This window comes from Hemiscyllium ocellatum, chromosome 35 (genome assembly GCF_020745735.1).
Source record: "Hemiscyllium ocellatum isolate sHemOce1 chromosome 35, sHemOce1.pat.X.cur, whole genome shotgun sequence".
In the NCBI taxonomy this organism is placed as follows: Eukaryota; Metazoa; Chordata; class Chondrichthyes; order Orectolobiformes; family Hemiscylliidae; genus Hemiscyllium; species Hemiscyllium ocellatum.
In genome coordinates this window covers 37,544,143-37,688,321 of record NC_083435.1, presented here as the reverse complement: position 1 = coordinate 37,688,321, position 144,179 = coordinate 37,544,143, and the positions used below count along the sequence as shown (strand labels likewise).

The window sequence follows — 144,179 nt, the reverse complement described above, 5'->3', positions numbered from 1 at the left end:
AATCATCTCTCTTTTCAATGCCCTCTGCTCTCAGGAAAACCATAAGACCATCAGACATAGGAGCAGAAATTAGGCCATTCAGCCCATCGGGTCTGCTCTGCCATTGCATCGTGGTTGATAAGTTTATCAACCTCATTCTTCCACTTTTCCCCATAACCCATGATCCCCTTGACAATCAAGAACCTATCCATCTCAGTCTTAAACATACTCAATGTCCTGGCCTCCACAGCCTGCAGTGGCAATGAATTCCATAGATTCACCACCCTCTGGCTGAAGATGTTTCTCCTTATCACCATTCTAAAAGTTCTTCCCTTTACTCTAAGGCTGTGCCCTCAGGTCCTTGTCTCTCCTACCAATGGAAACATCTTCCCAATATCCACGCTGTCCAGGCCATTCAGTATTCTGTATGTTTCAATCAGAACGCTCCCTCATCCTTCTAAACTCCATCAAGTATAGCCCCAGAGTCCTCAAATATTTCTTATATGTTAAGCTTTTCATTCCTGAGATCATTCTCGTGAACTTCCTCTGGACCCACTCCAGGGCTAGTACATCCTTCCTGAGGTATGGGGCCCAAAACTGCACACAATACTCCAAACGTGGTCTGACCACAGCCTTATAGAGCCTCCGAAGTCCATCCCTGCTTTTATATTCAAGCCCTCACAAAATAAATGCCATCATTGCAATTACCTTCCTAACTACTGACTCAACCTGCAAGTTTAGCTTGAGAAAATGCTGGACTAGGACTCCCAAGTCACGTTGCACTTCAGAATTCTGAATTTTCTCCCCATTTAGAAAATAGTTCATGCCTCTAATCTTCCTATCAAAGCCCATGACCTCACACTTTCCCATGTTGTATTCCGTCTGCCACTTCTTTTCCCACTCTCCCTAACCTGTCCAAATCCTTCCGCAGCCTCCATGCCTTCTCAATGCTACCTGTCCCTCTACCTATCTTTGTAAAACAACCCCAGCCAGTTGAATTTGCCTTCATAACTGAAACTTTCCATCCCAGGCAACTTCCCGGGGAATCTCCTCTGTGCCCTCTCCAATGCAGTCACACCCTTCCTATAATGTGAATTCCAGAACTGTGCAAAATATTCTAGCTGTGATCTAAACAATATTTTATGCAGTTCCAGCATAACTTCCCTGATCTTATACTATATGCCTCAGCAAGTAAAGGCAAGTTTTTTTTTCAGTTCATAACGTCTGCCTCTATCTTGTTAATATTCTTTTGCTTTGATTCTTTCTTTCTCCCTCCATGTTGCATTCAGACAGCTTCTACTTAACCACTGATGCCACCTCTGAATATGCCTTTCAATTTTCTCGATAACCATTGCCCTACTGTTTTGCTTTTCTGTCATTGACCTGTTCCTCATTTACCTTTCTTTCTCTCCACCCAATCATATGCCTTCCCTTTTGTTTTTAAACTGCCCCTTCCTTCTTTCATTGGATTAAAGACTATTATATTCTTATCTTCCTTCGATTCAAGTAGAGAATGGAAAATAGGAACTGAAAATGGGCATTTGATCCTTCAGCTCTGCTCCACCATTCCATATGATCATGACTGATCATCCAATTCTGTACCCTGCTCCTGGCTTTCCCCCAGACCTCTTGATCCTTTAGCTCTAAGGGATCAATTAGTAAATAGCTACTTCGCAATGGTCTTCACTGTAGAGGCTACAATTAATGCCTGTAAGTCAGGAAATGGAAGAAGGGGAGAAACTCAAGGATGTTACAATCAACAGGGAGTGGTACTGAGTAAATGGTTGGTTCTCTGGGCTGATAGGCTTGCGGATAACAGAGAACCCTTGGGCAATGATATATTTGCCTTAGCTGCTCCGAGCTGATATAATTCTCCATCTATCAAGAGCAGCTTCCCAGCTCCCCTTTCTCCCCAGTTCACAAGATATTCAGAGGATTAGATAGAGTGGTCAGTGAGAGCCTTTTCCCTTAGGTGGTGATGGCCAGCCCAAGGGAACATAGCTTTAAACTGAGGGGTTATAGATAGAGGACAGATGTCAGAGGTAAGCTCTACACTCAGAGAGTTGTAAGAGCATGGAATGGCCTACCTGCAACAGTAGTAGACTCGCCAACTTTATGGAAAAACATATGGATGAGAATGGAATAGTGTCGGTTAGATGGGCTTCACGTCGGTTTCACAGGTTGGCATAACATTAAGGGCTGAAGAGGAGAAAGTGAGGTCTGCAGATGCTGGAGGTCAGAGCTGAAAATGTGTTGCTGAAAAAGCGCAGCAGGTCAGGCAACATCCAAGGAGCAGGAGATTCGACATTTCGGGCATAAGCCCTTCTTCAGGAAAGTTCAGGAAAGCCCATTCCTGAAGAAGGGCTCATGCCCGAAACATCGATTCTCCTGCTCCTTGGATGCTGCCTGGCCTGTTGCGCTTTTCCAGCAACACATTTTCAGCAATTAAGGGCTGAAGGGCCTGTACTGTGCTGTAATGTTCTATGTTCTACGATCTTTCTTCTCTTCTGTTTTCCTGAAATTCTACCTCAGTTTTTCTAACTTTTTACAAATCCCTCTCTTTGTCTGATTCTGTATTTTCAGTCCTACCCGTTTCACTACATCTCATAGCTGTTCAATGTTTAAGGACACAAATTATTTCCAAATGAAATCCTTTTGTTCTAAATTTGTGCACTAAAATTTAGCCATCCTAACTTTCTTACTTGTCATTATTTCCTGAAATATTTGGAAAAGGAAGGGATAGTAATATAGATCAAATTGTTTAAAAGTCAGGTTCAGTTCATTTGCAAGGGGTTTAATTTCAGTTTGAAGCTTTCAGTTGTTATAGTTGCTTTAAAACATGTTTCACACAAAGCTACTGATAAATTTATTTATGTATATACCTCCTCTTTAGCAGTGAGAAGTAATCTAGCAGAAATTCCGTTTATTTAAAAAAAGAATAGATTTGTGTCTGCATTACTCAAGTAAATTCCAGTCCCTTAAAGCTATTATTTCATTCACAAAACCCCCCACTAATTGCAGGTGAAGGTAGAAATTGAATCTGACTGAAGTTGGATCAGATCACTCAGATCTGGCATTTCAGTCGCTTGGCTGCAGTGAAGGGTTTGTATTGTAGGGTTGCTTCACCAACCGCAGTAGCGTCTATTGTCAATGGCTGGGCGAGTTATTAATTTCATAGGAGCATTCAGCAGATCAGTTTACAGGACGGAGACAGATTCTTTCTTCCACTTCCATAGGTGTGGCACTTTATATCTGCTCGAAGAATTTTAAGAAGGTAAGCTGTTTTCAGGTATGCCCCCTTTTATTACAATTAGCTTCCCTATCGTATGGAAACAGGCCCTTCAGCCCAACAAGTCCACACTGGCCCTCTGAAGAGTAACCCACCCAGAACCATTCCCCTACCTTATCTTTACCCCTGACTAATGCACCTAACACTATGGGCAATTTAGCACGGCCAATCCACCTGACCTGCACATCTTTGGATTGTGGGGGGAAACTGGAGCAAACCCACACAGACACAGGAAGAATATGCACATTCCACACAGACAGTAGCCCAAGGCAGGAATCAAACCCGGGTCCCTGGTGCTTTAATGCAACAGTGTTAACCCCTGAGTCACCATGCTGCTACTTTGTCCCTCCCTGATGGAAACTATCCCAGAATAAGATGTCTCTTCCATGTCGTTGTCATGGAGACCGTCTCTGGAGAATGCTCTGTGGCTGCAGAGTGCCCTGTTCTTTAACGTGAACTCTCTTTATCTTGGCTTCCTGCCTTTTTACTATCAGTGTGACTATCTGAAATGCCAAAATCACCCCCTACACACGTGCAGACATGGCCTGTAGCATCAGCTGGTCATGGCAGAACACAGAAGTGTCTGTGTAAATGTACTGCCAGATGAGAGATGGGGGCGCTGGGCAGGCCAAGGGCTGAAAGAGGGGTGAGTTTCCCCTCCCTGCCTATGTTTGAGGACTACATCTCCTCAGCTGTCACTACTTTGTGCCATAATGTGGAGGTGCCAGTGTTGGACTGGGGGGGTGGACAAAGTTACAAATCAGGCAGATGCTGGAGATTAGAATCAAGGTTAGAGTGGTGCTGGAAAAGCACAGCAGGTCAGACAGCATCCGAGGAGCAGGAGAATTGATGCTTCAGGCAAAGGCTCTTCATCAGGAAAGTTAAAAATCACACAACACCAGGTTATAGTCCAACAGGTTTATTTGGAAGCACTAGCTTTCGGAGCGCTGCTCCTTCATCAGGTGGTTGTGAAGAAGGACCATTGGATATAGAATGTATAGCAATGGATAACAGTGTCATGCGACTGAATTGATATGTTTAACAAACCTAGGTTGTTGTTAAGTTTTTCATCTTTTAGAATGAGTCACAGGTTTCGGCTCATTAATACCCAAAACTTCTTTTAAATCACTTTCTTGAGCTAAGTGGGCGGCACGGTGGCACAGTGGTTAGCACTGCTGCCTCACAGCGCCAGAGACCCGGGTTCAATTCCTGACTCAGGCAACTGACTGTGTGGAGTTTGCACGTTCTCCCCGTGTTTGCGTGGGTTTCCTCCGGGTGCTCCGGTTTCCTCCCACAGTCTAAACATGTGCAGGTCAGGTGAATTGGCCATGCTAAATTGCCCGTAGTGTTAGGTAAAGGGGTAAATGTAGGGGAATGGTTGGGTTGCGCTTCGGCGGGTCGGTGTGGACTTGTTGGGCGGAAGGGCCTGTTTCCACACTGTAAGTAATCTAATCTAATCTAATAACTTAAGATTTTATTTAAAAAAAAGGTCAGATAAGATAATGCATTAAAGGTGCGAGATTAGAGTCCGTCTGTATCCCAATCTTGAGTCAGACTGGTTCTATTTCCAAAGTAGGAATATACAAATATTATATGGATTTATTTTGCTGCATTCCCCTGGGTTTGCCGCTTGACTGCATACTCCCTCATTAGCTAGCAGGTTTCCCTTCCTGGAGCCCAGGAGCTGGGGATAGTTTGTGCCCATTCCTCACCCCATCCACTGCTCCTGCTCTGCTGATCACCATCCCAACTCCCTCATCCTCGCCCAGATCCTCATCCAGATATTAGAGTGCCCACTGAAATGGCGGCCAGTGATGATGTCAGCTTGCCAAGAGGTTGTATTCCTGGCTGTGTGTTTGTTCATCGCTCAAATTATACCAGCTTTCCCACTAGAACCATTGACTCATACTGCGCAGAAACAGATCCTTCGGCCCAACCAATCCATGCCGACCATAATACCAAACTAAACCAGTCCCACCTGCCTGCTCCTGGCCCATATCTTTCCAACCCTTTCTTATTCACCTACATATCCTAATGTACTTTAAACGTTGTAACTGTACCCACACCCACCACTTCCTCTGGAGGTTCATTCCACACATGAACCACTCTATGTAAAAAAAACTGTCTCTTGAGCTTTTTTTGAAATCTCTCTCCTCTCACCTTAAAGGTATGCCTCCAGTCTTGAAATCCCAGACCCTAGGGGAAAAGTCAGCTGCCATTCAGCTTATCTATGCCCCTCACAATTTTCTGAACTTTTAAAAGGTCATCCCTCAACATCCTAAGCTCCAGTGAAAAAGGTCCCAGCCTATCCAGCCTCTCCATATAATTCTTACCTGCCATTCCCAGCAATGTTCTGGTAAATCTCCTCTGAACCCTCTCCAGCTGAATAATATCCTTCCTTTAACAGGGCGACCAGGACTGGACACAGTGTTCCGAAAGGTCACCAACAGCAGGGAGATGGAAGAACACATAGGTCGGCAGATTTTGGAAAAGTGTGGACGTAGTAGGGTTGTTGTAATGGGTGACTTTAACTTTCCCAATATTGATTGGAACCTCCTTCGAGCAGAAGATTTGAATGGAGCTGTTTTTGTAAGGTGTGTTCAGGAGGGTTTCCTAACTCAGTACGTTGACAGCCGACGAGAGGAGAGGCCATTCTAGACTTGGTGCTTGGAAACAAGTCAGGGCAGGTATCAGATCTTGTGGTGGGAGAGCATTTTGGTGATAGTGACCACAACTGCCTCACATTCTACATAGCTATGGAAAAGGAGAGGATTAGGGCAAAATGGGAGGATATTTAATTGGGGAAGAGGAAACTATGATGCGATTAGACATGAGTTAGGAAACATGGACTGGGAACAATTGTTCCATGGTAAAGGCATTATAGACATGTGGAGATTGTTTAAGGAACAGTTGTTGCAAGTGATGAATAAATATGTCCCTCTGAGACAGGCAAGAAGTGGTAAGATAAAGGAACCTTGGATGACGAGAGCGGTGGAGCTTCTCGTCAAAAGGAAGAAGGTAGCTTACATAAGGTGGAGGAAGCTAGGGTCAAGCTCAGCTCTAGAGGATTTCACGCAGGCAAGGAAGGAGCTCAAAAATGGTCTGAGGAGAGCCAGGAAGGGGCACGAGAAAGGCTTTACAGAACGGATTAGGGAGAACACAAAGGCATTTTACACTTATGTGAGGAATAAGAGAATGGTCAAAGAAAGAGTAGGGCCGATCAGGGATAGCATAGGGAATTTGTGTGTGGAATCTGAGGAGGTAGGGGAAGCCCTAAATGAGTTTTTTGCTTCTGTCTTTACGAAAGAAATAAACTTTGTAGTGAATGAAATTTTTGAAGAGCAGGTGTACATACTGGAATGGATAAAGATAGAGGAAGCTGAGGTCCTGTAAATTTTGTCAAATATTAAGATTGACAAGTCGCCAGGCCCGGACCAGATTTGTCCTCGGCTGCTTTGGGAAACGAGAAATACAATTGCTTCACCACTTGCGAAGATCTTTGCATCCTCGCTCTCCACTGGAGTCATACCTGAGGACTGGAGAGAGGCAAATGTAATTCCTCTCTTCAAGAAAGGAAATAGGGAAATTCCCAGCAATTACAGACCAATCAGTCTCACGTCTGTCATCTGCAAGGTGTTAGACAGGATTCTGAGGAATAGGAATTATGACCATCTGGAAGAGCATGGCTTGATTAAATGCAGTCAACACGACTTTGGGAGGGGCAGGTCATGTCTCACAAACCTTATTGAGTTCTTTGAGGATGTGACTAGAAAGGTTGATGAGGATCGAGCTGTGGATGTGGTGTATATGGACTTTAGCAAGGCATTTGATAAGGTTCCCCATGATAGGCTCATTCAGAAGGTCAGGAGGAATGGGATACAGGGGAACTTAGCTGTCTGGCTACAGAATTGGCTGGCCAACAGAAGACAGCGAGTGGTAGTAGAAGGAAAATATTCTGCCTGGAGTCTGTGGTGAGTGGTGTTGCACAGGGCTCTGTCCTTGGGCCTCTACTGTTTGTAATGTTTGTTAATGATTTGGATGAGGAGATTGAAGGATGGGTCAGCAAGTTTGCAGACAACACAAAGGTTGGAGGTGTCGTTGACAATATAGAGGGCTGTTGTAGGCTGCAGCGGGACATTGACAGGATGCAGAGATGGGCTGAGAGGTGGCAGATGGAGTTCAACCTGGATAAATGCGAGGTGATGCATTTTGGAAGGTCGAATTTGGAATCTGAGTACAGGATTAAGGATAGGATTCTTGGCAGTGTGGAGGAACAGAGGGATCTTGGTGTGCAGGTACATAGATCCCTTAAAATGGCCACCCAAGTGGACAGGGTTGTTAAGAAAGCATATGGTGTTTTGGCTTTCATTAACAGGGGGATTGAGTTTAACAGCCGTGAGATCTTGTTGCAGCTCTATAAAACTTTGGTTAGACTGCACTTGGAATACTGCGTCCAGTTCTGGTTGCCCTATTATAGGAAAGATGTGGATGCTTTGGAGAGGGTTCAGAGGAGGTTTACCAGGATGCTGCTTGGAATGGAGGGTTTAACTTATGAAGAGAGGTTGACTGAGCTCGGACTTTTTCCTTGGAGAAAAGGAGGAGGAGAGGGGACCTAATTGAGGTATACAAGATAATGAGAGGCATAGATACAGTAAATAGCCAGAGACTATTTCCCAGGGCAGAAATGACTAACACGAGGGGCCACAGTTTTAAGCTGGTTGGAGGAAAGTGTAGAGGGGATGTCAGAGGCAGGTTCTTTACACAGAGAGTTGTGAGAGCATGGAATGTGTTGCCAGCAGCAGTTGTGAAAGCGAGGTCATTGGGGACATTTAAGAGAATCCTGGACATGTATATAGTCACAGAAATTTGAGGGTGCATATATGGGGATCAGTGGTCGGCACAACATCATGGGCTGAAGGGCCTGTTCTGTGCTGTGCTGTTCTATGTTCTGTGTTCTATATTCTAACATCCTGTACATCCTCAACAGCAAGAAATGCCAAAGGAGAAGTTAAATACCCTCGGTTTATGTGGAGCCTGATACATGGGGATATGCAACTACATGGGCGATGCTACACACCAGTGGCAATAGAAAGGATCAGGCAGGAGCAGTAATGCTAGATGAGAACGCTGGGTAAACCAAATAAGAGAAAAGTCAGATAGACCGATACTATAGATGACAGCATGCAATTAGGATATTCAAGATCTTTTTGAAAATAGCTTTCAAATATTATACAATTTGAAGGTGACTCTATCTCAGTTGTGGATTCCGTCACTACCAGGCTGCACTTAACTCAGGAAGATTATAAAAGGATTCCGTTTGTACAACCTCAACATAATGTCCAAACGTCTGGCCTTGAGCAGTATCGGAGTGCCCAAACAATGGCTGCTATTTCAGCTGGCAGGCTCAGTGTTCCTAGTCAAGCAAGTGGGAATCCCACTGCAGCACTGACTTCACATTTACCACTTGAGGCATTCATAAAGACCACACCTTCAGGCAAATCTATTCTCTGTCTGAGGGCTCACTGAATCCTGAAATGTCCTTTCATCATCTGCCTGAGTTAAGTGCAGCCTGGTAGTGATGGAATCCACAAGTGAGATGGAGTCATGTTTAGATTGTCTAATATTTAAAAACAGTTTTGAAACAACTCTTGAACACTCCGGCTACACACTGTAATCTATAGTATTAATATATCTGACTTATATCTTATTTGGCTTACTCAGCTTTCTCATCTAGCATGACTGCTCCTGCCTGATCCTTTTTATTTCCATTGGAGTGTAGCATCGCCCTCATACTCCACTTAACCAGAGGGTGTTTAATTTCTCCTTCCTAGCTTGAGTTTAGAAGAATTAAAAAATGCTGACATCAGTTCCATTGAAGCAGAAATGCTAGGGAATGAGGGAAGAGCAGGGATAATTGAAAAAATAATTGGAAAGGTGGTTGGAACACAAAGTACAGAAAGAACTTCACATCAATATTTGGTAACTTGTGCAAAAGGCTTTATGTCAATGTGGAAATAATGACTGAAGACGCATTCAAAGACGCAGAATTCTTGTCAGAAACATAGCATTCAAAATAAAATGAGTGAGTTAACAGCACATAGAGCAGTGAGAAGGGAGTCAGCAAAAGGATAAATTGAGACACAGAATTAGGGGCCCAGCACTTCAGCTTAAACTGAGCAGAGAGAGGTCAGCAACAGGAAACATTGATGCAGGAAATCATTCATTCCTTTGTCTTCCTAACTGTCTTTCTCTCCCTCTGGCTCTTTGTCCACCTATCCACTTACTCCTTTCCAGCTGCTCCCAATCCCTCCTCTTCAGCATCTCTCCCACCTTCACCCATCCACAATCAGTTCTGAGGAAGGGTCACTGGAACCTAAACATTAACTCTGCTTTCTGCCCACAGACGCTGTCAGACCTGCTGCGTGTTTGCCAAATTTTCAGTTTCTATTCCAAAATCCTGAATAATTTGCTTCTGAGTTAGAATGAAATGGGGATCTTCTCTCTACTAGGCTACTGCAAAAATTATGGAGGTATGGCATTGAGGGTGCATTAGAGGTTTGGATTAGGAATTGGCTGGCTGGAAGGAGACAGAGGGTAGTAGTTGATGGTAAAGGTTCATCTTGGAGTGCAGTTACTAGCGGTGTTCCACAAGGATCTGTTTTGGGACCATTGCTGTTTGTCATTTTTATAAATGACCAGGAGGAGGGGCTTGAAGGCTGGGTGAGCAAGTTTGCGGATGATACGAAAGTCGGTGGAGTTGTGGACAGCGAAGAAGGATGTGGCAGGTTACAGCGGGATATTGATAAGTTGCAGAGCTGGGCAGAAAGGTGGCAAATGGAGTTCAGTGTAGCTAAGTGTGAAGTCATTCACTTTGGTAGGAGTAACAAGAAGATGGATTACTGGGCTAATGGTAGGCTACTTGGTAGTGTGGATGAGCAGAGGGATCTTGGTGCCCATGTACACAGATCTCTGAAAGTTGCCATCCAGGTAAATAGTGCTGTGAAGAAGGCATATGGTGTACTGGGCTTTTATTGGTAGAGGAATTGAGTTCCAGAGTCCTGAGGTCATGTTGCAGTTGTATAAGACTCTGGTGCGGCCTCATCTGAAGTATTGTGTGCAGTTTTGGTCGCCATACTGTAGGAAGGATGTGGAGGCACTGGAACGGGTGCAGAGGAGGTTTACCAGGATGTTGCCTGGCATGGTAGGAAGATCGTATGAGGAAAGGCTGAGGCACTTGGGGCTGTTCTCATTGGAGAAAAGAAGGTTTAGGGGAGATTTGATAGAGGTGTACAAGATGATTAGGGGTTTAGATAGGGTTGACAGTGAGAACCTTTTTCCGCTAATGGAGTCAGCTGTTACTAGGGGACACAGCTTTAAATTAAGGGGTGGTAGGTATAGGACAGATGTTAGGGGTAGATTCTTTACTCAGCGGGTTGTGAGTTCATGGAATGCCCTGCCAGTAGCAGTGGTGGACTCTCCCTCTTTATGGTCATTTAAGCGGGCATTGGATAAGCATATGGAGGTTATTGGGCTAGTGTAGGTTAGATAGGCTTCGGTCAGCGCAACATCGAGGGCCGGAGGGCCTGTACTGCGCTGTATTTTTCTATGTTCTATGTTCTCCATCCTCACCCTCGGGAACAAAGAGGGTGAATCTATTGTTTGAGTCAGAGAAGTACTATCTGAAACTTCACATTCTGTTTCCAAATGCTGACTGGTCTGTTGTAAATTGGCATGACATTTCACTTTTTTGTCTCTGTTTTATTTTAATGTTAGATAAGATTGCTGTTGTTTAATCTTCAACTATTAATATCAAAAGGCATTAATTCAGTAACTAACTTTGGAACCAACTAGTAACTGCAATCAGTTTCTCATGCTGTGCTGAACTTTTATGAATTACGTGAACATTTGTATTAAGTTATTCTTATAGTTAGGAGTTATTAATTTATTGTTTCAGATGTACTTTTCAAAGCATAAAATAGATCACAAATGAACATGTAACCAGCTGGATAGGATCTCTCCCTGCTGGTTCCATTCTTACCTGTTTGATTAAGGCCAGAGAATCACTTACAGACTTTTCCCTTCATGTTCATACATTGTGACACCCAGTGCCCTCCGGAGATCTATTCTTCGTCCTCTCTTGTCTCTCATTGGTCTGCTGCCCCGTGACATCATAGAGTCATAGAGTATGGAAACAGACCCTTCGGTCCATGCTAATCATAACCCCAAACTAAACTAGTCCCACCTTTCTGCTTTTGGTCCATATCCCTCCAAACATTTCTTATTCATGTTCTTATCTAAATGTCTTTTACATGTTATAACTGTACCTGCATCCACCCGCATCCAGTGTTCATCCGACACTGTTGCTATATTAAAAAAAAGGCTCCACATCTTTTTAAATCTTTCTCCTCTCACCTTATAGATATGGCCCCAGTCTTGCAATGCCCCACCCGAGGGAAAGGGCATCTTCCACTCACTTTACCTATATCTCTCATGATGTTATAAACCTCTATAAGGTCACATTATCCAAAAGCCCAGATTAGCTTTCACAGCTCTGCTTGATGACCAGTTCTTCCCTCCCCATCACTAGATTATCAGACTGTTTGTCTAGTTAGCGAGTTTGGAGAAGATTTGTAGCTCAGGTTGAGGTTCTGGGTGTAAGTTTGCTCTGAAAGGTTCGTTTTCAGATATTTTGTCACCATACTGGGTAACATCCAGTTATCCAGTACCAGATCAGCAGGAATTTCCTCCAATTAAATATTGGGAAGATGAAAGTCATGTCAGTGAGCAAGCTATTGTCAATAACACTATCCTCATCATCTTCCATCACTGATGGGACAGCAATGACTGGACTGGATTTGTCCTGCATTTTAGGGACATAGTGAGGACTGCAGATGCTGAAGAGTCAGTGTGGATAGAGTGTGGCACTGGAGAAAGCAGGTCTTGATAAAGGATCCTGCCTGAAACATTGACTCTCTTGCTCCTCACGTGCTGCCTGAGCTGCTGTGCTTCTTCCAGTGCCACACTCTATCCACTCCTGCATTTTAAGGACCAGACATTGCTTTCAGGCCCAGTTACAAACTACATTCTCTATCTACTAAAGCCCAGCACTCTGTCTTTATGACTTAATCAGTCTGTTCTCAACCTTGGTGTCATACAGCATCAAGTTATGAATGGGGTGCACAGTGAAACAGTTCATCAGAGCAGTACCCGAGAAATATTCACATCCTCAATGATGGAGGAATCCAAGCTCATCAGGTTCAAGTGAAATGGCTGAAGCTTCACAACCACCTTACAACAAACCTGCTGAAATAACCGAAGAGACTTGACTCAGCAAAGGCTATGGGCCTGGACAACATCTCGGCTGTAGCACTGAAGTCTTGTCTCCAGGACTAAGCATAAAGTGTTCCAGAAACATCCAACCAACAATGTCCCATCCACAAAATGCAGGGCTAATCCAATCTAGTCACTACTCTTCATTAGTTCATTCTAAATGATGGAAGATTGTCCATAGTTTTATCATGCAGCACTTCTCAGCAATAACTTGCTCACTAACAATCAATGTGACTCCCACAAGGGCCACTTTGCTCCTGACCCTCATTAGAATCTGGGGGTCCAAACGTGAACAAAAGAGCCGATTTTGAGAGATGAGGGGAGAGTGACTGTCCTTGACATAAAGATAGCACTCTATCAGTTCCGTGAATGTCTCAATGTCCAGTTACTGTATGACCACAGGAGTGTATCAGGGTGGCCTGATGACTCAGTGGTTAGCAATGTTGCCTCACAATGCCAGGGGCCCAGGTTTCATTCTAACCTTCGATGACTGCCTGTGTGGAGTTTACACGTGCCTGTGTGGATATCCTCTGGGTGCTCCAGTTTCCTTCCACAGTCCAAAGGTTAGGTGAACTGGCCATGCTAAAATTGTTCTTGGTGTCCAGGGATGTGCAGGCTGGTGGATTAGTCCTGGGAAATGCACAGTTACAGGAATAGGGTGGGACGCTCTTCAGAGGGTCAGTGCATACTCGATTGGCCAAATGGCCTCTTTCAGTACTGCAGTGATCCCACGGCTGTTCATGCAACAGTCATAATTTCTATAATTTTGTTGGAGTTCACTATGTCACTTATCTCTGATCCACCGCAGCAACCCACACTGGCTTCGAGGTTACAAAGGCTACCTGACTCCAGCCCATAATGAAATGCACACAAAGCATGGGATCTGCACAGTCACACATGGGGACATGGCAGTGGGCAGTGGGGGGGGGGGGGGGGGGGGGGGGGGGGGGGGGAGTGCAGGAGGGGACATGGTGATGAGCAGTGCGGGGGTGGAGGGGTGAGTGCAAGAGGGGATACATCGATGGGCAGTGGGGGGGTGGAGGAGGTGTGTAGGAGGGGACATGGTGATGGTGAGTGTGGGGGGTAGAAGGGAGAGTATAGGAGGGGACATGGTGAAGGGCAGTGGGGGGTTGAGGGGGGAGTGAAGGAGGGGACATGGGGAAGGCAGTGGTGGCAGTGGAGGGGGGTGTAGATGGGGACATGGTGATGGGCAGTGGGAGGTTGGAGGGGGGAGCGCAGGAGGGGACATGGTGATGGGCATTGGTGGGTGGAGGGGGGAGCATAGGAGGGGACATGGGGAAGGGCAGTGGGGGGTGGAGAGTGGAGTGTAGGAGGGGACATGGGGAAGGGCAGTGGGGGGTGGAGGGCGGGGAGTGTAGGAGGGGACATGGGGAAGGCAGTGGGGGGTGGAGGGCGGGAGTGGAGGAGGGGACAAGGTGAAGGGCAGTGTAGGGTGGAGGGTGGCGTGTGGAAGGGGACATAGTGATGGGCAGTGGGGGGTGGAGAGGGGGGAGTAGGAGGGAATATGGTGATGGGCAGTGGGTGGAGTGGGGGGAGTGTAGGAGGGGACATGGGGTCGGCAGTGAGGGGCGGAGGGAGGAGCGTATGAGGGAACATGGGGATGGGCTGTTGGGGGGTGGGGTGGAAGTATAGGAGGGGTTATGGTGATGGGCAGTGGGGGGGTGGAGGGGGGACTGTAGTAGGGGACATGGAGAGTGGCAGTGGGGTTGGAAGGGGGAGTGGAGGAGGGGTCATGGCGATGGGCAGTGGGGGGTGGATGGTGGAGCGTAGGAGCGGACATGGGGTTGAGCAGCCGGGGATGGAGTGGGGAATGTAGGAGGGGGCATGGGGATGGGGGTGTGGAGGGGGGAAGTGGAGGAGGAGACATGGCGATGGGCAGTGGGGGGGGGGGGGGAGAGTGCAGGAGGGGACTTGGTGATGGGCATTGGGGGAGTTGGAGGGTGTAGTGAAGGACAAGACATGGGGATGAGTAGTAGGGGGGTGGAGGGGAAGTATAGAAGGAGACAAGTCGAGCGTCAGTGGGGTGGGTGGATGAGGTGTGTAGGAGAGGACATGGTGATGGGCAGTGGGGGGGGTGGTTGGAGGGGGGAGTGTAGCAGGGGACATGGTGATGGGCAGTGGGGTTGGAGGTGGTAGCGAAGGCAGGCACATGGGGATGGTTTGTGGGGGGAGTGGAGGGGGGAGTAGAAGTGGACATGGTGATGGGCATTGAAGGCGTGGAGGGGAGAGTGTAGGAGGGGACATGGTGATGGGTAGTGGGGGGGTGGGAGGGGGGAGTGTAAGTGGGGACATGGTGCTGGTGAGTGTTGGGGGTGGAGGGGGGAGTGTAGGTGGGGACATGGTGCTGGTGAGTGTTGGGGGTGGAGGGGGGAGTGTAGGTGGGGACATGGTGCTGGTGAGTGTTGGGGGTGGAGGGGGGAGTGTAGGTGGGGACATGGTGCTGGTGAGTGTTGGGGGTGGAGGGGGGAGTGTAGGAGGGGACATGGACATGGTGAGCATGGGGGTGGAGGGGGGAGTGTAGGTGGGGACATGGGGATGGGCAGTTGGGGTGGTTGGGGGGTGGGAGTGTAGGAGGGGACATATTGATGGGTAGTGGGGGGAGTGGAGGGGTGAGTGTTGGTGTAGGTATGACAATGGGCAGTGGGGGGACAAGTGGAGCTGGAATAGAAAGACAAAATGAAAGGGGGAGAAGTGGAATTGCGGGAATAGAAATTGGGGAAGTGGAGATGGGAAATTGAATGGGGGTTAAGGAAGTTGGGGAACTGGAGTAGGAAGTGGAAGGGTAGAAGTGGAATAGGGCGGGACAGGAATTGATGAAGAAATGATGTGGTGGTGTTGAAGTTGAGACTGTTAAAGACATATCCTCTCTGAATTCTTTCATTTTTTTTCACAGGAGGCACATGGCAATTGATATACTCAATGTAAAATCTTAAAGTTACTTGTCAATAACCCACAATAAATGATGAGAGAAGATAATTGGTTTTCAACAGGCTTTAGTTACTTTTATAGCACAATGACAAAGACACAGAATCAACTTTAGCAGGCCAGACGTTTCCCTCCTTTTATTGTAAATATCCAAGTGTTCCTCTGACCTGGAGTTTAGATTAGATTCCCTACAGTGTGGAAACAGGCCCTTCGGCCCAACCAGTTCACACCGACCCTCTGAAGAGTAACCCACCCGGTTGGACCCATTTCCCTCTGACTAACGCACCTCGCACTATGGGCAATTTAGCATGGCCAATTACCTGACCTGCACATCTTTGGACTGTGGGAAGAAACCCACGCAGACATGGGGAGAATGTGCAAACTCCACACAGACAGTCACCCGAGGCTGGAATTGAACCTGGGGCCCTGGCGCTGTGAGGCAGCAGTGCTAACCACTGAGCCACCATGCCACCCCTTAACCTAAGAGTTATTGTTAAGTTTATGAGTTTCAGCATCCACATCTGGTTATAACTGCACAAAGGAGGAGCAAGTGAGGACTGCAGATACTGGAGATCATAGACAAGATTATGGTGCTGGAAAAGCACGCAGGTCAGGCAGCATTGGAGGAGCAGGAGAATTGATGTTTTGGGCATAAGCCCTTCATTAGGACTTCCTCCAATCCTGATGAGAGGATTATGCCCAAAACATCGATTCTCCTGCTCCTCGGATGCTGCCTGACCTGCTGTTTTTCTAGCATCACACTCTCGACTATAACTGCATAAACCAAACAGCAATCTGTTGCTGGCCAAATCTCACTCTGCATGAACACGCCCCAGTGGCATGATATTTGTCCTCACTGCCTACAAAGCAGCACTGTAAACACAACTCACAATGAGCTCCAGCAAACGTGTTTTCAAATACACAGCCTTCCACAGTCCTCAATTTTAAAACATTTTTTTTCAATTGTGATATTGACGAATACAGCACATACTGATTACAGTTGACTATTATGTACAAACATTATATTCCTGAGGCACATAGGTGTCTGGGCTAACAGTAAATGCTTAGATGACCGCAGAGGAACATGCTGCCAGTCGGTGTCATGCTTCAAGTGAGCTGAGGTAAGATGGAGTATGAGATCTTCATACCCTCAAGTCACAAGCTATGAAACCGCAATGTCTTTTAAAATACTGACACCATGACCTCTACAGCAGACTCACTTCTCATCTACAGCAGACTCACTTCTCATTTCTTATCTGCCTCAGTACGATCCTGTTACTCTAAGTGACAAAAGAATTTCTGGTGCATAGTGTCTCCCACCTTACACCATATTCCAAACGTTCTCATTTCATCTGCATAAAACATATCACATGTCAAACTTGTCCCAGTTCAGATGAAAGATAATCGCCTGAAACATTAACACTGTTTGTCGCCCCGCAGATGTTGTCAGATCTGCTGAATGTTTTGTCTTTCTTCCAAAGGTCTAATGTTTTGATGCTGCTATCAGAAGGCACATTCCAGTGTCTACACTGGTCATTGCGATCTCTGAAGGCCTTCTCACAATGTGGATTCCATTTCATGTCCTTATTTGTGAAACTGGCAACAGCTGTTGTCTAATTCTCTGATCTTAACTTCACATTCATGTTGTTTCTGTATTCATTCAGCTCTTGGCTCCGGTGATATTCAGCGCTGTGCTGTGTGTGCTCCCTGTTCATACAATCACACAGGCCTCCACAGAAGGGACACTGCTCCCCACAGCCACATAACATTGTGGACAATTCACTGGATGGGGAAACAGTGATTTTCCCAGCAATGTCCTGCTCCCAGTTTTTAACCCTTTCAGTCAGATCATTTGTTCTGATAAAACATTCAATTTCTTGTTTGAAGTTCTGAGTGTTAACCTTTTCAGACTGAATAGTAACAGGTCCCACTGTCTCTTGTGAAATCTGTATCTCATCCCCCAGATTTGCTCTGAATGTCTGAATGATCCCAGTAACTGACTGCTCACTATTTGAAGGTGTTCTGTCTTTCACAGTATCCCTCACCCGGGTGATAATCCTGTGTAGAACTTCCAAAGCGAGAGAGCGCAACAGAGGAACTTGTTCATCATTTGCGGCTGCACAGTGTTGGATAACTTGTTCTTTCAGCCAATCTTTCTCGAATGACACGGTGTGTTGTTTCTATTGGTTATATTCTTCAAAACTGTCTCTCTCCTTCAAATGCAGCACACTCAATGTCCTACCTTTAATATGCTTGTTGTTAATAATTTTTCACCACTGTTTGAAACATTGAAAAACACATTTTTGGAAGTTACTTCTATTTTAATACCATTGAAACTGTTTTCAGCTTTTCCCTCCCTTTGTGAACAAGCTTGTTCTTCTCAGTCATCATTCTCATCCGCTCAGCTCCTCCAAATTCTTGGGGTCTGATTATTCTTCAGGTGATGATTTAGTTCCAGGATGTGGACTCAGTAAAACCCACATTATTCCTGTTCTTTGTACTTGATTAGGAGAATGTCATTACCTGGATTACTTTACACTTTATTTACATCATCTGTCAGAACCAGACTCAATTCTTGTTCGCTAGGAGTTTGGTTTCTCCCACTGGGTCAGGTTTCAGGTTCTGAGTCTCTCTGAACAGGCTCTGACTTGAGTAACGTGTGGGATTCAATTAGCTCCAGTTCCACTTTATTATCCGTGGCTTCCTGTTGGTGGAGAGTGGGTCCCGTTTCCAGAAATGGTTGCGTAGAAACTAATAAAAACATTAAACACCGTCAACTGTGCAACATTTGGGAAAAGTGTAAATGTGGATAGAAATACATTATAGTGATTTAATCAGTGTTTGGAAAAATTTGGAATCTCACCTGTTTGATGTTCTTCTCCAGACTTCCCATGGCATTGTTGTTGTAGGTTTCCAGGTTTACCTGTGGGCAAGAATTAGGAGTTTTAACTGTCAATGTATGCACGTAGATACAAGGATGTTGCCAGGGTTGGAGGATTTGAGCTACAGGGAGAAGTTGAGTAGGCTGGGACTGTTTTCCCTGGAGCATTGGAGGCTGAGGGGTGACCTTATAGAGTCTTATAAAATCATGAGGGGCATGGATAGGGGAAATAGACAAAGTCTTTTCCCTGGGGTGGGGGAGACCAGAACTAGAGGGCATAGGTTCAGGGTGAGAGGGGAAAGATATAAAAGGGATCGAAGGGGCAACTTTTTCACACAGAGGGTGGTGTATGTATGGAATGAGCTGCCAGAGGAAGTGGTGGAGGCTGGTATAATTACAACATCTAAAAGGCATCTGGATGGGTATATGAATAGGAAGGGATATGGGCCAAGTGCTGGCAAATGGGACTAGACTAGGTTGGGATATTTGGTTGGTATGGACGAGTTGGACCAAATGGTCTGTTTTCACGTTGTACATTAGTATGGCTCTCATGTGTCTTGCACTACTATTTTTTTCACCCCGCTTTTAATATATGCTGGGGTGTGTACAAAAGTGAGAGAGACTACAATGGGAAACAGTAAACCTAAATAAATAAACTCAAACCGAAACTGCTGGAAATGCTCAGGTTAAGAGAGATAGAAATTAGAGCAACTTGAGCTCAGTGGCTGATATAGCCTGTTGTACTCTTCAATACAACCATGTCTGATCTTCTGCCTCAGCTTTGTTTTCCTACTCATTCCTACACTCACATTGTTGGAGGGAGCATGTTGTCATGGAGAGAAGATGAGCAAGCAAGCAGGAAATAGAGAGTAGGCATAACTTGGGTCATCCTCTGGCTGGCAAGAAGTAACAGGTGATGCACCACAAAGTTCAGTTTTGGGACTTCAACATTTTGTAATCTGTAACAGTTATTTCGATGAAGGGACGGAAGGTATGGTTACTAAATTTGCTGATGACACAAAGACAGATGGGAAAGAAGATCGTGAAGGAGCTGCAAGGAGGTGACAAAAGGATATTGATAGGTTGGGTGATTGGGCAAAGATGTGGATAATAGTGTATAATTAAAATATTGTCCATTTTGTGGTAAAGAGCATAAATGTAGCATATTATCTAAATGGTGAGAGATTACAGAACTCTGACATGCAGAGGGATCTGAGCATCCTTGTGCACAAATTACAAGAGGTTAGTTGTACTGACTGGACCATAGGATTGCTTTCTCATGTGAGAGAGAGAGAGAGAGAGAGAGAGAGAGAGAGAGAGAGAGAAAGAGAAAGAGAGAGAAAAAGCGACAGCAAGTCGTGATTTAACTTGAGGGTCACCATACCTTAGGCAACTGGAGAGGTCGAGAATGAGTGTACTTCATGGTAATCTCAGCCAATGTGGGAATGTCGGAAAGCCAGCAGAATATTATTGCTCATTGCAAAGGGAATTGAATACAAAAGTAAAGAGATTGTGCTTTATTTATACAAGGATTTGGTGAGACCACATCCAGAATACAGTGCAATGCAGAGTGATGCCAACAACAGAGGTTCAATCACCTTCCAGCTTAGGTTACCATGATGGACTCACCTTCTAAATCTCTGTGGCATCCTAGAGGTTACAACAGAACAGAAACTGAACTAGACTACCCAGATAAATAGGTCAAGCCACCAGAGTCCCAGAGCACAGTAAGGATGCTGTCTCATTAGGGAAAACAATTAGTGATGGTTGAGACTGCCTGGTTTGATATTCTACTTCCTCTGATACTCACCTCTCTGCGTCCTTTTCCACATTACTAATCCGATTATTCCAACTATAATAGCCAGTGGAGTGATCATGAATCCTAACATTTCAAGATGTGAGTGTCCAGCGCTGTTTCCTGGGACTTCTGAAACACATTTGAATAAGATCATGATTATTCCTCTGTCCCTGAACCCATTCAGTTCTGAATTAGCCTGTTTGTATGTTGTCATTGCTCCCAGGATTACATTACCAAGAGGTGGCAGACAAACACCTAATTTCCACTGAAATAAAGGCCAGCTTTGGCTGTATTGTTAAAGGCTTCTGGCTCATTGCTCTATTCAAGGGGAATTGGTTGAGCTCAGTTGGCTGGCTTGTTGGCTTACAGAGCAGTATGACACCAGTAACAAGGGTTCAATTCCCATCATGGTATGAGGTTATGATGAAGGACTCTCCTTCTCAACCTCTTCCCTTGCCTGAGGTCAGGTGGCCCTCAGGCTAAATCACCACCAGCCACTCCTTTCTAATGAGAGAGCAGCCCCTGTGGTCTGATACAACAACAAAAAACAATCTATTCAGGACATGGGAGGATAACTGCCCCAGTCTCTTCTTTGAAATCTATGGGTGGTAATGGTTCCCTATTTACTTAATAATGACTGCTGTCTGTCTCTAATAGGTTTTTGCAAAGTCTTTTATTTACACTGTTGTGGAAAAAAAGAGTAATTGTACAAATGTCTCTTACAAGTAAAAACTATTCCATCATTTTTTCACCATCTTGTACATATATCTGATTAAATCAAACACGATATTATGTTCTATATCATCATCATCATATGCATGATTATAATACTACAGTGCCCCCAAGTTTCTCTCAACTTTAACTTGGACGCTTTTTAACCATTTCTTCCACCATTAACACCCCCCAACCAACAGTAATACCTGAACTTCACAGGTTGTGTCTTTGTAGCATCTTATAGTTTATTCTGGTCTTACTCTCATCACCACTGATCCAAGGGCAAGAGTCTTCAACCATTGCCGTGATGTAATTGTAATTCTGTATAATAGTCGATGCATTCTTTCTCAGTATCTCACAGTTTATGGTCATTACACTCATTCAGTTTTTTTGCTCTGAGTAGTATTGATACGTTTTGGGTCCTACTGAACATTCCAATCTGGTTTGGTCACTATGAGAATGCGGTTGCTCTGCCTATCTGAGGACTGTTTCTTCTAACTTCCCAACTCTGGGCCATATTAAGTTGCACTGTCAAGTAACTGCACACAGCATTCACAACAAGGTGGATGACCTAAAGTTACTGAAATAATTCCACAGAGGCTGGTATCCTATCACCAAGTCACCCTTTACTTACATGTGGAAAGACATTACTCCAGCTCCCTCAGAACCAGATCAGAGTGCTTTTATCTGTCACCTCTGCTTTTATCTGTCAGCTAGGGCTCCCTGATTTGACCAGATTAACAGCCCAAATCAGGGATCTCATCTTCACCAAAGATCCTTAGACAGCACCTTCCAAACCCATGACCACTTCCATCTAGAGAAATGCTGAAGGCATGAGGCACAAATTGATTGAGGGGAATTGAGCAAATATTTTTTAAAAACTACCCGTTTCCTTTGTACAGGCATGTCTTCTAAATAACTATTACATGGGTGGGACGGTGACTCAGTGGTTAGCACTGCTGCCTCACAGCACCAGGGTCTCAGGTTCAATTCCAGCCTCGGGTAACTGTCCGTGTGGAGTTTGCACATTCTCCCCATGTCTATGTGGGTTTCCTCTGGGTGCTCCAGTTTTCTCCAACAGTTCAAAGATGTGCAGGTCAGGTGAATTGGCCATGCTAAATTGCACATACTGTGTTAGGAGCATTAGTCAGAGGGAAATGGGTCTGGGTGGGTTACACTTCGGAGGGTCGGTTGGGCCGAAGGGCCTGTTTCCACACTGAAGGGAATCTAATCTACTCTAATGACCTCAGCAACTATCCATTCCTCCAAACTCAAAAAAGCTAGACATCATGACAAACAAAAGAAGTTCAGGAGTAGATTTGGTTATAATTAAAGCCTATAATATTGCCTGAAACAGCAGCAATTCTGAGGACCAAGAACATTTTGAGGAAAGCAAGAATAAATTATAAATTTAATCTTGCAGAAATATAAATATAAACTGGAAAAGTTTCAAAAGATACTTAAAATGGAAACAGTTGGCTAAAATGAATGAGTCCATTAAAGGCAGAGTTAGGACAAGTTAAAATGTGGAATATAGAATTGGCAGAGACGCAAAGTGATTACTTTGCATCTATTTTGCAGGAGGAAAAGGCATAAGTCTCCCAGAACTAGAGATCCAAGTGATTAGGGAGAATGAGGAGTTGAAGGATATTAGTATGAGTAAAGAAGATTGTATTGGAGCAATTAAAGGGGTTGAAAGTAGACGAATCACTTGAATCTGATGTTTTACATCCTTAAGTGTTGAAGGGGGTGACTATAAAAGATAAGCTTTGGGTTAGGTATTGGTGATTACCTTCAAACATCCTTTATAATTCTGAATGATTCCTGCAGGTTGAACAATAGCAAATGACACCCAACTATTTAAGAATGAAGTGAGAGAGAGAACTGGGGACAACTGTCTACGCCCCCACCCCACTCCGGCCTATCACCCTCACCTTGACCTCCTTCCACCTATCCCACCTCCATCGCCCCTCCCCCAAGTCCCTCCTCCCTACCTTTTATCTTAGCCTGCTTGGCTACTCTCTCTCTTATTCCTGATGAAGGGCTTATGCTCGAAACGTCGAATTCTCTATTCCTGAGATGCTGCCTAACCTGCTGTGCTTTGACCAGCAACACATTTGCAGCTGTGATCTCCAGCATCTGCAGACCTCATTTTTTACAACTGTCTATAGCTTTACAGAAGTAGCAAGGAAAATTCTATAGAGAAAGGGATAAATAGACATTTGACTAATAATGATCTGATTGAGCAATGTTAGCATGGGTTTGTGAATGGAAAACCATGTTTGATGAGCTTATTGGAGTTCCTAAGAGAATTGATAAAGAAGAGTTGATGCATGCAGTATACTTTAATTTTCAAAGGTCTTCGGGGTAGATGGGAATGTAGAGTTTAAGACATTTCGAGATCATCAATGAATTGCAGAGTCGCCTCAGCTGCCAGTTCAGCTCCTTATTTGCATTTTTGGATGGTGTGAATCTCTGAAAGGATTAATTCACAAATTGTGGACCACTCATTAAAACAAACTTGTCTGGAAAGCCCTTTGTGAAAAGATGTTCCACAGTGACTTGATCACTGCCTCAGTTATAGTGTGAAGTCTGGTAATGTTTAGTCACATAGAGAAATATCTACTTTGATAAAAAATGCTGGTTCCCTTGAAAGTGGAAGAGGTCCATTTCCAAATTTCCAGGGCCTGTCTAAGAGATTACAAGAAAAAAAATCATAGTTCTGCTGGTGCCTGGCCGTTTCTGGATTATACATGTGTGGCAGAGTAAATCCACCATTTTTTAAAAATAGTTCCTGACCGTCATTCATTACATGCAAACTCTAAACTTGTTTTTCCTCAAGTGATCTCCATAGACTCTCTGAAGAATTTCTTTGGGCATTGCCTTTGGTGTTGGCAGGCTGTGATTAAAGATTGAAAACTCATCCATCACAAAGTACCAATTCACAAATTGTGGACCACTGTCATACAATATGGTCTGCGAAGGTCATGATGCTTCCATCACAGCTGATCACTTGCCCAACCCTCTTGACAGAATTTTCTGATGTGGGCTATTCTGCACCAACCTTGAGCTGTCCCTGGTTTTTTGAAATTTCTTCTTAGAAGCCGGCAAACAATTTGTTTCAGAAGTAGAAGCATTTTGTTGTTGCCCATAACAAAGACCAAATCTTTTTATTCAACGGCAGCAGAGTAGGGCTTCTGATCTTGGGTATCGCTCACTCTGCCCAATTTTCTTTTCTTTTTTTCTCCTTCCCTCTCTTTCCTCATCCTTTTTTTCTTTCTCATATTATTTTAACTCTGTTGAAGAGCTCGATTGTGGTGACAGCCCTGTGCAGACTTATGGCAGTCCCCACCTCTACAAGATGGTGGCTGAGTAGTCTTGGCCATTTGGCCTGCTCTTCTTCCTCCTTCTCTTTAATTGTTTTCTTTCTTTCAGTTTTAATTTTTTTTAAAGTTTTTTTTGTCTACAAACTTACCTTCTGGGGCAAGGCAGTGGCAGCAGCAGTATCGGGCTCGGTGAATTTGGCGGTTAGCTAGATGTCTAATGTTAGGCAGCATCTGGGGCCTGACCCGGGACTCTCAGTGAATTCCAGATGCCTGTGCATGGACCAAAGGTGAGACAGAGGATCTGCTTGGGTGGCACCTTGATCAGAGGTTGGTCAGTCTGAGATTCTACGCATCGAGAGTGTGGTGCTTACAGCCCAAAGCGCTTATGCCCAAAATGTCAATTCTCCTGCTCCTCAGATGCTGCCTGACTGGCTGTGCTTTTCCAGCGCCACACTCTTGACTCTGAGTTTCAGCATCTGCAGTTCTAATTTTCTCCTCCCTGAGATCCAACACAGCCATGGAGGATCCCCTGACATTTGCAGTGATGACGAAACATCGAGCGAGTGTGTAGAAAATGTAGGAGGATGAGCTCTTTTAGGAAGTGCAGTTCCAGAACAGCTCAGCAATGGCTGAACATTTAGCTTTAATTTCTTTTTCTTGACATAATGTGAAGAAGGACTGTGTCGTTTCATTTTATTCTTTAATTTTTCCAGCTATGCTAAGAGCAACTGCAATGTTTAGCTTTTAACTTTGTTCTTTCTATTCGTTCTTAAGCTTTTGTACCTAAGTACTTGTACCTGAGATGGCACTGTGTGGGACAACATTGAAAACTTTGCACTGCACTCCTGTACTTTTGTACACGTGACAACAAAGTCTAAATCTAACTTGGAATCCATTGTATCTTGAGACAATATGTCAACTGCAATCTGAGCGTTGCCTGTTACAACTGCTTCTTGGAGCCATTGCAAAAGGCTTGCCAAGATTGTCATACCAACATCAGTGCTTATCTTAAATTCTTTTGCGAAGCCTTTTGTTTCTAGGGTGACTGAACATAATCTCTGGTTTTCCTCCGTAACTATCCATAAGAGATATGTTTTTTTAACTTCCAATTTCTTGAAGCATCTGGTTTTTCGAGGTGTCATTTCTTTTCCCTTTTGCTATAATTTTTGATCTGAGAAATTGCTGCAAGTGACCGGTCTTCCTTCAACTCCTGGCCGTTCCTCCATTGCTCTTGTACTCCATGGTTTGCTCAGCTCCATTAGGTGAACACGATTAAATAGCTGCTGTACTGCTATCCCGAACCAGGGGCCACAGCCGAAGGACACTTGGCTAAAGCATTTAGGACTGAAATGAAGAGACATTTCTTCACCCAGAGAGTGGTGACCCTGTGGGATTTGCTACAACAGAAAGCAGTTGAGACCAAGACATTGTATGATTTCAGGAAAGAGTTGGATATCGCATTTAAAGGTAGCAAAGAAAATGGGAGAAAAGCAGAAAGAACAGGGTGATGAGTTGGATGGTCAGCCACAGTCATAATGAGCAGGCTGGAGGGGCCAAATGAGATTATTCCTATCCCTAGCTTCTACTTTCCTGCTCTTTCCCTGTGTCCACAGGCTTTTGAGTGAGGAGGGCTGTCTCACTGAGTCATAGAGATACACTGCATGGAAGCAGGCCCTTCGGTCCAACTTGTCCATGCCGACCAGATATTATAAATTAATCTAGTCCCATTTGCCAGCACTTGGCCCATATCCCACCAAACCCTTCTTATTCATATACCCATCCAGATGCCTTTTAAATGCTGTAATTGTACCAGCCTCCACCACATCCTCTGGCAACATATTCCATACACGTACCACCTTCTGCAGGAAAATGTTGCCCCTTAGGTCCCTTTTAAATCTTTCCCCTCTCACCTTAAACCCATGCCCTCTAGTTCTGGACTCCCCCACCCCAGGGAAAAGACCTTGCCTATTTACCCTTTCCGTGCCCCTCATGATTTAATAAACCTGATCACCCCTCAGCTTCTAACACTCCAGGGAAAAGAGCCCCAATCCATTCAGCCTCTCCCTATAACTCAAACTGTCCAACCCTGGCACTTCTGATCTACCTGACTAACTGAATCATCGAAAATTTCGGCATTTTCCCACATTATTGCCCAATTCTGTGTTTTTCCTTTGCCTTGAATACTGTAATGAACTGTTTGTTTAGGTGTTAAATTCCAGTGTTTATCCCGAAAAAAACCGAATAGCTTTTCACTGCAGAGTCTGATGATGACCCGATCATGAATAAGCTCAACTCTCAATGCTCCACACCCGTGTCAATTAACAAACTCTCACAGGCCTGTAAGAAATGATTCAATGGATTTCCCTGGAATCTGGGCTCTCTGAATAAATCATATTCACTTGATTGCAGGTATTGGTCTAGGATGAAATGGGCCTTGAATGCCTTTAAGGGGAGATTTTGAATCTGCAGTGCTCTCTTCCAACCTGTCTCAAAGGCCTGACTTCCGAGTGGAACATAAAGATCTGATGTCACTGCTCAATGGCACACAACTTAATGCTGCTAGGTACAATTGTTTCTTCAACGTTATTGTGAGGAGGCTCTCTGAGTTTTTGAAGACTGCTGCTCACATCATGGCTGGCTTGCCCCAGTAAGAGTCTTCTGATATTTTCTTTACCTCTTTTGAAGTTATCTGCTGATGTTTTCCTGTGGCTCCAATACATGATTAAATCAGAATCTCTACAAGGTTCCCCACAGTAGGCTATTGTATAAAATGTGGAGGAATGGGATTGGGGGAGATAATAACAGTTTGGATCAGTAATTGGCTTGTTGAAAGAAGACAGAGGGTGGTGGTTGTTGGGAAATGTTCATCCTGGAGTCCAGTTACTAGCAGAGTACCACAAGGGTCAGTGTTGGGTCCACTGCTGTTCGTCATTTTTACAAACGACTTGGATGAGGGCGTAGAAGGTTGGGTTAGTAAATTTGCAGACGACACTAAGGTTAGTGGAGTTGTGGATAGTGATGAAGGATGTAGTAGGTTACAGAGAGACATAGATAAGCTGCAGAGCTGGGCTGAGAGGTGGCAAATGGAGTTTAATGCGGACAAGTGTGAGGTGATTCACTTTGGTCGGAGTAACCGGAATGCAAAGTACTGGGCTAATGGTAAGATTCTTGGTAGTGTAGATGAGCAGAGAGATCTCGGTGTCCAGGTACACAGATCCTTGAAAGTTGTCACCCAGGTTGACAGGGTTGTTAAGAAGGCATACAGTGTTTTAGCTTTTATTAATAGAGGGATCGAGTTTTGGAACCATGAGGTTATGCTACAGCTGTACAAAACTCTGGTATGGCTGCACTTGGAGTATTGTATACAGTTCTGATCACTGCATTATAAGAAGGATGTGGAAGCTTTGGAAAGGGTGCAGAGGAGATTTACTAGGATGTCGCCTGGTATAGAGGGAAGGTCTTATGAGGAAAGGCTGAGGGACTTGGGGCTGTTTTCGTTGAAGTGAAGAAGATTGAGAGGTGACTTAATAGAGACATATAAGATAATCAGAGGGTTAGATAGGGTGGACAGGGAGAACCTATTTCCAAGTATAGTGATGGCGAGCACAAGGGGGCATAGCTTTAAATTGAGGGGTGATAGATATAGGACAGATGTCAGAGGTAGTTCCTTTACTCAGAGAGTAGTAAAGGTATGGAATGCTTTGTCTGCACTGGTAGTAGATTGGCCAACTGTAAGTACATTTAAGTCGTCATTGGACAAGCATAGGGACGTACATGGAATAGAGGAGTTTCAGATTGGTATGACAGGTTGGTGCAACATCGAGGGCTGAAGGGCCTGTACTGCGCTGTAATGTTCTATGTTCTACTTACTATTACCATGGTTTGTGTTGTCATGAGACATATGGCTGAGTGTTCTGTTCTGCGCATTGAAGAGATAGCTATCCTAACTCCTTCAGGTTGTATGTGGACTATAATGACTGCCCTCAGACTGACTCTAGTAGAGTTTTACAAACCCTAGAAATTACGTCAATATATATAACACTGCAAGTTCATCTCTCAGAAGCACAGAACATTCTATCCTGTCTTTACAGGCTCCTGCACATGACAGCTGATGTCATTGTTAAATTATATTATAAATTGCCATGTCCTTGTCACATCCACTCTCATTTTATTATAAACTTTATACGTGTTGAAAATCTACTTCTACGTCTTGGATTTGCTGCCTGGCAATATAATAAAAGATCTGCTTTTATATTCTAATTGGTTCACCGTCATTCATTATCTTTTACTCCATTTTATTCCTAGCTTCCTTCTTAGTGGTTGGCGGGGGAGGAGAGAGGAATTTGGACTTGAAATTGGTCATGGGCAAGTAGCAGTGAGCATATCTGAGACACAATTAGTTCTTGAGCACTAAATCTTGGCTGTCATTTTACTGAAGCACTCAGTGAGCACTGGACTGTTTCTGCTGGTCTGAATTGCCTTATTGTTCGCTCTTTGATCACTCCCTATTTCTGGAATGTAACGTTACCTCTTTTATATAGAGCCAAAATATTTGTACAAGGTCTCTCATTCTTTTATCACTCATTACAATTTATTTTGCCTCTAAGTGATCAATGTTTACTTTAGCTGATTTATTTGTAAAAGATCTGCTTTCATATCCCTGGTTGATTTACTTTTCTGTTCTATCTTTTACCCCATTTTCTTCCTAGTTTCTTTAGCAGGCCACAATTAGATTATTCTTGCTCAGTCCTTTTTCTCAATCATGTGTATTTTCATTGAACATGTAGTTTTAAATATTTTTCTCCATTGATTAAGCATTATACCTTGTAATTTTATTTACAATTGCACTATAGTTAATTTCCCCTTCGTAACAATTTAACGATTTGAGACTGGAGTTTTTTTCCCCAAACTTAAGATGGAATTCATTGTATTATGAATACCTTTTATCATACAGTCAACTAATATGTGATTATTAATTGAATTGTGCTTCATTGCATAACACAAGCTGGAAAGTACCTTGCACTTGACCCATAGATGATTCTGCAACTTTCTATTTTAGAAATCCGTTCAATACTAATAATACAGAAATTACTGTAGTAAGGATTAGAAGAGATGTTGGTTGCTGGTTGTTGATGACTAATTGATGTCTGGATATATATGGGGGAGGGGGAAAGAGCTGGGACTGAGGGAGAAAGTTACAATCAATATACTCTACACGAATGAAAGTTAAAAAGTTATGTCTTGTAGTTCCTATTTAGATACAAATCCAAAAAGAAAACATCTCACAAACATTATTGCATATTCTTTGTTGCATGCTTCGACTATTTTTTTTTGCTTAATGTTCTCTGTCTCAGTGAAATCGCTGTGAGGGGGCCTTTAAACTGTTCCACTTCTGTTTCTGAGTCTTGTGATTCCTGCTCTTCATCTGCACGTGTTTTACTTCCTGATCCTCTGCACCAACTTCCTTTCCCAGTCCTGCTGTGATGACAGTGCTACCCAAACACTATCTTGATGGGACCCCATTTTAAAGTTTCAGATTGTGTGTGACTCTGGATTGAAAACCGCGGGAAGAGGACTAAGGGAGAGGGGTGGTGCAGGTGAAGTGGTTTGTGGGACAGCTCTTTGCATTTAAAAGGTAGGGCTTTACAGTCACTAGTTTTAGCCCTGGGAAAAAAGGGAAGACCCAGCATCTTACAGATCATGGTTGTAGCAGCAATTGGATCTCGAAGAACAGACAATGAAACAACATAACAAAAATACAAACATCTGAAGGGGTCTTACAGCTGACAAAACTCTCTCTGAGCCCCTCTCACCACCAGTACCATCTTGGAGCTAGAGACACTAAAATTTAATCCTGCAACATCACTGGGGAGGGGGAATGGCTGACAGGTTTGGAAATGTCCTGCTTTACCATGTTTTTTGTTGTAAGGTTATTATTCCTCCTCCTCCTCCTCCACCACTCTTCCTGTCTTTCCAAAATGTTATATTCTTGTGATATTTATTCCCCAGCTTTGGTCAGTTTGTAAACTGTGTTTCACAGTGATGATTAGATATGAACCATCTATCTCTAACTTGTACCTATGGTTGATCCATCTTATTACAAATACTTTGCAAATTCAGTTTAAATGCCTCTGAGTATTTGGTACTACCATTTGCATGGACCTTATTCTCTGCTGCAGTATTAATGTCAAACTCTGTGTCTTTTCCCATTCTTGTTTTTATGCCCAAATCTTTCCACTGTTCCATTGTCTCTATTTCCCTCATTAGATTTCTAAGTCTCCTATCATCCAAACCTGCCAGCCTCAAACCATCAGTTTCAAGACTGCCCAGATATATTATTTCAGGACAATGAACCCAGCCCAGTTCAAACCATCCTGAAAAAAAGTTCTCTTTTCTGAATATTGGTACCAGTGCCCCGTGAATCAAGACCCCTTCTCTTTAAACTATCTTTTGAGCCTACATTTAATCCATCTGATCCTATTCAGGTTAACACATGGCAGAGATAACAATCCAGGTATACATAGTTTTCTTAATAGATTTGAATGTAACTGCTAAATAGGAACTATGAGATGTGTAACTTTTTAATTTTTCATGCAGAGTATATTGATTGTATCAGTCTAACAACTTTCTCCCTCGGTCCCAGCTGTCTCCCCCAACCACATATACATATGCGACAATTACTTCACACAGAGAGTGGTGGGCATTTGGAACACGTTGCCAGCAGAGGTGGTAGAGGCAGGCACAGTAGATTCATTTAAGATGCATCTGGACAGATGCATGAGTAGGTGGGGAGCAGAGGGATACAGATGCTTAGGAATTGGGCGACAGGTTTAGGCAGTGGATTTGGATCAGCTCAGGCTTGGAGGGCCGAAGGGCCTGTTCCTGGGATGTAAATTTTCTTTGTTCTTTGTTCTAAATATCTTTGAGGTTTTGCATTTTAGCACATGCCAACTCCTCAAACTCAGTCAGTGAAAATTCATTCTGAGTTTTATTCCTATCATTAGCTCTGCATGGACCACAACAACTCAATCCCCTTGCTGCCCTTGACCTCCAGTCCAATTTCATCTCTAGATATGAAAAGACATCCTTAATAAGGCACCAGGCAATGGAACACAAACATTGGGGAACTCTCATTCACAGTTGCAGAGAATCGTCATATCCCATTACTATCAAAATTCTTTCCACACACCCTGTCCCCAGCAACAAACCGGATCCTGAACCACAGTGCTACAATTAGTCATACATCCACCTTACAGTCTTTAATCTCATTGGCAAATACTTCCCAATTACTGGCCAAGTCTCCCCTACCACTCCATCCTGAATCCCAGCATCTGCCTGACTCACAGTCACACTCTCCTGTCCCCGGTCAGTCGGCCAACTTTAAAGTTCTACTTAATCTAAAGAATGTAACTGGTACCTCACCCTCTCTCTGACTGTCATGTCTGCAATTCCAAATCTATCTCGGTAACTCAGATATAAACATGTTCAAATTGCTTACACTAACCATAGTTATGGTTCATTAAAATTGCAGTACACTGCACGACCTGTCATTTTATTGCAATTATGACACACTATCAGTGCTGCTATCTTCATCTAAATGTATTTGTATACTTAGTTAACCAGTTACTCATTTGGTAAATTTATTATGTTACAGTATACCAGCTGGAAGATAAAACTCTCACCAGTTACTGGAGATGCCAAACAAAACCTTGCTCGATTGTCTCTAACTATTGGGTCCCCACTTACATACCAGCTCATGTTTTGCATGAATGATTGAGGTCATTGTAATATTTAATATGCTTTTGTATGGTGTCAAGGAATTACGATGTCTCCAACTAAATGTGATTTGTGACAAACATCATTTTGACAAAATGTCTTCACCAAATCTCTGGTAAATTCAGTTTCTCAGAAGGTTTAAGTGTACAATTAACCGGTGGTCTGTTGCCATTACACAAACAGCTACGTGGCACTCTGAATTCATTCAAAAATCCTGCAGCCAAACCATCAGAAAAATTACAAAATGTAAAAATATATAGCTTGCTTAGTGACGTATTTCATTTTACCATTCCACATTTCTTTCTGTTTTATTCCTTTTTTTGAATCTGTTTCTTCGGCGCAGTCTCAGTTTCTCTTGCCTGTTACTATGTATATCTCATTCATTTGATCCTTTTAGTTACACACACTCTCCCTGTTCTCTTTCTCCCTCACACATGAATATCGATTATAGTCCCTTACCCCACTGATAGAGCTGGGCCTCTGCCAGGCTGCTGTGTTCAATTTGACAGGAGTATTGATCCTCATCCCCAGCATTGATCTCAATCTCTTTCTGGATCTGATGGGTCCCATCGTGGTTCGGTCGAACCCCCGAGGATTGGGTCTCAGACATGACCTCTCCATTCCTTAGCCAGGTCACCTCGATGTCTGCAGGATAAAACCCAGTGACCAGGCAGGAGAGAGTGAGCGGCTTGTCCTGACCATTGGGCTCCCTCCTGGAGATGAACACTTCAGGCTGAACTGTGATGGGAAAGGGTGAAAACACAAACAACAGACAGACACTGAATGGAATGGGAGAACGGATTCATAGATCAGTGAGGTTAGATCAGAACTGAAATAAATACCTGTCCTTTTGAGATATTCCTTTCCAAAATGTAAGCGTAGTTTTAAGCGTTCAACAAGTTCTATTTCCAACTGCCATTTCCAATATTTGTTCCAGGATTCATCTGAATTCCATTTCTCTGCAGTTTTCACTGCAAAGTGATTGGATGCGATCCATCTCATTCTGTCTGGCTCTAAGCTAATAAAGTCCTTTCCATCAAATCCAAATCGCATCGTGATATTAGTGGAGCTGTCATCATTTATTTCAACTTTCCTTATCCATTGGAAAATGTGAATTCCTGTCAGTAATGAACGGTAAACAAAAGGTACTATTGTTAGAAAATTTAATATGTAATGGGTTTCCCTGTGCGCTCAGTAATAGGTTTCTCTGTGGGCTCTGGATTGCAACACTAGTAAAATTAAACTAGCTGATTATTACAATAGATTTCTTTATTGAATTGTTTACAGCAGGATTTATTACTGTAAAACCAATTTTGCACACAGTACTGAAGGAACACCTGCATGGAAGAAATCTATTGTCTGTGAATATCTTCATCTTGTGAAACCCAAGCAGTTCTCTGGAACTTGGGAAGTATATCCTAGTTTTGAGGGTGTACAGGAGGAGGTAAAACCTGTTCCCCTGTAGGGACATGAAGCCATCCTGGCAATACCTGCACTGTCAATGACAAAGGACCAGCAAGGAAATCAATGTGAGGAACTCATCTCCTGGGGAGTGTAGCTAATAAAGCAAGTTCAATGAGCTCACGAGATAGGATCACTGCACGAGCCTCTCTGTTACAATATTCCTGCGTTCTGCTCCCTTCATGGTCATACAATCATCGCCCCACACTCCACAACGCCTGTCCATCTTTCAAATGAAATGCCAAACCTGTACTCCCTCTCATATAGGGAGGAAAATCAGAATTAATGTCTTGGGTCTGGTGACCCTTCCTCTGGTTTTTCTGGACAGATACTGCTGGGCTTTTCCAGCAGCTTCCGTTTTTATTCCATGTTATTCCAGGCATTTGGGTTGTCTCCATTACCACCGTATTTTTAATGTTTTGGAATTATCTCTCTGCCTCATTTAATGGGATTACAGGTCACCCCTTCAGTTGTTATTCAGCTGTTGACACTTTACTCTCACTGTCTAACACTCTTGGTCAGCTGCAGTGACTTCTTATTTGGCACTCCATTCACACCACTTTTGTGATCTTTTGATCTCTCTGCCCAGATTCTTGTCTGTGTGCTTCTCTCTCACTACACCTGATGATGGGGCTACCCTCTGAAAGCTTGTGATTTCAAATAAACCTGTTGGACTATAATCTGGTGTCATGTGATTTCTGGCTTCATAGAGACACAGTCATAGAGATGCACAGCACAGAAAAAGATCCTTTTCAACCAACTCATTCATGCCGACCAGATATCCTAAATTAGTCTGGTCCCGTTTGCCTGGATTTAGCCCGTACTCCCCTAATCCCTTCCTATTCATATACCCACACAGAGATTTAGTCTTAGCATAGAATCAGAGCTCAACCTTACTTCAAAGCAAATAAGAGATCTGCTGAAGCAGTCTCACATTATATAGCATCATCTCCAAGGTGAAGTCACCATCATCCAACTGGACCATAGGCTGCTCTCTCATCACAGAAAGATAGAACTGGTGATTACTTAACCTGAGGGTATTGGTTAGCTCTGCTGGCTGGATGGCTAGCTTGTAATGCAGAGTAAACCAACAGATGGGTTCAATTCCCACACCAGCTGAAGTTACCATGAAGGATTCTCCTCCCCAATCTGTCCCCTTGCCTGAGGTATGGTGACCAGCAGCTCTCTCTCTCTGATGAGAGATGTAAAAGATTCCATGGCATTCTGATGACACATTGAGGAGTTATCCTCCGTCTGCTGACTAATATTTACGAGGAGGGGAGTCAGAGTCAACAAAGTGTGGTGCTGGAAAAGGCACAGCAGGTCAGGCAGCATCTGAGGAGCAGGAGAGTCGATGTTTCGAGCATAATCCTTCATCAGACCTGCTGTGCCTTTTCCAGTGCCACACTTTATTGACAAATATTTACTCCTCATTCAACATCATAATAAGTGGGGATCATTGTCACATTATGCCATGGGAGCTTGCGATGTTCAAGTCGATTCCTCTATTTCCTATATTCTTGCAGTGATTCTCTGGAGATGAGCTGCCCTGAGGTTATGAAAAGCCTGAAGTATATGTAAATTTTCCCTCTTTCTCCCAGCTGAGCACAGCTGCATTCCTCACTTCTCGACAACTCATACCGCCTAAACTGCAAACAGATTCATCCCTCTGTGACAGGCACCCAAGTGAACATTATCAGTATTCCAGTCATCATTAACCATTCACTGTTATTGGACAGGATTTCAACAACTTTGGATGCTCTGTGACTTGGAAGTGAAGCTGAAGGTGTTAATAAACGCCAATTTGTCTTTCTGGATAATGGAGTTTGTTAGATTGAGGACTTTGTTAAACAAGTTCCCGCCTCAGGCGACTGACTGTGTGGAGTTTGCACATTCTCCCCATGTCTGCGTGGGTTTCCTCCGGGTGCTCCGGTTTCCTCCCACAGTCCAAAGATGTGCGGGTCAGGTGAATTGGCCATGCTAAATTGCCCGTAGTGTTAGGTAAGGGGTAAATATAGGGGTATGGGTGGGTTGTGCTTCGGCGGGTCGGTGTGGACTTGTTGGGCCGAAGGGCCTGTTTCCACACTGTAAGTAATCTAATCTAATGTAATCTAATCTAATCTAAAAAAAAAGTCCAAGTGGATTACTGCAGTGCCATTCATAGTATGGTGGTACACTGTGTGGGGAATTGTGCAGTATAGTGACAGGAGTGAATTTCAAAAGAGGTGGATTTGGTTGCAATCAAGTGGGCTGCTTTGTCCTGGATCGTAATAAAATCAGGAATATGGTTTGTTGGCAGTGAAACCATCCACTGTAATATCAAATCTGTCCATCTGCTTCACTACATGTGCTTAAGAACAGGAGGTCTGTCAGCATGTGACTCCTACAGCAATCTGGTTGACTCTTAACTGGCCTCTGAAAAGGCTGAGCAAGTCACTTAGTTCATGTCAAATTCGGGACAGGCAACAAATGTTGACCTTGTCAGTTCCACAAAAATCCCATCAAAGAGGGAATTAGCCTGGTTTACCTGATTGAACGCTGTAATACAGTGGACAGGATTGCCCATACATTGTATGTACACCCAAGGGTCATGGGTTGCAGTGTAACTACAGATGGATGCCCACCTGGCACTCACTGAACACAGCAGTCAGCTGAGAGATAATAAGTCAGCTAGCATCCACTGACAGGGGAAGAATTTCAGGTTGATGACCTTTGTCAGACGGGGAAAGTTTTTCAATACATAACAGGTTTTGAGCAAGTGAGAGTGGAAATGGAATAAGGGAGAAGATTAGTGACAGACTGGAATGGGGAGAGGTTAAATGACAAAGGAGTTGGTGTTGCAGAGCCAAAGGGAGTGTTGGTGGGTAAAGGAACAGAAATTGAGTGTTTAGAAGGATTACACAGGATTCCTGGCACAGAAACAGGTTAAACCAGTCCCTGCAAGTGCTTATGCTCAACCTGAGCTCCTCCCATCCTCTTTGCTGTAAACCTACATTAGTAATCATCTATTGCCTTTCCCTCAAAATACTCTAGCTTCTCTTTAAATGTAACAATACTATTTACTTTAATAACTCCCTGTGGTGGCGAGTCATACATTTTTTCTACTCTTTGCGTAAACGTTTAAATTCTCCTTTGGGTTTCTCTGGTTATCTTACATTAAGGCTTTGAATAATTTTCCCCAAAAATGTTCTCTCCAACTCAATCAAAATCTTCCAAAGTTATTAAAACCTCCAATATGCACTCGTGAGGCCTTTTTGCCTCTAAGGTAGAATGGACTCAACTTTCAATTCTTTTCTGATATGTAGTTGAAAAATGTGGTGCTGGAAAAACACAGCATTCTGATATGTATCCCATGTTATACATCCTCTCAGCACCATCTCCAGTGCCCAATGTTTTATCCTTTTCATAATATGGTAACAAGAGTTGCAGTCTGTGATCTGAGTAACTGATCAATACAAATTTAGCATAGTTTCCCCAATTTTCAATGCTGCTCCTTTAGATATAAAACCTAGTGGGTGGCACGGTGGCACAGTGGTTAGCACTGCTGCCTCACAGCGCCAGAGACCCAGGTTCAATTTCCGCCTCAGGCGACTGACTGTGTGGTGTTTGCACGTTCTCCCCGTGTCTGTGTGAGGTTTCCTCCGGGTGCTCCGGTTTCCTCCCTTAGTCCAAAGACGTGTGGGCCAGGTGAATTGGCCATGCTAAATTGCCCGTAGTGTTTGGTAAAGGGGTAAATGTGTGGTGGTGGGTCGGTGTGGACTTGTTGGGCCAAAGGGCCTGTTTCCACACTGTAAGTAATCTAATCTAGTGCTTGGTTCACTGTTTAATGGCTTTGCTAAGCTGAAATGCAGATTTTAGTGAATAATATGTTTATATGGCAAGATCTCCTTTTCTTCTCCCCCCCACCTAGATCGGCAGCTACTCACAAATAAATAACTTTCCAATTCCTAGAAAACACAGCCAACTCCCTACAATTTCATGTCGTCTGCACTTTATAAAAGTTTTGATTCCAAAGTCCAAAGGATTGATGTAATTTGTGAACAGCAGTAGTCCCAGGTCTGAAGACTTCCCACCTTCTGCAGCTCTGAATAAGTATCTTTTACTCCCGTTCTCTATTTTGTCTTGAAGCCAACTTGTAATCTGTTCTGTGACCTTGACCCTATCCTCACCCTCACTGGCCTTGTTCATTTGTCTATTGTGGAGACTGAGGCCAGAGAGGTCAGGGCGGAAACTCAGTAGATCATTAAAACATCAGCTGACAGGAAGCTGGAGTCACAGAGGGAACAGAAATGCTGTGCAAAATGGTCACCTGTGTGTGCATGATCTCTCCAGTGTGTGGAGACCACATCACAAGCAGTGAATATAGTAGGCTAAATCGAAAGGACTACACTCTACCACAAATCACTGCATCACATGGAAACAGAGCTTTGGGTGAAGAAGAAACAACAAAGTGGAAGTATGTGTATTGTTGCTCTTACCGGATGTCTGGTTTGTATTCTTCATTATCATCTTCAAGTTCTCTTTTGCAATGGCACAATGTTTAATCCCTCGATTTGTGAGATATTCCCAGTATTCTTCATCAAAGGCATCTGTCATCCACTGCTGACGGGAGATTATCTGAGGGGTACCGCTGTCATAATAGGCCACTGGAACTCCATTGATCATTCCCACTCCAACATACTCAGGTAAATCAGCAGTGCCAGAGGTAGCTAAATACATAACTGTAAATGCATTCCTGTCTGTAGAAAATAAACATTAATACATTCAAGGGACATCTGAATAAACACTTACAAACACTACCACCTGATCAAGGAAAACTCACCCACATAGTGATGGTGTGAAATCAGAATGATGGCGTGAATGCTGAAATCTGGATAGTGTATCCACACCAGTACATACCTACCATAGCTCTAACGGCAGCTGAAAAAGTCCCAAAGACACTGGCACACATCCTCTGATCAGGGTCGATACTGAATGCATTGACCCGACTGGTGGAGACTTCTGTAACCTGACCCTTTTCTGCTTTTTCAGCTACTTCTTTCAGTTCAAGAGGTGAGGAAAGAGTGACTGGCCCGAATTAGGAGTGGCAGTGGGCAATTCAGCCCTTTGAGCCCACTCCTCCATTTAACATGATCATGGCTGATCTCATCCTGGTCTCACCTCCACCTTCCTGCCTGCTCCCACAGCCCTTTATCCTGCATTTGACAAATATGGCATCAAGAAGTTCGAGGTATCAAGGGAAAACTCTTCGCTGGTTGGAGCACACAGGAAGACGGTTGTAGTTTTTGGAGTTCAGTTATCTCAGCTCCAGGACGTCTCCGTACAGGTTCCTCAGGATATCGTCCCAGGCTTAGGGTGTCTGGTTGTAATGATTAGCTGATCACTGGTCGACCCAGGAATTAAACTGGGTAACTTTACCTGGCCGAGCGTGTTTCTAGAGTGTATATACCTAACCCAAGTCTCTGATTCTGAAGTCCATGTTAAGAACAGTTGTGGAGAATCCCAGACAATCCCAGAATCCTGATTTGCGCCTCCCAATCTAGATCCCAAATCTGATAATCCAGAGACCTGAAGATTTGGATCAGTGAATCTTCAGTGAGTGAAAATAGAGATAAGGCCAGATGCTGGCAGGTGAGACTAGATTGGGTTGGGATATCTGGTCAACATGGATGGGTTGGACCAAAGGGTCTGTTTCCATGCTGTACATCTCTATGAGTCTATACATCGGAAGATTTCTGATAGGAAAGAAAATGCTCCTGGAAGCTGCCTTTTTATTGTCAACCATTTTTTCAGTTCAAGCATTAAACAGGCTGCTGTAAGCATTTTGAATCAACTTGTTATGACAAATCTCCAGGGTGGGACTCAGATCTAGACCTTCTGACTTGGCTGCGGGAGCCTTAAAGATGACTGTCCCTGGTATTTTAAGACAGACAGTCTCCTATCCAAATACTGAGGCTACTAATGAGGAGCAGACAACATCAGGTACTTTCAGACTCATGTGACCACTGGGCTTCAGAAACCAACAGCTCATTTTAAATCTGTGGGGAAGGAGAAAGAGAGAGAAAAAGCTGTTTCCCTCAGAGCAAACCCACAGGGAGAGAGATGGGGAAAGACTGTTAGACAGAAAGGAACAATGAAACAGACAGTGAAACATGTCCACGGAAAGTGGCAGGAGCACAGAAAAAAAGAGCAAGAAAACCAGAGAGAGAGAGAGAGAGAACCAGAGAGAGAGAGAAAGAACCAGAGAGAGACAGAGAGAAAACCAGAGAGAGAGAGAGAGAAAGAACCAGAGAGAGAGAGAGAGAAAGAACCAGAGAGAGACAGAGAGAAAACCAGAGAGAGAAAGAACCAGAGAGAGACAGAGAGAGAACGAGAGAGAGAGAGAGATAGAGAACCAGAGAGAGAGAAAGAACCAGAGAGAGAACCAAGAGAGAGAGAGAGAGAGAGAGAAAGGGAGGGACAGACGGAGAGACTGAGACAGAGACAAAGAAGAAACAGAAACATAGGGATACAAAGAAAGGGAAAGTGAGATACTTAGAGAGAGAGAGACAGAGCAGAGATAGAGGGACAGGGCCAAAGGAAAAAATATCCAGAAGGAGAGAAGCAGAGCTCCAGAGAAAGACACACATACATGCAGAAGGATACACAGCACCACCCCCCACTACCTCCCCCCCACCCCCCACCCCCACCCACACACACACAAATTGTGGTACACTGAGACACAGAAAGTCAGAGAAAGAACATAGACACACAGTGAGTGAGACAGACATGAAAGGAAATTAGCCCCTCAGCTCTTCACTAGTACAATTGTGACATTAATTCCTGACAGAAACCGACTGACATTTCCATCCCTGTGAAATCCCAGGAGAGTTCCGGTCTTTGCCCTGAGCTGGAGAAGAGAGAGAGAGAACGGAAAGCTGAGTTCTGTACTTACCGGGAGAGACCCGGGAAAAACACAGGGAGATGGTGAAAAGGATCAGCAACATTCTGGGAATTTGTTGTCCTTATTCTAACCAGGGACTTGGAATAAAACACTCTGGGGTTGAGGGTGGGGATCAATTAATGTTTGCACACTGGAACATACAGTAGAACAACAATAAAATCGAATTAACTGTTCACCTTGAACTTTGGTCATTTCCTGAACTCAAATTCCAGAACGCAGAGTATCAACTATTGGTCCATCTCAGGGATATAACCAATGAAAAAGACGAACAGTCACAAGCTGCCTCAGCTGCCAGTAAGCTGACTCACACTGTGTGATTCAGACTGAGAATTAAGAAACAGTGGAAGTGAGAGTGAACAGGGTCAGCCACCAGCTCAACAACAAACACAGGATTCACAACAATCCTTGTCCTAATAGTACACATTTTGACATTGGCCTCACTACCCAGGAAAGGTTAAACTGCATCCACTCAAGACAAGAGTTACGCATCAATATGTTACAGTTAGACAACCTCTTTAATATTGTGACCAGTACACAGACACTTCACAGAGAAACACACCAAATAGGAGGAGAGTGAGGGGAGGGAGTCACAATGACAGGGGGAGAGTGAGGGGAGGGTGTCACACTGACAGGGGGAGAGTGAGGGGAGGGAGACACACTGGCAGGGGGAGAGTGAGGGGAGTGAGTCACAGTGACAGGGGGAGAGTGAGGGGAGGGAGATACACTGACAGGAGGAGAGTGAGGGGAGGGTGTCACACTGACAGGGGGAGAGTGAGGGGAGGGTGTCACACCGACAGGGGGAGAGTGAGGGGAGGGAGTCACACTGACAGGGGGAGAGTGAGGGGAGGGAGTCACACTGACAGGGGGAGAGTGAGGGGAGGGAGTCACACTGACAGGGGGAGAGTGAGGGGAAGGAGTCACACTGACAGGGGGAGAGTGAGAAGAGAGAGTCACACTGACAGGGGGAGAGTGAGGGGAGGGAGTCATACTGACAGGGGGAGAGTGAGGGGAGGGAGACACACTGACAGGGGGAGAGTGAGGGAGTCACACTGACAGGGGGAGAGTGAGAGGAGGGAGATACACTGACAGGGAGAGAGTGAGGGGAGGGAGATACACTGACAGGGGGAGGGAGAACACTGACGGGAAGAGTGAGGGGAGGGAGTCACACTGACGGGGGAGAGTGAGGGGAGGGAGATACACTGACAGGGGGAGAGTGAGGGGAGGGAGTCACACTGACAGGGGGAGAGTGAGTGAGGGAGTCACACTGACAGGGGGAGAGTGAGGAGGGGGAGTCACACTGACAGGGGAAGAGTGAGGGGAGGGAGTCACACTGACAGGGGGAGAGTGAGGGGAGGGAGACACACTGACAGGGGGAGAGTGAGGGGGGGAGTCACACTGACAGGAGGACAGTGAGGGGGGGAGTCACACTGACAGGAGGAGAGTGAAGCAAGGGAGTCACACTGACACGGGGAGAGTGAGGGGAGGGAGTGACACTGACTGGGAGAGTGAGGGGAAAGAGTCACACTGACAGGGGAAGAGTGAGGGGAGGGAGTCACACTGACAGGGGGAGAGTGAGGGGAGGGAGACACACTGACAGGGGGAGTGTGAGCGGAAGGAGTCACACTGACAGGGGGAGAGTGAGGGGAGGGAGTCACACTGACAGGGGGAGAGTGAGGAGAGAGAGTCACACTGACAGGGGGAGAGTGAGGAGAGAGAGTCACACTGACAGGGAGAGAGTGAGGTGAGAGAGTCACATTGACAGGGGAGAGAGAGTGAGGGAGTCACACTGACAGGGGGAGAGTGAGGGGAGAGTGTCATGCTGACAGGGGGAGGGTGAGGGGGGGAGTCACACTGACAGGAGGAAAGTGAGGGTGGGAGTCACACTGACAGGAGGAGAGTGAAGCAAGGGAGTCACACTGACACGGGGAGAGTGAGGGGAGGGTGTCACACTGACAGGGGGAGAGTGAGGGGGGGAGTGACACTGACAGGGGAAGAGTGAGGGGAGGGTGTCACACTGACAGGGGAAGAGTGAGGGGAGGGAGTCACAACGACAGGGGGAGAGTGAGGGGAGGGTGTCACACTGACAGGGGGAGAGTGAGGGGAGGGTGTCACACTGACAGGGGGAGAGTGAGGGGAGGGAGACACACTGGCAGGGGGAGAGTGAGGGGAGGGAGTCACAATGACAGGGGGAGAGTGAGGGGAGGGTGTCACACTGACAGGGGGAGAGTGAGGGGAGGGAGACACACTGGCAGGGGGAGAGTGAGGGGAGTGAGTCACACTGACAGGGGGAGAGTGAGGGGAGGGAGATACACTGACAGGAGGAGAGTGAGGGGAGGGTGTCACACTGACAGGGGGAGAGTGAGGGGAGGGTGTCACACTGACAGGGGGAGAGTGAAGCAAGGGAGTCACACTGACACGGGGAGAGTGAGGGGAGGGAGTGACACTGACTGGGAGAGTGAGGGGAAAGAGTCACACTGACAGGGGAAGAGTGAGGGGAGGGAGTCACACTGACAGGGGGAGAGTGAGGGGAGGGAGACACACTGACGGGGGAGTGTGAGGGGAAGGAGTCACACTGACAGGGGGAGAGTGAGGGGAGGGAGTCACACTGACAGGGGGAGAGTGAGGAGAGAGAGTCACACTGACAGGGAGAGAGTGAGGTGAGAGAGTCACATTGACAGGGGAGAGAGAGTGAGGGAGTCACACTGACAGGGGGAGAGTGAGGGGAGGGAGTCACACTGACAGGGGGAGAGTGAGGGGAGGGAGATACTCTGACATGGGGAGAGTGAGGTGAGGGAGATACACTGACAGGGGGAGGGAGACACACTGACGGGAAGAGTGAGGGGAGGGAGATACACTGACAGGGGGAGAGTGAGGGGAGGGAGTCACACTGACAGGAGGAGAGTGAGGGAGGGAGTCACACTGACAGGGGGAGAGTGAGGGGAGGGAGTCACACTGACAGGGGGAGAGTGAGGGGAGAGAGATACACTGACAGGGGGAGAGTGAGGGGAGGGAGTCACACTGACAGGGGGAGAGTGAGGGGAGGGAGACACACTGACAGGGGGAGAGTGAGGGGGGAGTCACACTGACAGGAGGACAGTGAGGGGGGGAGTCACACTGACAGGAGGAGAGTGAAGCAAGGGAGTCACACTGACACGGGGAGAGTGAGGGGAGGGAGTCACACTGACTGGGAGAGTGAAGGGAGAGAGTCACACTGACAGGGGAAGAGTGAGGGGAGGGTGGCACACTGACAGGGGGAGAGTGAGGGGAGGGAGTCACACTGACGGGGGAGAGTGAGGTGATGGAGTCACACTGACAGGGGGAGAGTGAGGGGAAGGAGTCACACTGACAGGGGGAAGAGTGAGGGGAGGGAGTCACACTGACAGGGGGAGTGTGAGTGGAAGGAGTCACACTGACAGGGGGAGAGTGAGGGGAGGGAGTCACACTGACAGGGGGAGAGTGAGGAGAGAGAGTCACACTGACAGGGAGAGAGTGAGGTGAGGGAGTCACATTGACAGGGGGAGAGTGAGGGGAGGGAGTCACACTGACAGGGGGAGAGTGAGGGGAGGGAGCCACACTGACAGGGGGAGAGTGAGGGGAGGGAGATACTCTGACAGGGGGAGAGTGAGGGGAGGGAGATACTCTGACAGGGGGAGAGTGAGGGGAGGGAGTCACACTGACAGGGGGAGAGTGAGGGGAGGGAGATACACTGACAGGGGAAGAGTGAGGGAGTCACACTGACAGGGGGAGAGTGAGGGGAGGGAGATACTCTGACAGGGGGAGAGTGAGGTGAGGGAGATACACTGACAGGGGGAGAGTGAGGTGAGGGAGATACACTGACAGGGGGAGAGTGAGTGGTGGGAGTCACACTGATAGGGGGAGAGTGAGGGGAGGGTGTCATGCTGACAGAGGGAGAGTGAGGGGGGAGACACGCTGACAGGAGGAGAGTGAGGGTGGGAGTCACACTGACAGGAGGAGAGTGAAGCAAGGGAGTCACACTGACACAGGGAGAGTGAGGGGAGGGTGTCACACTGACAGGGGGAGAGTGAGGGGATGGAGTCACATTGACAGGGGGAGAGTGAGGGGAGGGTGTCATGCTGACAGGGGGAGAGTGAGGGGGGAGTCACATTGACAGGAGGAGATTGAGGGTGGGAGTCACACTGACAGGAGCAGAGTGAAGCAAGTGAGTCACACTGACACGGGGAGAGTGAGGGGAGGGTGTCACACTGACAGGGGGAGAGTGAGGGGGGGAGTCACACTGACAGGAGGAGTGTGGGGGGGGAGTCACACTGACAGGAGGAGAGTGAAGCAAGGGAGTCACACTGACACGGGGAGAGTGAGGGGAGGGTGTCACACTGACAGGGGGAGAGTGAGGGGGGGAGTCACACTGACAGGAGGAGTGTGGGGGGGGAGTCACACTGACAGGAGGAGAGTGAAGCAAGGGAGTCACACTGACACGGGGAGAGTGAGGGGAGGGTGTCACACTGACAAGGGAAGAGTGAGGGGAGGGAGTCACACTGACAGGGGGAGAGTGTGGGGAGGGAGTCACACTGACAGGGGGAGAGTGAGGGGAGGGAGACACACTGACAGGGGGAGAGTGAGGGGAGGGAGACACACTGACAGGGGGAGAGTGAGGGGAGGGTGTCACACTGACAGGGGGAGAGTGAGGGGAGGGAGTCACACTGACGGGGGAGAGTGAGGGGAGGGAGTCACACTGACAGGGGGAGAGTGAGGGGAGGGAGATACACTGACAGGGGGAGAGTGTGGGGAGGGAGTCACACTGACGGGGGCGAGAGAGCGGAGGGAGTCACACTGACAGGGGGAGAGTGAGGGGAGGGAGTCACACTGACAGGAGGAGAGTGAGGGGAGGGAATCACACTAACGGGAGTATGAGAGTAAGGAGTCACACGTAGCTCCATAAAATGAAGATTTATTCACGAGAAAGTGTTCATTGATCAGAATCACAGGGTTATGCTGTGTGTAAACTGTAAAATGCCTCGATGTTTGTTGCCTTGTAGGAATGGACTGTTTGTTTACGGCAGGGATAATTTAGCAGCAGTAATGGGGGAGCTGGAGGACCCAGAAGTGGACATGCCACTCCGACCGCAAGCAGGTTCCCACTGCTCCAGCTGCCATCAGGGCAACGAGTAACCATTGTTTACATTTGTGAAGGCAGAGTCTTCGGGGTGTGAGAACTGGGTCACTAGTAAACATAATACTATGGAATCTACATGAATACATAATGGGTTAACTGTCAGGTAAAAACTTGTGGGGAGATGTTATATATGGTAATGGTTCAAAAGTAGTTATACTGAGCTCCACCCAATCTGATGAGGTCACCTCCAGTCTTTGGGAGGAGACAGTTGAATCCTACATGATCACCTTTTGGGAGCTCAATATGTATTCTACATAGCTCCTAACAGTCCGAGTTATCACTTGTAATGCAAGTTGTACTTCTTGATTTCAGGCAATGAACCAGTCAACCTAGACCAGTACCTCTTCTCTTAAACCTCTTCAATGGTCTATCCATAATACTACATTAGGACAAGCCCTGGACACAGTATAGAAAGAGACAGCGAACTACCTCAAAGAACCATTACTCTGCACTACATACTTGCATGGGTGACAGATGTCACAGTGGCTCCAACAAAGGCAAACAGAGTAACACCATACCCAGGAATGGGATGTTTCATATATAAGGGTATCAGACTGAAAGTTTTCCAACTGAGCCATCCATTCTAAAAGAAAAAGATGAAACAGAAGAAGTATTGCAAAAGGATGCATTTTAGCATTCAGGAGATTGCTATGCGTGAAATTAAGGAGTCAAAAAGCAGTTAGGATATTAGTGGGATTTGCCTACAGTATTGATAACAGTGATGAAGTAATGGGAAGGTTACAATGAAAGAAGTGTTGTGTAAAGGAACAGTGGTTACAATGGGAAAATTTACATGCCCAAAAATCATGAATTTCTTGAATACAATCCGAATAGTTTCAGAACAACGAGAGATCTTTTAACATGGAGAACCCTGTGAACTGGGGACAAAATGGTGAATTGGACAGGATGTCAGTAAATATATCATCAATTTACATCGAAACCTAGCACTAATATCCTTTAGGGAACAAAATCACTCATCCTTCAATTCTTTATCACATCCACTAACTCCACACAGAATCGCACATTGCTTTTATCCCAAACTCCCAGCTGAACAGTTGGCACGGTGGCTCAGTGGTTAACACTGCTCCTCACAGCACCAGTGTCCCAGGTTTGATTCCAGTCTTGGGCAACTGTCTGAGGAGTTTGCACATTTACTCGTGTCTGCGTGGGCTTCTTCCGGGTGCTCCAATTTCCTCCCACAATCTAAAAATGTGCAGGTCAGGTGAATTGGCCAAGCTAAATTGCCCGTAGTGTTAGGTGCATTAGTCAGAGGGAAATGGGTCTGGATGGGTTACTCTTCAAAGGGTCGGTGTGGACTGATTGGGCTGAAGGGCCTGTTTCCACACTGTAGGGAGTTTAATGTAAAAAAAAGCGCTTTCAAACTATTCTCTGAAATATTCGAGTAAAAAGTGAGGTCTGCAGGTGCTGGAGATCAGAGCTGAAAATGTGTTGCTGGTTAAAGCACAGCAGGTCAGGCAGCATCCAAGGAACAGGAAATTCGACATTTCGGGCCAGAGCCCTTCATCAGGAATGAGGAGAGGGTGTCAGGCAGGCTAAGATAAAAGGTAGGGAGGAGGGACTTGGGGGAGGGGCGATGGAGATGTGATAGGTGGAAGGAGGTCAAGGTGAGGGTGATAGGCCAGAGTGGAGTGGGGGCGGAGAGGTCAGGAAGAGGATTGCAGGTTAGGAGGGCGGTGCTGAGTTCAAGGGAATCGACTGAGACAAGGTGGGGGGAGGGGAAATGAGGAAACTGGAGAAATCTGAGTTCATCCCTTGTGGTTGGAGGGTTCCCAGGCGGAAGATGAGGAAATAGGGCATTGGAAATCAAATCCCACTATTCCAGGAGTTGGCACAATATGAAAATTTGATTAAATCACTGGATTCAAATTACAAGAGTACCTAATCATTAACAAGAAAACTTATTTATTGTATTGTTATGACAATCAGCCAAACCAAACCAGCCTTTCTATCTTGGTATCCACAGCACAGTAAAATTAAAACTATCAAAGACCCTCAATAGTTTCTCATCAGACTTGAATAACCAGTCTCAACTCAGTAAATAATCAATTATAAACACACTTTCATAATTAAACAAAAGACTTTGCCAGTTACTAACAACACAGTAACTTTGTGGTTTAATTTTACTCTGCCAAAATAATCTAGTTGTTGTCTCTGCGATAAACTCTAGTTATCTTTTGTGTAAATGAGGCTGAAAACAGACAAAAAAAAGTTAAAAGGATGAATAAAACAACAAGACTGGCCAGGTTACTTACATGATTTTCACGATGCATTAATTCACACACAGAGATTATTGTTTCTTGATTAATCATCTGAAGATGCCAATTAGGGTCACCTTTACAGTTCACCCAGATAAAGAAAGAAATATGTCTCACTTAGTTTTCTGTCTGAGCTGCCATGAACTACTCATGGAGGTTAGGCAGAGAGCTTTCAAATCTTCATCTTGTACCATCAACAGCCAGATTCCCTGTCATAAAAAAAACACACTCCAAGATTCAATTCAAAATCTGACCACTCACTAACAGATTGACCACCTCCTCCACAGGGTCCAAGTTATCATTTAACACCTGCCACCTGACTGAGCATCTTTTTCAGACTTCCTGGAACCAATTCCCAGATACTGACCTCATTAATAGCCAACTTCTGCTGGCTTTTAAACCACAGTCTTCTTCCTCTGCTATGAAGCATTGATAGAGCGTTTGGATCAGGAACTAATGTAGAATTAACTTCTGGGCTTGGCCTCACAAATAAACAAAAGCTAGTTTGGTCTGCTTTCCTTTTAACATAAGCTTTTACCCACAATTCAAATGTTATCTTTCGCTCACAGGTCCCAATGGATAGCTCCAAACCAAAATTGATAAGAAGATAAAATAAAAATAATGAAACATCAATGAGTGTTCGAACAGCAACCAAACACGTTTAACCAATGGTAAGAAAAAGACAAAAACACTCAACTCTTAAAATTAAGTTCTAACAAAAATAATCCCATGTATGTACAAACAGAGATAAAGAGATAAGACACAAATATTATGGATACGGAAGGAACAAACAGCCAGTGAAGTACAGTTCTGGCACCAGTTCGATTAGAGACCCATGAGCTGTTTTATATTCGTTTGATTCGGATTTCTTTCAACTCCTGTACGAGGACATGAGAAAGTGGACACACCAAATCTCAGTCTTTCATTCACTGGTTGAAGATTCATCCTTTCTGGATGTGTTTTTCCCCATTTCCTTTCAAGAAGGGAATTTGGAGGGGGTTGGGGATAGAGACACCAAGCAAGAGCGAGATTTTCTTTTCCTACTCAAAAGATAGAGAGAAGGAAAGAGTGGGAGGGAGAGATTTTGGTACTTTCCCTTTTATAGGTGAATGTTTGAGCACAATCACAAAGTTGTCGACACCTGCCCAGGAACTAATCAAAACGTTGTTGCTATGGTGAGCACTCTTGAACAGACACACAACTGTCCCGCTTGAACAAAAAACCAATCAAAAGTCAGTCACTGGGTAAAACTGGTCTGAATGGACACTCACAGAGCTGAAACATGCATCCTCCTCCACTGCTGTAAATCAAGAAGATATAACACAGAAGGAATCCCAGTGATTCATTATTTTGTTGACCCTACAACTTCGACAACAGTGCCTTGTTTTACAGCAGTATCTTTTCCCGTTTCTTAATCCATAGTACATGAAAAGAAAATCTTTACAGGCATTACACCATGATTGGCTTGGCTTCGTGGCCAATAATGTGCATATCTACGAGAATTTTTTTTTTGCAATGTGCTTGTGAAAGTTATGGTTGGGGGGTGTGTTGAAGCCAAGAACCCGAGGAATGATTCATATGGCTTTTGGAACAACGTTAATCATGGTCACAGAACCCACGCAGATGTGGGTTCAAATCCCACTCCAGGACGAGCAGAATTCCTTGCTGATTTCCCAGTGCAATACAGAAGGTACAGAGACAGGGGAGGTGAGGCCAGGGAGAGATTTGAAAACTGACTCAAAAGCCTCACTGATACTGATTTGTAGTGAACATCAGGATATTCCTTGAGTTTTATTGTTGAACACCTTTTGGGCTGTATCTAAACAATAGAACTTACCTGAATGAATAAAAACTGAAAGTCCATCAGCAGTACTGATTGACGACAATCAAATGTCCATTCCAGCTGACATCAGGGACTTTACCAACTTTCACAGCTTTAGATACACAGACACAAAGACAACACTGACACCCACAGCTCTTTAACTGGTTACTAATGTAAATCACATCAAACTTTTATCTACCTTTTTAAATTCACTTATGGGATTTGGCATTTCTGGTTGTGATCCATTTGAGAATAGTTAAAAAGCACACAACACCAGGTTATAGTCCAATAGGTGTATTTGGAAGTACAAGCTTTCTGAGCACTGCTCCTTGGTCAGGTAGTTAGTGGGACAGGATCATAGGACACAGAATTCTTTGTTCTCCACATCATTTGATAATAGGTGGACTCAAAATGCTGCTGTGAAGGGAGTTCCGGGTATTTGACCCAGTTATAGTGAAGTAAGGATGGTGTGCAGCTTGAAAGGGAACTTGTGGGAGAGTGTGACCTGTCACACTCTCCCCTTGTACATTGCAGATAGTAGACATGATTTGGAGAGTCAGGAAGTGAGTTATTCACTGCAGGATTCTTAGCCTCTGACCTGCTTTTTTAGCTGCAGTCTTTATATGGCAAGTCCAATTGTGTTTCTGGTCAATGGTGACCCCTACATTGGTGACATTCAGTGATGGTAATACTATTGAAAATCAAGGTGCAGTGTTAGATGCTGACTTGTTTGAGATGGCCATTGACTATGGTGTCATTTATCAGTCCAAGCCTGGATACTGTTCAGGTCTTACTGTATACAGACACAGGCTGCTTCAGTATCTGAGAAGTGATTAACAGCTTGGCCCAGTGTGGCAGTCTCCTGATATGTATTGTAGTCTTACAGCAGTAAGTAGTGGTCCTTGGGCCTGGCATCGCCTCTGCAAGGACTTCTGCTCTTGAGATGATTTCTCAAAGTGCGGTCTCTCCATGGCTGAACCTTTAGAAAGACTAGAATATTTGAACCTTCAACTTTGGTGTTCTACTTAAACCAAAGGTCTGCAATGTGCAACTTTTAACCTTTGCACGTTTTATGCTATACTATAATTACTGCAATTGCAAATGTGTTGCTGGTCAAAGCACAGCAGGCCAGGCAGCATCTCAGGAACAGAGAATTCGACGTTTAACTTTGTTCTTTCTTTCTATCTTGTCCTTAAGATTCTGCACCTAGATACTTGTACATAAAGTTGCTACGCAAGGTGCTACCTTATACTCTTTACGTACTCCTGTACTTTAGTAACGTGACCGTAAAATCAAATCAAATATGCGACATGAGATCATTTACAAAAAAACTAAGATGGCTGAGCTGAGGATCTCCTGCAGTGCTACCCTGGAACTGAGATGATTGACCTTCAGCACTACAGCTATCTTCCTTTGTGCTCGACAGAACTCTAGTCAGTGGAGTTACCCCCAACGGCCATACAACTGGCAAACTGTATGAATGACCATATCCTGCTACCTAATTGGCAATCCTGCTTTATCAGCCTGTGCTTGCAAATTTCAGAACACTGCATCTAACATTAGATCTGATTCTGCTGGTGGACAACATTTATCAAAGAATGCGGAGTGTGCTGTGAATTACACCAAAAAAGTAATTGAAGATTTTTCAGTCAAACTTGCAATGTGATGAATTTGCACATATCCAGAAGCTAAATATATTAAAACAGAGGACCCTACGTTAAAGAGGCTAAAGGAATATTACACCTTTTTTTGATGGAAAATGGGTCATGGTTCTACCCATCTCTGCTACATTGCCATGGCAACATCCTGACCAATCAGATTCCAGTTGCACAATCTGAGAACTAAGATTAACTATTCTTGCTCCATTTCTTCACCAACGCTGGCACAATTAATTAGCACCTTCTTCTCTTCCTGTACAAATTTGACTCTCTTTCTCCAGTTAGCTTCTTGTATTTTAGTCTTGATGAATGCAAGACAAAAAGCATCAATTTCACATCTCCTTTGAACACTGAATGTATACTTCTGAGTATTTCAGTGAACAGGAGGACATTGTGCTGACAAATCAGGTACACTGGGTTACAGTGTAAGAATTTATTGAGTTATAAACCAATAGAGAAGACTGGTAAAATCACAAACAAATATGAGTATTACATTCAGCTTATAACACTCTCGCAACCAAACAAAATAGAACACTTGCAATGATTCAAAATCTGCCTCCAAGTCCTAATTTTGTTAACATTTTTTGGTTAGGCAAAGGGAGTAAGTGTGAAAGAATTCAGATATGGATTAGCCATAATCTAATTGAATGACGTAACTGTCTCAAGGGATTACTCCAGCTCCCACATTTCTTAAAATTTCTCTCCACTCATCTCCAACAAGAAACAGTTAGTGTCATCCTCTTCAAGCTCCAGCTCAGCCTCAGACCCCCACAGATCACAACTTTTTGGAGAGAACTTTACATTTCAGGGCTAGTTTAAGTTTATTTAGGATGAAATAATCAAAGCATGTTAATCAGTTAACAGTATTATGTTTAATTCTAGCTCATTAAAAAAAAATACACAACATATCACGACTCAGCTGGTAATCCATCTTTAGTTAAAGGCATATCACCATTTCTCAGTGAGAGTTTCCAGTATATCAAGATTGAAGGAGCGAGTTCCAACAACTGTTCATCCTACTACATCGCCATAATACCTTTATCAAGTACCTGGCATTATGGCTGTTAGAGAAAAGGTAGAAAGATTTATTATGCAAATTGAAAAAGAGCAATCGACTTATTTTACATTAGTCGAGTTTTAATTTGCAGTGTTTTAGAAGATAAACCATGTTTTGCTATATGACACTATTATTTGAGTTTTGTTCTGTAATAGTCTTTACAGTACAATTCTTTTTGACCTTTATTCCATAAGACTATGTATTAACCAAACCTTGAAGTATGATTATTAGCAACATCTCATCTTTCATACACTGATTGTCATCATGCACATATTTTACACACACTCTATACAGATCAAGTATCATCTACTTTGCAATCTCTATATTTTAGGTTCTATGCAAATTTACCACAATGTTGAAATGTAATTTGTTCCAAGCACCAATTGTAGTAACTATATTCCCCAGCAGATGACCTCTAAATCAAAATCCTATCAGTGACCATTTGATATAATGAGAATGCTCATCATCTAAGTCTGATATGCAGGCTCATGGTACTAAGTGTGCAGGCATGACAGTACATATCCTCTTCTCCTGAATAAATGAGTAAAAAAGCATATTGTAAAATGTGTCACTCTGTTTGGGAGAAGTTATAAAAATAAGAGAACAAAGTCTAATGAGAGCGAAGGTCAAATAAATAATTGACTTCATAGGAAACGGTTCGAAGATAATGGGAAGTCTCATCAGGAATAAGTGTGATTAAGAGCCAGAGATTGATCTCACATTCCCGAAACCATTTAGAATCCCAGCCTTGTCTCAGTTGGACCTCTCTCTCTCTTTCAACACTCATTTGTAGATCACAGTTTTAGGAAGGTTGTATCATTGGTCAGCACCCCGTACAACGCAATTTTGAATTACTGGTTATCCAGACCAGTAATGTGACCCACCTAAGTCAGTTGGCCTTGCAGAACACTGGTGATGTTACTTGTTTCCGAGACTTCAATGGTTGTAGTGCAATCCTCACAGTGGATCCTGAGAGGGTGCTGCAGAGGTGGTACTATTGGAAGCACTAATGGTGTACATGTCTGCAGTGCTGAACCCCTAATAGGGCATCATAAAGGAGGGTGGTGAGGATTATGTCTTTGCACAGAAAGCTTCGTCCTTGCACTGACTTTACAATTCTTCACACATTACTAAAGTATGCTAAATGCTTTGGAAAGCCTGCTGTCTGCTTCCTTGTCTACAGTGGCATCAAAACTCTCCAAATTGGTAAAAACTGCTCAAAAGCATTCAGCTTGGTTCTCTCGATGGTAATGCCTAACACATTGGAGTCCAGGGCATTTTTCATTTGAAGAATTGAATCATCCCGGAGTAACACATTGAGGATGCACTAATCAAAAAAGTAGCTCTTGAATGTTTCCTATGTCTTTGTGCATACCAGAGGATGCCAAGATGGAAAAGATGAATTCTAAGAGGATTCATCTCCCTCATTGCAGTTTCCAACTCCCGACTTCTAAGACTTCCTTCAATGCCGAACTGTGATGTTGAAACGGCCAAGGACAATTTTGGATAAATTTTATTGAACTGCATAAAACACATCTTATTCAGCTGCATGCGTAGAGTTGCACACTGCTGGCCTTACAGCGGGAGGCGAAGGGATGTGATGAATTTGGAGTGGCTGATTGACAGACTTGATAGCTTTGTGGCAACAGCTTCCTCCGTGCAACTGACCAGTTTGTTTTCATTTACACCGCAGTTCAATAATATCATTGCATACGGTTGTACCTGGAAAGGGTTAACAAAGCACCATCTTTCAAGGGTCAAAGCACATGTCAAGCTTGAAACTGAAGACCACAATCTGTTGTCCAAGCCAGAAGCTGAAGACAACAGCAGCGATGAAATGAAGAAAACCTAAGTGTCACCTGCACCTTGGTTGAATATGGAAGCAAAAACCATGATAAGTCTAGGTAGCAAATCTATTGACTTAAGTATTATTCCTGTAAGTTAACAAACCTTTCCTGAGTTACATCACTGCACTGTCTCCTGATTAAGTGGTTAAGGTCGCAAGTGAAGAAATAGGTATTCAATCGGTGCAGAGTCATGGAATTTGAGTTTAACTAAATTACCCATTTCAACACCCTCCCACCTGGCTATAGTTCATCCCTTGTGGCATCCTCATCCATGGTGCTGATGCTTCTAGACTAGACTAATGCTCTCCTATCCAGCTTCCCATTTTCTCACACCATCCAGAAACTTCATACTCCCTGCACTCTCTGTCCTAACTCTCAGATATCACTGCTGTGCTCACTGACCTACATTAGTCCGTACTTCCCCAGTACCTCCAATTATAAAATTCTCATGTTCAAACACAAATTGCTCCCTGGCCTCACTCCCTCTCTCTCTGCCAACCCCAGCCCCACCTCTCTCAGATCTCTGCAGTTCAGTTCTTTAGTATATCTGCCCCACTTCCTTCATGTCATCATGATGGCCAGGTCTTCAGCGTCTAGATTCCAAGCTCAGGAACTCCCCCCTCAAAACTCTATATTTTCTCTATATTCCCACCTTATAAATCTTTTTAACTAAACCTTTAGAACCACTAAAATCCCCAACGTATCTGTCCCTCATTCATAGATGATGCCTGTTCAGAGTTGGGTGGTTCTGCTATTGATCTTTTATGGGGCTGACCAGGCCAATTCCTGACCCACAGATTTTTGAAAACAATGGGTACAATTTCCAAAGGGATTGTAGGAGAGAGGGAGCAGGAATTGCTTCCTTTTATTCTTTCCTTCCATGCTATTGCTCTGCCTTATCACTAAGTTATTGAGGACAAATTGCTGCCATTCCGAATAATTCTGAAGTGCCTCTCTATCATTAAGATCAATCTATACACAACACCACAACCGAGAAAGGGAGCAAATATTCTCCAGTCTATCCCAATCCCGGCAATCAGACGAAAAACAAAGCCTGCAGTCACAACGGTATTCCAGCGGAGTTCTTCTAAGCTAGCAGGCATTTGCTCAAGTGAAGAGTTCATTCCCTCGTCCTATGGATTTTCAGGGTAAATTCCATTCCCTTGGCTTCAGGAATGTCATAACTGTAGCTGTTCAAGAGATAAATTAGGCTGTGCAAACAACTGAGATGTTTCCATCTTGGTTGACACATATCGTGGTTGACAAAATTCTCAGTGCTATTCCCCCATCATATCTCCTTTGTTTTGGTGTCAATTTCTATATGATTGTAACTGCGTGAAACACTTCAGGATGTCTTGCTGTATAAATACACGTTATTGTAGGGTGTTGATGTTCTCTTTCCCATTCACTCCAATCCACAAGGTACTGTCTTGAACATTGAGCAACTTCTACTGCTTTGTTTGAGAAGCCATTCGACACATGGGCAGCCAGATAGTAAAATGATGTGAGACAATGGAGACTGTCACAGTTGAGCCACATCCTGCCCTACCTGACTTCCCAGCTGGACTGACTGATGAGGAACGGTATTCCTTGTTCATTCTCCCCCTGCATAGGCCAGAGACACTAAAGGTAATTGAGGTATTTCCATTACTATCCCAGGAATTGCTCATCTCAGAGTTCATACTGATCAATCAGAAGCTGAAATCTTTTTAATCACTGTCCAACTGATTGCCTTCTTGGTCAGAGAGAGAGAGTCAGTGAGTGCCTTGTACCTGACAGCACCGAAAGGAAGCTGAATTTATACAGGACCTTTTGTACATATTGATGTCTTCATTTGGTGATTCAGTCAAAAGGTTAAATTTGACCTTTTTGAAATGAATGGATGATGGTGGGAGAGATTTGAGATAGACCCTGCTGAGGCAGATGATGCTTTGGAATAACAGGTCCTCTGTGAGAGCACAGGACAGTAAACAACACAGACAACTCTCAGTGCAACAGAAGCAGGTGACTCAGCTCCAAGTCTGTGTGGAGACACTGGTATGCGGTTGACCTCACATCAACAGGAGTGTACCTCCTGAACGACTTCGCCTGGTGTGCCATGTTAGCTGAGAACCAATTAAAGGCAGTATTATGAATTCACACTGAATGGGTCTCTCCTGTGGGAGAGGCCATGGTTTCTCACCAGTTGCATCTGCTGGTGCTTTCGGATGTCAGAGGAGTGGCTGAAAGTTTTGTTGTAAACATCATGCCTGAAGAGCTCCTTCCCTGTTTGAATACTCAAGGAGTCCCAGGAGAGTTGAAGAGGTCACAAACGCCTCAGCAGAAACCTCTCATTTGAAGGGTTACTCCCCTGTCTGGATGTCACGTGAGACCAGTAAGTACGGCGACTCAGAGAATGATTTGTTGCACACCTCGTACGTTAACTGTTTCTCCCCTGCGTGAATGCGCTGGTGTTTGCGCAGGTTTGAAGAGTCAGAGAAGGATTTGTCGCACACCTCGCACGTGAACGGCTTCTCCCCAGTGTGGATGCGTTGGTGGAGGAGTAGGGTCCACGACCGTGAGAATGACTTCTCGCACACCTCACAGGTGAAGGGGTTCTCCCCCGTGTGAATGCGCTGGTGCTCGAGGAGGGTCGATGAGCGTAAGAACGATTTATCGCATACCTCGCAGACGAAAGGTTTCTCCCCGGTGTGGATGCGCCTGTGTTGCAGGAGGGTCGATGACCGCGTGAACGATTTGTCACACACCTCACACGTGAATGGTTTCTCCCCAGTGTGAATGCGCTGGTGCACAAGCAGCGGCCATGACTGCGAGAATGACTTGTTGCATACCTCGCACTTGAATGGCTTGTCGCCAGTGTGGATGCGCTGGTGAGTCATGAGCGTCGCAGAGAGCGTGAAGGCCTGGTCACACACCTCACACTTGAATGGTTTCTGCCCAGTGTGACGGTATTGGTGTTTGCGAAGGTTTGACGGGTAAGAGAATGACGTGTCACAAACCTCACAGGTATACGGCTTCTTCCCAGTGTGAATGCGTTGGTGCGCACGGAGATTTGATGACTGCGAGAAGGATTTGTTGCACACATTACATGTGAATGGCTTCTCCCCTGTGTGAATGCGATGGTGCACACGGAGGGTTGAGGACTGTGCAAAAGATTTGTGGCATACCTCACATGTGAATGGTTTCTCCCTGGTGTGAGAGTCTTGTTGATTGAGGAGGGTCGATAACTGTGAGAACGAGCTGTCGTATGCCTTGCACGTCACTGATTTCTCCCCTGTCTGAATCTTTGGGTAGGACAGAAGATGGGAGGATTGAGTGAAAGGCATTTCAGAAACATCACAACTGAAGGACTTTTCCCAGGTATGCATCATCTGCCTCGGAGACATCACAATAGTTTCAGTACAAACCTCACAGTTGAATGGTTTCTCTTCCATGTGGCTGTCCCGGTATTTGCAGCGGCACAACTGAAGCACCTTGTGTGATAGGCGGGGTCAGGACTCTAACCCTCCGCACAAGCCTCACATTTGAATAGAACTGAGTCAGTGACTCCCAAGGCTTGATGAATGAATGCAGCACTCACCACTCAGAGGCCACTCACCCTTCTTCCCAGCCTTGCCCTGACCAATCACCCACAGCCAAACGTTCAGAAAGGTTAGTTCTGATGGAAGGCTGCACACCACTGACCAGTTTCAGATCCGATATGTCAAAGCTTCCCTGACGTGACCAATTTCCAGATGATGGTTCCACTGCCCAACCTTCTGTGTTGAGCAATGCTGGAAAGGGACTGGATGTCTTCCCACAGTTGTGCAGTTGCTCCTTGGTTAATGGTCAGGAATTATTCCCAGTGTCTATCCTCTCTGTATCCTCTGGTGGAGTATGGTGTAATCCTTCTGTGAAACAAGAGAAAAAGTGATTTTTCCAACTCACTTTCTTCCTTTGCGGAAGGGATTGATTCCCTTGTGTGGGAGACTCAATTACAAGATCTTGCTTTTTCCTCACTTGTGTGACACCCCCTGAATCTAGCAGAGACAGTGGATAGTGACCCGAAGATAACAATGCCCAGAGTGTGGTGCTGGGAAAAAAAAATCACTTCAGGTTAGGTAGCATATGAGGAGCAGGAGAATCGGTGTTTTGGGCATATGCCCTTCATCAGGGATGAGGATTGTGGGCTGGGGGGTGCTGAGAGATAAATGAGAAAGGGGTGGGGCTGGGGTTGGGGGGGTGGAAGGTAGCTGGGAATGTGAGAGGTGGATGAAGGTGGGGGCAGGGGAAGGTGATAGGTCAGAGAGGGTGGAGTGGATAGTTGGGAAGGAAGATGGACAGATCAAGAGGGCAGTGCTGAGTTGGAGGCTTGGGACTGGTAAAATCCACATTGCAACCATATGGTTGCAGAGTCCCAAGGCAGAAGATGAGGCGTTCTTTCTTTAGGCTTTGGGTGATTAGGGCTTGGCAATGGAAGAGGCACAGAACCGGCATGCCCTTGGTGGAATGGGAGGGGGAGTTAAAGTGTTCAGTCATGGGGTGGTGGGTTGGTTGTTGTGGGTGTCCCAGAAATGTTCTCTGGGATGATCCACAAGTTGGCGTCCTGTCTCCCTGACGTAGAGGAGACCACATTGTAGCTATATTCTTTCCTCTGCATATCAGCCCACATCTTTCCAGGTACTGACATTCAATTCATGATAAGCTCAAGTCTTTCCGGCAAAGATAAACTTGATCTTTAGGACATGCATTAATGCATATCAGGTGAAATGTTGATTGAATATGTTGAAAACCCTCCTCTTATTTTCCAAAATTACTTGAAGGAAACACAAAGTGGAAAGTGTTAGAAGCAGAGGGAAGTATTGTTTAAGGGCACCTGATTGAAGGTTTATCCTGGGAGATTGATCAGTAGAGTGTGGGTTGTGCAGTCAGCCAGAGTACTGGGTAAAAGTATCAAACTCGAAAATGAGGCTTTTGGGAAAGGCCAAGCCCTTCTGGTAAAATCTATAAATAAGGCATTAAAAGATATTGAAATAACTGTCTGCTAGTAATGAGAGCGAAATGCTATGACGCTGGATAAATAATTCAGTGAATAGTGGTTCAAATTCAAACATGGAAAGTTTGTTTCACAAATAGAATTATTGAGAGAAATGTTTACCATGAACATTCTCTCATCCCTCCTCATCTCAGCAAACCCACATTTCCTTCTGTTAATTTCTCATTCATGTGAATATCTAGTTTATCATTAAACAGGTATTTGCCTCAACTCCATACTGTGAATCTAAAGTTTGAAGTTTTAGGAATTTACGGATGAAAATCAAAAATGACTACATCAAAATATTCAGCTTATCCTAGAATTCCAAATATAATCCGTCAAGGAAGGGAAACGGCAACACTGCCTGTTCTAGCCTATACGATTATTCCACACAACATGGCAAACTCTGGCAGTCTTCTGAAGCAGCCGAGCAAACCACAGTGAACAATCACTACAAAATGTAATAAAGAGAGAAATTAAAGAGATCTGGCATTATGTCAGATTAAAATGAAGGTGATCTCAACCCAGTGAAATCTGTAAACTCTCCCTTACCAAGATCTGAGTCCCCAAGTGAGGAGAACTACCCACAGACTGTATCAACTTGGAAACATAACAGACTCCTCTGTCACCATCCATGGGAATGTCCCACCCTACATTCAGCTGAGGAGGTCCTCAATACTGACTCCATGAGCGTCAGGTCTTTCAACCAAACAAGTGCAAGAAAAACTAATCACTTTGCTCCCAATTGATGAATGAGTGTTGTACCATGTTAGTCATCACAATGGAAGTAAACTTCGAACATAGTTGCACCATTGTAGATGGATACTGCAGGATAAAATCTGTACAAAGACAGTAGGGAGAGGCTTTTCTGAGAGGAATATTTCTGAAACTGTCCAAAGAGACAACAGATGCAGATGGAAAACTACAAAAGCTAAACATTTGGACCTATGCCTGGAATTAGTTTTTCATGTTATAATTTCATTTTGGTAAGATCCATTGACCTGAAAGTCAATCACAGGCAGATCTTGTAGTGTTTTCTTGTTATGAAGGAAATTCTTCGGTATTTTTAGACTGCACACTCAGGATTCACTTTTGGGCTGATACAGTAACATTTTGAGAAGATTTCCTCATGATGGATCTTGCATTTTTAATTAAGAACTTACGGCATACCTTGAGGGTATCTAATTATATTGTTTTAGCTGCCAGCAGGATAATAGAATTATTTTTAAATCAACAAAACCGTTAAGAGGATGACTGCAAATAGGTTACCACAAAAGGATAAGGTTGATGGATCTGAATAGAAGAGACATGGAGTAATAGAGTTAATGATCAGACCCTAGGGAGTGTTACAGAACAAACAGGCCTACAGATGCAAGTACAGAGTTCTTTGAAAGTGTCACAGGTTGACTGGATGGTGAACAAGGCATTAGGCACACTTGCCTCAAGGTATTGCGAGGCCCCTTTTAGAATACTCTATAAGAATGATGTTATGAAACTTGAATGGGTTCAGAAGAGATTTACAAGAATGGTGTTGGGGTTGGAGGTTTGTACTATAGAGGGAGGCTGAATAGGCTGGGGTTAATTTCCCTGGAGTGTGGGAGGATGGGGATGATGTTATCGAGGTTTATAAAATCATGAGGAGCTTGAATAGGGAGAAATGTTAAGGCCTTTTCCCTCAGAGTAGGGGAGTACAGGACACAAGTTTAAGGTGAGAGGGGAAAAATTTAAAAGGGGCCTGAAGGACAACATTTTCATGCAGATGGCGGTGTACGTATGAATGAGCTGCCAGAGGAAGTGGCAGAGGCAGGTAAAATTACAACATTCAAAAGGCACCTGGATGGGTATATGAATTGAAAGGATTTAGAGGGATATGGGCCAAATGTTAGCAAGTGGGACTAGATCAGTTTAGAATCTAGACAGCACAGACGAGTTGGACAAAAGGGATCTATTGCTGTGCTGCAAATAAGGACAAAAAGGTAATGAGGGAGAGAATAGGGACACTCAAAAATCAGCAAGGCAACAGACGTGTGGAGCTGCAGGAGATGGGGGAAGATACTGAATAGCATTTTACATCAATGTTTACTATGGAGAAGGACATGGGAGACAGAGAATGTGGGGAAACAGATGGTGACATTTGAAAAATGTCCATATTACAGGTGCTGGATATCTTGAAACACATAAAAGTGGATAAAACCTCAGGACCTGATCAGGTGTACTGTACAACTCTGTGGGAAGGTAGGGAAGTGATTGATGGGCCCCTTGTTGAGATATTTGTATCATTGATAGTCATGGGTGAAGTGCTGGAAGACTGGAGGTTGGTTAATGTGATGCCACTGTTTAAGGAAGGTGGTAAGAAAAAACCAAGGAACTACACACTGGTGAGCCTGACAATGTGGTGGGCAAATTGTTGGAGGGAATCCTGAAGGACAGGATTTACATATATTTGGAAAGGACTAATTAGGAATAGTCAGCAAGAAGGCATGTCTCATGAACTTGGTTGAGTGTTTTGAAGAAGCAAAGAGGATTGACAAAGACAGAGCAGAAGACACGATCTATACTGACTTCAGTAAGGCATTCGACAAGGTTCCTCATGGGAGACTGGTCAGCAAGCTTAGATCTCATAGAATACAGGGAGAACCAGCTATTTGGATACAGACCTGGTTCAAAGGAAGAAGAGAGGGGATGGTGGTGGAGGGTTGCTTTTCAAACTGGAGGTCTGTGACCAGTGGTATACCATAAGGATTGGTGCTGGGTCCATTGCTTTTCATCATTTATTTAAAATGATTTCGATATAAGCATAGGAGGAACAGTTAATAAGTTTGCAGATGACACCAAAATTGGAGATGCAGTGGACAGTGAAGAAGGTTACCTCCGATTACAATGGGATGTTGATCAGATTTGCCAATGGGTGGTGAAGTGGCAGATGGAGTCTAATCTAGATAAATGAGAGGTGCTGCATTTTGGGAAAGCAAATCTTAGCAGAACTTATGCACTTAATGGTAAGGTCCTGGGGAGTGTTGCTGAACAAAGAGACCTTGGAGTGCAGGCTCATAGTTCTTTAAAAGTGGAGTCGCAGGTGGTTAGGATAGTGAAGAAGGCATTTAATAAGCTTTCCTTTATTGGTCAGAGTATTGAGTACAGAGTTGGTAGGTCATGTTGCGGCTGTACAGGACATTGGTTAGGCCACTGTTGGAATGTTGCATGCAATTCTGGTCTCCTTCCTATCGGAAAGATGTTGTGAAACTTGAAAACATTCAGAAAAGATTTACAAGGAAATTGCCAGGCTTAGAGGATTTGAGCTATAGGGAGAGGGTAAATGTAGAACATAGAATATTACAGCACAGAACAGGCCCTTCGGCACATGATGTTGTCCCGAGGATTATTCCTAATCTAAAATAAATAACCTAACCTATGCACCCTTCAATTCACTGCTGCCCATGTGCATGCCCAACAGTCGCTTAAATGTCTCTAATGACTCTGCTTCCACCACCACAGCTGGCAATGCATTCCATGCATTCACAACTCTCTGCGTATAGAACCTACTTCTGACGTCTCCTCTATACCTTCCTCCCAGTATTTTAAAACTATGACACCTCGTGCCAGTCAATCCTGCCCTGGTGAAAAGTCTCTGGCTATTGACTCTATCCATGCCTCTCATTACCATGCATACCTCTATCAGGCCTCCTCTCTTCCTCCTTCTCTCCAGAGAGAAAAGTCCAAACTTAGTCAACCTCTCTTCATAAGAAAAGCCCTCCAGTCCAAGCAGCATCCTGGTAAACCTTCTTTGCACCTTCTCCAAAGCCTCCATATCTTTCCTATTATAGGGCAACCAGAACTGGACACAATATTTCAAGGGTGGTCTCACTTGTAGAGCTGCAGCAAAAACTTCTGGCTCTTAAACTCAATCCCCCTGTTATTGAAAGCCAAAATACCATATGCTTTCTTAACAATCTTGTCCACTTGGGTGACAACTTTGAGGGATCTATGTATTTGAACACCAAGGTCCCTCTGTTCCTCCACACTGCCAAGAATCCTGTTTGTAATCCTATATTCAGTATTCGAGTTCGACCTTCCAAAATGCATCATTTCGCATTTATCCAGGTTGAACTCTATCTGCCATTTCTCAACCCAGCTCTGCATCCTGTCTATGTAGCGCTGCAGCCTGCAGTAGCCCTCGATACTATCGACGGCGTCTCCAATCTTTGAGTCACTGGCAAATTTACTAACCCACCCTCAACCTCCTAATCCAAGTCATTTGTAAAATACTACAAAGAATAGAGGCCCAAGAACAGACTCTGCGGGACATCACTTACCACTGACCTCCAGGCAGAATACTTTCCATCTACAATCACTCTCTGCCTTCTGTCAGCCAACCAGTTCTGAATCCAGACAGCCAAATCTCCTTGTATCCCATATCTCCTGACTTTATGAATGAGCCTACCATGGGGAACCTTATCAAGTGCCTTGCTGAAGTCCATATACACCGCATCCACTGCCCGCTCTTCATCGACTCTGTCTTGTCACCTCCTCAAAGAACTCAATATGTTTTGTGAGGCATGAGTTACCCCTCACCTAGCCATGCAGACTGCCTTTAATCGTGCTATGCTTTTCCAGTCATAAATCCTATCCCTCAGAATCCTTTCCAAAACCTTGCTGACCAACAGACTTAAGACTGACTGGTCTCTAATTGCTAGGGATTTCCCCATTACCCTTCTTGAAAAGAGGAACAGCATTTACCTCATTCCAATCCTCCAGGATGACCCATTGGAGAGTGAGGAAGCAAAGATCTTTGCCAAGCAGCTGAGCAACCGTATTTCTCGTTTCCTGGAGCAACCAAGGATAAACCTGTCTGGCCCTGGGGAATTAACTGATCAGATTCCCTATCGTGATGAAATAGGCCCTTCTACCCAACAAGTCCACTCCGACTCTCCGAAGAGTAACCCACCCAGACACATTTCCCTCTGACTAATGCACCTAACACTATGGGCAATTTAGCATGGTCAATCCACCTGACCTGCATATCTTTTGGTCTTCAATCTTAATGTTGCTAAAAATTCCAACACATCAACTATATCAATCTTGATCTGCTCAAGCCTGTTTCCCAACTCTTCAAAGTTCTCATTCACAACAAGGTCACTTTCCTTAATGAAAACTGAAGCAAAAAAACTCTTTTAGGGCTTCCCCTATCCGCTCAGATCCACATACAAGTTCCCTACACTATCCCTGACCGGCCCAACCTTCTTCATGATCATTCTTATTCCTCATGTATGAGTAAACAGCCTTTGGGTTTCCCCAAAGCTGGGACTGCTTCCCCTGGCGCATCAGAGACTGAGGGGTGACATTATAGATGTTTATAAAATCATGAAGGGCACAGAAAGGGTACAGAAAGGGTAAATAGCCGAAGTCTTTTCCCCAGGGTCAGGAAGTAAAAAACTAGACGGCATAGGCTTAAGGTAAGAGAGCAAATGTATAAAACAGACCTAAGGGGCACCTTTTCACACAGAGGGTGGTGCATTTATGAAATGAAATGTCAGAGGATGCAGTGGAGGCTAATACAATTACAGCATTTAAAAGGCATCTAGATGGGTATATAAATAGGAAGGGTGTAGAAGGATATGGACCAAGTGCTGGCAAATTGGACTAGATCAGGTTAGAGTATAGGTGGCATAGATAAGTTGGACCAAAGGGTCTGTTTCACTATGACTCTAACTCCGTAATTGATTAGCTCCTTGAACTGGGGTCGTCCAATTGCAGGGTTTTTTTGTTGCATTCATTGCGAGAACCTTGTCATTTGGGCCAGCATTTATTACTAACCCCTAACTGCTCATAGAGAGAATCAACCATATTGCTGGCGTTTTGAAGTCACACAGGTCAGGTGAGGTAAGGAGAGCAAGATTCCCTTCGCAAAAAGGCACTGTGAGTCAGGTGCTTTTACAACAATGTTTTCATAAAGCCATCGTTTCATTTCAGATATATACTGAGCTCGATTCCTTAATCTACCATGGTGCGATTTGATCCTTATCCACAGGAGCTCTTCCTGTACTGTACTGTATAACTCTGCGGCTATGAATATTAAAAATACAGACCCCAACCAGCAAGGACCAAGGTAGAAAAGGCGGGAGGATGGAACTAGCTGAATTGCTCTTACAGAGAACAAACAGACTGAATGGCCACCTTTCATCCAGCAACTATTGTACAGCCCAGCCCTGCAGCTACACTCACCATCTCCTCATTGGGTCTTCAGCCCCCGAGCGGAAGTGAACCTGCCCCGGAAGTGAATTCGGCGGGGTGGCAATATGATTGATGTCCACAGTCAGCCAATGGAGTGACCGGCTCCACCGAAGCACGCGCACCAATCACGGTGACGCAAGCCGGCCGAGGGCAGTACCATTGTTGCGCGGGCGCTGTGGGGACGCGGTCTCACCGGCTCTCTCCAAGATGCACCCCCCTTTTATAATGATGGAGGAGGAGGAGGAAGCGTGCTGTCTGGAGGGCGGTGCCGACTCTGCTTCCCCAGAAGAATGGTAAAAACAATGACTGCAGATGCTGGAAACCGGATTCTGGATTAGTGCTGCTGGAAGAGCACAGCAGTTCAGGCAGCATCTGCTATTCCTGATGAAGGGCTTTTGCCTGAAACATTGATTTCGCTGCTCGTTGGATGCTGCCTGAAATGCTGTGCTCTTCCAGCACCACTGATCCACAATCTGGTTTCCAGCATCTGCAGTCATTGTTTTTACCTCTTGTATTCTCTAACAGTCCCCTTCACTATCTGCTGCTCCACCAATCATAGTGTCATTTGCAACTTGCTAATCAGACCACCTATACCCCCCTCCAGATCATTTACGTCTGTCACAAACAGCAGTGGTCCCAGCACGGATCCCTGTGGGACACCACTGGTCACAGGTCTCCATTTTGAGAAACTCCCTTCCACTACCACTCTCTGTCTCCTGCCTACCTCCTTTTCCACCTATCCACTCCACCCTTTCCTCCCCCACTCACCTATTGTACTCTATACTACTCTCTCCCCACCCTCCTCTAGCTTATCTCTCCACGCTTCAGGCTCTCTGCCTTTATTCCTGATGAAGGGCTTTTGCCCGAAACATTGATTTCTCTGCACTTTGGATGCTGCCTGAGCTGCTGTGCCCTTCCAGCACCACTGATCCAGAATTCCCAGAAGGATGGTCTTTCTAGGAAACTGAAGATTGGACGCGTTCTGTGGGAATGCGCGCGCAGCTGCTGGAGGCATGCGCTGTGGTGGGAGCCCCTGTTTCCCGTCCCCTCACCCCGCTCCTACCTCCACGTGACCCTCCTTCGCTCCGCCCCTGCCCCTGCTCCTCTCCCCACCCTCCGGCCAAACCTCAGCGCGCCCATGCATCTGCACCTGCACCACCCACGTGGCCAGTGCCGTCCTTCCCGCCCAGGGCTCGCGCTCCAAGATTTAAACGCCCCGCCTCAACCGTCACTGAGTCCCCTGTTTAAAAATTGTGTTTATAACCTGACGGTGGTAGATGAGACAGCCTGTTCCTCCAGCGGATTCATTTGAGGCGTCTCTGGCAGGCCAATTGTAAGAAATCTAATCCTTTGCTTCGGTTCTATGGCTATTTCTGTCAGTATTTCCCAAAGGGAATCGGACTCAGTCCGATGGTACCTCTCCCAAGTCTTTAAAAACATTGTTATTTCACACCCGAAAGCTGCTCAGAGACTTCATGGGAAACCTCACCACGCAACTTGAGCGCCCCGTCAAGTCTGCCTACCTGTCGGTCGCTCATCACGAGTAGAAAGCGGAGTTAACTTTTCCACTTCTAGCCTGGCTGTAATTGTCCTTTTAACACAAAGAGAGCAGCCTGTGCGAACCCGGTTGTCCTACCCACACCGTGGTAAAGATATGTGATCCCACTCCAGCTCTGCTCTGCCATTCAGTAAAGTCGAGGAGAGCTGATCCCATTTGCAACCTCCACCCTACCTTTGTGTATTCTCCCCAATGATTAAAATTAAATAAAATAAGGTGGAGGGTTGGTGATGTGTTGTTTCTGCAGATGTGGGGCTGGTGGACCCCATTGTGGAAATGTTGGATGCTGGAAGGACTCTGCCTCAGAGTCGATGAGCTGGAGTCTGAGCTTCAAACGTTGTGGCACATCAGAGAGGGGGAGAGTTACACCAACACTGCTTCAGGAAACAGTCACACCCACAGTGGTTAGCATTGCTGCCTCACAATTCCCACCTCAGGCAACTGACTGTGTGGAGTTTGCACATTCTCCCCGTGTCTGCGTGGGTTTCCTCCAGGTGCTCCGGTCTCCTCCCACAGTCACAAAGATGTGTAGGTCAGGTGAATTGGCCACGCTAAATTGCCCGTAGTATTAGGTGAAGGGATAAATTTAGGGGAATGGGTCTGGGTGGGTCGCTCTTCAGAGTGTCGGTGTGGACTTGTTGGGCCGAACGGCCTGTTTCCACACTGTCAGTCATCTAATCTTTAGACTAACTAACTCAAATTCGGCCAGTGGTCAGGGACAGGAGGATGTGGCTGTGAGTGAGGCAGGTGGAGGGATCCAGGAGGTAGAATTGCAGGAGCCTCAGGCCCTGTCCTTTTCCAACAGGTTCAAGAGTTTTTCTCTGTGTGGACGAGAATGGAGTCTGCAGGGAGGATGAGCTGCCTGACTGCAGCACTATGGTGCATGGAGCCATTCAAGTGTGGATGGGGACAAGATAAATGTTGTGGTTGGGGACAGTATAGTTAGAGGGATTGACACTGTTCTCTGTGAGCAGGATCGAGAGTCCCGAAGGTTGTGTTGACTGCCTGGTGCTCTGGTGTGGGATATCTCGCCTGGGCTGAATAGAAACTTGGAGTGGGAGGGCAAAGACCCAGTGGTTGTGGTCCATGTAGGTACCAACAACATAGATAAAACTAGGGCAGAGGTTCTTCTAAAGGAATATGAACAACCTAGAAGCTAAATTAAAAAGCAGACCCAAAAAGGTAATAACCTCTGGATTACGACTTGAGCCACGAGCTAATTGGCACAGGGTCAATAAGATTAAGCAGGCAAATGTGTAGCTCAAAGACTGGTGTGAGAGAAATGGGTTTGAATTCATTGGACATTGAAACCAGTACTGGGGAAAAGGGGCCTGTTCCAATGGGACGGCCTTCACCTGAACCGTGCTTGGATCAGAATCCTAGTGAATTGCATAACTAGGGCTGAAGATTGTTTTAAATATAATTTTGGGGGAGGGGTGTCAGTTGTAGGGGAAATTAGAAATCTCAAATTAAAGGAGGAGGTAAGAGTGCAGAACTAAGAGGTTATTAAAATGTCTAGCACAGACACAAATAGGACAGAGTATTTGGAAAGGGTTAGCAATCAAACTTTAAGCACAGTAGACAAATGAATGACAGTAAGAGGAGGGATAATTAATACAGGACTGAAGGTGTTATATCTGAATGCACATAGTATAAAGGATAAGGTAAATGAGCTTTGGCGCAGATCAAAATTGGCAGGTATACGTGGTGGGCATTACGGATGTGGCTGCAAGGGGAGCAGCATTGGGAGCTGAATATTCCAGGATATACATTCTATCTTAATGATAGGCAGGTGGGCAGAGAGGGTCGGGTTGCCCACCTGCCTATCTTTTTGATAGGATGTATATCCTTGAATGTTCAGCTCTCAATCCTTCTCCCCTTGCAGCTACATCTCCGTAATGCCCACCATGTATACATAAATTAGTAAATTAAATAAATAGTAAGAAACAAAGTAGGGTCAGATGGTGTAAAAATCTTGCAAGTTTTGAGAAGATTTGTAGGTCAGGTTGAAGTTCTGGATGTAAGTTTGCTTGCTGAGCTGGAAGGTTCATTTTTGGGTGTTTCATCACCATACTGGATAACATCATCAGTGAGCCTCTGGTGAAGCGCTCTGTTATGTCCTGCCTAGTACTTAAGTGTTTAGATTTCTTTGGGTTGGTGATGTCACGTCCTGTCTTGGTGATATCATTTCTGGTTCTTTGGTTCTGTTTTCTCAGGGGAAGGTAGATGGGACTTAAATCGATGTGTTTCTTGATAGAGTTCTGGTTGGAATGCCATGCTTCCAGGAATTTTTGTGCGTGTCGGTTTGGCTTGACCTAGGATGGATGTGTTGTCCCAGTCAAAGTGATGTCCTTCCGCATCTGTAAGGATACTAGTGACAGTGGGTCATGTCTTTTTGGGGATGGTTGATGTTCATGTATCCTGGTGGTTAGTTTTCTACCTGTTTGTCCAATGTAGTGTTTCTTACAGTTCTTGTAAGGTATTTTGTAAATGACGTATGTGTAGGATGCTTTAAGTTCATTAGCTGCTGTTTTAGTGTGTTAGTGGATTTGTGTGCTACCACGATGCCAAGAGGTCTGAGTAGTCTGGCAGTCATTTCCAAGATGTCTTTGATGTAGGGGAGAGTGGCTAGGGTTTCTGAGCATGTTTTGTCTGCTTGTTTGGCTTTGTTGCTGAGAAATCGATGGGCTGTGTTCATTTGGGTACCCGTTCTTTTTGAATACACTGTATAGGTGATTTTTCTCTGCTTTTCGTAGTTCCTGTGTGCTGCAGTATGTGGTGGCTCATTGACATAATGTTCCAACGCAGCTTAATTTGTGGGTGTTGGGATGATTGTTCAGTATTTGGTCCATATGTGTTGTTTTTCTGCAGATGTTTGTTTGAAGCTCCCCGTTGACTTCGCTCCACTGTGGCACCTAGGAATGGCAGTTTGTGGTTGTTTTCCTCCTCTTTGTGAATTTTATGCCAGTAAGGATATAATTGATGGTTTTGAAGAATTTCTTTAATTGGTTTCGCTTTGTGGTGACAAAGGTGTCATCCACATAGCAGATCCAAAGTTTGAATTGGATGTTTGATATTTGTTCAAGTCTCTGCATTACTGCCTCTGCTGAGAACCCTGATATCGGAGAGCCCATGGGCATTCCGTTGGTTTGTCTGTAGGTTTTGTTATTAAAAGTGAAGTGGGTGGTAAGGCATAGATCCACAGACTTGACAATGTGCTTGTTGCTGAAGTTGGTGGTGTTTGGTGTATGTGTCTTTGGTTCTTCTAATAGTTAGTCAGTGTTTCTTTGACCAGATGGATGTTGATGGATGTTAACAGGGCTGTTATGTTAAAGGAGACCATTATTTCATCCTCTTCTACCTTAATGTCTTTGGCGTTCAGGAATTCTTAGGTGGAATGAATGGAGTGGCATAATTCTTCTACTAAATGTTTTAGTCTTTGGTGTAGATCCTGGAATCCATTGTGAAGGATGAGATTTCTGAATACTTGGAAGTGCATGGTAAAATAGGGCAAAGTCAGCATGATTTCATCAAAGGGAGGTCATGCCTGACAAATTCTATGAGTAAGTAATGAGTAGGTTAGACAAGGACAAACGTATCAGCCATGATTGAATAGTGGAGCAGACTCGATGGGCTGAATGGCCTCATTTCTGCTCCTATGTCTTAAGGTCTATTCTTTCCTCGCCTTGGTATTCATTAATTTATTTGCTTGTCAATTGGTTCCCTTCACTCACAGTCACACCTTCCTTTCCCTGACTGTTTCAGAAACATCTTGTCCGAAGATGTTCGAGTGATTGATTGACTGATTATTGGCATGCGTACCTAAGTACAGTGAAAAGCTTTGTTTACAAGCAGTACGGGCAGATCATCCTAAGCAAGGATGGGCAGATCATCGGGTTAAAAAGTAAACTCTGACAGAGACATGCAGGTCACACCACACAGGGCATGCTCTTGGCAAGTCCAATATCTAGAAGATCAGCATTATTTGAAGTTAGAAAATCCATTTATTAGTCTAATAACTGCAGGAATGAAGCTGTTTTTGAACCTGCTGGTGCGTGTGACTGCTGCTTGGTACAGCAAATATTCTTTTAACTGGCACCTTATGAACCGGCATTCTTAACCAACCAGCACAAAATTATATACCTCAAAGGCCTAAATGTTGCGATCTGAGTAGCCAGTTGATGGTGGAAGCAAGAAGGCTGTTTTCTGCTTAACTTTTTTAAAGGCAAAGTTGTATTATTATTTTAGTGAATAAAATATATTTAAGAGTATAACTGTGATGTATATTTTCCCCCTCATATTACTATTATTAGTGTTTTTGCATTGATTATGTGGACCTTTTGATCAGCTGCAATATTTGATCAACTGGCACATTCCCCTGGTCCTATAGGCTCATAAAAAGTTTGCTGTACAAAGAATTAGTTTCCCCCTCATCTGTTGTTCAGACTCCAGCTCGTAAATTCTGTGAAAATTGAGTGCTCAAGGCCAGAGTGGACCATAGTATGACAAAGGCTGAGGGAAATTGATGTCTGAAATCCAGCATGATGATAGCCCACAATTTGGTTTCTCCTAAACTCGTTTGAGAGCTGATTGTTAGCTTATTCTCATCTTCTAGTTGGAAGAAACTTGATACAGATTTTTGCTCCAGTATTTTTAAGAAAAACTTCCCTTTTCTAATCAAAAAATAAAATGCTGTAGATGCTAGAAATCTGAAGTAAAAACAAGATAGAAACTCCCAAGCTGAAACTTCAATCATTTATCAAAAAGAGGCTGATGGGTGATCTGAAAGAAGTATATGAAATTATAAGTGGTATGGATAGCTGGAGTCTTTTTCCCAAGGTGGAAATATCAAATACTAGTTGGCATAGGTTGAAAGCAAGAGGAGAAAAATTTAAAGGAAATGTACGAAGAAATTTATTTACAAAGGGTGGTAGCTACCTGGAATGTGCTGTCAGGAGAGTGGTAGATGCAGATAAAGTAATGTTTAAGAGGCATTTCAACAGACACATGAACAATCTTGTGCAGGCAGATTGGATTCGTTTAGAATGGACATGGTGGACCAAGGGCCCTGTCCCTGTGCTATTTTGTTTAATGTTTGTCCTGCATTACAGTGGTATCCTTGAATTTTCACAGATTGTAGATTTGGCATATTACCTGTGCTGCTAGTCTTGATGAGTTTTAATTAATTATTTAGTTATATTAATTACTTATTTTATGGTGAATTTTATAAATTTTATTAGCTTTACCACCAATGTGTATACAATGTTAAAACTTGGAAATAGAATAAGAAGGTGACCATTAATTACAAATTAATGCTTGCTTTTGTAAATACATGTCTTTTGTCAGCCATTTCAAATTTTGGCAGATTTCCTCTTGTGGATTAACTGATGTTCTAACTGAACTCAATCTGAGACTTGCCCCTCAAGTTTTATTGACAGGCTTCATGACTGCCTTTCATCTCCAGGTTTGCTTTGCTGCCACTCTGACTAAGTTTGATCTGCCCCTCATCCCTCAGTCTTTTATTGAGGAGTTGCACTGCTGTCATTCACCCCCAGTTCACTTTGTTCCTTTCCAGCTCAGATTGAGCACTGACATTTTGTTTTTGATTAACCATTCGCGAACTGAATGGTTCTTCAAAAACTGGAATTGGTATCTAAAGTGCTGATCTGATCACATATTGAAACTTTTTATCCCCTTGCATGTCTGACGTGTTCTACAAAACTGCACTATAATCTTCATGAAATCTTGGTCATGAAAAGTATCTGTTTATTGATGCCTATGTTTCTTTTGTACACTTATGAAGTTCTTATGTCAGGGCACCTATGAACTTCATGTGCTATTAACAATATCTCCTTATGAGATCTGGCAATACCACAATTTGATGAACAACCATGAAGTCTTCATCTGCAAGTCTGTGGGTGTTTCCACTTCCTCATCAGAACTTTTTCAATATAAAAATAGCCTGGAACTCCTAAAACCTCAGCTTCAATGTGAGCTATTTATGTCAACTTCCTTAACTCTGGGACTATTTCATGAGCCTCAATTTGTGAAGATCTAGTTCTTTTTAATTATTGTCATTTTTCATTAGAGTTTCAACTACTTATGCTTGTAATGCAATATTACTGTGACCTCTGGTGATCTGTTTGTAGCACCATTGGTCTGGTCATCACTTATGATGGAAAGGTACGCTGGATCTGTTCCTGCAACTGTTGTCTCCTTAGCTTAGCTCAACTTTTCTTGATTACAGGCAGAGCTGTAATCTTCACTTCTAACAAGCAATTCCCTAAGAGTAAGTAATTCTATCCATTGGTAATCTCTTAACTACCCTGATGAACACCAGTCCAGATAATAAGTCAAAATTCATTTGAACTTTGTACAATGGAACCAGGATAATCTTCACTCATCTTGTTTACTAACACTGAGGCTTTCCTCAAGAGATTTAAATGAAAAACTAAATACTTCTCCATCAGAATAATTTTAGTAGCACCTGCAATCACTTCATCATTTGACAAAAACTGTGTTATCTTTCCTTTAGACAAACTCCTTTATATCTCTCATCCATTCTATTCACTTCCTTTGTAGTATTTACCTCTGGTCCCTTAGTTGTACTTAAAGCGACAATTTAATCTGTACTTTCTTCCTATTGAGTTTTTTTTTGGGCTCACTGAGTCCCATTAGCTTTCCTTGCAAATTCCAGCATTCTGAATGAATATGTCTTCCTTTGTTACATTGAAAACACTTCGGCATCGATGTTTATTTCTAGCCTTAGTATTTTCCTTTCTAACCTGAGGAGGAGATCTTGGGCATTCCCAGCTATCCAATCTTTACCATAAATACGTGTCTACCTTTCACTCTCCAACTTCCCCTTTTAAATTTCTGGTGGGGTGAGGGAACGAAAAAGTGTTTTGAGTTTGGATCAACTCTTAATTAAAAGCACAAGGAGAAATTGCGGGAAAAGCTCAGTTGGTCTGGCCGTATCTGTAGAGAGAAATTAGAGTTAACATAAACTCTGATTTCCAGCATCCGCAGTTCCTTTGAGTTTCATTCAGCTCTTAACGTGTCTAGCAGTTGTAACCAACAATAATGGATTCCGGGAGAAACTCAGAAGGTTTGACAGCATTTGCGGAGAGAAGAAAGTTAACATTTTGAGTTTAGTGACCCTTCTTCATAGCCTCTCAACCTCTCTGTGTGATCCTGACAACTGCCTTACTCCACATTCATGGAGGAATCCATCTAGACTTGGACTTAAAACTACAACTTTAAGTTACACTCTTGGGCTAGAGCATGAAGAATCATGCTTAACACTTACCTGCTGAGAGACCCTTCCTGAGTCTTATTTGGGTTTGGACACTTCCTGTGTATGTAACAGATGATTCATGTCAAATGATACGTGAAGACAACAATTTTATTAGATTTACAATAACGTATATTATAACAGTATTCACAGTTTTATTTTTTTCTAGACAGCTCCCAAATGTAATTTCCTCTAAATCAATCATCTATCAATGTTCTTCCTTCCATCATCTTCTGTAGTTGACAAGTTTACTCTTCCTGCAGCAACAAATGCGAGATGATGTGTCTCTTTAAGTCCAGGCCTCCTTTTAAACTTTAACTAAAACAAGAATCTGAAAACCACGAGTTCTTGTCAAATTCTCACAGGCACTACGAGGCATACACTCTGCAGGACTAAAGCTGTTTGTACAATCACTTGCCATCAATCAGGTTATACTGTTCATCAGTCAAACTCCATTGCCTGTCCATCATGTGCAAGGCTATTTATTGCTGTGGCTTTTAGTTCAAACGTCACTGAACCAGTAAGAACTGACTCTTAACTTGATTAAGTTAAGTAATAACTTAAGTGAACAATATTAATAACATTAACCATGGAACAGAAACAGAAGTTTCTGGAAAAGCTCAGCATGTCTGGCAGCACTTGTGAAGAGAAATCAGAGTTAGCATTAATGTTTGAAAAAAACCTGCCTTTGGATGATTTGGGTTAATGAAAGGTGATATATAAATGTAAGTCTTTCTTTCTTAGGGAAATATTTGCTTCCTGTGAATTGGAAATTGCAAACCCATGGAGAAATTATTCCAGTCCACAAGTGACAGTGACAGAACTCACCATGCTGCCAAATAAGGTAATTTGGGTTAAGATTAAAAAAAATTACTGTTATTGATAAATCTATACATTAGATGGATAAAGCAGCAAACAACAGCACAATGTTTGGCATCTACTAAAATGTTACAACCGCATTCAAGAAATTTCTTCAGAGTGAACTAACGATATGTCTAAGTGCATATGTCAATTTACAAGCTTCAATTTAAAAATAACCAGCAGCACAGCTTATGTTTTAAACAAAATAAGATTAATTTTATTGTGCAACTATTGCTAACAATCAGAAGTAAATTTCCAGTTAAGAGCTAAAATAATAAACAGGTAATTGTATATGAGGATGAAAATATGATAATTCTCTGATATTGTTGCAAGTATAGATTGCAAATATTCTCTTTCTGAAATAAAAGGCCATGATGTGGAGATGTCGGTGTTGGACCGGGGTGGAATGGGCATGACACGTTATAGTCTAAAAGGTTCTTTAGAAATCACAAACTCTGAGTGCTGCTGCTTCGTCAAGTGAAGTGACTTGAGCAACACTCCTGAAGCTTTTGATTTCAAATGAACCCGTTACACTATAACCTGGTGCCATGTGACTTCAGACTTTGAAAAAAGGTTGAAATCAAATTCAATATGAATGATGGCTTCTGTATTGAAATAGTTGGAGGTTGTTCCCACAAGTGAATTCAGTAAACATAGCAGATTCTGGGAGGGAACACAGCCTCCTTTGTTTCATTTTTATGGCATTGCAGGCTGTGGCTCTTGGTAGTCTGGTTTAGCATAGCAGTTCCTTAACTGGAATTTTCTGGATGCCTTCCTTTGTCTTGTTGCTGTGAGCAATTTTTGTTCAAGATCTCTCTCTCCTGGGAGTGGCCAGTAGCTGATTCTCCTTAACATTAGCTGAGAACAGTCATTTTAATCACAATTAAACAAAATGGTTGCAAATATTAACCAACGTAGTCTTATGTGTCATTGTTACATACAGTTCATGCCTCGCTGCAATACAGGAGTGTGGTGGTGTCATTGTTTCTCTGCTCTGGAATTTTTGTTGGGGGACATGTGGAGTTACCTTGCGGTCATCTGAAGGCTGTACATCATATGTATATATGAAGATCCATTCAGTTTTGGCACGGAGGTGGCTCAGATAAATGAGTTACACATCAATGGTTTTTAACTTTGACACTGGGGTAGTTGATATTTGAGATCAGTAGCCACTGTCAGGTAAAGTGTAAATGGATGATCACAGCCTTGTTTGACACTAGTCTGGATTTTGAAGCTTCTGTTTCAGATCTCCCAGTCAAGAAAGTTACCGTTGTAACATCATAAAGTTACAGGATTGCGATGAAGTTTCTTGGACATCCACATCACTGGAGTACAATATACAGAGTCTCATGATTTAGGAGTTGAATGTTTGGACACATTGATGAGTGTAATGAAGTGTTCCAATTGTTGTTCTCAATTTTATTTTTGTCTGCAATAAAAATCAAATTGCAGGTTCCTCTGAAAGCTCTAAATCTAAGTAATCTAATTGACATTTATTGTCAATAAATCCACACGGGGGAATGCTGCTTGTTGGGTAAATCATCGAATTGTTCAAGTTCATGATAAACATCCACCCAATATGATGACATTGCAAAGTACAAAGATTCAAGAAGAAAAATATCAATGTCACAGGTGAATAACAACCCGACAAACAGAGAATTTCAGGTGCTGCTCATGACCAATCTGGAATATCTTCAAACATCCAACTCAATTTCCAAACAGCTGTACTAAACTCCTGTGCCCAGACCATTAGGTTACAGCACTGTCATCACCAGAACTGGGTCGGTAAACGTGACTTTCAAATGTGACTTGGAACTAAAGTGATGAGCCTTCTTTGCCTGTCAGAATAATCCAAGGTTACAAGCCATGAAGGTTAAATTTGAACTGCTCAAGATTGATGCCCAAACACAAATTCACAAGATAAAGGACAATATGGTATTGGGCTGGAAGGACCAAATGATTCACACAACACCCAGCAGTTCACTTCCAGCATTAAAGAATGTTTTGAAATTGCACCAGAGGGAAGAAACCCTCTGAAAATCTTTCGAGCTATTCCCCAAACAAAGGCAAGACATATATTTTTATATATTTGTTTCATCCCGCCTTTAACATTTACAAACCAATTATATTATTAATTAATGGCACACATTTCCAATTAAGCTAATCATATGACTGCACAACTAGAGATGGACAGGCTTGTGACATCTTCTGGTAGAGGCTGACAATAGCTTCTTTGTAGGCTGTTGTTTAAGTTGTGTCATTTTATCCATTGCGTTCAGGACAAGGCAATTGCACAAATGGAGCACAATTTGTGCATGAGGTCTTTAACTGACATTCTTTCCTATTTGTGACGTAGCCCTGGGAGGCTTCTTTTGAGTTTTAGGCCAATATGGCATGTGGATGTCTGCCTCTGAATGTTTGTGCACTGCCCTCTGTTGGCAGATACACTGATATTAATCCCTGTTGATGGCACAGCCCTTTTTAAGTCTAAGCAATAAGACAAATAGAAGTCTATCTCTAATGAAGACAACAAATGCTGGCAATCACAGCAGGTCAAATGGCACCTATGGAGAGAGAGAGAAAGCTAATGTTTCAAGCCTAGATGACTTTTCATCAGGGCTGAAGTGTGGAGGAGGCAGCATTTGTGCCACAGTTGGGAGTGTTCTGGAGGGAGTGAGGTATAGACTGCTGGTGGAGAAAAGATGTTGATAGTTCAGATTAAGTGATCGCAATGTGAGAATGGCAGAACAATTGTGGTTCTCGTATCAAGAATATGACTGACCTTTGGTGCTTGAATACCCCAAACCCAAGGCATAACTTTCTCAATGACGGGAGTTTGCCACTCCCATTATTCCAGTCTTAAGTCATAATCATTTCTATGGTTGGTACCAACTAATTCCACCTCAAAATCCCAGATGGCCTCCTTCTTCCACGATCGCAACTTCCTTCCCACGTGGTTGATGCCCTCCAGCACATCTCCTTCACTTCGCACACCACTGCCCTTGAACCCCACACCTCCCAACACAACAAGAACAGGATCCCCCAGTCCTCACCTTCCACCCTACCAACCTCTGCATATAATGCATCATCATCTGCCACGTCAGCCACCTCCAAACAGACCCCACCACCAGAGATATATTTCCCTTCCCACCCCTATCAGCGTTCCGAAAAGACCATTCGCTCTGCGACTCCCTCATCAGGTCCATACCACCCCCATCAGCCCACACCTCACTCCTGCCACTGCAGGAAATGCAAAACCTGTGCTCACACTACTCCCCTCACCTCCTTCCAAGGTCCCACGAGATCCTTCCACATCTATCAGAAATTTACCTGTACCTCCACCAATGTCATCGACTGCATCTGTTGCATACAGTGTGGTTTTCTCTACATCAGGGAGACTGGACGCCTTCTTGCTGATGGTTTCAGAGAACATCTCGGTCACACCCGCACCTACCAACCCCACCGCCTCATGGTTGAACACTTCAACTCCCCCTCCCACTCTGTGAAGGACATGCAGGTCCTGGGTCGCCTCCACTGCCAAACCGCTACCACTGACACCTGGAGGGGGAATGCCTCGTATTCCGCCTTGGGACCTTGCAAAAACACAGGATAAATGTGGATTTTAACAGCTTGCTCATTTCCCCCCACCCCTCCACATTATCCCAGTCCCAAGCCTCCAACTCAGCACCGCTCTCTGGACCCGTCCTTTACTCCCTATCACCTTCTCCCTCATCTTCATTCACCTGTCACTTTCCCAACTACTCCCCCCCCCCCCCCCCCCATTTATCTCAATCCCGATGTACAAGCCTCATCCCTGATGAAGGGCTTATACCCGAAATGTCAATTCTTCAGCTCCACGGATGCTGCCTGACCTGCTCTGCTTTTCCAGCACTACACTCTCAACTCTGATCTCCAGCATCTGCAGCCCTCACTTTCTCCTCCTTGGTACCAACTTCCACATGATGCCCTAATAAATCAGTGTTGAAGATTCTGAAAGTTGAACTTAAACTTGATATGATATCTTTAAAATTCTCAATATGGTCAATTTCATATGGTGTGTCTTACCGCCAGACTGAAAAGAACAGACAGTCCCTCTGGGTTTGGGGGAGTGGAGAGAGGATAATGTGTGACTATGTTGTCATTTTAAACAAGTTATTTTTGTCCTGGAGTTTTTTGAAGAAACGTTGTAAAAGCAGAGGTACCAAAATGACGAAAGGTGCCAGTCTAAGTCAATAGGTTAAAAGACCTTTTGGTTTCCTTTTAAGAAACTGTAACTGTGGAAGGGAAGTGACCAATTCTTCAGGCTTTCAATTTTTTTAGCTGTATCAGTGAGAAACTATTTAGATCCCAAAAGAGTTGAAGCTTCAGTAAATACTACCTAACTGTGACTTTCTGTGAAAGCTCTTTTGATGTTGAACAGCATGTAAGAATATGTGTCTGAATTCACCGTTTTTGCCAAGGGGTGTGTTTATGGGATGTTACTATATTGGAAAATTAATTAGTAATGGTATTGTTGCAAATGTGTTGCTGGTCAAAGCACAGCAGGCCAGGCAGCATCTCAGGAATAGAGAATTCGACGTTTCGAGCATAAGCCCTTCATCAGGAATAATGATGATAATATTCCTGATGAAGGGCTTATGCTCGAAACGTCGAATTCTCTATTCCTGAGATGCTGCCTGGCCTGCTGTGCTTTGACCAGCAACACATTTGCAGCTGTGATCTCCAGCATCTGCAGACCTCATTTTTTACTAGTAATGGTATTGTATCTATTATTCCGTTATGTTTTCCAATACTTAAGTTATTCTAAATTCCTCTTTCTTTTGTTTGTATTTTAACGATAGTGTTTAAATATGTTGTGTTTTGCTTAACGTTTGACTAGTTACATCACATCTGGGACACAATTCTCATAAATTTTAAAATAAAATGTTAGGGTCCAGGCCATTATTTTAAAATATTTTGTAGGGGTATGGTCTAGTCTGGTCCATAACAATGGTGACAGAATGTAAGAGGTAAAGCTAAAAGAAAGGGAAGATTGGGAGAATGTACTGTCTTCAACACCATTATCCCCTCCAGACTGATCTCAAAGCTCCGTGATCTTGGTCTTGGCTCCACCCTCTGCAAATGGATCCTAAGCTTTCTGATCCATAGACTGCAATCAATGGAAATAGTTAACTGCAGCTCCTTCACACTGGAGCTCCCCAAGGGATGTGTCCTCAGCTCCCTACTGTACTCCCTGTATGACTTTCACATTACATAGAACATAGAACATAGAAGGATACAGCGCAGTACAGGCCCTTCGGCCCTCGATGTTGCGCCGACCGAGTCCTACCTAACCTATACTAGCCCAATAACTTCCAAATGCCTATCCAATGCCCGCTTAAATGAACATAAATTTTCATGTTTCCAGCACCTCCTTTCATTTCCTTAACCCTTCTGTCTCTATTTTGGGGAATACCCTGTCCATTGCCATCTATTTCAAAGTTACTGACTCCCATAGCTACTTTCACTACAGCACTTCACTCCACACATCCCTCAACCTATTCTCCCAGTTCCTTTGCACTCGTCGAATCTGTTCAAATGACCTGGTTTGCTTCTTCCATAATCTTGGTTTCCTACTCTCTGTGGTTGACAGAACCCTCAATCCCGTCATCCATGCTTCTGCTCTTGCCCCTTTCCATCACTCTCAGCAGTGTGATTGGGGCCCCTATTGTCCTCACTTTTCGTCCCACCAGCCTCTGCATTCAAAGGATAATTCTCTGCCATTTCAGACAACTCCAGTTGAACACCACCTTCAAACACATCATTCCCTCATTCCGCATGTCTGCATTTCACAGATCTTTCCCTACAGGACAGCATCCCTGCCACCCTTCCACGGTACCTTTCCATGCAACCGCAGAAGGTGCAGCACCTGCCCCTTCACTTCCTTGCTGCTCACCATCCAAAGTTCTGAACAGTATTTCCAGCTGAAGCAGCATTTCACCTGTACTTGCTCAAATCTTGTTTATTGTATTCACTGCACACAATGCAGCGAATACAATATGTAGTTCTATATTGGACAAACCAGATGCATGACCCTGACCTACCCACAGCCATTTTAGTCATTTTAGTATAGTGTCCTGCTTGTATGCCCAGTTGTCTGTCCTCTGCATTTCTTCCTTTAAGGTTTACTTCTTGCATTCTCTGTCATCATGACTTCTCTCCCCTCCCCACACCCCAGTGCGACTGTCTGACAGTTAGTCACACTGTTGTTCTGCCGTTCTCACATTCTGATCACTTAATCTGAACTATCAACATCTTTTCTCTACCAGCACTCCATACCCCATCAACCCACACATGTCTCCAACTTTAGCATAAATCTGCCCCCTCCAGACTTTGCTTTACCTCTGATGAAGAGTCATCTAGACTTGAAATATTAGCTTGCTGTCTCTTCATGAATACTGTTAGTGCCAGTGCTTCCAAATAAATCTGTTGGACTATAACCTGGTATTGTGATTTTTAACTTTGTCCACCCAGTTCAACAATGGCTGTACTTCATAAATGCCGTCTGACCCACTGTGATCTCCAACATTTATTGTTTTCAGTACACATTCCAGCATTTGCGATAATTTGCTCCGGATGTCTGTCTCTGAATGTGTCCGCACTGCCCTTTCTGTTGGACACCTACAAAACAGGGATGAGCCTTCTCCAATTTATCAAAATATCAAAAATGTTCAGTTTTCTGACAGATCTGGTTTTTGGATAGCCAGACTTTGGATTACATTATTAACACATGGAGATTCTGCATCGCTTTTTCGCTTCATTGGCTTCATGATCAATTCAGTGTGTGAAGATCTACAAGATAATTTCTTCACTCATCTTACAAATGCATGCCCAATAAAAGGTTGGAGAGAGCAGGTTCTACAGGCACCCCAGAGCCTGAGGAATTATGCATGTGACCCCAGCAACAACTTTAATTCATGTTTATGAGATAATCCATCTGCAGTTGGGTTAGAATCACCACAACGCACAAAATTCTCCTCTAATTCCCATTGACTATTTGGGAGCCTATAGTGTGACCCCAATAACATCACCATCCCCTTTGTATTTCTTATCTCCACTCACAAAACATCACTGGATGATCCTTCAGTATGGAAATGCATAAAGGTGGATAAATCCCCAGGACCTGATCAGATGTACCCTAGAATTCTGTGGGAAGCTGGAGAAGTGATTGCTAGGCCTCTTGTTGAGATATTTGTATCATCGATAGTCACAGGTGAGGGGCCGGAAGACTGGAGGTTGGCTAACGTGGTGCCACTGTTTTAAGAAGGTTGGTAAGGACAAGCCAGGGAACTATAGGCAGGTGAGCCTGACGTCGGTCGTGGGCAAGTTGTTGGAGGGAATCCTGAGGGACAGGATGTACATGTATTTGGAAAGACAAGGACTGATTAAGGATAGTCAATGTGACTTTGTGCGTGGGAAATAATGTCTCATAAACTTGATTGAGTTTTTTGAAGAAGCAGCAAAGAGGATTGATGAGGGCAGAGTGGTAGATGTGATCTATATGGACTTCAGTAAGGCTTTCGACAAGGTTCCCTATGGGAGACTGGTTAGCAAGGTTAGATCTCACGGAATACAGGGAGAACTAGCCATTTGGATACACAACTGGCTCAAAGGTAGAAGACGGAGGGTGTGGTGGAGGCTTGTTTTTCAGACTGGAAGCCTGTGACCAGTGGAGTGCTACAAGGATCGGTGTTGGGTCCTCTACGTTTTTTTCTTTACATAAATGATTTGGATGTGAGCATAAGAGGTACAGTTAGTAAGTTTGCAGATGACACCAAAATTGGAGGTGTCGTGGACAGTGAAGAAGGTTACCTCAGATTACAACAGGATCTTTACCAGATGGGCCCATGGGCAGAGAAGTGGTAGGTGGAGTTTAATTCAGATAAATGTGAGATGCAACATTTTGGGAAAGCAAATCTTAGGATTTATACATTTACTGGTAAGATCCTAGGGAGGGTTGCTGAACAAAGAGACCTTGGAGTGCAGGTTCATAGTTCCTTGAAAGTGGAGTCGCAGGTAGATACGATAGTGAAGAAGGTGTTTGGCATGCTCTCTTTTATTGGTCAGAGTATTGAGTACAGGAGTTGGGAGGTCATGTTGCAGGACATTGGTTAGGCCATTGTTGGAATATTGCATATAATTCTTGTCTCCTTCCTATGGGAAAGATGTTGTGAAACTTGAAAGGGTTCAGAAAAGATTTACAAGGATGTTGCCAGGCTTGGAGGATTTGAGCTATAGGGAGAGACTGAACAGGCTGGGGCTGTTTTTCCTGGAGCGTCAGAGGTTGAGGGGTGACCTTATAGAGGTTTACAAAATCATGAGGAGCATGGATAGGATAAATAGACAAAGTCTTTTCTCTGAGATTGGGGAGTCCAGAACTAGAGGGCATAGGTTTAGGGTGAGAGGGGAAAGATATAAAAGATATCTAAGGGGCAACGTTTTCTCACATAGGGTGGTACGTGTGTAGAATGAGCTGCCGGAGGAAGCGGTGGAGGCTAGTACGATTGCAACATTTTAAGAGGCATTTGGATGGGTATATGAAAAGGAAGGATTTGGAGGGATATGGGCTGGGTGCTGGCAGGTGGGACTCGATTGGGTTGGGACATTTGGTTGGCATGGACGGGTTGGACCGAAGGGTCTGTTTCCATGCTGTACACCTCTAAGACTCTATAACTCTGACTACTGCTGTGATATTCACTTTAATCAAAAATGAAGCTATCAGTTTTGTCCATCCCTTAGCCATGTTTTTGTGATGGCTATAATAAATTGCTATTTAATCTAACAGGCATTCTTTGCTCCCTGTCCTTTTCCAGCCTGACCTGTTCCCCCTCCTCCCCACCGCCCCCACTCCCCGCCAATCTAGTTTAAACCCTCCCTTGTAGCATTAACAAACCTTGCCATGAAGATATTGGTGCCTCTCCAGTCCAGTTGCAACCTATTCCTCTTGAACAGGTCACTTCTGCCCTGTCTGCACCAATTCTTTAGCGTCGCAATCATCTGCCATATCCTCCTGTTCTTACCCTCGCTAGTACGTGACACTGGAGGTAATCCGGAGATTATCACAACAAAGTCCTGGTTTTTAACTTTTTTTTTCTAGATCATTGAGCAGGACCTCATCCTTGTCTCCTCCTATATCATTTGTGACGACGTGCACTTGAGAACAAGGATGATATGGAGCTGTCCTTAGATGCCGAGTGACATTTCACTGTAAGAAATACTTGAATTCCCTGCTGATAAATGATGGCCCATTGTCTGTCACCAAATACTTCTGGGAGTCCGTGTATAGTAAAAGATGCTTGCAACTTTTCAATCATTGTTCTCGTATTTGGTGAATGATTCTATGAATGTTGTACCACTTTGAATGGGCATCCACAAAGATTAAAAACATAGACCCCATGAAAGGAATGGTATAGTCGACATGTAACTGAGTCTAGATATTACCCAAACAGTCCCACAAATGTGGGAGAGCTGCTGATGGTTATTTCTGTCTTTGTAGGCACTCTGGGCACTGCCCTATCAACATGACTATGTTGGCATTCAATCATGGTCAGCAGATATATCTTCTCGATAAAATTTTAGAAACTCCTGGATGACCCTGATGGAGTTCAGAAGGTATCTGATGGCTACCTTTGCTTGGGAGAATCACTCTTGCTCCCCATGATAATATGTCATCCTCTATACTGATCTGGTCATGCCAGGTCCAAACAGGTGATGGCCCTTTTGTCTCCTCTATCATCACCAGTTGTTTTAGTTTTGCCAGGATCTTTTTGTTTCCACAGTTTGATATTGTCAGCAGTGGCCTGAAAGTTTAAAACAAGAATAGACTATTCTAGAGGAGGTGCTACCTATTCTAAAGGTATCCACCAGTGGGAGGCAGCTTAATGCATCCACCTCTGTCACTTGGCCTCCCTGACAGTGTTCCAACTTTTAATTGTATGGTCTCCAAAGAAGAGCCCACTGCTGAATTCAACCTGAAGCTATGTGTGGCACGGCACTGTCCTCTTGCCCAAGCATGTCATTAAGATAAGTTGCGACCTGGAGTTGATCTTGTAAGCTGTTGACACTCACCAGCTGGAAAAGAGCTTAGGCTGACGATATTCCAAAAGGCAGTGTTGTATATTGGTACAAACCCTTATGGGTATTAATTATAACAGACTTCTGGGAGTCCTCGTCTAATTGCAATTGCAGGTAGGTGTGACTCATGTCCAGCTTCATGAAGGACACGCCTACTCCCCCTGCTAGTTTTGCGTGCAAGTCCTTTATGTGAGGGATCGTGTATGTATGCAGCTGCAAAAAGCAGTTTACCGTTTGAAATCCCCACAGAGGAGAACCGACTTGTTGGGCTTCACAATCAATACAACTGGTGCTGCTATTCTGCAAATCATACTGGTTTAATGAATCCTTTGCTTTCCAGCCTCCTGATTTCTGCTCCTACTTTTGTACACAAGGCAAATGGCACTGGGTGGGCCTTGCAGAATCGTGAAAGTGTTTCTTGGGCAACATATAAGGTAGCCTTGACCCTTAGACCTTCCTGAAAAACGTCTGGGTATTTCATTAGGACTTCACTCAGTTGCCATTTTCTAATTGAAAATGTTCAGCCAATGAAATTGAATCTTTCTCAGCCAATTTTACCCCATCAAGCTCGGGCCCAAGCCTTTTAATACAGTCAATGATAACTAAACTAGATGCTTCTTATAAGTGACCAGGACTGGAGTTGTATCCTTAATCTGGAGGGGTTCTCTGGTACAGGTTCTAAGCCTGGCTGAGGTCTTACGTAAACTTAAGGTTTGGAATACAGAGTCAATTTTGGTAAAGGCTGGCTCCACAATCATCGATACAACTGAGCGGTATTGACCTCTATTAGAACTTGGTGATCATTTAACCAGACGTTTATTTTGATTGGTTCTGATTTGGATGCTGCTGAGCAATGTAAGTCAACATTGATCCAAGCCAGTTTAGATGGATTTTCCAGAGTGTGCACTCTCCAGGATACCGGCCTACGAATTTTCTTATTCAATTCAGGCCTAGTAGGAATTTCTTGCTGTCTTGAGACCGCATATTGTCAGTAACTACAATTGCCTGCCAGCCCAGATCCTCAAAATTATGTTTGGCTGAGGATTGACTTTGTTTTGGGATTTTACTGTTGGCTGACCTAGAGTCCCTCTGTTCAAGATGTACCCTGAGTTTTTTTTAATTTCAAAAATATACTTTATTCATAAAATACTTTGATGATGTATACAAGTGGACATGCTATACATATGTAAACATTCCATTTCTTTGCATACCGAAACAGAGTAATCATTCCTATTTACAGGAGTGAAAAGTGAGGTCTGCAGATGCTGGAGATCAGAGCTGAAAATGTGTTGCTGGTTAAAGCACAGCAGGTTAGGCAGCATCCAAGGAACAGGAAATTCGACGTTTCGGGCCAGAGCCCTTCATCAGGAATGAGGAGAGTGTGCCAGGCAGGCTAAGATAAAAGGTAGGGAGGAGGGACTTGGGGGAGGGGCGATGGAGATGTGATAGGTGGAAGGAGGTCAAGGTGAGGGTGATAGGCCGGAGTGGGGTGGGGGCGGAGAGGTAGCTTCTGTGCAGAGGAGATGACCTGGGGGGTGCAGTGAGAGAGAGACTCACTGAAATCCTTGTAGAGGGAGGAAGAGAGCTTCTTCAAGGAAGGCATCCTTGCAAGAGGATTCGCAGTAGGTTAAAATCTTCGAGTAAAAAGTGAGGTCTGCAGATGCTGGAGATCAGAGCTGAAAATGTGTTGCTGGTTAAAGCACAGCAGGGATGCTGCCTAACCTGCTGTGCTTTAACCAGCAACACATTTTCAGCTATTTACTGGAGTGTACAATTACATATTTTAGCTGAGGCGTCAGCAGAGCCCAAATGACTGCATGGGCCCCCTGTTCTTCTTTAGGCAGGCAGATGTTACACTGTGGTCTTTCCCCACCGCGCCTTGGCGGCAGTTGCCCCAAGCTTCAGCGCATCCCTCAACACGTAGTCCTGGACCTTGGAATGTGCCAGTCTGCAACACTCAGTCGGGGTCAACTCCTTCAGCTGGAAGATCAACAGGTTTCGGACCGCCCAAAGAGCGTCCTTCACCGAGTTGATGATCCTCCAGGCACAGTTGAAGTTCGTCTCGGTGTGCGTCCCGGGGAACAGGCCGTAGAGCACGGAGTCCCGCGTCACGGTGCTGCTCGGGGCAAACCTTGACAAACACCACTGTATTCCTCTCCAAACTACTTCTGCGTAGGCACATTCCAGAAGGAGGTGTGTGACAGTCTCTTCCCCCCCCGCAGCCGCTTCGAGGGCAGCGTGCGGTGCGGCTGAGAGTCCGGGCGTGCATGAAGGATCTCACAGGCAGAGCCCTTACCACCAGCCAAGCCATGTCTTGGTGCTTGTTGGAAAGTTCTGGCGATGAGGCATTCTGCCAAATGGCTTTGACGGTCTGCTCAGGGAAGTGCTCAACAGGATCCGCCCTCTCCTTTTCCCGAAGGGTCTCAAGGACACTACGTGCTGACCACTTCCTGATGGACTAAGGTGTTTGTCACTCATACTTTGACAGATTATGGGGTCAGGTGAGCTTTTCTGTGTGTGGTTTAAGTTAGCAGAAGGGTTTTCCCCGTGTTGTAACACTGTTTTAATCTCTGCTCATACGACAGTCTGTTCATACTGGAGATTATTCTCTTCTCTGAACTGCCTCCGATGACATTTATCTTTTCCTAAATAAGGGAACCAAAATTAATCACGCACTCCAGAAGTGGTGTCACTAGCACCTTGTATGTTCTAGTAAGACTTTCTATTTGGACACTCCAACCCCCTTGAAATAAGAAATAAAAACAGAAATTGCTGGAAAAGCTCAGCAGGTCTGGCAGCATCTGCAGAGAGAAGTCAGAGTTAGTGTTTCCGGTCCAGTGATCTTTCAGAACCTCTTGAAATATGCACCAACATTCCATTAACCTTCCTAAGACATGTGGAAACAATGATGGAATATTACACTATGTTATCAATTTTTGAGAAGATTTGTAGCTCAGGTTGATAAGTATGTAAGTTAGCTCGATGAGCTGGAAGGTTTGTTTTCAGACGTTTTGTTACCATACAAGGTAACATCATCAGTGAGAGTTTCCAGTGAAGCATTGGTGATATGTCCCGCCTATCTATTTATAGGTTTTGGTTTCTTAAGATGGGTGGTCATTTCTGTTTCTTTTTTTCAAGGGAAGGTAGATATTATCTAAATCGATTTGTTTATTGATGGAGTTCGACTTAGTATGCCATGCCTCTAAGAATTCTCGTGCGTGAATTTCTTTTGCCTGTCCAAGGATATGTTGAAGAAGTTCTGGTTAGAATTCTCTTGCATGTAGTTGTTTCTTGGATGCGTGTGTTGTCCCAGTCAAAGTGGTGTCCTTCTTTGTCTGTATGTATGGAAACTAGTGATAGTAGGTAGTGTCTTTTGCTGGCTAGTTGGTGTTAGTGTATCCTGATTTCCAGACTACTCAGACTCCTTGGGATCATGGAAGCCCACAACCTACCAGCACACTTAAACAGCGAGTAATGAAACTAAAGCATCCATTAGATGTTACCAGCAAATCTAACATCATTTACAAGATACATGCAAGAACTGTAAAAAAAGAAAAAAAAATTACATCAGACAAACATACAGGAAGCTTGCTACCAAAAGACACAACCCACTATCACTAGTTTCCATACATACAAACAAAGAAGGACACCACTTTGACTGGGACAACACACGCATCCAAGAAACAACTACATGCAAGAGAATTCTAACCAGAACTTCTTCAATAAACACATAGAATCTAAATTGATCTACCTTCCCTTGGGAAAAAAGAACTGGAAATGACATCACCCACCTTAAGAAACCAAGACCTATAAATAGAGCGCAGGACATACCACTAACACTTCACCAGAGACTTTCACTGATGATGTTATCTGGTATGGTGACGAACTTGTGTAAATGTGTCCATGTACACAAAGGGACTGATGGCTCAGAGAACTCACCTCACATGGGAATAGTTTCCCCTATGTGACTGTGATGATGATTCACCAGTGCCAATGATTGTGTAAAACCCGCATTACACACCTCACAGACAAAAATCTTTTCCCCAGTGTGAACACTTCAGTGATTCACAAGTGTTGATGACCATCCAAAGATTTGGTTGTAGACTTCACATCTAAATGGCCTCTCGCCAGTGTGAATGCGTCGGTGATTCACAAGTGTTGCTGATCATGTGAAAGCTTGGTCACAAAGATCACACTTGAAGGGTTTTTGCCCACTGTGAACCCTCTGGTGTATCAGGAGTTCAGCAGATTGAGTGAAAGCCATCTCACGAACCTCACATATGAATGGTTTCTCCTCAGTGTGCATGCTTCGGTGTCTCACAAGTGTTGCTGAAAGCTTTATCACACATCTCACGCTTGAAGGGTTTCTCCCCAGTGTGGACCCTCTGGTGTCTCAGGAGATCAGAGGATTGTATGAAAGCCATGTCACATTCCTCACACTTGAAGGGTTTTTCTGCTGTGTGGTTCCTCTGGTGCATCAGGAATGATGTTGAGCTGGTAATGGCTTTGTCACACACTCCACACTTAAATGGCCTCTCCCCTGTGTGAATGCATTGGTGTTTTCGGAAGGAAGATGAGTGCGAGAATGATTTGTTGCACACCTCACATGTGAATGGCTTCTCCCCTGTGTGAATACATCTATGATACAATAGGGTTGATGCTTGTGCAAAACCCTCGCTACACACCTCACACTTGAATGGCTTCTCTCCAGTGTGAATGCGTCAATGATTCACAAGTGTCAATGATAGTGTGAAGGCCTGGTCGCACACCTCACACTTGAATGGTTCCTCTGTTTGAAGAGATCACAGGACCTGGGGAAAAGTCTTCTTCCAGACCTCACAAATGAATGACTTCTTCCTATCATCAGTGTTTCGACAATTCATGAGTGTTGATGGCTATGTGAAGTCTTGGTCACATACCTCTTGCTTGAAATGTTTCTTTTCCATGTGGCTATCCTTATGTTAGCAGCTATGTAACCGATGCACTTTGTGTGTGGAGCTCTTCTGACATACCTCACTCTTGAGCACCCTTTCATTTCGTCACTGAGTTAGTGGTTCATGAGACTCAACAAATGATTGAGTCTCTCACTGTACTTGGAGCCCACTCACTTCTTGCCAGCCTCACCCTGACTGATTACCCAAGGTAAACATTCGGCAAGGGTGGTTCTGATATCAGGCCACAAGCCTGATGTGTTTAAACTCCCTTAACTTAATCAATTTCCATATGACAGTTTCACTGTCCAACCTTCTCTGTTGAGAATTGCTGCAAAGAACTCGATGTTTTCTCATAGTTATGCAGTTGTTTCTTGGATCTGTCTGTGGTGTCTATGCTCTCTGTATTCTCTGGTATAGTAAGATGCAATCCTTCTGTAAAACAAGAAAATAAAACTTGATTTCTTTCAACGCCTTCTCCGCTGTTGAAGGGGCTAACTCCTTAGTTTAAAAAATGTAAAGCAGTGCGAGCCAGTCTGATATTCCCCTCTCTAGGGGGGATTAAATACAACTCCTTCCTTTTCCTCACTTAACCATCACACACCTTTGTTTTTCAGCAGGGACACCGGATTGTCTGATCCTGGTCACTATGTGGACACTTTCTTTGCTCTCTCCAGCCCCCAATATTCCCTGAGGACAAAGGAACAAACTGTTGGATACAGTGTGAAACAGGCTATCATTCTGTGAAGATCAGCTATATTATTAGAGCAGGTGTTTAATATAAAACAAAACTCAGGAGAATTATTCACTCAAGAGGAGAAATGTCATTATCTCCTTTGTTTTCCAAAAATACTTCACATTCAGACAGTGGGTAGGAAATGCTAAAAGCTAAGGAGGATATTGCTTTGCAGTTGACTGAATGGTTCTGGTTTATTCTGCACAATATTGCATTAAGTCAGATTGCAAATTCAGCTCTCAGCCATGCATTTGGCAAAATATCAAATTCAAGCTGAAGTTGAGGCCTACAGATATCAAAAAAGCATTAAAAGAGACTTGGAGCAGTGTTGTCAGGTATGAAGCCAACCTGCTGTTAACATTCAAGGGAAGCTTGTAAATAGTACTACAGTACAGAAACTGGTCCTTGCTGGTGAATATGTTTCATTTCAGCCTCTTCCCAGCCCTATTCATTCCATTTCATTCACCCTTATGGCAGTTATGCTATGTACCTTAATGACTTGTTGCAAAATTTAATAAAAATGTCCGTATGTTAGTTGACCAGACATGATCTTATTTAATAGCTGAGCAGGCGCAATGGGCTGAATGGTTATATTCATATTGCAAGAATCAAATGTGAAGAATTATGACTGATCCCTGGGAATGTTAAACTTATCTTCTAAAGTAAGGTTGGATTGGGTGGGCCTCTATTCATTGGAGTTTAGAAGAATTGGTGATCTTATTGAAACATATAAGATCCTGAAGGGTCTTACTGGGTGCATGCTGCAAAAATATTTCCTCTTGTGGGAGGAACTAGGACTAGGGGACACAATTTAAAAATAGGCGGTCTCCCCTTTAAGATGGATGTAAGAGAAATTCTGTCTCTTAGAAGAATCATTGGAAGTCTACTGGTGACCATGAAACCATTGCCAATTATAAGAAAAGAAACAATCTGGTTCACTAATGTCCTCTGGGGAAGGAAACTGCCATTCTTGCCTGGTCTGGCCTACGTGTAACTCTAGACTCACAGCAATGTGTTGTTACTTAACTTCCCTCTAGGTAATTAGGAAGGCATTATAAATGCTGGCCTGAATAGGGATGCCCATATCTCATGACGTCAGTCAGTGGCAGCAGCAGAATTATTGTACATTTTTGAAGAAGAGATAAATACATTCCTAAGTTCATATACGAAGATTTAAAAGTTTTCAGTTAAATAATCATCAGCTGATCTCATATCACACAAAAGAGTGTTAGCAAAAGTTACAGACACTATAGGCAATAGCCTACCCACAAGTTCACAGTTTTTGAGACCAATTGGTCAAAATGATCAATAGTTCTTGGAGGTTTCTGCTCCCTCTCTGCCCACTGCTTCTGCTCTGTCTGGGCTGAGATTAGGAATTAGCCTCAACCTTACCCCTTTCATGCAGGGAGGGAAACTGTAGTCCCAAGGAGGACCTTGTAGTGCTCCTGAATAAAATGAGTTTGAATTTGTGTAGCCATTTCCACCCTGCTGTTCTGCCTGTTTGAGGCTGCCCTCACGGGAAACTGCTTCCTATTGTAAACCTTTAATATTGTAAAAGATTCCAATGCAGTTAGTGTGCATTATAAGATAATGTTTCGTAATAAGGCACAGAAAGTGATATTAAGATAGATGATAAATTGCTTGATCATGGAAGTAGGTTTAAAGAAGCTTAAAAAGAGGAAAGTGATAGAATAATGGAACAATTTATTGAGGAATTCCAAAGCTTAGCACGCAGGCAGCTGAAGGCATGGCCACCAATGGTGGAACCATGACAATCACAGGTGCTCAACTGACAAAAATTGGAAGAGCGCAGGGATCTCAGGAAGGTGTTGAGCTGTGGTGATTACGAAGCTTGCCTTAGAACATATCACTCATCACTAAGTCAGAGGTAGTGTGTTTCATTGAAGAGTCATAGAATCCTTACAGTGTGAAAACAGGCCATTCGGCCCAAAAAGCAACACTGATCTTGCGAAGTGTATTCCACCCAGACCCATTCCCCTAGCCTATTACTCTACATTTCCCATAAATAATGCACAGTTGATGACCCAATACTTAAGCACTGTGGCTGCTATTCCAGTGCAGTACTAGGAACTGTTGCCTTGTCTTTCAGCTGAGAAGTCAAATAACACCTGTTCTCCTCTCCCTCTCGCTGTAAGGTGGATGTAAAAGATCCCATGAAGCTATTTTGAAGAAGAGGGGAAGAGTTATCCCCAGCCTCCTGATAACATTACACCTCAAACAACAGTACTGAAAAATACAAACTACCTGGTCATTGCTGTTTGTGGAAGCTAGCCATGCATACATTTCCAACATCAGAACAATAACCACACTTCAAAAGTACTTTGTTAGGTCTAAAATTCACTATGACCTCAAATAATTGTGAAAGTCTTCATATAAGTGAAGATCATTATTTTTCTTTTCTGAGAAAGCTACACAAATGAATTTGCAAATACAGATAACATGCAGATTCCAACAGGCAGATAGAATTAACCATTCAGCCCACAGGGTATTAACCCACTTCCAATATGTCATAGGCTTCCAATATCCTATGTTTAAAGGGCCTGACCTCTGATGCAGCATTCTGAAAAGCTCTCTCAGCACAGTAGTCCATGCAGAGATCTGTGAAGAGAATCAATGCAGAAGACACATCCCTCGTCATGATAAATATAAATATGTGTTTTTGAATGATTGGACAAAGAAGTGAACAGGTGAAGTGAAGGGAGGGGAGTACATTAGTTGGATAATAGAGAGGTAGTTGAATAGTGGCAAAGTGGTCCCAGGTAATTCAAGGGGTAATTGGATAGGGGAAGGTAGTTGGGTGCTCAGGGGGTAGATAGAGTGAGTCAGTGACAAGTTGAGGTGTCAGTTTTGAAGATGTCCAGGTGATAAATAGGTTATAATCTGTTGCCATGGAAGCTATCAAAGGTATGTACCGTGTAAGTAAGTAAAAGTTCTGGGAAGAAAGGGAATTCCCATCGGGAGATCAAACCCAATGGACAGTTCCAACGGAGGTCAACACGTAAATGTCTCAGGATTCCAAAAGATCTTAATGTGCATGTCAGTCATATGTCCGGCCTCCGATTTTGCCAAAACTGGAGTATCTGCGTCCCTCACACGTCGATAAAACTCAACAATATGAAATCAATAAGAATCCCCAGACAGCCTACAACTTCCTAGATAATTACACATCGCCTTCTCATTTTCAGGAATGATCTATCAGGAAAACTCAGCCTGGAAATCAGGGGGAAATTCTTCAAATAAATACACTCAGTATCCAACACACAGCTCCAGTCAAACAGTTCAGCATAAAGCACCGAGTAAACAGCGCTCTCAGCTGGATCTTCTCACACAGCATAAGGGGCATTTACACCCCTGATTGCCCACAGGATAGTGAGACTGCCTGAAGATTGGTGTGGATATTATGGGATACAATTTGGATAAAAGCTGCTCCTTCACTCACCATCTCCTCACTTAGTTTTCAGTTCCTGTAGGAAGGGAACCAGCTCTGGAAGAGGAAGAGGTGGGAATGTACTGTCTGTGTTTGTGTGTGTGAGAGAGAGATCTTTGATTAACGTTAAAAATCACACAACACCAGGTTATAGTCCAACAGGTTTAATTGGAAGCACACTAGCTTTCGGAGCATGGCTCCTTCAACAGGTGATAGTGGAGGACTCAATCCTAAGACACAGAATTTGGAGCAAAAATTTACAGTGTGATGCAACTGAAATTATAAATCGAAAAATACCTTGATTGTCTGTTGAGTCTTTCATCTGTTTGAATACCATGATAGTTTCACTTCTTTCATGTGTAAATCACAAAACCTTTTTTTAAAAGTTGCATTCTCAGGTTAGCTGTAACATTGGGTGATAGCTAGACAATATGTTGAAGGTGTTAGCCCCCTGTGTTCTCTGACTATGCCATGATGTTTACATTGATTCTGATCTAAAAAGTGAGATAATAGAGTTTTACATGAATCCATACAGTTTTTGAGCAAAGTACAATGTAACTCTGCAAGTACAAATTCATCCCACAAAATATATGTGTGCATGTGGGTGTGTGTGTATGTGTGTTTATAATGCAATGGTGGTCACCTGTAATGTGACATGAACCCAAGGTCCCAGTTGAGGCCCTCCCTATGGGTACCGAACTTAGCTATCAGCCTCTGCTCGGCCATTTTTCACTGCTACCTGTCCCGAAGTCCGCCTTGGAGGATGGTCACCCGAAGTCTGAGGTTGAATGTCCTGGACCACTGAAGTGTTCCCCAACTGGGAAGGAACATTGAAGTCTTTCACATCCAATTTAACTACCTGATAGAACATGAATTTCCTGATGTTTGGGAAATTGATAGGTGAAATCGAGGTGACTTTGAATAGTAGATCAGGTGGAGATTTAAACTTCCCATTGTCTCAATGGAATAAAATCTCAATAATTGCAGCTGTTATCTTAGTTCATTTGAAAGACATTGAAGTTTGGGAATAGCATTCTTCATCCTTGGAGTTTCTCAAACTGACATGTGTATTATGTGTAACCTTGAAAGCGTTTGACAGCAGATCAGAAGAGGAAGATATAAAGAGTCCACACTGGAGAATCTAAGACAGAGGGCATCATCTGAGAATAAAGGATTACCCAGTTAGGACAGAGATTAGGGTATACAGGTATTTCTTTTAGAGAGTAGTGAATCTGGGGAATTTTGTATTATACAGGACTATTAAGGCTGGATCATTAAGCGGCTGAGTGCGCAGCCTTGCGGGTCACAGAAGTTGAGGACTAGTGGATGACCTGTTGTTAGCTATCTTTACTAATGCCAGTCTATAGATCAGGAAATCGAGGATCCAATTGCAGAGGTGGGAGCAGAGTCCTAGGTCTTGGAGTTTGAGATGAGTTTGATTGGAATTATGGTGTTGAAGGTGGAGCTTTAGTTGTTAAATAGGTGTCTGACATAGTTATCATTGTTATCCAGATGTTTCAGGGATGAGTGTAGAGCCAGGGAAGTGGCATTTGCTGTGGACTGTTGCAACGACAGGCTAATTGTAGACGATTAAAGCAATCTGGGAAGCTGGAGTTGATGTGTGCCATGACTAACCACTTGAACATTCATAACTATAGATGTCAGATCCACCGTTGTCATTGAGGTATGCTGCTTGACTTTTCTTTGGTACTGGGATGATAGTCATCTTCTTGAAGCAGGTGGGAATATTAAATCATATTATGGAGAGATTGAAGATGTCCGTGAATACTCCTGCCAGCTGGTCTGTGCTGGATCTGACCTCACGGCCAGGGACTTCATCCAGGCCAATTAGCTTTCTGTGAGTTCCCTGTCAAGAAGGCCAAGCTGATGTCTGCAATGGTGACTGTGAGTAGGAGTTCATCCGAGGTTGTCAGGGCAGGAGACCGTTTCACTGATCTTTGGTTCAAAATGAGGGTGGAATGACTCTTACCAATTTTTCTAGATGCACCAGATGCATCACATCTTGGTACAGCAGCTGCTCTGCCGAAAACTGCAAGAAATTATAGAGTTGTGAGCACAGCCCTGTCTATCACGCAAACTGCCTTCCATCTGTTGACTGAGTCTATACTTCCCACTGCCTCAGGGGCTAGTAGCTAATATAATCAAAGATCCTCTTACCTCAGTTATACTGTCTTCCATCCTCTTGTCAGGCAGAAGATACATAAGTTTGAAAACATGCACGAACAGAGTCAAGAACATCTTCTTCCCCCACTATTATCAGATTTTTGAATGGACCTCTCAAGTATTAAATCAGATCTTCTTCTGCACCATCTCTGTAGCTGTAACACTATATTCTGGATTCTGTTCTGTAACCCTTATGTACTTTTATGTGATATGATCTGCCTGAATAGCAGACAAAATAATACTTTTCATTGTATCTCAGCACATGGCGATAATAAATGAAACCAAACCAAAGAGAACTTTAAAAAACATTCTAAATGGTGACACTCAGACGACTGTCTTTGTGGAGTTTGCACATTCTCCCCGTGTCCGCGTGGGTTTCCTCCAGGTGCTCTGGTTTCCTCTCACAATCCACAGTTGTGCAGGTTAGGTAAATTGGCCATAGTGTTAGGTGCATTAGTCAGGGGTAAATGTAGGGTAGGGGAATGCATCTGGTTGGTGTGGACTTTTTGGGCTGAAGGGCCTGTTTCCATACTGTAGGGAATCTAATCTAATTTACAAGGATCTGAGTGTCACAAAAGGTTACATATAAGTACAGCAAATAATTTTGGTGAAACTGCATCTGCAGTACTTTATACAGTGTTAGTTACTTTATCTAAAGAAGGATGTAAATGCATTTGAAGCACATAAGGGATGGTTTGCCAGATTAATACCTGGAAATGGAAGGTTTCCTTATAGGATAGGCTGGACGGACTAGACATATATCTGCTGGAGTTTAAAAGAGTAAGAGGTAACTTGACTGAAACATATTGGATCCTGAGGGATCTTGACACAGTGACTATGGATAACATATTTCTTGTGTGAGAATCTAGCACTAACTGTCATTGTTTAAAAATAATTGATTCCCCATTTAAGACAAAGAAAGATAAGAAGAACTTCTTTCTCTGAAGGGAGATTGACAGCCTTTGGAGGTCTCTTTGCCCTAAGGTGGTGAAAGCCATCAGTTTTTGAGTATTTTTAAGGCAGAGATCAATAGCACATGGATAGAAGACCAGATTGTTAAAGTGCCTTCAGCCAAAAAGAGTGAGTTAATGCTCAAACTCAAGCTACTCTTGAGGAACTGGAGAACTTCCTTCCCAAATCTCTCCAATCAGGCTCAATGTTGAGAAGGGTCAAGTTAAAAATATGATGATTACTTCCCACTCACATGAATGAGAGCATCTACACCAACATCCAAGAGTCAAAAACACAATAATTTCCCATGACAATAATCTGGGGTGCTATCTTTAGATTCAATCTCTACTTCCTCTTACCCAGTGCATTATCCAGTGACACCATATTATAATATTCCTTCACGCTGGATACTTAGTCCCGAATGTTAGTGTGGATGCTATGGGATATAAACTGTATAAAGATTGCTTCTTTACTCACTACATATTCAGCCCGGAGCACTCATGTGGACATATTGGTTATAACCAACATAAACTCTATCTCTTCGTTCACTATCCCTTCATTTGTTTTTCAACAGGAAATTAACCGGTTATAGAATAGGAGGATGTGAGAAGAGAAAACAAAGTGCTGGGCTGTCTGATGTCCTTCACAGCAAGTTAGGGTTTAGAAGATGTCACAGTTCACCCAGAATTGTATGTCAATAACTCTGCTCAGCCAATCACATAGGTGGATACAGTTCTTCCTCTTCATGTTTTCAGGCTATTCAAAGATTAGAATAAGTGATTGTATCAAACAGTTTAGTCAGAGCATTGCAAAACTCGCTCAATGTTGTACCTACAACATTATTGCCCTCCCTGGGTAGTGCACTGTTGCCCATTGATGCTCCTCATTCCTCTGACAGTGCTTTAGTCCCTTATTGCCACTTGTCTAACTGTGGAGCACTTCTACAGCATTGCCAATACAACATTGCAGGGCTGCCTCAGTGCAAATGTGGCTAGTGATGGAATGAGAAAATAACAGTTTGAAACAACAGAAATGGGCAGTCATGTAAACATTGTACATGAAAATATCAAATTTCAAAGACACATTGAAAGAGTAAGTAAGTGGTTAAAGCTATGGAAATTGAATGAAGGTGTTAAAGTCTGAACAGAGTATTTTAGAAATTGTGAAAACTAGAAACATGGACCTTCAAAGTGACTTGGTAATCATAAAAAAGGTAATAAACAGATACGTAACAAATGCAATGCTGATCTTTTTATCTTGAGAAAATGAATGCAAGGGGGCACAGGTCAAGGTTTTGTGATATAAAGCCCTGGTTTGACCTATGCTTGGAATACTGGGAACAGTTCGAGGTACCTCACCATTGGATGCAAATACTAGCACTCCAGGGAGTGCAATGCCCTTTACTAGAATGAGACAAGGATTGCAAGGGTTGAATTATGAGGAGGGATTAAAATAAACTCAGGTTATAGTTTCACTAGTTGAGATGCTGAGGACTGGGTCATCTTCTAAAAATTAGTGTTAGACCTTTCAGGAGTGAAATTAGAAAGTATCTTGACACACAAATTACAATTGATTTATTGTTAGTATTAAATCTGAGATTGGTAGGCTTTTATACACCAGAGGTTTGAAGAGTTATGAGAAAAAAGGAGTATGGAGTCAGATCACAGATGTAGCATGATCTTACTGAATGGTGGGAAATGCTTGACACACTAAATTATCAGCTCTGATTCTTCTGTACTGTCACTCCTACCCCTAACGTAGCAACATCCCTTCGATACTATCCCATAGTACTGCCACTCCGAAATAACATTTCTTAAGGGGAAATTGTATAAATCTCGGCCTCCAGCACCAGAAGACCGCAGGCATTTAAGATCAATTACAGAGAAAATGAAAGGAATCTAGGATAAAATTATTAGGAAAATAAGAGGAATTGAGGACTAAATTACGTAGGGTTAAACTTTTGTGTAGAAATTGTAGAAATTTTAATCAACCTATTTGAAACACATTATGACACACCTACGGAGCAGATAGAACTTGAACATGTGCCTCCTGTCTCAGAGGTCCTCACACTTCTGTGCCACAAAACTGAATTACTGTATATACTCGTACATACAGAAGACTGTTTTTAGGCTGAAATTAGGGGGTCGACTTATAAATGTGGTATTGTTTCGAGGGGATGAAATTCATGCTTGGCATGAGTTAAAAAATGGACAAACAAGAGCTAGATCTCTATATACAATAATAAACAATCAAAGGAAAAAGAATTATGGCCATTATTAAATATTTAGCGACAAAACAACTGTCTCCATTCTGCCTGCTATGGTAGAATGGTACTGTCGTATTGTATTCCAGTTATCAGCACCATAAAGTGCATTTAGGTATACACATATGTACAAAAGTTAATAGGCATACCACCAGGTGGTCAGACCATCTACCGGGGGTTTTTGTGCAACACACAATTCATGAATTAAAAACAGAGGACCAGTAAAATAAAAAAAAGTTTGATAGTATTTTATTAAAAAAACCACATGAAACTGTTAACAATATATGTTAAAAACACTTTACATAAAAAAAACCCGATATTCACAGCAAAAACCTCTTCTCATCGTATATCATAAATATTATGGGATAGCTGCTTAAAACAAAAGTTACCGGTACATGCAAAAGTCCATGAGAATCCTTCAAATTCACTTCTCATCAGTTGCACCACTAAATAATTCATTTCAGTCGTCTGGGTCAAACATATCATCACATGGATCATCTTCCTCTGCACTCTCAAAGGCATTATCAATTAAATTGTCATCACTTCCATCTGATTATAAATAGTCATCCTCCAAACCATCTAAATCATTTGCACATTTTTGAAGACTTTCGCAATAATTTCAGTTTTCCTGCCAGGATTCTACAATCCATTCACATAAGTTGCAACATGTTGCCACCCTTTGTGAAGTCTTTTTCCCCTTCTTGCATCCAAGTGTCCCATTTCTTCCGTACTAAGTCCTTAAAAAGTTTATTAATGCTAACATCCAGCGGCTGCACCATGCTCGTAAGGCCTTGAGAAATCATTGCAATGTCAGTATTGTTAGCTCGAATTTCAGTGATAATTTCACTTTTCGCTCTGTGTGATCTGAACATATCCCAAGCCAGTAAGCTTTTTTCTAGTCTAAGTCTACCTGGTCGCATATTCCAGACCTTCCTAATCCAAGTCTTGCAACCACCTTCATCTATTCACTATCTTTCATGGAGGAGGACAACAATGCCTTTTGGAAATTTCTGTTTGAGCAGTATTCCGCTTAAAAATCACCATTGGCTTTAACTTTGTTCCATCTGCCATACAACCAAGTACCACAGTAAATCAATTCCTTTCATGGCTAGTAGTCTTAATCAAAACTGTTTTTTGCTCCAGTCTTGTCCACAATTCTGTTCCCTGGCATATCAAAGTTTATTAGGGTTTCGTCCAATTTGCTGATGTATGAGAGCCTGTAACTGTTTTTCTTCCTTCCGGCTTCTGATTACAAAGCAATGGAACATTATTAACTTGTCATTAAATTCTGCTGGTAGATGTTGGGCAATCTTGGTTTTCTGTCTAAGCTCTAAATCATACCTTTTCATAAACCTACTACACCATCCAGCACTGTCTTTGAAATCACTGAATCCATCTTGTTTTGCTTCTTTTTTGGCGCATATTCTGATACATTGTTAAGTCACTATGCTTCTGTTCTGATGACACTGAATTACCCAGTCAGCAATCTTTTCTTCTAGTTGTGGCTACTTGTTCAGCTTTTCCCGGTTTGCATACTTCTGTTTCGGCATAGCCTTTAACTGTGTGGCTTTTTTTCCTCCAAAATTGGGCAAGTTTTTCAGAAACACAGAACTCTCTGGCAGCTACACTATTGCTGTTCTTCTCTACAAGTTCAATAACTTTTAATTTAAACTGTGTTGTATATTTGTTTCTTTGTGATGCCATTTTGTCAGAAAAATTTGGGAGGGTTTTACGGTAAGTTCAGAACAAAACTGTATGCAATACCTACTTCTAAGAAACTGAGGCGACAGCGGGAAGGCAAGGTCAAGGGTGCCATAAGGTACATAGATATTTGCATGTACAGGTCAAATATATGAATGTATGTATTACATAAACAAATATATACAGTATATGTATACAGTATAGTTATCAACATTCAATTTAACGATTTGAAAACTGCATTGCACAAATATATACTGCTGCGTGTAATGTGATGATGCTGGTATTGAATAAAAAATGTGTATTTGAATTTAAAAATGTGCAAATCATACCCTTTAAGACTGCATATATGGTCGGGAACCTACCCCTGAAAAACTAGGTCCACTTATATATGAAAAATACCAGCTTGTTTTGGCCAAAAGCAAGGGGTCGACTTATACATGAGGTTGATATATATGTAATTATATATAGTATATTCTTACAAAGAAAGGAGAACATTCCCCTCAGTCACTATGGAAATGTCTGACATTCACAATTATCCCAGCAACCTGCAATTGGAAAATCTTTCACTCACCAAGTCTGTGTGGAGTTTGCACATTCTCCTCGTGTCTGCGTGGATTTCCTCTGGGTGCTCCGGTTTCCTCCCATAGTCCAAAGATGTGCAGGTTAGGTGAATTGGCCATGCTAAATTGCCCATAGTGTTAGGTGCATTAGTCAGAGTGAAGTGGGTGTGGGTGAGTTACTTTTCGGAGGGTTGGTGTGGACTGGTTGGGCCGAAGGGCCTGTTTCCACACTGTAGGTAATCTAATCTAATCTAAGTGTAGTGATTGTAACAAGGTCAGTCAGCTGGACATCATAGAATTCCTTGATTAGGGTTATTCTGGAAGCCCTGGCTGATATTTAAAAAATATGAGTGTCAGAGAGACTGACACTTTGGTACCTAACTCTGAATAAACAGTACTGAAGTCAAGATCTGTTCATTCATAAAGAAAGGGTGACCTGGCTTTGGACACCAGTCTCTGGGGTTATTTCAGTGGTAGTGGGAGTAAAGCATGATCCTGAAGAAATTTTCTCGCAATAATCATCTTTGAGTTGGGAGTATGCATTTATTCCATCAAGCCTTTACTTGGGAAGCTTGGATTGTTCAATCCTGCCATCAAGGATTGGGCCAAATACGTGGAAAGAATGTGTTATTTTTCCAGGCAAATGATATTGTGGCAGACGAGAAACATTGAGTCATTCTCCTGACAGCCTATGGAGCTGCAACCTTTTCTGTTATTAGGAGCCTAAATTTCCAGGAGGCACCAGATACTAAAACCTTTCAAGAATTGACAGACATAGTTAAGGAATATTATGACCCCAAGCCTCCTGTAATTCTGGGATGGAATTGATTTTACTTGGCAATTGGAGAACCACAGGAATCTGTTATGGGATTTCTAATTATGTTAAGACTGGCAGAGGCATGTGACTTTGGTTTAACCTTTAATGAGAAGCTGGGAGACTGCTTGGCATATGGGATTAATATTGTAATTGTACCTGGTGCCTACTAGTTGGAGCCACAACTGGACTTCAAACAAGTGCTACTGTTGGAAGTGAACACCATTGCCAGTCTGACTTGAGCTTGGGGAACAGCACTTGAATGCAGGCAATTGCATAGCCTCACACAGGACATATCCTGATCAGAGGCCCTCTAGGTCAGCCTACATCAAAGCCCCAAAACAAAACCAAGCCTCAGCGAAATGGTTAAAATTTTCTTCAAGATCTTAGCTGTCAAGCTATTGATTGTCAGTATGCAGATTTGAGATAGCAAAAGAGTCCTACTAGCTGTAAGATAACTCATAGACTAGAATCCAGGATGGCATCTATGACAGTTCATACCTTGGAAAGTCCACCTAAATCTAGCTTGCTACAGCTAAATTGCTTAGCAACATCAAAAGCAGAACCATCTAGATAAACGTTTAGCTAAATCATCACTGGTTATAATGAAGGTCAATACTGGATTGGATGTATGAGTGATTGCAAAAATCATTTTCAATAAAATTTAATAAAATTCACTCTGGTCTTCAGACCTCAGGCTAGGCTGAGAATCTATACTGGAGAACCCTTACAGATTAAGGATACAACTTTGGTTTCGGACTCATATGAAAAGCAGCTGTCCATTTACTGGTCATTGTAGTCAAAGGCTCAGGCCTGTATTTAAGGTGCAAATTGGTTGCACGAGATTCACCTATATTGGCTCAACATTAATCAATTAGAAAATAGCTGCCTGAGTGAAGTCCCAATTAAATTCCCAGAAATCTTCCAGGAAGATCTAGGGACCATCAGAAGAACCAAGGCCACTTTGCATGTTGACCAGGAAGCAATTCTACAATCCTGCAAGGCCCGCCTAATACCACTTATCTTATGAGCAACAATAGAGACAGAAATCAGAAGGCTGGAAAGTGAGGGAATCATCAGACCACTCCACTTTACAAATGGGCAGCACCAGTTGTATCAAATTTAAAGCCCAATGTGTCAGTTTGCCTTTGTTAAACAAACAGTAAACCAGATAAATACCCAATCCCTCGAGTAGAGGATTTACATGGTGGGGAAGGGCTGTCCTTTACGAAGCTGGACAAGGGCAACGCTTACTTACAACTGCATTTAGACGAAGATTCCCAGAAGCGTGCTACATTAATACCCATATGGGCTTGTACCAATATACACTTCTGTGATCAAAAGTGCCCTGGCTCCCATATTTGTCCAGGATGTCATTTCTTGGACTGGTAAATTATTATGGAAAGTTCATACCTAACCTGGCATCTATCCTGTTATCTTTGCATCATTTTCTAAATCATAGTATTCCTACAGCGTGGAAACAGGCCTTTTGGCCCAACGAGTCCACACTGACCCTTCAAACAGCAACTCACTCAGATCCATTACCCCAACCCATTATCCTATAGTTACTCCTGACTAATATACCTAACCTATACATCGCTTGCCCTAAATGGGCAATTTAGCATGGCCAATTCACCTCACCTGCACAACTAGAGCACCCAGAAGGGACCCACACAGACACGGGGATAATGTTCAAACTCCACACAAGCAGTCACCCAAGGCTGGAATCAAACCCAGATCCCTGGCACTGTGAGGCAGCAGTGCTAACCATTGAACCACAGGGTGGCACTGTGGAACAAAGGGATTAGCCTTGGTTGCATAGACAAGCCATAGCCTTCAATGAAGTGAACGTCCAGATAGAAAAAGGATTGGGTTTTAATTTGGAGTCTGGAAATTCCACCAAAACCTTTATTAGTGAAAATTTGAGATACTCACTTGGTGTGCTTAAAGAGGTCAAGACAGTGCCAACAATAGCTTCTCGAAGAGGAAAGTGAGGACTGCAGATGCTGGGGATCAGAGTCAAGAGTATGGTGCTGGAAAAGCACAGGTCAGGCAGCATCCGAAGAGCAGGAGAATTGACGTTTCGGTTACAAGTCCTTTATCAGGAATCAGGGCTTACGCCCAAAACGCGATTCTCCTGCTCCTCGGACGCTGCCTGACCACTTGTGCTTTTCCAGCAGCACACTCTCGATAACAATAAGTTCAGGCCGTTTTCAGCAGTGGGCTCTAAAACTTAAGTGTTTATAATTAGAAGTTGGAACACTGTCTGGGAGGCCAAGTAGCAAATGTGGATGCTTCAAGCCCCTTCCCAATAGCAGATACACCACCTGTGGTGCCCAATGGAAGAGTCTTTAATGACATTAACTTCTATGGCCATAGTCCCAGTTACTGCTGACAATATCAGACTTTGGACACAAAACTGAAACAAGTGGTATTAATGGCAGAAATCAAAAGGTTCTCATAACTAGAACTTTTTTGAACCAGAGGAACCATCTCATGGTAGAGAACGGCATATTGATTAGATTAGATTACTTACAGTGTGGAAACAGGCCCTTCGGCCCAACAAGTCCACACCGACCCGCCAAAGCGCAACCCACCCATACCCCTACATATACCCCTTACCTAACACTACGGGCAATTTAGCATGGCCAATTCACCTGACCCGCACATCTTTGTGACTGTGGGAGGAAACCGGAGCACCCGGAGGAAACCCACGCAGACACGGGGAGAACATGCAAACTCCACACAGTCAGTCGCCTGAGGCAGGAATTGAACCCAGGTCCCTGGCGCTGTGAGGCAGCAGTGCTAACCACTGTGCCACCGTGCTGCCCATAAAGGTGAGAAAAGGTGTTAAGGTGAGAAAAAAATAATTGTCCCAAGCAAAGGTCACCATCAAATATTGACTGAACTGCACCATCCTGAGGTCTCCAAGATGAAGATGTTGGCAAGATATTATGTCTGGTGGCCAGGATTAGATGCAGACATAGCTGCATTGGTGGAGCAGCGTCTAGAGTGCCAACAAAGTCAAAAATTATTGCCAGCACATTTCCCACATCTGTGGGAATGGCTGGGTACACCTTGGACTTGGCTGCATCTCAACTATACAGGTCTTATTCTGGATCAGTGGTGCTGGAAGAGCACAGCAGTTCAGGCAGCATCCAACGAGCAGTGAAATCGGCATTCATGAGACCTATACAGGTCTTTTCATGAGTTCGATTATCTTAGTCATTGCAGACGCCCACTCAATGTGGTTTTCATGTGCATAGGGTCCACTCTTCAAACATGGGGACAATGACAGAAATACTGTGCACATTTTCAACACATAAGAGTCCTGGAAGTATTGGTCACAGATAACAGACCGTTGTTTACAAACAGAGAGTTTGAATATTTCTTAACTTCAAATGGGATTTATCATATAAGGACAGCTCCATCCCAATAACCACGAAGTAAGAGCAGTCCAGACTTTGAAGGCTGGCTTGAAGAAACAACCAGCTAGATATTTCTAGATACCAAGCTATCATGCTTATTTGATTATAGAACCACACACATGCAACTACCAGCAGAGTTGCTAATGGGGAGAAGACTACACAACAGGTTAAGTCTGATCTTCCCAGACCTGGGGAGGAGAATGAATGGCATCAGGAATGCCAATGCTGGATACAAGAGTCCACCAAATGAGAGAAACAGTTTGATACACAGGACCAAGTTTGGTGTAAAAGTCATGACCCTGCATGGGACACGATGTCAAGAACAGTACATATAAAGTTTGGGTCGGTCTGATGGTCCTAAACAAGCACGCAGACTGTGTGAAAACTGCAAACTCACCAATGGGACTGCAGGAGCAAAATATGCCATGCCTCTTGGAACTGTCAGAAAAGCTGCTGAAACCTGTGGGTGTACCCTCTCTGTCAAACGTTACTGAGTTTTCAAATTCAGAAATGGATATGTTGGGAGTAACTATATCAACTTTGCCACCAGAAGAAAAGAATAAAATTCTATTGAGCTGCTTCGAGCACAAGAGAGTGACCTCCTGTGTTACGGTACTACAGCGCCCCAGGAAGCTCTCCAGGATAAAGGACTGGTCTGTGTCTGCGGATTCTGATGGAGAGGAATGTAGTAATTATAACATAGTCAGCCACCTGGATCTTGTAGTTGTGAGTCTCTTGATTGAGGCTGTTAATCTGGTCAGGGAGCCCTGGTTGACATATAAAAAAGGGTCAGTGTCAGAGATACTTTTGATACCTCACTCTGAAATGAGGCAGTATTAAAGAAAAGGACTGTTCGTGTGTAAATCAAGGGTGACTTAATGATGGGTATTGACCTCTGTGTAGTTATTTCAGGAAGATTGCTGCACGTGTGAGACAACCGCAGGCTGAATTTTACACTCCTCCCACCATTGCCAGAATGTTTGTACACAGTGGGATGCTGTATCTTTGAATATACAAACAAGGAGTATGCCATTTCATCCTTTGAGATCTTGAGCATTCTTTCATTTTGCATGGGAAGATGGAAGGGTCCAGCAGTCCACTTGCCTTGAGCCAATTGAGGGCCTCAAAAGACCAACAAATCATCTAATTTACTGCTGGCAGGGGCAGGCACCAACCCTTGTTCCTTTTCTTGAGTGCCCTAATGTCTGGCAAGATAGGGAAAACCTCCTTTCGTGGTCTCCTGGAGGCATTTCACACAATGTCATACAGATCCTACTTTTAACAACCATCCCCTTCCCGACAAATACTAATAGCCCAGATTATCCCAAATTCCAACTTCCCTTCGTCAGTAGCTGTCTATCATCCCAGCAGTGACCACTACTCAAATCTGGTACTGCTGAGACCGCAGAGCTGTCGGTCAATCGGATGGTAACAAAAGGCTCGTTTGAACTAATTAAGAAATAACGCTTTGTTTAATGAAAAACAGATGCAGAGTATCTAATGTTTTGGTGGAGAGGCACTCAACCAATGTTTACAGAATATGGTACCACATTAAATTCAACAAGTTAAATCTGTCTTAAAGACTGACACATAATGAAATTTTCCAAAATCCTGTTCACTGGATTATAACTCACCCAAGGCGTTGCTCTCTGACAACAGCTCACTTTTAAAAGTCTCATCTTCGTTCTCAAATCAATGAATTTGTTCTTCCTTAACTATATAAGCACCTCCAACTTCACAACCCTCCCACATCTCTGCATTCCTGCATTTTTTCCAGCATTTTCCATTTTATTTTTTTAACGATTGTTCAAAGATACACCCAAGGCATTAATTTGTACATGTATTATCAAGTGCTTGGAACTTTCAAAGATTATTTTTTGTTATTTTTCTGATTATGGGAGCTTAGTTTACAGATCTTCACAAAACAAAAGGAACAACCGGCTACTTCAAATTTCAGTGTTGGCGACGAATCTTTAACGCAAGGCTGTATTTCTAGAAGCAGTGGAGCATGTACTTAATGTATTTTAATTGACTAAATGAGACAAAAGTAGTTCGAAGAAATGATTCCTCTGATGGTACAGCCCAGTACAAGAAGTAGAACATTAAAATTAGAGCGAGGCTGTTGAAGGGTGATTCAGTAAACACTTCTTTACAGAAAGGAAATCTGGACCGCCCTTCCCACAAAACAAAACTATGTTGCGGCCACTTGAAAGTTTTAAAATTGTGACTGTTAGGTTTATTGTTAGGCGGGGGATTACAGATTCAAGAGTATAGTGCTGGAAAAGCACAGCGGATCAGACAGCATCCGAGAAGCGGGAGAATCGACGTTTCAGGCATAAGCTCTGATTCCTGAGGAAGGGCTTATGACCGAAACGTCGATTCTCCTGCTCCTCGGATGCTGCATTTCCAGCACCACACTCTCGACTCGGATCTCCGACATCTGCAGTCCTCACTTTCTCCAAGGGGATTACAGAATCAAGGCAGGTCGATAATATTAAGACGCAGATTAGCTGTGGCCTAAATAATATAACAGGTTTGCAGGACTACTCCAATCCCTATGTTCCTTAAATTTTTCGTAATTGTCCTCTCCACTCTTAACTCCAACAACAATTAGTCAGTACTACCCACTTCAACTTCCAATTTCTGACCCAATATCCTCTCCATCACAAAAACTACCTACTATCCCCTCTGTAATATTCCAAACCCTTCTACATTAGTCCAACTGCTGTTGAAATATTCATCCATATTTTTGTTGCTTCAGCCTGAATCATTCCGATGCCCTCCTGTCCACCTTCCCATGTTCCACCCTCCATAAACTTCATCTTCGCTAAAACTGCGCTCTCAATCATCTGTCACTCCAGTGCTCCAGCGCTTCATAATCCCTCAGTGCCTCCAACTTAAAATTCTCATTATCAAGACAAATTACTCCATGCCTTTTCGCTCTCCCTCTCTCTGTCACCTCCAGTTCCACCTCCTTCCAATATTTGCACGGTGTTTCCTCCAGTCTGGTCTTTTGTACATCCCAGTCAACTTCCTTTGCTCAGCTATTGACAAACATGCCATGCAGTTTCCATGCTTTACCTTTCCCTCTTTAAATCTCACTGTGTATTTACTTATGTCATCTCCTTTAGGACTTTTCTTAAATTCCACCTCTTTGATATATTTTTGATCATTCCCTCCAAAGATCTACTTCTCTGTTTCAGTTTTAAATTTCTGTCAGATTACATCTCTCAAAAACACGTTGGTGTGTTTTATTACTTTAAGGCAGTCTAATAAAGGCAACTGTTGTCCTTTCATATTTCCTCAATCCTCAAGATGTTGACTGGCAGACAGATTGTGGATATTGATCAGCCTCTAGTACTCTGTTTGAGTGGCCGTTCAGCATGTGGAAAGCCAGAATGCTGTGAGACAACGGACAGTATCACAACTGAGACACATTTTGCTTTCTGCCTGGCTGCTCACTGATGAGGAATGGGATTCCAGGGCTGATTCTCCCCCTGCATAGACCAGAGACCCTGAGGCTAATTGAAGGACCTCCATTATGACCCCAGGAATGGTTTCTCCCCCAGGAGCTTGTGCTGGAGATTAGAAGCTGAAGCCTTTCTAACCGCTGAATGGTCAGAATGAGAGTCGGTGACTGACTTGTACCTGACTCTGCACTGAGGAATATGAGTTTACATAGGAGCTTCTATACATATAGTGATCAGATCAAAGATTAAATTGACCTTCTTGAAATTTTTGTATTGATGATGGGAGAGATAGTAACTTGGAACAAAACTCCTTTGTGAGCACAACACAGATCACTCCCAACATAACCGAAGCAGCTGACCCGGCTTTAAGTTCGTATAGAGAGGTTGGGCTACGGTGAGATGGAAAGTATGGGCACCCACCAGAATGTTACATTCTCTGATATTCCAGATAGTGTGAAAGCTGAGTGAAGATTTTAGCAGGGAACTCAAACCAATAGTGTTTTGTATGTGAATGTCTTGGTGCACTGGGAAAATCTGTACATGCCTTGGGTATTATAATACTAATTCTGAGAGTCTTCGTTCACTTAATTTGTCCTTTTAAAACTTTGACGATGCAGATATTGAGATAGTCTATGGCTTCATAAATTCAAGAAATATTTATTAAGTAACAAAGGGTAACAGTTAATATTCGGCCATGACTTTAGTGGCTTAGCAGAGGCCTTGCTACTTGATTAAGCCTTGGGGTCAGTTAAAATGTGGTTTTTCTCCTATGGAATAACATTTCCTGTTCAAAGCTGTATACAATTTCCAGTCTGTATGAGTTCTCATCTTCAATCTCTGCATCTTTGTAGCAGAAAGATACTGACTTTTAATGCATTTTCTGATGATCGCGATGAATGGTGTTCCTGGTCTCTAGTTCAAATAGTGTGAGATCAGTCTCTGATCAAGTCAGTCAGTGTGTTATCAGTCTCTGATTGGGTCAAGCAGTGTTTGATCTGTCTCTGATTGGATCAGGCAGTGTTTGATCAGTCTCTGATAGATATATTAGGGATGGCAGCCATTATTGATGTCACTGACTGTTAAGTGCTGACTCAGGTTCCAGTCACTTAGCAAACCGTCCCTCTCTTTACAGTGCAGTTACTCTTGAATTCAATGTTTCTACCCAAATAGTGAGATTCCTTATGATTGTCTCCTTGTACATGTTTTTTGATAAGGGGGAGCTGGTGATTTCTGCTGCCTAACATAAACTTGAGGCTCATTATCCTCAAATATTAAATTGATTTAGAAGTCTCAATCCTGTAGATCCTTTAGTAAATGCTTGTTTCAATGAGAACTGTAGAGTTCTAGTCCAAAGCACTGTTTCACTGATATAGAGTTCCAAAGCAACTGCTACTACTGGACATGGGTTAATTAAATTTAACAGTTACAAAATGGTACACAGCTTTAAGACTCATAGAAAAATCACCAACTTACTTCATACATAAAATTTTACACATAGCATGCAGAAGTCAGTGCAGAGTTACAGTGTGTAAAGATGTCAGAAGATTCACTGACAAAAACTGACATGTTTATAAGTAACTACAGCAAAAATTGCACAATGCTAATTAAAAAAAAACTTAATTTGTAACCTTCCAGAACCAAAGCTATTATATAATTTAAAGGAAAGTAAGTACTTTTCTTTTAGACATTACAAGTTACTGTTATTATTAAAATACTAACCTAATTCAGGACACAGAACTGAAAGCTTGGAAATTCATAGCTGTTTTCTCAAACAAAGGGACATTTTCAACACCCCTCTGCATCTTGCATATTGAGTTCAACTGATAAAAGCTCATTGATGAGAAGTTAATGACTGTAGACAGCAGTCCATTAAACATTGACTGAGTTCACAGCAATAGCTATACTATTAAATTAAAATGCATAAGTCATAGCATTGCACATTGGTTTCAGTCACGTGGGAGATTTCACTTGTCAGGTTGCAGTTGTATCTTCACACACAACGGTTGCAGTACTCATGGACAACAGTGACACTAATTACAATCAAAATATATGTATAACATTGAGTTGACTCAAATACATTGATTACTTGATCAGAAAATGTAATGAGACTGCAGACTTATTATTAAACATGAGTTTTCTTACTAGAATTTACCACAGGAAATATATTGTAAGACCTGATTGATTTTTCATTGATGTGGACCAACTGGTACTTTTTCAGAACAAAGAAGAGGGTGAATATTGTTTCACAAACATTGTACTCCAGGAAGGTTGAAAACATCACAAAAAGTTTATTGTAAACCTCATACTTGTAAGAGTTACTCCCATGTGGATTCTGTGATGAGGCATAAAACAATGATTTTGTGAAGTTTTGTTATATGTCTCACAATTGAATATTTTCCACCTGTGTGCACAAAGATACCAATGGCTCAGAAAACTCAACTCACATGGGAATGGTTTCCCCTGTGTGAATGCGATGATGATTCACCAATGCCAATGATTGTGTAAAACCTTCATTACACACCTCACAGACAAATAACTTTTCCCCAGTGTGAACACGTCGGTGATTCACAAGTGTTGATGACCGTGCGAAAGCTTGGTTGCACACCTCACATCTGAATGGCTTCTCCCCAGTGTGAATGCGTCGGTGATTCACGAGCGTTGCTGACCGTGTGAAAGCTTGGTCACAAAGATCACACTTGAAGGGTTTTTGCCCAGTGTGAATCCTCTGGTGCATCAGGAGTTCAGAAGATTGGGTGAAAGCCATCTCACAAACCTCACATATAAATGGTTTCTCCCCAGTGTGCATGCGTCGGTGTCTCACAAGTGTTGCTGAACGGGTGAAAGCTTTATCACACATCTCACACTTGAAGGGTTTCTCCCCAGTGTGGACCCTCTGGTGTCTCAGGAGATCAGAGGATTGTGTGAAAGCCATGTCACATTCCTCACACTTGAAGGGTTTTTCTGCTGTGTGGTTCCTCTGGTGCATCAGGAATGATGTTGAGCTGGTAAAAGCTTTGTCACACACCCCACACTTAAATGGCCTCTCCCCTGTGTGAATGCGTTGATGTTTTCGGAAGGAAGATGAGTGCGAGAATGATTTGTTGCACACCTCACATGTGAATGGCTTCTCCCCTGTGTGAATGCGTCTGTGATACAATAGGGTTGATGCTTGTGCAAAACCCTCGCTACACACCTCACACTTGAATGGCTTCTCCCCAGTGTGAATGCGTCGATGATTCACAAGTGTCGATGATAGTGTGAAGGCCTGGTCGCACACCTCACATTTGAATGGTTTCTCTCCTGTGTGGATTCTCTGATGTTTCAGGAGATCACAAGATCGGGGAAAAGCTTTCTGACAAACTTCACAAATGAATGACTTCTCCACAGTGTGAATGTTTTGATGATCTATGAGTGTTGATGACTGTGTGAAGTCTTGGTCACATACCTCCTGCTTGAACTGTTTCTCTTCCATGTGGCTGTCCTTGTTGTGTAACAGTTGCTCTTTGTATATTCAGGGATCAAATGAGCCTGGCACTTGAATTGCCTCTCTCTTGACTCTTTCATGAGTCAGTTGTTCATGAAGTTCAATGAATGATTGATGCTCTCACCACACTTGGAACCACTCACACTTCTTCCCAACATTACCCTGATCAATCACCCAAAGCTGAACCGTCAAAAATATTGATTCTGAAGAAGATTGCACACCACTGACCAGTTTCAGGTCTGATGATATGTCAAAGCTCCCCTGACCTAATTGATTTCCACAAGATGATTTCACTACCCAACCTTCTCTGTGTTGGGTAGTGCTGTGAAGGGACTGGATGTTTTCTCTCCGTTGTCCAGTTGTTCCTTTGGTGGCAGTCAGGATATATCTGTGGTGTCTGTCCTTTCTGTATTCTCTTGTAAATTATGGTGCACTCCTTCTGCAAGACAGAAAAATAAAACATTATTTCTTCCAAAATTCTCTTCTTTGCTGAAGGGACTGACTCCTCAGTTAGAGACTGTTCCACATCAAGTGCTAGTCTGCTATTCCCCTGTGTGGGAGGATCAGACACAGCAACTTTCTTCTTCCCCACTTGACTGTCAGCCATCTTTTAACATCAGATTTTTTATCCTATAATATATACCAATAAAATTTAAATTCAGTGTTATAGTAAATAGCGATTTGAACTACAAAGCTATCAAAAAAACCTTTTGTTAAGCTCTGGATCCACATCTTTGTCAAAGACTAATCAGTGCTTTCTTGGTCCATATCCTATGTTTAAATCTGTTAATTTGTTCATGAGATATATTACTTACAAACAAAGGGACTAACAAACAATAGCAAAGGAATTACTTCCACCCAGCTTCAGTAGTGGATGTAACTGTGGCAGAAAACAGAAGAATCTGGCACTAAAACTTGGTGGCAATTATACAAATTTATCCTCAAATTAAAATACAATATTATCCTCAGGGAGCATAGAATGTCTACTTGGGCTGGGTGAGACTCCAGCCCTGGAGTTTTAACTTGAAAATGTGCCTATCACCATGAAAATTATTGCATGTGTAAATGTCGGATGATACAAAAATTGGTAGAATAGTGGATAGTGAAGAAGGTTATCTAAGATTACAATGGAATCTTGATCAACTTGGCCAGTGGGCCAAGGAATGGCAGATTGAGTTCAATTTAGATAAATGCAAGGTTTTTCATTTTGGTAAGACAAACCAGGGCAGGACTTACACAGTTAAAGGCAGGTTCTTAGGGAGTCTAAGCAGAGGACTAGGAAATGGATCAGTGCATTAACCATAATCCCTTTGACTGCACTTGCTGTCACATGTTACATTTAAAGATCTAGTCTGAATGTGTCAGGAAGCTTTGTGCAGTCAAGGAAGAGAGATCACATCCAGAGTGTGTACATAGTTTGGGAAATTCAGTGCAGAAGTGAACAAGGTACTCATAGTCGAACAAAGAGATTTAGGGATGCAGGTACATAGTTACTTGAGAGTGGTGTCACAAATAGACAGGATGGTGAAGGAGGTGTTTGGCATGCTTGTCTTCATTCGTGGAGAGCATTGAATACAGGCACTGAGATGTCATGTTTCTGATGTGTAAAACATTGGTAAGGCCACATTTGGGGTACTGCATACAGCTCTGGTCTCCATGACATAGGAAAGATGTTACTAAACTGGAAAGAATGTCAAAAAGATTAACAAAGATGTTAACGAAACCGGAAAGTTGGAGTTATAAGAAGAGGCTGGATAGGATGGGACATTTTTTCCCTGGGACATAGGAGGCTGAGGGGTGACCTTATAGAGATTTATAAAATCATGAGGGGCACAGATAAGGTGAATGACCAATTTTTCCAGGTGAGGCAAGTCCAAACTAGAGGGCATAGGTTTGAGGTCATGATTTGGAGACGCCGGTGTTGGACTCGGGGGTACAAAGTTAAAAATCTCACAATATCAGGTTATAATCCAACAGGTTTATTTTGGAAGCACTAGCTTTCGGAACGCTGCTCCTTCAAGTGATTGTGGAGAATAAGATTGTAAGACACAGAAATTATAGCAACAGTTTACAGTGTGATGTAACTGAAATTATATATTGAAAAAGACCTGGATTGTTTGTTAAGTCTCTCATCTTTTAGAATGACCATGTTGGTTTCAGTTCTTTCATATGTAAATCGCAAAAACATTTTTTAACAGTTACATTCTCAAGTGCACTTTAACAATTGGTTACACAAATCCATGTAAGATTCTGTAAATCCATGTTTTAGATTAGAATCAGTCTGACCATTGTGGTACAGACAGTGTCATGGGGAGTTAACACCTTTAATACCCTATTTGGGCCAAATTAAAAAGCACCCAACACCAGGTCATAGTCCAACAGGTTTAATTGGAAACACTAGCTTTCGGAGTGCTGCTCTTTCATCAGGTTGGCTCCTAGTATATAAGGTTATTTTTAACAGGATAAATTGAAGCCTAGGATCAGGGGCCAGACCAAAAGAGTGACATTATGGGTGAACCTGGCAGCATCCGAGGAGCAGGAAAATCCACATTTCGGGCAGCATCCTGATGAAGGGCTTTTGCCCGAAACATCGATTTTCCTGCTCCTCGGATGCTGCCTGAATTGCTGTGCTTTTCCAGCACCACTCTAATATAAAGTCTGGTTTCCAGCATCTGCAGTCCTTGTTTTTACCATTATGGGTGAACCGTAAGTTCATTGGTTGATAGCTGTCTCTTATAGATTACTTTCAAACAGAAGGTCAGTAGGGGAAATATTTACAGGTTAGAAACAAAAAGACAATTACAACATTTTTAAACATCAAATTACAAACTAAGTAATTAAAATAGAAATGCTGAGCCATGTAGTAACTGCACGATGTAGGAACTGGTGGACCCCATTGTGGTTCATAGTGACCACATCTGTAGCAATATGTTGATCACTTGAGAAACTCTGGCTCAGATTAAGGGAGGAGAGAGTTATCTGGATGCTGTGATTCAGTCAGCAGTCACACCACTTAGATTAAATACCTCTAATTCGGTCAGTGGTCAGGGACAGGAGGGTGTAACTATAAGTGAGACAGGTAGAGGCATCCAGAGCTGAAGAGCCTCACACCCTGAGCTTATCTAACAGATTTGAGATTGCTTTTCCTTTTGTGGATGCGAATGTGGGCTGTATGGAAGATGAGCAAACTAACCAAAGCAGCGTGGTACAAGAAGTCATTCAAGAGGGGGAAGGAAACAGAAATGTATTTGTAACGGGGACAGTACAATCAAGGGAATAATTAGTGATCTCTGGGGCCAGCATCAAGAGTCCTGGAGGCTGTGTTGCCTGCCTCATGCTCAGGTTCAAGATATCCCAATTGGACTAACAGGAAATTGGGCGTGGGAGGGGAAACATGTCGTGGTTCACTGCAGATACCAATGATATAGGTAGAAAGGGGAAAGTGCTTTAGTTGAGGAAATATGAGCAACTAGGGGCTAAATTAAAAGGCAGAACCATAAAGGTGGTCATCTCTGGATTATTACCTGCACTACAAGCAAACTAGCATAGGCTGAATTTGATTAGAGGTAAACACTGTGGCTCAAAGATTGTTATGGGAGAATCAGGTTTGAGTTTATGGGTTATTGGCATCAGAACTGGAGAAGGAGGGAGCTGACTTCAGGCACAGCAAGTTAGTGGACAACTATGAGAACAGGGACAGTTAACACAGAACTGAAGGTGTTGTACTTAAATGCACACAGTACACAAAACAAGTCCAAAGAGGTTAGAGCGCAAATTGAAATTGGCGTATAATATGTGGTTATCACAAAAGTACGGCTGCAAAGGGATCAGGGCTGGGAACTAAACATCCGAGGATAATGTCCTATCAAAAGTACTGGTGGACTGGGGGGGGCTTTTCTACTAAGAAATTAAATAGATAGCAAAACGTTATATGCAGTTGGAAGGTGTAGAATCTGTCTGGGTAGAGTTGAGGAACCAGAAAGGGAAAAAAAGAAAAGGAAATACTCTTGATAGGAGTTGCTTAAGGCTTCTGAGCATCACTGGAGAAGGAAATAAATCAGGAAATGTAAAAGGCATGTAAGAAAGGCCCTATTACAGTAATATGAGGGACTTCAACATACATGGACTGGCAAAATCAGACTGGTAGTTGATCTCAAGAGAAGAAATTCATAGAATGCCTACAAGATTTTATTTTGGAGCAACTTGTGAACAGCCTACCAGAGAACTGGCAATTCTGGATTTAGTGCAGTGTGGTGAGACAGACTTGATCAGGGAGCTGAAGGTGAAGGAACCCCTGGGGAACAGTGGCCATAATATGATAGAGTTCACCCTATTGTCTAAGAGAGAGAAGCTGGAATCATATGCAACAGTATTACAAATGACTAAAGACATGAGAGAGGAGATGGGTCAGAGTTGATTGGAAGAGGAATCTAGCATGGAAGATGATGGAGCAGCACTGGCAGGAGTTGCTGGAGGTAATTTGGGAGACAGAGCTGAATTTCATCCCAAGGAGAGCATGACAAGGCATGTCAAGAAAAGGATAAAATCAAGAGATAAAGCATACAATGTGGTGAAGGTGGGTGGGAAGCCAAAGAATTGGGAAGCCTTTAAAACAAGTACAGGATAACTGAAAAAGCAATAAGGGGGAGAAGATTCAATATGACAGTAAGCAAGCTAGTATTATAAAACAAGACTGCATGAGCATTTTTACATACAAGTTATTCTGCTATAACATACATTTTGTTAATGTAAATTTGCTGTAACGCGATTGATGAACTGGGGACATTGTTTCCAAAGCATGAACTTTTAAAGCATTTATTGGTTATAGTACAATTCTGGCCCCATTAGTTTTTGCTAATACGCAATTTTCTTATAATGTAGGATTGCATGAGAATGGAACTACTGCATTATAGCAGAACCGACTATATCTAAAAATTAAGATAGAAGCAAGAGTTGACTTTGGACTGCTAGAAAATGAGGCTGGAGAAGTAATAATGGTAAACAACGTAATGGTGGAGTAGGTAATTTGCATCAATTTTCACAGTGGAAGACACCAGCAGCATTCCAGAACTTCAAGAGAGTGAGGGGTGGAGGTGAGGAATAGTGGCAATCACCATGAAGAAGCTGAAAGGTCTGAACGTTGACAAATCACCCAGTCCAGATGGACTACCCTCTGAAGAAGTTCACTTCTGAAGGAGATAGCTGAGTAAATTGTAGAGGCATTGGTGGTAATCTTTTAGGAATCACTGGAGTCAGAAAGGGTCCAAGAGGGTGGTTAAATTGCTAATGTGACACCCCTATTTAAGCAGGGAAGGAGGCAGAAGGCAGGAAATTGTAGGCCGGTTAGCTTGACATCAGTCATTGGTATGATTTTAGAGTCTATCATTAAGAATGAGTACTTGGAAGTGCGTGGTAATATAGGGCAGAGTCAGTATGGCTTTGTCCAGGGAGGTCATGAGACAAATCTGTTAGAATTCTTTGAGGTGGTAATGAGCGAGTTAAATAACAGAGAGCCGGGGACATGATCTATTTGGATTTCCAGAATGCCTTTGACAAGCTGCTGTATAGGAGACTACTAATTAAGAGGGGAAAGGTATCAGCATGGATAGAGGATTGGCTGACTAGCGAAGGCAGAGTAGGGATGAAGGGTTTTATTTCAGGATGGCAGTCGGTGACGAGTGGTGTTCCGCAGGTGTCAGTGTTGGGATAACTACCATTCATGTTATAGAATTATGATCTGGACAAAGGAACTGAGGGCACTGCTGCTAAGTTTGCAGAGGACACAAAGGTAGGTGGAGGGACATGGTAACGAGAAGGCTGCAGAAGGATTTGTATAGGCTAGGAGATTGAGCAAAGAACTGGCAGATAGAATACAATGTGGGAGACTGTGAGGTTATGCACATTGGTTAGAAGAATAAAGGTGTAGACTATTTCTAAACAGGGAAAGATTTTGGAAATCTGAAGCTGTAAGGGACCTAAGAGTCCTAGTTCAAGATTCTCTTATGGTTAACATGCAGGTTCAGTTCGCGGTTAGGAAGGTAAATGCCTTGTTAGCACTCATTTCAAGAGGGCTAGAATAAAACAGCAGAGATGTTCTACTGAAATTCTATAAAGTTCTGGTCAGACTGCATTTGGAACAGTATGAGCAGTTTTGGGCTCTGTGCCTAAGGACTGATGTGCTGGCGTTGAACAGGTACAGAGGAGGTTTACAAGAATGATCCCAGGGATGAAGGGCTTGTCATTATGAGAAACAGTTGAGAACTCTTTGTCTGTGTTTGATAAGAATTGAGAAGAATTAGGGAGAATCTAGTTGAAATTTACAGTATACTGATATGCTTGTATAGAGTAGATGTGCAGAAGATGTTTCAACTGGGAGGAGAGAGGAGGGCACGGCCTCAGAGTGAAGGACAACCCTTCAGAACTGAGAGGAGGAGGAATTTTTTCAGCCAAAGGGTGGGGAATCTGTGGAATTCATTGCTGCAGAAGGCTGTGGAGTCAAAGTAATTGAGTGTAAAACTGAGATAGATGGATTCTTGATTTTGGGAGAAGGTAGGAGAATGGGGTTGAAAAAACATCGCAGTCACTTTCAAATGGCAGAGCAGACTTGATAGGCCAAATGGCCTTATTCTGAATGGATGGGTAGGTGGACCTTTGATAAATGAGTGAGCTTGGTGACTGAAATGAGAAAGTGGGTGGGGCTTTTTAAAATTCATTCATGGAACATTGCTGGCTGGGCTTTCATTTATGTGCCCATCTCTAAGTAACCTTGAGAAGTTGATGGTGAGCTGTCTTCTTGAAATGTTGCAGTCTTCAGCATAGGAACACCTACAATGCTGATAGGAAGACAGTTCCAGGATTTTGACTTAGTAACAGTGAAGGAGTGATGACATATTTCCAAGTCAGGATGATGTGTGACTTAGAAGGGAACTTGCAGCTTTTGTCCCCATGTCTCTGCCCTTGTCCTACTTATTGGTAGAGATCATAGTTTGGAAGGTATTGCTAGAGAAGCAGAAGGTTTGGTGGGTCAGTGAGTGAGGTGGTTAAGTGGGAACAATGCATGAATTGGTCAGCGATCCAGTCAGGAGGGTAGTTGGGTGTTTGACAGGGTTATCCAGTTAGGAATTTGTTGGGTGGGGGAGTGGCTGAAAAGTTTGGGGGGGGGGTTAATCAGGTCAGGCGTTGGTGGATGTTTGGAGGCTTAACTGGGATGGGGGTGCAGGTGACATTTGGATAGTCATTCGATTAGTTACCCTGGTATTAGACGACCTTTTTCAGCAGCCTAACAGTTGCTGGGTAACTACCCAGATGACTATCCACGAATGTCCACGTCTTTGTGACAGTCAGTGAAACGGGAATTGCTCACCGAAATTTGCAATTTTTACGTAAGTTAGGTCTGCCACAGGATTCCGGTTAGCAGTTAAGGCAAATGCATTGTTCGCGTTTATTTCGAGAGGGCCAGAATAAAACAGCAGATGTTCTACTGAAACTCTATGGTTCTAGTCAGACCGCATTTGGAAGAATATGAGCAGTTTTGGGTTCCGTATCTAAGGAACGATGCGCCGGCATTGGAGGGGTCCAGAGAAGGTTCACAATTCCCAAGTGTAGGTCCAGTCTACTACAATCTCACGACTGGACGATTTGACATGCATGAATGGACACATAAGTCAACCATACACGCTCGCGCGCGCGCACACACACAGAATTGAACAATAGGAAATTAGGAAGAATCCTCAGAAATCTTCTCAGATTCAGGAATGAACCAACAACAAATCTCAGCCTGGAAATCAGAACAGAAATGCTTCCATAAACACAATGTCCTACACACAGCTCCAGTCAAACAGTTCAGCACAAAACACCGATAAACAGCTCTCTCTCAGCTGGATCTTCTCACACAGCATTAGGGACATTCTCACCCCTGATGACCCACTGAATAGTCAGACTGCCTGAAGATTGGTGTGGATATTATGGGATATAATTTGCATACAAGTTGCTCCTTCACTCACCATCTCACTTGATTTTCAGGCCCTACAGGAAGTGAAACAGTTCTGAAAGAGGAAGAGGTGTGGACAGGCTCTGTGATTGATGTCTCTCATAGCCAATCCAATTTTTTCGGGAGCAATATGAGTTTCCTGAAGTTTGGGAAACTGAAGTGTGAAATTAAGGTGATTTTGTTCAGCAAAACAGTTGGGGGTTTAAATCTGTCATTGTCTCATCTGAATAAAACCTCACGCAGTTCCTTCAGCAGTGCTTGAGGCAATCGCGTAGTGATAATGTCTGGATTAGAAATCTGGAGCGAATGTTCTGAGACATGGATTTCAATCCCGCTGGTGAAAGTTTAAGAAAATTTGCGAATAAAAAAAAACTAGCCTCATTACAACCATGTAACCAATGTTGCTTTAAATAAAAGCTTAACTAATACTTTTTAGGGAAGGAAATCTTTCACCTGACCTGGTCCAGCCAACAAGTGACTCCAGACACAAAAATTTGATTCCGTCTTAATCACCATCTGAAATGCCTGGACAAGCCACTCACTTCGGAGGCAACTCAGGATGGGCAGCAACATACTGTACAGGAATAAAAACGTTTGGCACAGATTCCTAGTGTGGGTTCAGTATTCTTTCTTGGAGATTTTCAAACTGACAACATCAATATAAGACATGATTTGAAGACAGACACACACACACACACACAGACAAAGACCCACATGCGCACATATATTTTGTGTGGTGAATTTGTACTTGCAAAGTTACATTGTACTTTGCTCAAAAACTGCATGCATTCATGTAGAAATCTGAGCTCAAAAACTGCATGAATTTATGTAAAACTCCGTTATCTCACGTTTTAGATTAGAATCAACTTAAACATCATGGCATAGACAGAGAACACAGGGGACAAACACCTTCAACATATTGTCTAGCTATCACCATTGTTAACAACTAACCCGAGAATGCAACTTTAAAAAAATGGTTTTGTGATTTACACATGAAAGAATTGAAACTATCACTGTATTCTAACAGATGAAAGGCTTAACAATCAATTTTTTAATGTATAATTTCAGTTACATCACACTAAATTTTTGCTATAAATTCTGTGTTACGATCGAGCCCTCCACTATCATCTGATGAAGGAGCGTCGTTCCGAAAGCTAGTGTGCTTCCAATTAAACCTGTTGGACCTGATTTTTGACTCAATATGAGATGTGTAACTTTAACCTCAAAGACAAATGCCACTCACCACTGGACAAAACAGAAAATCAGTTGTAAAGGAATGACAAACAAAAACTTCATATTAGAGAGAAATGATCTGAGGACTTCAGCATGAAGCAGTGCACCTTTGGCCTCCAATCGAAATGAGGACAGGAGTGTCAGCATAAGTAAGGGAATGAAGGGTGTAGTAGGGTGAAAGGGATGGGTATGGGAGTGCGAAGGAGGGGAGACAGAGTCGAGTGCATCATAAAGCTGTGGTCTGGGTTCTCGTCACTGGATTTTCAAGCGTACACTTCCAATTTCAGCGCTGCCTATGTAATGATTGAATGGGATTTTAATTTATTTCTCTTCTTGACATGCTTTGAGAGACATTAATTGGAGAGCCCAGTTATTCTGCCCATTCTCTGCACTTCCTCTTCCAGAACAGCTTCACAATTTGTTGCAAGTGAAAACCAAATAGGGAGACGTTGAAAGAAGAAGCAGCTTTTGTACAAGTTATCATCCAAAAAAATCCACGGTGATGTTTAGAACTAAATGTCCAAGTGTGTAGGAGCCGTGGTTATACAACAATTGTATTTTTCTTGTTATTCATTAACAGATTGTAGATATTTTTGGCTGCGAGAGGTTTATTTCCCATTGCTAAATTCCCTAAATGAAGATAGTGTTAAAGTATCTTCTTGAACTGCTACAAGAGTTCTAATTCTGAGTTGAGAGTGTGGTGCTGAAAACGCACAACAGGTCAGGCAGCATCCAAGGAGTAGGGGAATTGACATAAATTCCAAGTTTTGGGCATAAGTCTTTCATCAGGAATGTTCTCCAGCATCTGCAGTCCTCACTTTCTTCTAGTTCTAATTTTGACTCAGGCAAGAATTTCGAGCTCCTGTTTTTTTTCTTTTTAAGTGATATTTATATGGCTGGTCCGATTCAGCTTATGGTCAATGGTAAACCCAGAAGTGTTGATAATGAGAGATTTAATGATGGTAATGCCATTGAACATCAAAGGGCAATAATTAGATTTTCTTTTGTTGGATGGATAATAACTGACACCACACTATGATGCATGTTACTTGCTACTTCTCTGACCAAGCATAGATGTTGTTCAGGTTTTGCAGTGTATGGACACAAACTACTTCAGAGTCTAAGGAATTGCAAATGGTGCCAAACATTATGCAACCATCTGTGAACACCCCCATGTTTTATTTTATGATGGATAGAAGGTCATTGATGAAGCAGCTGAAAATGGTTATACATAGCATATTACTCTGAGGAACTCCTATATTGTAATGTCCTGTGGCTGTGATGATTGGCCTCCAATAACTGCAATCACTATCGTGGTTCTGTTCGCCAAGCTGGGAATTTGTGTAGCAGACGTTTCGTTCCCTGTCTGGGTGACATCCTCAGTGCTTGGGAGCCTCCTGTGAAGCGCTTCTGTGATCTTTCCTCCGGCATTTGTAGTGGTTTGAATCTGCTGCTTCCGGTTGTCAGTTCCAGCTATCCGCTGCAGTGGCCGGTATATTGGGTCCAGGTCGATGTGCTTGTTGATTGAATCTGTGGATGAGTCTCATCCACAGATTCAATCAATAAGCACATCAACCTGGATCCAATATACCAACCACTGCAGCAGACAGCTGGAACTGACAACCGGAAGCAGCAGATTCAAACCACTACAAATGCCGGAGGAAAGATCACAGAAGCGCTTCACAGGAGGCTCTCAAGCACTGAGGATGTCACCTAGACAGGGAACGAAACATCTGCAACACAAATTCCCAGCTCGGCGAACAGAACCACAACAACAAGCACCTGAGCTACAAATCTCACAGACTTTGAACAATCACTATCCTTTATGCTAGGTATGATGCTAACTTTTCTCTTGATTTCCATTGATTATAGTTTTGCTAGGACTCCTTATTGCCACACTCAATCAAATTCTGCCTTGTCACCTTCACTTCATCTCCTAAATTCAACTGTCTTGCTCATGTTTGGGCAAAGACTGCAATGAGGTCAGGAACTGAGTGACCCTTGTAGAACCCAAACTGAGTATCAATGAGCAGGTTATTGTTGAATAAGTGCCACTTGGTAATATAGTTAACTTTCTCTTCCATCACTGCCTGGAGTATATGTCCTGTATTCATTGGGTTCAGATGAGTGCTTGACATGTAAACCCAAGACCTTGGAAAAAGGGTGTATCAACTAGTTCTCAGAGGCACTTCTCCCTCTTCAGGTGACTGTTTATCAGGCAACTACCTTCTTGCACTGGAAGATGGACGAGGACAGATAGAGAATGACTCATGGCAGAGTTGTTATCAATCTACCTGGAGAACAGGATGCTGCATTTGCAAGCTATTGAGATCATTACATTCTATGCTATCCATCTGTTATTCTTTGATATCAATGAACCACTCTTAATTATCTATTTAAATTTTCAATTTAAACTACTGCATTTTTGTAAATTATATTTAAATTACTTACAAGTGTCAACTATTTATATTGTGCAACTGTGGGCCCAAATCCTAGATCTTATGCTTTTTGTTTTTTTGCTTTGATCTGCTATGCTCCCCAATCATTGACAATGGGATATTTCTGGAGTTTTCTTCTCCTGTTTGTTATTTAATTCTCAGCAATCAATCATGATGTGGCAGGACCGTAGATTTTGTGTGGCACGGTGGCACAGTGGTTAGCACTGTTGCCTCACAGCGCCAGAGACCTGGGTTCAATTCCTGCCTCAGGCGACTGACTGTGTGGAGTTTGCACGTTCTCCCCGTGTCTGCGTGGGTTTCCTCCGGGTGCTCCGGTTTCCTCCCACAGTCCAAAACTGTGCAGGTCAGGTAAATTGGCTATGCTAGATTGCCCGTAGTGTTAGGTGAAGGGGTAAATGTAGGGGTCTGGGTGGGTTACGCTTCGGCGGGTCGGTGTGGACTTGTTGGGCCGAAGGGTCTGTTTCCACACTGTAAGTAATCTAATCTAATCTGTGTCCGATCAATTGGTTGTGGGATTGCTTAATCTTGATGCTGCTTCTGCTGTTCTGACAACCAACACCATGACCTTTTTTAGGTTTGCCTGCTATTGTGCTTCCTGCACTTTTCTTTGAAACAGGGTTATTTCCCTGACTTGAGCGTAATGGTAGAATGGTGATATATTAGACCATAAGATTACAGATTGTTGTTCAATACAATTCTGCCAAATTTATTGCTACTAATCATTTACCTAGCTTTCTGCCCCAAGAAACTGTCACAAGAAACATTCTACAATTCATCTTATAAACCACCCTTGGCAATTTTATTTTATCAGTTTGTATAAGGATTAAAGTCTCTCATAATTCCTATATTACCTTTGTTACAAGCTTCAATAATTTTATTGCTTAATGGTTTAACTACTCTAAGGAGGCTTACAAATTGCACTCACCAAATACTTTTTGTCTCTTCCATTGCCAATAAACACATTTACTAATTCTACATAAGAATTAGGAGCAGGAGTAGGCCATCAATAAAATCATGGCTGGTTTTATCGTGGGCTCAGCTCCATTTGCCCACACTCTCACCATATCCTTAATTCCTTTATAGTTCAAAACATCTATCTTAGCTTTAAAAACAATTGAAGTAGCATCAATTACTTCACTCGAATTCCATAGATTTACAACCCTCTGAATGAAGAAGTTCCTTCTCAGTTCAGTGCTAAATCTGCTCCCCTTAATTTTGTCCTAGTTTCACCTGCCAGTGGAAACATCCTTTCTACTTCTATGTTATTTATTCCCTTCATAATTTTATATGTTTCTATAAGACCTCCTTCATTCTTCTAAATTTCAACGAATATAATCTCAGTCTACTTTGTCTCTCCTCATAAACCAACCCCCTTCAACTCCAGAATCAACCTAGGGAACCTCTTGTACACCCCCTCCAGTGCCAGTGCCTTTCTCAAGTAAGGAGACCAAAATTGCACTTAGTACTTTAGGTATAGATTGGAGTGGTGCTGGAAAAGCACAGCCAATCAAGCAGCATCCGAGGAGCAGGAAAATCGACGTTTGGGCAAAAGCCCTTCATCAGAGTCCTGATGAAGGGCTTTTGCCCGAAACGTCAATTTTCCTGCTCCTTGGATGCTGCCTGACCGGCTGCTTTTCCAGCACCGCTCTAATCTAGACTTGGATTTCCAGCATCTGCAGTCCTCACTTTTGCCTAGTACTCCAGGTGTAGCCTCACCAGCATCCTGTACAGCCACAATGCAACCTCCCTGCTTTTAAACTCGATCCCTTTAGCAATGAAGGACAAAATTCCATTTGCCTTCCTAATTGCTTATTGTACCTGCAGACCAACCCTCTGTGATTCATGCACAAGGACACCCAGGTCCCTCTGCATAGCAGCATGCTGCAACCTTTTATCATTCTAGTAATAATCCTTTTTACTATTACTCCTACCAAAATGGATAACCTCACATTTATTAACATTGTATTCCATCTGCCCGACCTTTGCCCAATCACTAGGAGAAAGTGAGGACTGCAGATGCTGGAAATCAGAGCTGAAAAGTGTGTTGCTGGAAAGGCGCAGCAGGTCAGGCAGCATCCAAGGAGCAGGAGAATCGACATTTCAGGCATAAGCCCTTCTTCAGGAATGAGGAGTGTGTGCCAAGCAGTCTAAGATAAAAGCTAGGGAGAAGGGACTTGGGGGAGGAGTGTTGGGAATGCGATAGGTGGAAGGAGGTTAAGGTGAGGGTGATAGGGCAGAGAGGTCGGGAAGAAGATTGGGGGGAATAATGTCTCCTTTTCCTGTCTTACAGCAATGTACCTTATTACATCAAAGCACATAGAGAAGATAGATGCCTGCAATTCAAGGACATCTTCATGGAAACAGAACCATTTAAGTATGACCAGACCTTCACACATCTGAGCTCATGCAACATAATATATATCCACTCAGGGAAGAAACCATTCAATTGCATGGTTCAAATGCATGCGAATGCATGACAGGGGAAAATGCATTTACATGCAAGTTGTGCAGCCCATCATTCTCACAGTCATCAAACATGTTCATGTGCATATTCATACAGGAAAGAAGCTGTTCACATATAAGATGTGTGACAAAATCTTCACACAATTGTTGCCCCTTCTGCAACATCAAACATTTCATACCAGAGAGAAATCTTTCAAGTGTCAGGTTTGTGATAATGCTTTTGCAACATCATCAAATCTCTTGATGCACCCAAGAATTCAGACAGAGGAGAAACTCTTCGGCTGTGAGATGACTTTCCTCAATCTCCCAATCTTCTGACTCACCAGAGCATTTACGCACAACAGAAGTGCTTTCAAACAGCTGTTGAAGCTTATGTAATGTCAACTACACTTGTACCAGGGAGAAACCATTCCCATGTGAGATATGCACCAAATCCTTCTCAAAATCATCAGACTTCCTCCTCCTTTTGAGGATTCATACAGAAGAATAGCCCTTCAGATTTTTTTTTTACAAAAAGGAATTCTCAATCTCTTAGGCTCACTTAGGGCACCAGAGGATCCATACAGGAGAGCAGATGTTTGTGAGAAAAAAACTATAGATCACTCATCTGCTAAAGCAGATTCACACTGGTGAGAAATTATTCAGATGGAAGCTGTGTGATAAGGCTTCACAAAGACAGTGTGTCTCCTGTCCATCAACATATGCACAGGAGCGAAACCATTTGGTGTTCTGTTAAAAGACCTCCCTGTCTTTTGTCTGTGTAACTCGAAATACAACGGAAGTAGGAGACCTGGTTTAAGAAGGTGTGGTGATGTCAGTGTATGGTGAGGAAGGAGGGGAAGACATAATCCTAGCACACATCACACTGGAATGTTTCTGTGTGGCTGCACTGATGCTGCAGGGAGGTCTTTTAACAGAACACCAAATGGTTTCGCTCCTATGCATATGTTGATGGACAGTAGACACACTGACTTTGTAAAGCCTTATCACACACCTTCCATCTGAATAGTTTCTCACCAGTGTGAATCTGCTTTAGCAGATGAGTGGTCTATAGCAAATCAATTGTTTTTTTTATTTCAAAAATATACTTCATTCATAAAATTATTTTTATTTCTATACAATTGCTGATGCCATTCATATGTAAACATTGCATTTCTTTACATACAGTGGTCAGAATTAATCATTTGTATATACAAGTCTGTCCATTTTCCCTCCATATATTTTGCTGAGGTGTCAGCGGAACCCAGTTACTGGGTGGGCCCCCTGTTATTCTTTGGCAGGCAGACGTTACACGGTGGTCTTTCCCCACCGCGCCTTGGCGGCAGCTGCCCCAAGCTTCAGCGCGTCCCTCAGCATGTAGTCCTGGACCTTGGAATGTGCCAGTATGCAACACCCAGTCAGGGTCAACTCCTTCAGCTGGAAGATCAACAGGTTTTGGACCGCCCAGAGAGCGTCCTTCACTGAGTTGATGATCCTCCAGGCACAGTTGATATTTGTCTTGGTGTGCGTCCCGGGGAACAGAGTGTAGAGCATGGAGTCCCGCATCACGGAGCTACTCGGGACAAACCTTGTCACTGTCCACCTCCCCCCCACCAGTAGCCACTTCTAGGGCAGTGTGCAGTGCGGCAGAGAGTCTGGGCATGCATGAAGTATCTCACAGGCAGAGCCCTTCTCACCACCAGCCAAGCCATGTCTTGGTGCTTGTTGGAAAGTTCTGGCGGTGAGGCATTCTGCCAAATGGCTTTGACAGTCTGCCCAGGGAACCACTCGACACGATTCGCCCTCTCCTTTTTCTGAAGGGTCTCAAGGACACTACGTGCTGACCACTTCCTGATGGACTTGTGGTCAAAGATATTTTTCTTCATAAATTTCTCCACGAAGGACAGGTGATACGGAACAGTCCAACTATTTGGAGCGTTCCACAGCAGCGAGGCCAGGCCTATCCTTCGCAACACCGGGGCAGGTAGAACCTCAGTACGTAGTGACACTTGGTGCTTGCGTACCGGGGACCCATGCGCAGCTTGATGCAGTCACACACCAAGGTGGCCATCAGGGTAAGGATGGCATTGGGTATGTTTTTTCCCCCGTTGCCCAGATCTTTGTACATTGAGTCCCTTCGGACCCTGGCCATCTTTGATCTCCATATAAATTGGAAGATGGCCCGGGTGACTGCGATGGCACAGGTTCTGGGAATAGACCAGACCTGTACTACATATAACAGCAATGACAGTGCCTCATACCTGATGACCAGGTTTTTTCCCATGATGGAGATCGATTGTAGCTTTCATCTGTCCAGTTTCTGCCTCACTTTCCTGATCCGCTCCTCCCAAGACTTTGCGCACGCCCCAGCCCCCCCCGAACCAAATACCCAGCACCTTCAGGTGGTCGGTCCTGACGGTGAAGGGGATGGAGGATTGGTTAGCCCAGTTCTCAAAGAGCATGGCCTTGCTCTTGCCTCGGTTTACCTTCGCTCCCGAGGTCCATTCGAACTGGTCACATATGCACATATGTCTGTGCACGGTCAGCGGATCCGAGCAGAAAACAGCATGTACAGGGAGGTCTTAACCTGCAGGTCCCCACTGCCAGGAATAGTCACCCCTCTCAGGCTTGCATCCTTCCTGATGGACTTGGCAAATGGCTCTATGCAGCACACAAACAAAGCAAGGGAGAGAGGGCAGCCCTGCCTGACTCCAGATCTGACTGGAAAGCTATCTGATTCTCACCCATTGATTGAGACTGCACTGATAATGTTGGTGTAGAGCAGTCTGATCCAATTGCAGATTCCCTCCGCAAAGCCCATTTTGGAGAGAACATCTCTCATATTCGTATGTGATATCCTGTCAAAGGCTTTCTCCTGATTCAGGCTGATGAAGCAGGTGTCCAACCCCCTGTCCTGCACGTAGGTGATCATATCCCTGAGGAGTGCAAGACTCTCAGCGATCTTACTGCCCGGTACAGCACAGGTTTGGTCAGGGTGAATCATCGATCCCAGAGCAGACCTGATCCGGTTGGCGATGACCTTTGACAAGATTTTGTAATCCGCATTCAATAATGAGATTGGTCTCCAATTTCTGATAGGCTCTGGCCCAAAACGTCGAATTTCCTGTTCCTTGGATGCTGCCTAACCTGCTGTGCTTTAACCAGCAACACATTTTCAGCTCCAATTTCTGAACTCCAGCAAGTCCTGGCCAATCAAGGCCCACAGAGCAGAATAGAGATCGATCGGTAAGCTGTCGCTTCCGGGAGTTTATTCTTTTCGATGGAATCGAGGACCTTGGTCAGCTTGTTCAGAGATAGCGGCTGGTCCAGCCTCACCTGTGTCCTGTCGTCGAAGACCTCTGTGATAGAGAACAGGAACGACTGGGAGGCCGTGCTGTCGTTTGGCTTTGAATTATACAGACTGGTCCTCATGATGTCAGCCTGAGATGACATTATCGAGCCATCTTCTTCCTTCAGGCTGCTGAGCACAGAGCTCTTTTTGTGCACCTTCTGGAAGAAGAAACATGAGCACGTCTCGTGCTGCTCCGCCGAGCAGACCCTGGACCGGAAGATTATCTTGGAGGCCTCCCAGACAAAGAGCGAGGCTTGCTGGCCCTTCACCTCCTTGAGGTCCTCCATGACATCGACCCCATCATCTGCAGCAGGAGCAGATTCTGCATACTTTCCTGGAGCAGGGACAGTTTTCCCCACCTCTCTCTCGCCTCCTGAACACCTTTGAGGATGAAGAACCTCTTGATGTTCCCTTTTATTGTTTCCCACCAATCTGCTGGAGACTCAAAAAGGGGCTTTACGTTTCTCCAACCTGCGTGGTCCCTCTTGAGCTCCTCAATGTTTCCTGGGGTCAACAGCTTTGTGTTCAGCTTCCACGTTCCCTGACCATCCTGCTGCTCGTCCTGTAAGTGACAGTTGGCCAGCAGGAGGCAGTGGTCAGAGAAGAACACCAGCTTGACCGAGAGCGTTCAGGACACAAACAGGTAATTTCTCCTTGAGCGGATAGACCCATCTGCCCATGATCAGGTGTATCTACGCTGCGCTCCGTCTGCAGGGGTGCTGAAGACATCATGCAGCTTGGCATCTTTTACCGTTTCCATCAGATAACTCAAGAATAAGAGGATTGAGGAGGTGAGTTACTCACCTCAAAATTCCTTTCCCTTGACCAGTTCTTGAAGACACACTATTTATATGGCTGATCCCATTCAGTTTCTGGTCAATGGTAATTCTTTGAACATTGACAGTGGGAGAATTCAGCAATGGGAAGGCCACTGAATGTCAGGAGATGATAGTTGGATTCTCTCTTTTTGACATGGTCATTGTCTAACACATGTGTCAGCCGGATGCTACTTGCTACTTAAAAGTAGATGTTGGGATCATGTCCAAGCCTTGCTCCATTTTGACTGTTTCAGTATCTGAAAAGTCATGAATTGTGCTGAATATTGTGCATCCCCACCTCTGTCCTTATGATGGGGGGAAGATCTTTGACAAAATAGTTGGAGATGATTGGGCAAAATATACCACCATGAAGAACTCATACAGTGATGTCTTTGGATATAGTGAGTGATTTTTCAACCATTACGATAATCATTTATTGTGCTAGATATGTCTCCAACCAGTGGGGAATTTTCCTGATTCTCATTGACTAGTTTAACTGGGCTCATTAAGGTTACACTCGGTCAAATAAAACACTGAAATCATTGTCAGCCATCCTTACTTTCCCTCTTGAATTTTCTTTTGTCCATTTTGTCCCAAGGCTGGAATGACATTAGGAGGTGAATGGGCCAAGTGCAACCCAAACTGAGTGAGAAGGTTATTGTGGAGTCAGTGCCACTTGATGGCATTGTCAATGACACGTTTTGTTGACGATTGGGAGTAGACTAACAGGGTGGTAAGAGATTGGCTTGGAGTTTTGTGTACAGGACCCAACTGGATGATTTTCCACATTCTTGGTAGATACTAATGTTGTAGCTGCACTAGATCAGCTTGGCTAGGTGCATGGCTCATTCTGGAGCTTTAGTCTTCACTACTGTTGCTGGAATATTGTCTGGGCATAAAACTTCGATGGTATCCAGTGCCAAGATCATTCACTTGGCGTGTCTAGCTGAAGAAAATGCTTCTACTTCAGTAAAGGAACAACAAAAACAATGGAAGACATCTACATCCAGACAATTTGATTTGATTTAAGTGACCGGGATTCTTCAAATCACATGAGTGGTGAGCACAAATGAGGCAAGTAATAACAAGTGATAAATTGTTATTATCACTTTGGAAGGTGGCCCTTATCAAAAGGGGGATTGTTAGGACAGCCATGACTGAGCAGCACAAAACGGCCAATGACTGCACGTGGGTGAAACAGCAGAACATGGTTGACAGTTACCTTAGAGAACTTGGAAAAATATTTGCTGAATGTAGCCTGCCCAACCTAATAGCTCTGTGGACCAAGGTAACAGAACTGAGATAGAATATGCAACTGCAGTTGTTTAACCATAAGACATAGATAAGAAATTTTAACACTATATTTAATTAGTGAGTCTGTCTTGAATTATTAAATCAATCTGTTACAATACTAATAGTAGGTTTTCGTTAAGATCCTTCAAATAATCATCAGTATGGATTATGAAGTGGTTATATATTCATCTATATACCAAAAAAATCACTAAAAACATTAAGGGAAAGATCCAAATAAAATCATGAGGGAAAACCAGCTTCAGAGTAAAAGCAGCCTCTATATCATTACAGGGAGAACAGGTACAGAAACTAGAATGCAGGTTAAATGAACATATTGTAAGACACCCAAGGGTAAAGATCAGGATGTCTCATAATCACAGTGAGAGAGAAACTGCTCACAACTCAGTAGCTAAAGAATTCTAACATTAAGTGGAAACCATATAACTTCATTGGAACTGATATTATAACAAATAGTAAATTTTTTTTGCATTTCATGCATTGAGGTTAATGAGGAACTTAAAAAATCCTTAAGTGATAGGTGAATATCCAATTAATTTACAGTTAACATGGTGCAGCTGACAAATACCTGGGCGGGAATGTACTTGAAAACTGTGCCCATTGTGAAAAGTCCAAGAAGGGAATGAGGAGAGTCTGGGAAACATCATGAGACCATGGAGGACTGGGGCCTGACCACAAGCATGTCCATCTCTAGCTGTTTAGACAGACAATTATCTTAATTGAAAATATATGTAATTAATTAATGATTAGTTTGTGAACGTTAAAGGCCGGATGAAACAAATGTATAAAAATGTATATTGCCCTTTGTTAGTGAAAACCTCTTGGGATTTTCAGCTGTTTTTCTTTGGTGCTGGCACTGAACTCCTGAGTGTCGAGTGGATCATTCCACCCCGACACTGGAAATCTGAAACAAACAGAAAATATTGGATATGTTCAGTTGAAGTCAACAGGGTCTGTGAAGCGAAAAAAAAATTTACTAATGGTTTTGATTACCTTTCAACAGAAATGGAATGGAATATTGATGGTTAACAAAAGTTTAATTTTTCAGCTTTGGAGGTTATATCAGCACAATACCTACATACTACTTAAATGTTACAAAACTTTCTGACTCAATCACCTATTCAGTCACTGAGTTCCACTCTCTGGATGAAAAGAGTTTCTCCTCAATGCTTCTCTCGAACTTTTACCTCTTAACATGTCCTTTGTTATTGACCCCTCCCCTCATGGAGAAAGTGCTGTCCCATTTACCCTCTACCCATCATAACCTTAATACATCTCTGTCAAGGGTCCCCTCTCAATCTGCACTTCTCCAAGAAAAATAAAGGCAATCTAATTAATCTTTCCTCACCACTCAGACCCTGCCTTCTTTTATGTCCCAAAGTCTATATTGCAAGTACACACATCAGATTATCCCTCAGCCTTATCTTTCCCAAGGAAAACAGCTCTAAGTTCTCTCATACATTAACTGAAATTCCTCATCTATGGAAATCATTTATCCTTTCTCAGTGTCTCCAATGTCTTCACATCTTCCTTTTGATGGTTAGTTGGTGTTCGTGTATCCTGATGGTAAGTTTCCTCCTTGTTTATCTGATTTTTTTTAACAATTCATGCATGGTATTTTGTAAATTACGTTAGTTTTGCTGGTAGTATCCAATGGCTCCTTTAAGTTCATTAGTCGCTGTTTAAGTGTGTTAGTAGGTTTGTGGGCTACCATGATGCCAAGGGGTATGAGTAGTCTGTAAGTCATTTCTGATCTGTCTTTGAAGTAAAGTAATGTGGCTGTAGTTGTTGGTTGCATTGTGTCTGCTTGTTTGGGTTTGTTTCTGAGGAATTGGAGGATTGTAATTATTGGATACCCAGTTTTCTTGAAAATGTATAGGTATTTTTCTTCTGCTGTTTGTAGTTCTTTGGTGCTGTAGTGTGATGTCACTCATTGAAATAATGTCTTGATGCAGCTCTGTTTGTGGATGTTGGGATGATTGCTTCTGAAGTTAAGTATTTGATCCGTGTTTGTTGTTTTTCTGTAGACGCTGGTTTGAAGCTCTCTGTTAACTGTACATTCAACTATCATGTCTAGAAACGGGAGTCTGTTATCATTTTCCTCCTCGTGAATTTTATGCCTGTCAGGATATTGTCGATGGTGTCATATATTTCCTCTAATTTGTTTTGTTTTGTAATGACAAAGGTGCCATCCACATAGTGGACCCAAAGTTTGGGTTGGATACATGGGAGGGCAGCTTGTTCTCATCTCTGCGTTACTGCTTCCACTATAAGCCCTGATATTGGTGATCCCATGGGTGTTCTGTTGATTTTCTTGTCGGTTTTGTTATTGAATGTGAAGTGGGTGGGAAGGCACAGATTCACTAGCTTGAGGATGTTGTCTTCGCTGGTGAGGTTGCTGCTGTCTGGTGTTTGCGGTCCTGGTTTTCCTAGTAGTGACGCCAGTGTTTCTTTGGCCAGATTGATTTTAATTGATGTAACAAGGGCTGTAACATCCAAGTAGACAATTATTTCATCCTCTTCCAACATGGTGTCTTTGACGGTGTTCAGGAATTAATGGAGTGGCGTGAATCTTCAGTTTTAGTTTTTGGTGGAGTTCCTTGGCTAGTCTGTATGTTAGTGTACCAGGTAGAGAGACTATGGGCCTGAGGCGAGCCGCCCAGGTATGTGTATTTTTGGTTATCCATAGAAGCATGGTGTGTTGGATCCATCTGGTTTCATATATTGGAAGTCTGTCCTGGTTAATTCTCCTGATTTTTGATGTCTTATTAGCAAGGATGAAATGCGGTTTTCGAGTTGTGGTGTCAGGTCTATCACCACGTGCTGGTAAGTGTTGGTTTCTGCAAGTGGATCATTTGCCTTTTTACCAGAAGGTGGTGATAGTCTCTCTCTAATGGTCTCCTTTGATGTTACACCACCCACTTCACATTCAGTCGAAAAACCTACAAACAAATCAATGGAACACCCATGGGATCACCAATATCAGGGCTCATAGTGGAAGCAGTAATGCAGAGACGAGAACAAGCTGCCCTTCCATCTATCCAATCCAAACTTTGGGTCCACTACGTGAATGACACCTTTGTCATCACAAAACAGAACAAATTAGAGGAAACATACAACACCGTCGCCAACATCCTGACAGGCATAAAATTCACAAAAGTGGAGGAAAATGACAACAGACTTCAATTCCTAGATGTGACAGTTGAATGTACAATTGATGGAGAGCTTCAAACCAGCGTCACCAGAAAAACAACAAAAACAGACCAAATACTTTAGAAGCAATCATCTCAACATCCACAAACAGAGCTGCATCAAGACAGTATTTCATCGAGCGACGTCACACTGCAGCACCTATGAACCACAAACCGCAGCAGAAAAATACCTATACAATGTTTTCAGAAAAAAACGGGTACCCAATAAACACAATCCTCCAATTCCTCAGAAACAAACCCAAGCAAGCAGGCAATGGAACCAAAAACTACAGCCACATTACTTTATATCAAAGACAGATCAGAAAAGACTTCCAGACTACTCATATCCCTTGGCATCATGGTAGCCCACAAACCTACCAACACACTTAAACAGTGACTAATGAACCTAAAGGATCAATTAGATATTACCTACAAACCTAACGTAATTTACAAAATACCATGCAAGCAATTTACAAAATACCGTGCAAGGACTGTAAAAAAATCACTACATTGGACAAACAAGCAGGAAACATACCACCAGAATACATGAACACCAACTAACCACCAAAAGACATGACTCACTGTAACTAGTTTCCATACATACAGAAAATGAGGGACACCACTTTGACTGGGAGAACACACACATCCGAGGACAAGTGAAACAAGAATACACATGAGAATTCTTAGAGGCATGGCATTCTAACCGGAACTCCACCAATAAACATATTGATTTAGATCCTATCTACCTTTCTTTGAAAAAAGAACCGGAAATGACATCATCTACCTTAAGAAACCAAGACCTATAAGTAGAGAGGCAGGACATACCACCAACTTCACTGATGATGTTGCCTCGTCTGAAAACATCTGAAAATAAACCTTCCAGCTCAGTGAGCTAATTTACATCCAAGAATATATCATTCTTGGGGGATTTGTTAGGGCAGATATGGAGAAGTTGCACCCTCTTATGGGGAGAGTCTAGGACCAGAGGAGATTTTCAGAGGAAGGGATCACCTGCTTAAAACAGAGATGAGGAGAATTTTTTTTCTCTCAAAGAGAAATGAATCTGTGAAGTTCTTTAGGACACAGGGTTGTCGAGATTGGGTCATTAAGTATATTCAAGGATGAGTTAGATTTTTAATCAGTAAGGGAATCAAGTGTTATGAGGAAAAGGCAGAGAAGTGGATTTGAGGATTATGACATCAGCTGTGATCTCATTGAATGGCTTGGTAGACACAATGGTATGAATGGTCTACTATTGCTCCTACATCTTACGGCCTGCAGCTTCAAAAACTAATGCAAATATACACTCAGATTCTGCTCCTCCTGTATCTCTTTTTAATTTGTAGATTTATTTATTATTGTCTCTCCATATTCTTACATTTCTAAATATTGAATTTCATCTGCTACTTGTCTGCTAATTCTCCCAACTTCTCCACGTTCACAATGCTTTCACAGTTTGCATCATCTACATCTCATTGAGGAAAAACGCTTTCACCCCAAGGCTAGAACTAATGACATTTTTCTGTCTTGCCTCCTTCAAGGCAAAAGCTACACACTATATTGTAGATGTAATCTCACTAAAGCCACATGTAATCATAACGTAACTTAATTATTTCTGAATTTCAAACATCTTCCAATGTGTCAATATGTCATTTGTTTTTCTATAAAAACAAAGTGCTGTAGATGCTAGAAATATGAAACTAACTCAGAAAGTGTTACAGAAACTCAGTAGGTCTGACAATATTCTCATAAATCCTTGGAGAGAGAAATAGAGTTAACATAACAAGTGCAGTATGGTTTAAATTCAAAACTTCAACCTTTGACAGACTTTCAGATAGAAAGATGAGAAGAAATGTGTTCTCTGATAGGATTATTAGTGTTTAGAATTCTCTTCTACAGAGTTAGTGCAGAAGATGTCAATGAATATATTTGAGACTGAATGAAACAGTGTTTTTGAGTGACAAGCGAGTCAAGGGTTATGGTATGTTGGTTAGAATGTGGAGTTACAGCTGCAATGATCTTACTGAATCGTAGAGCACGTTCAACATGCCAATAGCCTTCTTCTGCTCAGATTTCTGATATTTTATTTTCTTGAGGTACAAACAGTCCATCACAAACAGGCCCATCCTGATTCCAACTGGTCCCAATGCCCTTGAAATCTGAAACTAATTCTTTAACTATACCCAATAGAAAGTAGCAGTAAGAGTAATCAAACTGCATTTGAGATAATAATTATTAAAGTTTGCTTTGCTCTTAAAACTCTGACTTCAAGCTCTGAATTCTTTTTCTATCAGACATTATTGATTTGCACAAAGATCACAACTTAAGGTTGCTCAGTTTCCTTCTCAAATCTTCAACATTCTCTCATTGATTATCTTTGCCCGTGTTAGTAGGCATCGTGTTAGTGATTGCTTCTATTGTCTTTCTATTGAACCCCATATGACCACTCCATTTTTACACACATCAGTAGTCTTATGCAGTCATTTGCCCTACATTTTCTTGGATGACTGTAGGCTGCAAACTCTCAATGCATCCTCACTGATACACAAATTGAAAACATGTTTGAAAGTGTTGTATCTACTGGATAACTCCTGCACTGTCTTCCTCTTCCAAAACTGTCAGATGGCCATCCGTTTTTTTTATTGCATTCATGAGACACGGGTGTTGCTGGCTGATCAGTAGTTATTGCCTGTCCCAAATTGCCCTTGAGAAGGTGGGAGTAAGCTGCCTTTTTTAACCACTTTAGTCCATTATCTATGGGTTGAGCCACAATGGCCCTAGGGAGGAATTTCAGGATTTTGACCCAGCGACATTGAAGGAGCACCAATATATTGCCAAATTTGGATGGTGAATGGCTTGGAGGGGATATTGCAGGTGATGGTATTCCCATGTACCTGCTGCCCTTGTCCTTCTAAGTGGATGTGGTAATGGGTTTGGAAGGTGTTACCTAAGGATCTTTGGGGAATTTCTGCAGTGCTCTGATTAGGAGAAAGTAAGGACTGCAGATGCTGGAGATTAGAGTCAAAAAGTGTGGTGCTGAAAAAGCACAGCTGGTCAGGCAGCATCCAAGGAACAGGAGAGTCAACGTTGATAGGCTCGTCATCAGGAATGTTATTGGGGCTACACTCATCCGGGCAAGAGGGGAGTATTCGATACTTGTGCCTTGTAGTTGGTGGAGTCAGGAGGTGAGTTACTTGCCGCAATATTCCTAGACTCTGATCTGCTCTTATGTGGCAAGAACAGTTGATTTTTTGATCAAGAGCACCCTCAAGACATTGATAGTTGGGGATTCAGTGATCGTAACACCATTAAATATCAAAGGGCTGTGGTTAGATTGCCTGTCATTGGAGATGGTCAATGCTTGCCATTTGCATGGTGCAGATGTTACTTGCCACTTGTCAGCCCAAGCCTGGATATTAATCAGATCTTGTTGCATTTGAACACGGATTGCTTCAGTACCTGAGGAGTTGTGAATGGTGCTGGACGTTTTGCAGTTTTATCAGTGACTATCTCCACTTCTGGCCTTATGATGGAGGGAAAGTCATTGATGAAGCAGCAACCTGGTTCAATGGAGAATTGAGGTGAGGACACTTCCCTCAGGAACTCCTGCAGAGATGTCCTAGAACTGAGATGACTGATCTCCAACAACCACAACCATATTTCCTATGTGCCAGGTATGACTCCAACAGTGGGGAGTTTGCCCCTGATATCCATTGAATTCAGTTTTACAAGAACTTCTTGATGTCAGACTTGGTAAATGTGGCCTTGATGTCAAGGCTATCATGCTCATTTCACTTCTAAAATTCAGCTCTTTCATCTATGTTTGAACCAAAGCATGAGGTCCAGGAGCCAAAACTGGGCACCTCTAAGGAGGTTATTGCTGAGCAGGTTTTAGTGCTATTTAGGATCACTTTATGAATGATTGAAAGTAGAGTTATGGGTCAGTAAATGGCTGAGTCAGATTTCTCTTGCTTTTTGTGTCGCGAATATACCTAGGCGATTCTACACATTGTCAGGTAGATGTCAGTGTTGTAACTGATCTTACTTCCCCCCACCTTATTCCGGATCCAACCTCCAACACGGCGCCGCCATTTTGAACTGTCCTATTTGTTCATCTTATTTCCCACCTATCCGTTCCACCCTCCACTCTTACCTATCATCATCATCTTCCACCTTCCCAAATTCATCTATCTATCACATTCCCAGCTACCTTTCCCCCAGCCTCACCTCCTCCCATTTATCTCTCAGCCCCCTTGTCCCCTCCCCCACCCACCTTCCTGATGAAGGGCTTATGCTCAAAATGTCGACTCTCCTGCTCCTTGGATGCTGCCTGATTGGCTGTGCTTTTCCAGCACCACACTTTTTGACTCTGACTTCCAGCATCTACAATCCTCACGTAGAAGTAGTCCTTTTTGATGGCTTCACCAAGTTGACACCTCATCTTCAGGTATGCCTGGTGCTGCTCCTGGCAAGGCCTCCTGCACTCTCCATTGAACCAGTTTTGATCCCCTGGCTTGATAATCATTGAGTGGCGGATATGAGGTTACAGATTGTGCTGATGTACATTTCTGCTGTTGTTGATGGCCTCATGGACATCCTCGTGAATATTCAATCTTAGGTCACTAGATGTGTTCGCAGTCTCTCCCATTTAGCACAGTGATATTGCCATCCAACACGGAAGTTATTCTCAATGTACGGTATTCACTTTTACCAATACTATCGTGCACAAGTGCATCTGCAGCCAGCAGATTGGTAAGGTTGAGGTCAAGTAGGTTTTCGCCTCTTGGTTCCCTCACCACATACTGCAGACCCATTTAATATGCACTTTCACCGTTCATAATTCTGGAAATTTCGAGAGCCTTTGATACCTTGTCACGACTCTCGAATTTTGAGTTTGACCAATTGGAGCTCATTTCTGTATATATGCTTCCCTAGGACACATGAAACATCCTGGAATTCTCACATAGCATAGGAACCACAAGCTCTTAGCTGTCTCTTCAGTGCGTGGAAAATTGAATTCATTTCCCTGATTATATCAAATTTAGTGTTTCTCTTGGTTTATCTTGCTTAGTATCTCCTTCCTCAGCCATGAAGGATCAAAATTCTGTGTTACTTGAAAGGTTTAAATATTCATTTTTGATAAGCTAGAAAAAGTATAATTTAAGGAGCATCTTGAAAACAGTGGTATTTTTCTCTAAAAGGGCAAATTTACAGTTTAAACATTCAGTTTTGACAATGTGTCCAGTGTACATTTTAAGGATCCATTTTCCATCACGGTATTGATGGTTTCAGTGCCAACTTTGAAACTGGATCTTCCAATTTTGAAAGGGAGAGAAAGGGATAACCTATCCATCGATCTTAGCTGATGAAGGAAGTCACAATCTACTTAAATTATTGACATGATAAATACAATCACCGTGAATCACCATTTAGTTTATTGGTCTATAGTTTCGTCAGTGTTGGGTTCATCCTGTTCCTCCTGTAAATTAGCACCATCTTCAGGAGAGGATTTCGGTTGGTAAAACAAGGCAAGAGATAAAAGAATTAGCTTTAATGATCCTTTCCATGTGAAGTGTGAATTCTGCTTTTAGATATTGTATGAAGTGTGCAGATTATTTTTAGACAAAGGCTGCAAAAAACAAAGGACAAATGTGAGATGAGAAGACTGCCTTTTAGGCATCACCCTGTATAGATGAGGAAAAGGGCTGTGGACAGGATGAGCCAGAAGAAGGCTATTCAAGAGGGGGGAGCAAAAAGACAAGTAGTTGTTATAGGGTATTCTATAATTAGGGGGACAGATAGTATCGTTTGTGAGCCGGATTGGGAGTCTGCCTGCCCGGTGCCAGGGTGCAGGACATCTCCGACCGTCTTGAAAGGATATTGGAGCGGAAAGGGAGATGCAGTTTGCACTAACAACATAGGCAAGGCTAGGAAGGAGGATCTGTTTGGGGATTATCAAGCACTAGGAAGGAAATTGAAGAACAGGTCCTCAAGGGTCATAATCTCTGGATTACTGCACGAGCCATGTGCTGATTGGCTTTGGAATAAGAAAATTAGGGAACTAAACATGTGACTAAGAGATTGGTGTGGGAAAGAGAGATACCGTTTCATGGGACATTGGCATCAGTTTTGGGGGATCTGTACCGATGGGACGGTCTCCACCTGCACTGATCTGGAACCAGTGTTCTGATGCAAAGGACAAATAGGGGTGGTCACTAGGACTTTACACTTGTGAGTTGGGAGGAAGGGAAAGGGAAAGCAACAGGGAGTTTGGAATCCAGTAGAAAAATAAGCAGCAGGTTAGTATGTGTGCAGGGTTTAAGTTCAAGACCGACTAGGAATGAAGCAAAAAGGAATGATAATTTAGGACATTTTACTAGAGATGTTGAAAATCATGAAGATAAGAAAATTAGCATTAAGGCTCTTAGTCTAAATGCTCGTAGTATTCCTAACAAAGCAGGTGAATTAATGATACAGATCATTGTGAATAATTATGATGTGGTAGGCATTACAGAGATGTGGTTGCAGGAGGTTCAGGACAGGCAGTTAAACATTCAAGGATTTACAACTGATCGAAAAGACAAGGAGACGGGCAGAGGAGGGTGGGGTTGCCTTGTTAGTTAAGAATGAGATTAAATCAATGGCTCTGAGTGACATTGGGTCAGATGATGTGAAGTCTGTGTGGGTGGAGTTGAGGAACCACAAAGGCAAAAAAAAACAAAATGGGAGTTATGTACAGACCTCCCAGCAGTGTTCAGGACCAGGGCATGTCAGAAAGGCAAGGTCATGGTGATCATGGGGGCCTTCAATATGCAAATGGACTGGGTGAATAATGTTGCCGGTGGATCCAAAGAAAGGGAATTCATGGAATGCTTACAGAATGGCTTTTTGGAACAGCTCATGATGGAGCCCACAAGGGAACAGGCTGTTCTGGATTTAGTGCTATGTAATGAGTCAAACTGCATAAAAAATCTTAAAGTAAGGGAATGTTTAGGAGGCAGTGATCATAACATGGTAGAGTTCAGTCTGCAGTTTGAAAGAGAGGAGGCAAAATCAGCTGTAATGGTGTTACAGTTAAATAAAGGTAATTACTGGGGCATAAGAGAGGAACTGATGAAAATTGACTGGAAGCAGAGCCTAGTGGGGAAGATAGTAGAGCAACGATGGCAGGAGTTTCTGGGTGTAATTTAGGACACAGTACAGAGGTTCATCCCAAAGAAAAGAAAGATTATCCAGGGGTGTGTGTGTGTGTGTGTGTGTGTGTGTGTGTGTGTGTGTGTGTGGGCGGGGGCGGTGTTTAGACAGCCATGGTTGACAGATGAAGTCAGGAAATGTATCAAAGAAAAAGAGAAAGCCTATAAAGTGACCAAGACCACTGGGAAATCAGAAGATTGGGAAGATTACAAAAACAAACAGAGGATAACAGAAAGAGAACTAAGGAAGGAAAGGATCAAATATGATGGTAAGCTGGCCAGTAATATTAGAAATGATAGTAAAGGTTTCTTTCAATACATAAGAAACAACTGAGAAACAAAAGTAGAAATTGGGCTGCTCCAAATTGATGCAGGAAAGCTAGTGCTGGGAGATAAGGAAATGGCTGAAGAACTTAATAAGTACTTTGTGTCAGTCTTCACAGATGAAGACATGAGTAATATCCCAACAATGAAGGAGAATTGGGGGACAGAGTGGAGTCTGGTAGCCATTACAAAAGAAAAAGTGCTAGAAAAGCTAAAAGGTCTAAAAATTGAAAAATCTCCCGGCCTGGATGGGCTACATCCTAGAGTTCTGAAGAGACGTGGCTGAGGAAATAGCAGAGGTGCTGACTGTGATCTTTCAAAAATCACTGGAGTAAGGGAAAGTCCCAGATGATTGGAAATTGCTGTTGTAACTCCCTTGTTCAAGAAAGAATCAAGATAATACATGGAAAATTATAGAATGATTACCATAACCTCAGTTGTAGGTAAAATTCTAGAATCCAGCATTATGGATGAGATTTCTAAATTCTTGGAAGTGCAGGGTCAGATTAGAACTAGTCAGCATGTGTTTAGTAAGGGGAGGTTGTGTCTGACAACCTGTTAGAATTCTTT

The 144,179-nt window shown here is 43.2% G+C and overlaps 1 protein-coding gene and 1 pseudogene across 1 annotated transcript; both read right to left on the bottom strand.

The window, feature by feature from the left end:
• Nucleotides 1–16,482: 16,482 nt before the first annotated feature.
• On the bottom strand, nucleotides 16,483–40,560 carry LOC132832756 (class I histocompatibility antigen, F10 alpha chain-like). The gene is made up of 7 exons (XM_060850886.1): nucleotides 40,435–40,560; nucleotides 37,979–38,239; nucleotides 32,882–33,157; nucleotides 32,499–32,777; nucleotides 20,236–20,352; nucleotides 18,408–18,467; nucleotides 16,483–18,295 (listed from the first exon to the last, which is right to left on the bottom strand). The coding sequence occupies exons 1-7, from the start codon at nucleotides 40,484–40,486 to the stop codon at nucleotides 18,153–18,155; spliced, it is 1,188 nt and encodes a 395-aa protein (XP_060706869.1). The 5' UTR covers nucleotides 40,487–40,560; the 3' UTR covers nucleotides 16,483–18,152.
• Nucleotides 40,561–51,948: 11,388 nt separating this feature from the next.
• LOC132832637 (zinc finger protein 91-like) lies at nucleotides 51,949–121,337 on the bottom strand (annotated as a pseudogene).
• Between the last annotated feature and the right edge of the window lie 22,842 nt (nucleotides 121,338–144,179).

Coding starts and splice junctions, on each gene's coding strand:
- LOC132832756 (XM_060850886.1), bottom strand. CDS start 40,486: ATGTTGCTGATCCTTTTCACCATCTCCCTGTGTTTTTCCCGGGTCTCT. Junction 20,353..32,498: donor GGCCCAGCTCTATCAGTGGG/GTAAGGGACTAT, acceptor AATGTGTTTCAG/AAGTCCCAGGAAACAGCGCT. Junction 18,468..20,235: donor GTGGAAAAGGACGCAGAGAG/GTGAGTATCAGA, acceptor TCTTGCCCACAG/GTAAACCTGGAAACCTACAA.